The sequence below is a fragment of the Hevea brasiliensis genome, chromosome 12, assembly GCF_030052815.1.
Source record: "Hevea brasiliensis isolate MT/VB/25A 57/8 chromosome 12, ASM3005281v1, whole genome shotgun sequence".
Taxonomy (NCBI): domain Eukaryota; kingdom Viridiplantae; phylum Streptophyta; class Magnoliopsida; order Malpighiales; family Euphorbiaceae; genus Hevea; species Hevea brasiliensis.
In genome coordinates, this window is record NC_079504.1 from 6,933,123 (window position 1) to 7,077,301 (window position 144,179).

The 144,179-nt window shown below is 31.0% G+C and overlaps 9 protein-coding genes, 1 long non-coding RNA gene and 1 pseudogene across 24 annotated transcripts in view; 8 read left to right on the top strand and 3 right to left on the bottom strand.

Annotated features, from left to right (window-relative positions):
* The first annotated feature begins 13,310 nt into the window (after nucleotides 1-13,310).
* On the top strand, nucleotides 13,311-17,603 carry LOC110659578 (oligopeptide transporter 4). Its single transcript, XM_021817536.2, has 6 exons — nucleotides 13,311-14,071; nucleotides 14,168-14,265; nucleotides 15,462-16,037; nucleotides 16,145-16,397; nucleotides 16,489-16,671; nucleotides 16,744-17,603. Exons 1-6 carry the CDS (start codon nucleotides 13,571-13,573, stop codon nucleotides 17,368-17,370), a joined length of 2,238 nt encoding a protein of 745 aa, XP_021673228.1. The 5' UTR covers nucleotides 13,311-13,570; the 3' UTR covers nucleotides 17,371-17,603.
* Nucleotides 17,604-21,143: 3,540 nt separating this feature from the next.
* Nucleotides 21,144-25,312, top strand: LOC110659577 (oligopeptide transporter 2). The gene is given in 6 exon segments (XM_021817533.2): nucleotides 21,144-21,825; nucleotides 22,365-22,462; nucleotides 22,853-23,416; nucleotides 23,505-23,757; nucleotides 24,047-24,229; nucleotides 24,615-25,312. Coding segments are annotated over 6 exon segments (2,247 nt in total). The 5' UTR covers nucleotides 21,144-21,291; the 3' UTR covers nucleotides 25,230-25,312.
* Nucleotides 25,313-28,733: 3,421 nt separating this feature from the next.
* On the bottom strand, nucleotides 28,734-35,777 carry LOC110659574 (pentatricopeptide repeat-containing protein At1g09900-like; annotated as a pseudogene).
* Nucleotides 35,778-58,889: 23,112 nt separating this feature from the next.
* Nucleotides 58,890-79,638, top strand: LOC110636846 (uncharacterized). Of its 5 annotated transcripts, none has more exons than XR_009141960.1 (5): nucleotides 58,890-59,171; nucleotides 59,492-59,556; nucleotides 66,062-66,684; nucleotides 67,238-72,701; nucleotides 79,094-79,638. It is a non-coding gene; the product is annotated as an uncharacterized LOC110636846 (long non-coding RNA). The 5 variants fall into 5 exon arrangements; XR_009141957.1 differs by lacking the exon at nucleotides 79,094-79,638 and adding an exon at nucleotides 78,562-78,803; XR_009141958.1 differs by lacking the exon at nucleotides 79,094-79,638 and adding an exon at nucleotides 72,886-75,386.
* LOC110636845 (MADS-box transcription factor 23-like) lies at nucleotides 67,034-84,150 on the bottom strand. Of its 2 annotated transcripts, none has more exons than XM_021786694.2 (9): nucleotides 84,016-84,150; nucleotides 83,685-83,899; nucleotides 71,890-71,968; nucleotides 70,412-70,473; nucleotides 67,918-68,017; nucleotides 67,778-67,819; nucleotides 67,651-67,692; nucleotides 67,327-67,481; nucleotides 67,034-67,228 (listed from the first exon to the last, which is right to left on the bottom strand). In XM_021786694.2, the coding sequence occupies exons 2-9, from the start codon at nucleotides 83,864-83,866 to the stop codon at nucleotides 67,213-67,215; spliced, it is 678 nt and encodes a 225-aa protein (XP_021642386.2). In that variant the 5' UTR covers nucleotides 83,867-83,899; nucleotides 84,016-84,150; the 3' UTR covers nucleotides 67,034-67,212. The 2 variants fall into 2 exon arrangements, with proteins under 2 accessions (XP_021642386.2, XP_021642385.2); XM_021786693.2 differs by having other exon boundaries at nucleotides 67,034-67,231.
* Nucleotides 84,151-93,928: 9,778 nt separating this feature from the next.
* On the top strand, nucleotides 93,929-97,962 carry LOC110636866 (uncharacterized). Of its 3 annotated transcripts, none has more exons than XM_021786730.2 (6): nucleotides 93,929-94,086; nucleotides 94,196-94,276; nucleotides 95,278-95,413; nucleotides 96,501-96,638; nucleotides 96,745-96,866; nucleotides 97,537-97,962. In XM_021786730.2, exons 2-6 carry the CDS (start codon nucleotides 94,233-94,235, stop codon nucleotides 97,697-97,699), a joined length of 603 nt encoding a protein of 200 aa, XP_021642422.1. In that variant the 5' UTR covers nucleotides 93,929-94,086; nucleotides 94,196-94,232; the 3' UTR covers nucleotides 97,700-97,962. The 3 variants fall into 3 exon arrangements, with proteins under 3 accessions (XP_021642422.1, XP_021642423.1, XP_021642421.1); XM_021786731.2 differs by having other exon boundaries at nucleotides 93,961-94,113; XM_021786729.2 differs by having other exon boundaries at nucleotides 93,970-94,122.
* Nucleotides 97,963-100,185: 2,223 nt separating this feature from the next.
* Nucleotides 100,186-109,663, top strand: LOC110636837 (probable rhamnogalacturonate lyase B). 2 transcript variants are annotated; one of them, XM_058130942.1, is made up of 16 exons: nucleotides 100,186-100,324; nucleotides 102,537-102,646; nucleotides 102,853-102,974; nucleotides 103,409-103,459; nucleotides 103,965-104,084; nucleotides 104,184-104,303; nucleotides 105,224-105,365; nucleotides 105,632-105,802; nucleotides 105,944-106,099; nucleotides 106,212-106,318; nucleotides 106,792-106,882; nucleotides 107,698-107,839; nucleotides 107,928-108,084; nucleotides 108,368-108,484; nucleotides 108,994-109,120; nucleotides 109,232-109,663. In XM_058130942.1, the coding sequence occupies exons 2-16, from the start codon at nucleotides 102,605-102,607 to the stop codon at nucleotides 109,469-109,471; spliced, it is 1,905 nt and encodes a 634-aa protein (XP_057986925.1). In that variant the 5' UTR covers nucleotides 100,186-100,324; nucleotides 102,537-102,604; the 3' UTR covers nucleotides 109,472-109,663. The 2 variants fall into 2 exon arrangements, with proteins under 2 accessions (XP_057986925.1, XP_021642377.1); XM_021786685.2 differs by lacking the exon at nucleotides 100,186-100,324 and adding an exon at nucleotides 101,609-101,862.
* Nucleotides 109,664-111,870: 2,207 nt separating this feature from the next.
* Nucleotides 111,871-114,200, bottom strand: LOC110636867 (probable pectate lyase 4). Its single transcript, XM_021786732.2, has 4 exons — nucleotides 113,615-114,200; nucleotides 113,028-113,383; nucleotides 112,782-112,917; nucleotides 111,871-112,265 (listed from the first exon to the last, which is right to left on the bottom strand). Exons 1-4 carry the CDS (start codon nucleotides 114,032-114,034, stop codon nucleotides 112,044-112,046), a joined length of 1,134 nt encoding a protein of 377 aa, XP_021642424.2. The 5' UTR covers nucleotides 114,035-114,200; the 3' UTR covers nucleotides 111,871-112,043.
* A 2,643-nt stretch (nucleotides 114,201-116,843) lies between these two features.
* LOC110634844 (uncharacterized) lies at nucleotides 116,844-120,967 on the top strand. Of its 2 annotated transcripts, XM_021783987.2 has the most exons (15): nucleotides 116,845-117,042; nucleotides 117,140-117,261; nucleotides 117,374-117,433; nucleotides 117,523-117,642; nucleotides 117,739-117,858; nucleotides 118,119-118,260; nucleotides 118,381-118,551; nucleotides 118,654-118,809; nucleotides 118,890-118,996; nucleotides 119,171-119,261; nucleotides 119,461-119,602; nucleotides 119,721-119,877; nucleotides 120,014-120,130; nucleotides 120,319-120,445; nucleotides 120,537-120,967. In XM_021783987.2, the coding sequence occupies exons 1-15, from the start codon at nucleotides 117,001-117,003 to the stop codon at nucleotides 120,783-120,785; spliced, it is 1,923 nt and encodes a 640-aa protein (XP_021639679.2). In that variant the 5' UTR covers nucleotides 116,845-117,000; the 3' UTR covers nucleotides 120,786-120,967. The 2 variants fall into 2 exon arrangements, with proteins under 2 accessions (XP_057986926.1, XP_021639679.2); XM_058130943.1 differs by lacking the exon at nucleotides 118,654-118,809 and having other exon boundaries at nucleotides 116,844-117,042.
* Nucleotides 120,968-130,690: 9,723 nt separating this feature from the next.
* LOC110636869 (transcription initiation factor IIA subunit 2) lies at nucleotides 130,691-132,632 on the top strand. 2 transcript variants are annotated; one of them, XM_021786733.2, is made up of 4 exons: nucleotides 130,691-130,843; nucleotides 130,969-131,107; nucleotides 131,232-131,282; nucleotides 132,200-132,632. In XM_021786733.2, the coding sequence occupies exons 2-4, from the start codon at nucleotides 130,979-130,981 to the stop codon at nucleotides 132,338-132,340; spliced, it is 321 nt and encodes a 106-aa protein (XP_021642425.1). In that variant the 5' UTR covers nucleotides 130,691-130,843; nucleotides 130,969-130,978; the 3' UTR covers nucleotides 132,341-132,632. The 2 variants fall into 2 exon arrangements, with proteins under 2 accessions (XP_021642425.1, XP_057986927.1); XM_058130944.1 differs by having other exon boundaries at nucleotides 130,700-130,843; nucleotides 130,946-131,107.
* Nucleotides 132,633-141,034: 8,402 nt separating this feature from the next.
* The window catches only part of LOC110636865 (E3 ubiquitin-protein ligase UPL2), a 15,737-nt gene continuing 12,592 nt past the window's right edge, over nucleotides 141,035-144,179 (top strand). The window contains exons 1-5 of one of the 5 annotated variants that reach the window (XM_021786726.2): nucleotides 141,035-141,264; nucleotides 141,435-141,564; nucleotides 143,236-143,331; nucleotides 143,484-143,690; nucleotides 143,890-144,179. The exon at nucleotides 143,890-144,179 is cut by the window's right edge and continues 6,317 nt beyond it. In XM_021786726.2, the coding sequence (XP_021642418.2) occupies nucleotides 141,469-141,564; nucleotides 143,236-143,331; nucleotides 143,484-143,690; nucleotides 143,890-144,179 (689 nt within the window). In that variant the 5' untranslated portion in view covers nucleotides 141,035-141,264; nucleotides 141,435-141,468. Of the gene's footprint in view, nucleotides 141,565-143,235; nucleotides 143,332-143,483; nucleotides 143,691-143,889 lie in introns of all 5 variants that reach the window. The other 4 variants (XM_021786725.2, XM_021786728.2, XM_021786727.2 and 1 more) reach the window with 4 other exon arrangements.

A 144,179-nucleotide genomic window follows, 5' to 3' on the forward strand; every position in this document is an offset into this window, starting at 1 on the left:
TTCCATTTATAAAAACTAATAAAATTTGAAAAGAATGATAAAAAGACAAAAATGCGAGTCCTGTCCCGCAAATCTAAAAACTTGCGGTTGGTAAGCGGATACCTGTGGAGGTAACAGTCATCCCTGAAACGGCATCGTTTTGTTATGCTACGTATCGTTCAATTAATTAAAATATAATGTTTAGCTTTCTGACGGTAAGTGATTCAATTTTTAATAAAACGATATATAAATTTTACTTTTTTAATAATTTAAAATAAATATTTTAATTCTACCAAAATAATATTTTAGTTTTATTAGTTATACTGATATTGCAATGTGTAATTAATAAATAAATTTATTTTTATTAAAAATATTAATTTAAATGTTTATTTTTATTTTATATTATTTGTGGATCAAAATATTCTTAAAAATATTATTTTATTATAATCAAATCACCACATCAACATAACAAAAAAAAACGTGATGATTATAATATTAATCTTTAAAATATTAAATAAATTTAGGCATTATTTTGTTAAAAAAATATACTTTATATTTTTTATATTTTTATATTATTTGTTAAGTAAAAGTTTTAATTAATTGACCCTTAAATTTAATTTCATGTTCTTATTAAATATATAATAATTATTTATCAATTAATTATAAAATAACTACAAAAAATTAAACTATTTATGTCAATTATTAATTTGAAACAAACCTTTTAATTTTATTATTTAATTATAACTTTTTCATATTATTTTTAATTTAAGCAATAAATTTAATTAAAAATGATTAAATTCATCGATGGACAAATTTTATATGTTAAAAAAAATATATTGTCAATTTTAACTAACCTATTTAATTTTATTAATTTGATTAATAATTTTAATATTTTTATTAATTTTAACAAACTTTATATTGATAAAAATAAATAGTAATTAAATAATATATCTAATATTATTATCTCAATTTTAATTTTTATCTTTTTCTTTTCATTATATTTTTAATTCATATTTTTCTCATTACTTTATCTCAAATTTAAGACCTAACAAATGAAAAAAATTCAAATGTTTAAATATAAAATATTAATAAATAATATAACCAAAATAAATTTTATTATAACTCTTAAAATAGTAAGTATTTATTCAGTAAAATAATATTTTTATTTTATTTATTTGAGAATAATATATAAATAAAATAATTTATAAATATTAATAATGTTAACAAATATCTAACTTATTTTTATTAATTAAATCACCTAAATTGAATTAATCGCTAAACTACTGAGAAAGTTTAGGACAAAATTGATAAAATTAAAAAGTTTCATTAAAATTAAAAAAATTCATAAAGATTTGAATTTTTCTTTAATAACGTAATTAAATATTTATTTGTATGTATAATAGTTTTTTAAAGTAATTACAGCCAAATTTTCTTTTGATACTTATGATTAAAAGTATCATCAAGTCAATTTTTCTATTAAATTTAATATAATTCTTTGAATGTAAACAAGTCTTTTTTTTTTTTTTATAGTTAGACTTTTCTTTTAATATTTCAAGTTAGTAATATGGTCGACTACTTAACTTTTATATGTTAAGATTAAGTCTACTCCTCTAATTATTTTAAAGGTATAGTCACTTATATCATCTAATATCATCTTATGCATTCATGAATATTAAAGTGTTATTCTATAATAAAATTGAATAATGATTGATAAAAAAAAAAAGCGAATTTTTATTATTTTTTTTATAACATACAATATTGCATTAAAAGTTGATATACAATATGAGTTCAGAAAATAATTGAAGAGAATAAAAAAACTCACATTGTATGGTTAGCAGCAAACCCAACAAAACAACACCAGAGATGTTGAGCAAAGATTGAAACCAACAACACTATCAACAACACAAGGAGCAAACCAGTTGACAGTTGCCCATCCAAGCACCGCAACTCAACCAAACAGCGTTGACAAAGCTTCCTCAACAAAAGAATAAAGCTTAGTTCTATAACAATGAGAGTGTATTGCCGTAGAGCTCTTTGACACCCGTAGGCTATCAGGAAGACCTTCCCAATCATAGTATATAGAAGCAAATTTTAGAGGTATGAAATAGTTCTCAGTGCGTAAAGAAAACCCTTAGACCTAGGAGACTAAATACTAAAAAGAATAACCCTGCAAATCAAGTAGAAGCACTCAACTTAAGACATGAACAAGTGATGCTGCTTTTACACAAACATATCTACTGCACGGATCAAAGGAAAGTCCTCTCTTTAAACCCTAAATCTGCATAAAAATACACTAGAATAACCATGTAATTACTTTCCCAATAATTAACAGAGAGGAAACGTCACTAGGCTAAGGCCAAAAGTTAACTTCCTTTACCCTAAGGCAAAGGAAGTTAACATAAATGCTAGATTGACTCGGCTAAATCCGAGAGAGACCAACGAGAAAAAAGAAAAAGAAGAGAGCTCTCCCTTCCACCCTTTTACTTGCAATGTCTAAATTCTTGTTTGTTTATTACGTCTTATGTTAATATATTTGTAACACCCCTAATTTTTTTTAAATAATTATTTTATATATAAATATTAATATTTTATTATATTAATTATTATGAATATGTATTTGAAATTTTTTTAAATTTTAAAATTTGGTTTGATTTTTCAAAGACAATAAAACTTTGTCAATTTTTAGGAATTAATTTAAAGGTCACGTGACAAAACTATAAATTTATTTAGACTTCACAATTTTTTTTTAGCTTTCTGAAATTTTCTTAAAATTTTTTAGCCTCATTTTTTGTCTCAAGGTAGAGTAAAAATTCAATTTTATGTATTCTGAATCGAACTGATCGAATCATAGTGGACCGGATTAGACTGATCTAATCGGACTGACCTTCTTCCTTTTTCTCCTCTCTCCCCTGCGCACCCCGACACCCTCCCTTTCCTTTTCCATTTCTCTCTCCTCTCTCCTTCCCACTGCCGACCACCGCCACCTCTCCCTCCCTAGCTTGCCGGTGACCACCAAGGTGTCTCCCCGCCGTCGACCGCCGCTTGAATCGCCAGAAAATCAAGTTTGAATCCCTCACCAATGCATCGTGCGATGCTTCACTTTCCTGGCCAAAATCTGGCAAATTCGGCCACCAATCAAGTCGGGTCTTGTCTCAAAACTCATCTACACCTCGAGAGCTTTTCATAGACATTAAGAACACAAATTTTTATAAAGCAAATTATCCAATTTTTATCCAAAAAGTTTTAGCTTATTTCGACTTTAGGCTAAATTTCTCTCAAACCGAAAACCCCACAAAATTTTCGAGAGTACCGGCGTGCTCCACACAACGAGAGCTTCACAGCAATATAAATTTCAAAATTTTTCGATACCAAAATTTTGATAGGTCCCATGAGTTTCGCAGTAATTTTTTGAGCTTTAAATGAGCTTAAATAATTTTGTAAATATTTTATTCTAAACCATGGTATTGTGCATTTTGCGTTGGTATCTTTCGTTTTGTAGATATTTGACTGTCGCCTAGATCTACAATTTTGGGCAGAGCAGATAAGATGTTGGGACCACTTTGGAACTAAGTCAAGGTTTTAGTCTACCCCACCATTTTCAGATGCTTCGAACGCGTTCCAAGCATCAAAATTAGTGTAGGTAAACCCGAACGCTAAGTTTCTTCAATTGTCTAGTACCCGATTTAGATTAAAAATCCATAAAATATTTGTGGGAGGTTAGAAAATTATAATTCTTTTTGTATTAGCTTTGTAATATTGCTAAAGACTACGGAGAAAAATTTTAGAAATTTTAGAATTCATTTGAATGATTTATAATAAAATATTAGTTATAGGGACTAAAATATAATTTTCTAAAATTGTAAGTATTGGCTGTTTTGGATGGCCTAGGAGGGGTCATATGATGTTGATAAGATGTGGTTGTGAGAATTTGAGATTTAGAAGTGTTATTTGAATCTTTTTATAGGTTGGGCAGGTCCTAAGTGTAGGGGAAACTCTACTGGATTTTTGACAAAACTTAAGATTGTTCGTTGATTCTTTAAAATTTTGTTTTAAGTAAATATTAATAAAATTTTTGATACAATGTTTAGGTGAGCTGGGTTAGCCTTCTTCTTCCGCCCAGCTGCCGCAGTGACTATCGGTTAATTAGTAAGTAGATATTGATTTTATTTATAATTTCAATATTATTATATATTCAAGGCATGCTCATGCATCATTTACTATATATATATATATATATATAGTAAAAATTAGGCACACCTTATATTACATTTGTTCTTGATGATATTGCTATAATTGTTGTTTTATGGCAATCTAGAGCTGTGTGTGTGAGTTGGTGTGTATATGGACATGAGTAGGACGAGTAGATACGGCTGGAGCTTGACTCGTTGGGACTTGATCCTTATTATGGATAAATCGGGGTAGGCATAGCTTTGAGTTGATTTCGTTGGCCCCGCATTTGGATATTAAGAGAAAGTCCGGCTTTAAGTTGATCTCTCTAGCAGAGGTTGGAACTAAGAGGGTTGTATAGGGAATTAACTTTTGTACATATAGGTGTGAGTATGGATGTGACACACGGGTGTATGAGTGCTCCATATTGCTTTTGATGTGATTATGATTTAACCTGTTTGAATTATGTGAAGGTGTTGCATTTATTCTTAGGGATGCACTAGATTTAGGTAGTTATAGAAATTGTTATAAGAGCTTATTCTTATATTTAACTTGCTTTCTTCTTCGCAAGTCCATTAGTTTATATTTTCATATTTTGTATTGTTAAATTTGAATTCTAGATCTCTGCATGTGTAGAACCATTTTATTTAGTTTGAATGTCATGACCCAACCTATGGGCCGGACCGACACTAGGACCTGGGCCAGCCTAAAGCCCCCAAGGCCCGTAGTAAACCTAATTATTCCTCAACTCAACTTTAAGGCCTATTTGGTCCTAATTTCAAGAATTCAACTGGACAGAGTCTAGCCATAAAATAGACCTTTTAACGGGGAGTTTTTGACTCACTCGACCTGTAAACATAATATATAATCAATTGGGGAGCTCAGCTCACCCTCCACATACTCATAATAACATAAAGTCAAATGGGAGCTCAGCTCCCTCATCCAGTCTAACATACATGTATATAATAAGTTTACAGGTCCAACATGGCAAATTATGCTACAGACCCAAATCAAATAAAAATTTCTAATACATATAGAAATTCTAAGAGTTAACAGAATTATACAAATATTACAGACATTAATAGACGACCTGCGAAGAAGAAAAGCAGGTTAACCATAACAATAATCCTCATGTGGCCTGGAAAAATAATGAACAGGAGTGAGCGTTCGACTCAGAGAGTAAAATATCAATTTTAACCATAATCTCTATAGCTATCTAAAGCTAATGCACCCTGTGGAGTGAAATGCAACATCGTTTGTAAATTTCATACAAAGCACATAAAAAATGCAATTTGGAGTACTCACACACTTGATAATGTCAAACAATACATATATGGGAGCGATCTCCTATACAGCCCTCTTAATCCAACCTCTGCTAGCGAAGATCTCAGCCGGACTTTCGCTTAATAAACCAAATACGGGGTCCCAGCGAAGATCTCAAGCCGTGTCTATCCCGAAGGACCGGGTCCCAGCGAAGATCTCAAGTCGTGTCTACTCGTCTTGTCCATATCCAACACTATACCACAAGCACGCTAACGCACGCACACTGCTCCAAATTACCACAACAACATCCATGGCACTTCAACATTTATGAATGCAATGTAAAACGTGCCTATTGTTTAACTACATAGATACACACATATAAGTGATGCATGAACATGCTTGAACATATAATAATATCGAAATAACAATTAAAATTAATATTTTACTCACAGACTCAACGGAAGTCACTGTGGCTGCTGGGCGGAGGAGGAAGGCTGTCCCGGCTCACCTGATAATTTTTATTATAATGATTTAGCATATTTGACTTAATACAAGCTAAGAAAAAGACCAAAGATGTCTTAAGTCGTACCGAAAATCCAGCAGAGTCTCCCCTATACCTAGGACCTACTCAATCTGTAAAAGGGTTTAAAACGCACTTCTATATCTACAAACTATACACCCACAACTCAATCACATCACACAGCCCCTCCTGGGCCCATTCAAATAGTCATCAATCACAATATGTAAAATTATAATTTAGTCCTCATAATTTAACTCTTTTACAAAAACTACACAAATGAGTTCTAAAAATTCTAAAACTTTGCCCCGCGATCCTTAGCATCATTACTAAGCTAATGCAAAAGGAATTATAATTTTCTGAGCTACCACGAATATTTAATGAATTTTTAATCCAATTCAAGCACTAGAAAATTACGAAAAAGTAAGGTTCGGGTTTACCTATGCCGATTCTGACTCTGGGGACACGCTCGAGACATCTGACAATGGTGGGGTAACCAAAATCTCGATCCAATTCCAAAACTTTTTCAGTAGCTTGTCTGTCTGGTTGGAAATTTGCAGACCCGGACAACCGTCAAATTTTCACTAATTGAAGGTACTTACACGAAGCTCACAATACGGGGGTTAGTACAAAATTTTTACAGAATTTTCTAAGCTCATTTAGTACTCAGAAAAACGCTACGAAATTTCTTGGGACTCATCGAAAAACGATGTCAAAAAATTTTGAAATTTATATTGCTGCGAAGCTCTCGACAAGTGAAGTACTCTGGTACTCTGGGTTTTCTCGTGGGGTTCACGGTTTGTGAGAAATCTAGCCCAAAAGTTGAAATGGACTAAAACTTCCCAAAAAAAACTTGAGCAAATCGTTGGATGGATTTTGGTGTTCTTGGTGTCTATGGAAAGCTCTCGAGGTATAGATAAGTTTAGACACAAGACTTGGCCTAAACGGTGGTCGGATCGACTAGATTTTAGCCGGGAAGCCGAAACGGCCCGCTCTCACAGGTGGATTTTCGCGCGCGTTTTCCGGCTGACGTCCGTGGGGAGGCACTGGGGTGGCGCGCCGGCGAGGTGGGAAGGGCTGGGTGGTGGCAGCGCAGCGTGGGGAGGAGAGAGGAGAGAGAGAAAGGGCGAGGGGAACGCGTGGGGGAGAAGAAAAAGGAGAAGAATGCCAGTCTAATTCGACCGGTCGGATTCAAGATACAAAATTTTTATATTTTTACTCTGTCTTGGGACCGAAAACGAGACTTAAAAATTTCGAAAAAATTCTAAAAAACTCAAAAAAATTCATAGAGTCCAAATATATTTTTAATTTTGCCACGTGGTCTTTAAATTAATTTTTAAAAATCATTAAAGTTTTCTATTTTCGAAAAATCGAACCCGATTTCTAAAATCCGAAAAATTTCAAATAATTTTCTAAAATTTAAATAAAATAAAATATTAATATTACTCACAAAATAATAATTTTAAAAATTAGGGGTGTTACATTGAAACTGTAAGATTAATTATTTTGGAGTTGTAAACTTATTAATCTATGTATATATAGATGTGTGAATCGATGGCTTGTTGAATGAGGGAGTTGGACTACCATTTGATTTTATATTGATTTGTAGATGATTGTAAAGGTGAGTTGAGCTTTCCAAATGGTTTTATTTTGAGATCACATGTCAGGTGAGTTGAGAACTCCCCATTACTTTGTCTGATTGATTTCTTGAAATTGGGCCCAAAATATGGGCTTTATGGATGGGATGGAGATTAGTTGAACTTACTAAGGGTTTCAGGGGTCTTATGCTGACCCAAGTTTTAGTGTCGGTCCGACCATAATTTGGGTCGTGACAATATTTTGACATTGTTAATTAAATACAAATATTATGACTTTTCTTATTTTATATATTTTCATATTGTTATAAATCAAATTAAACACAATAAAATTGTCAATAAACCTTTGTTAGGTAAAATTAACACACACACACACATATATATATATATATATTATGTTATATTAGACGATAAAATTTTATTTTAAATTAAAGTGATATCATGTATTATATGTTGTTAGTTAGCCACTAATCATAATTTGAAAGTCACATATAATAATAATAAAAAAAAACTTTTTAATATATATATATATATAAATTCGTCAACTCAACTCAACTAAGCCTTTTATCCCAAAAATTTGGGGTCGACTATATGGATTCGCTTTCTCCACTCTAAACGATTTTGGGTTAAATCCTCAGAAATTTATAATGCTTATAGGTCATTTTAGGTCTACCCCTTTTTTCTTTCTATCCTCTAACCTAATATGCTCTACTTGTCTAACTGGAGTCTCCGTATGTCTACGCTTCACATCACCAAACCACCTCAATCTCCCTTCTCTCAACTTATCCTCAATTGGTACCACTCCTACCTTTTCTCTAATACTCTCATTACGAACTTTATCTAGTCTAGTATAGCCACTCATATACCTTAACTTTCTCATCTCTGCAACTCTTATCTTAGACGCATACGACTCCTTCAATGCCCAACACTCACTACCAATAACATAGCCGGTCGTATGGCTGTACGGTAAAATTTCCCTTTCAACTTATTGGGAATCTTGCAATCACATAAAACTCCCGTGGCACGTCTCCACTTCAACCATCCAGCTTTAATCCTATGACTAACATCCTCCTCACATTCCCCATCTACTTGAAAGACTAAGCCGAGATATGTAAAGTGATTACTTTGGGATACTACCACTCCATCCAAACTAACTCCTTTCCTATCACCAGTTTGGCATTCACTGAACTTGCAATGCATGTATTCTGTCTTCGTTTTACTTAACTTAAAGCTCTTTAACTCTAGAGTACTTCTCCAAAGCTCTAACTTTCTATTAACTCTTTCTTGCATCTCATCTATCAGAACAATATCATCCGCAAACATCATGCACCAAGGAATACTCTCTTGTATATATTTCATCAATTCATCTAAAACTAATGTAAAAAGGTAAGGGCTTATAGCTGATCCTTGATGTAATCCAATTGAGATAAAAAAATCTCTTGTGCCCCTCCCACTGTGCGCACAATAGTAGTTGCTCCTTTATACATATCTTTCAACACTTGTATGTACCTAATAGATACCCTCTTTTGTTCTAACACACTCCATAGGACATCTCTTGGAACACTATCATAAGCCTTATCCAAATCAAGAAAAACCATGTGTAGATCTTTCTTCACATCTCTATATTTCTCCATCAAGCTTCTAATGAGAAAGATCGCTTCCATAGTTGAATGACCCGGCATGAAGCCAAATTGATTGAGAGAGATAGAAGTATCACGACGTAGTTGATGCTCCATAACTCTCTCCCACAACTTCATAGTATGGCTCATGAGTTTAATTCCCCTATAGTTCGAGCAACTCTGTATGTCTCCCTTATTTTTAAAAATAGGTACTAAAATACTCCTCTTCCATTCATCAGGCATTTTCTTTGAGTTTATAATCTTATTAAATAATTTAGTTAACCATGTCACTCCCATATCTCCCAAACACTTCCACATTTCAATTGGTATTCCATCGGGTCTATAGGCTTTACCCACTTTCATTCTCTTAAGTGCTTCCTTTGCCTCTAAAGATCTAATCCTTCTAGTATAATTGACATTCTTTTCTATCGTTCTATAGTGTATATTCATGCTATTACAATTTTGACTATTATTAAAGAGAGCATTAAAATAATTTCTCTATCTTTCTTTAATGTCCTCATCTTTCACCAACACTTTTCCTTCTTTATCCTTAATGCACCTAACTTGATTGAGATCTTGACATTTCCTTTCTCTCCTCCTTGCTAATTTATAAATATCTTTCTCCCCTTCTTTAGTTCCAAGTTTCTCATATAACTTTTCAAAGGCCTGTGCTCTTGCTTGACTAACTGCCTTTTTTGCCTCTTTCTTTGCTATCTTGTACTGTTCATATACCTCATTATTATCACATTTAGGTAATTTTTTATACCATTCTCTTTTTCTCTTCACTGCCTTTTGTACTTCCTCATTTCACCACCATCTCTCTTTTGAGGGTGGTCCATGTCCTTTAGACTCTCCAAGTACTTTTCTAGCTACTTCTCTAATTTTTGATGCCATCTGTATCCACATATCATTGGCCTCCATATTCAACTTCCATGCTTCAGACTCAAGAAGCTCATTTTTGAACTTCACTTGCTTTACTCCTTTGAACTCCCACCACTTTGTTCTAGCTATACTATTTCTTCTGTCCTTACTTGAATTGTTCCTAAACTTGACATCCAAGACCACTAACCGATGTTGACTTGTTAAAGCCTCTCCTGGAATGACCTTACAATCCTTGCATAGAGCTCTATTTGTCTTCCTGGTTAAGAGGAAGTCGATTTGGCTTCTATGTTGCCCACTTTTGAAAGTCACTAAATGTGACTCTCTTTTTATAAAGTAGGTATTTGCTAGTATTAGGTCATATGTCATAGCAAAATCCATGATGCTTTTTCCCTCCTCATTTCGACTGCCAAAACCAAAACCTTCATAAACATTCTCATAGCCTTGCCTATCACTTCCTACATGTCCATTCAAATCTCCACCAATGAAAATATTCTCTTCATTTGGTATGTTTTGCATTAAATCATCCATATCTTCCCAAAACCTTTGTTTACTCTCACTATCTAGTCCTGTTTGTGGGGCATAAGCACTAACTACATTTATTATTTTTCCTTATAGTACTAGCTTTACTAGTATAATTATATCTCCTACTCTTTTCACAACTATTACAGCGTCTTTCAATGTCCTGTCTATGATTATGTCCACTCCGTTCTTATTTCTCTCCTTTCAGGTAAACCACAGTTTGTACTCTAAATTACCCACTTCTTTACTTTTCTCTCCTACCCATTTAGTCTCCCGAATGCAAGCAATATTCACCCTTCTCCTTTCCAAGGTATCCATAAGCTCCATTAATTTTCCTGTAAGTGATCCAACATTTAAAGTACCAACCCTGATCCTCCTCCTATCCTGTTCCTTCTTAATTGGTCTCCTTTTATGATATCTTCTATTGTTTTCTATGTCTATCTTGTGTTCTGTTCCACTATTTGTTCTACTATCTATCCTATGGACTAATTTCTTTACCTACACCCATCCATGATGTGGGAACCCTTGCTCACTTAACACCACACCCGGGTGCCGGCATGGCGCGTTGCTTTTGGTGAACGCCCTACACTCTTGCATATTTCTCACTACACCCGGGCTCCGATGTAGCGCGTCATTAGTAGAGGACGCCACAACGTTTATATCATTTGAATCCATATCATAAGGTATGACGAAATTTTTACGCTGATTATCACCTATCGCAACCCTCCTCCTTTATCCGAGCTTGGGACTGGCTAAGCACAAACTACTTAGGTGGAGTTATATATATAAATTCGTCATATATGAAAATTTTATTACCCTCTCTATCTCATAAAAATGAGCTTGTTTCTATTTATTTTTTTAATATACTTTCAGTTCATATTACTTTATTAAAAATTAAATAACTGTTATTATTCTTAAAATTAAAGAATTTTACTCTTTTAATACATATTAAATAGAAATATATTAATAAATTAAAAATATAAATTACTAATTTTGATAAAAATTATTCCTTCAAATGTTACTGTGCGAAATTACTATAAAATTAAAATTCATTTCGATAGCAAAATATGCACCTATCCAAATCAAATCCGTTTCAATTTTTAATTAAGGACAAAAATAATTGAGGGAATCCAGGCATTTACATGTCATCTCCATAGAAGCTGCCATATCCAGTAGATTAATTATTTAGGCATGAAAGGCAAGTAAAAATATATTATAATTGGAATGTAAAAAATACCTACAAAATTAGCCTTTTGATTGAGAAATGTTGAGCTGGAGACCATAAAGCAATTAATGTTCTTAGTTGGGAATCCTTAAAATTATTGTTATAATTATTATTATTATTATTATTATTATTATTATTATTATTATTATTATTTCATGCAATCATTTTCTAGCGAGGATACATATATTAATTCCATGTGTCTTGCCTTTTCTTTTGTCCCATCTTAAAATTGCTATTTAAAGGGTTTATTTTATTTTTGTGGACATAAATTTCTTGAAATTGAAAATTTCACATCCCCATCTATTATTAAGACTTGATTGTGATGGACAAAAGAAGGGTATATGCAATGGAAAAATATAGCCGTAGATTAGTGGTAGATTTTGGTTAGAAAATTAATTAATTGATGTCTATTAAATTGTTGTTGGGTAGATCATAAACAAGAACAAATTTTGCGGGCTCAAACCAAGATTATTAATATTCCACTAATGTCCAGACGAGTTTGCATTAGATGTTCATCCACGATAATTCCATTTCATTTAATTTGAAAAGTTCACACTCCTACTTGTCTTTTATTCAAGGGAGAGAGGTGCTGTTAATAAGTTGTTTGATGTCTAGTTGAGTTAATTAAGTTATTTCTAGTTGGGTTCTGTTTATTTTATGAAAAATATTTTTTAAAATTATTTATTGTATTTTTAAGTATTTTAGTATTTATAAAATTAGTCAAAGAAAAATATTTTTTCTTATTAGAGAGAAAATTAAATAATTTTTAAATTTTAATAATTTTATTAAAATATAAAAATATTTATATATACATGGCATAAAGCATATAACATTAACATAACATTATAATTAAATAATGCAAAATATTTTTATTGAAATGTTTTCGTATAAAATAATTTTCATAAAAAACATTTTTGATTTATAATGGGTTATTTTCCATAAAACAAAGCTTTAAAGTCCATATTTCCCATACTTATATAAAAAAAATTAATATAAATGTAGACTGGCTTGCTAATTGGGTAATTATTATTGTTCTTATTGATACTTATCATTTGACTAAGAATCTCCTTTTTTTAGGTATTACTTGATTCTTATGATGTATGTTATGTTCGTTCTTATATATATAGTATACTTGTCATTGAACTTAGTTCTATTTGTAACAAATAAAACGTTACATTCCTTATGAAAAATTGATTATTCATGTTACTCGTAATTTATAAATTAAAGAATATTATTTTTTATATATTTGTTTGTGGGACAAAAAAAAATGCTTTATTTATTGGTTAATGTTTCATCTTTTTACCATAAATAACGAAATTTCCATTGCAATAAATCATATTAAGCGCATATTAATTAGAGAAAATTAAAAATAAATTTAATATGTTTTAACTAAAAAAATTAAAATAATAAAGCACTTCAAATTATTCTTTTGATAATATTTAAAATTTTTTTTTAAAAAAAATATTTTTTAACTCTAAAACTCAAATTTAAATGGTTCTAAATTGGATTTTGAATTATATATAAAGTCTAGCTAAGAAACTCATCAGAAGGCTAACAAAGCCAATATATGGAGAGGTAGATCACCACCTTTGGCTTCTAGCCACGTTTGATTCTTATATTAGCTTATTTTACAGGAAGCCAACTATGGAGGAATTAGGATGCGTCCACTATAAGTACTTTCCTAGATTCCAAATGGACTAAACCCAAACAGAAAGTTGATCAAAGTGAATCTTCTTACTTCCCACGCTCCGCAATCCCAACTTCACAGCCTAACTTCTCTCTTTCTCTCTCTCTCTCTCACAGAATGGGAACTGTGGAGATTGAAGCTCCACCAAGCAAGAAACTCGCAGACGAGGATGAGATCTCTCCAATAGAGCAAGTCCGTTTAACTGTACCGGACACTGACGACCCTTCTCTCCCAGTATGGACTTTCAGGATGTGGTTCTTGGGGCTTTTCTCCTGCTGTCTCCTCTCATTCTTGAACCAGTTCTTCGCCTATCGCACAGAGCCTCTCATCATCACCCAGATCACCGTCCAGGTGGCAACTCTACCCATCGGACGTTTCATGGCTGCTGTTCTTCCTAAAAGGAAGTTCAATATTCCAGGGTTCGGGGCTAGGGAGTTCTGCCTTAACCCAGGTCCATTTAACGTGAAAGAGCATGTTTTGATAACTATATTTGCTAATGCTGGGAGTGCATTTGGGGCTGGTTCCGCTTATGCTGTTGGGATTGTTAATATTATCAAGGCGTTTTATGGCAGAAATATCTCCTTTTTCTCTTCTTGGATTCTTATCATCAGCACACAGGTCCCTCTCATCTTCTCCATATCCTCTCTCTAGTCTCTAATACCCTTTCTTCGATAGTGTTAGGATTTCAACCTCACCAAGATGTTGTATGTGCAGGTTTTAGGATATGGTTGGGCTGGACTCTTGAGAAAATACGTGGTGGAGCCGGCTCACATGTGGTGGCCAGGAACCCTCGTTCAGATCTCACTTTTCACGTAAGTTTAGATTTCATTTGACAGTTTTATTAGAACTTTTTTCTCCAGTTCACTTATAATTTTTACTGGAGTGAAGGTGGTCTCTAACTATGATTATGATGGAAAATTTCTAACTTTCTGTGCGTTGTGATTTCATTGTCAAGATCATTGTGGTGGAGTGTGCTGGTATGCGTCAATATCAATTTAGCTAAACACTTCCAATAACCTGTTGCTCTCAAACTTAATCTATACACATTAATCCCCTAGGCCTACATGTTCCCTTGCATTTACCATATTATTGGTCTTACTCTCAAGAAGAATCATTTGCCATCATCCTTTGAGCCTGATTAAAGTTTCATCCTTTGGAATTGATATTGCAACTTCTGTGAATTTGACCTTAAAAGGAAAGGATAAGTTAGTACTTTGCCCCAAACTTATTAGTATTAAAGGAAAAATTATTTTAAAATTAATTTACTATTAGAGTATTAAGTTCTAATTTTTGATTGAATTAAGTGCATATATTTAAATTTTTAGTAAAATTTTAGATTCTTTTCTCTAAAAGATAAAAATTATGACTAATTTAGTAAAAAAAAAAAATAATTTTAGGCCTTAATGGCAATTTGAAGAGCAAATTATTAGTTAATCAAAAGGAAAATTCGCCAACTAGCATTTATAGGCATGCCGCCCATAGAAACAAAACAAAAATGGAAAAGCAACTCTCAGTTGCCTTTTTTTAGTTATTAGACTCAATATGGAATTCCACCATCCGAAAGTAATCCAAGCTATCCCCAATAATAACCTTTCTCCCTCCCATTTGATCTTCCAGTCTTGTTTTGTCTTCATGTAGATCATCTCATCTCTCCTTGAAAAGCCAAATATTAGCTCATTATCCCTTGTACTTCCAATAAAGTTTTGTCCTCATCAATATCTTTAATCATCCTTATACTATTAACTTACAGGATTAAAGTTACCTTACAGGATTAAAGTCCTTTTTGGACATTTCCTAAGCAAAGTCGTTCTCCGGTATAACCTTATCTCAATTCTGTTTTTGGGTTACCCATAATACATGCATGTTTTGCTTATTAAAGTAAATTAAATTAAAAAAAAAATTAATTGAGGTGAATTGAAAAAGCTGGAGTAGGCTAACACTATTTCATATATATGTATATAGAAAATCTCAGTTTCCTCCTCATGGGATACCTTTGCTGAATTTGCAGGACATTGCATGAAAAAGAAGACACAGAAAACCAGCACCGTGTATCGCGAGTGAAATTCTTTGTGATTGCACTAACATGTAGCTTTATCTGGTACTTGTTTCCGGGGTACTTGTTCCAAACATTACAAAGCATGGCATGGGTATGCTGGGCTTTCCCCAAGTCGGTCACTGCCCAGCAACTAGGGTCCGGTATGAGAGGATTAGGGCTCGGTGCCCTGACACTGGACTGGTCAACAATAGCTTCCTTCTTGTTTAGCCCTCTCTTGAGTCCCTTTTTTGCCATTGTAAATGTGTTCATAGGATATGTCTTCATCATGTATGTGGTGACCCCAGTAGCTTACTGGGGTCTAAATCTATATGATGCCAAAACATATCCAATATTTTCTTCTCACTTGTTCGATGCACAGGGTGCAAGGTACAACTTTACAGCCATCATTAATGACAAGTTCGAGTTAGATTTGGCACAATATGAGCAGCATGGGAGAGTCCATTTGAGCACCTTCTTTGCTGTCACCTATGGATTTGGATTTGCCACGATTGCAGCCACATTGACTCATGTGGCCTTGTTCTATGGAAGGTATTTGATATTTTTCTCTAACATGTAATTAATTAACTCGAACATATATCGTTAATTTTATCTTATGGCTAAAGATGTCTAAAGTTGCCTTTCAATGTGTGTTACAGGGAAATATATGAACGATACAAGGCCTCTTATAAAGGAAAGGAAGATATTCACACTAGACTAATGAAGAACTACAAGGACATACCTGCTTGGTGGTTTTATGTGCTTCTTTTTGTGACAATTGTACTCTCCCTTGCACTTTGCATTTTCCTGAAAAAGGATGTTCAAATGCCATGGTGGGGACTACTATTTGCAGCTGCCCTTGCCTTCATCTTCACCCTTCCTATTAGCATCATCACTGCCACCACTAATCAGGTAACATATTAATTTTAGTTCTATAATTTTGTTTTAATTAAATCCTCATATGTTAACTAACTAAACATACATACTCCGTCAACGTACACAGACGCCTGGGCTTAATATCATCACTGAGTATATCATGGGAATTATATACCCTGGAAGGCCTATAGCCAATGTATGCTTCAAAACTTTTGGATACATGAGCATGGCTCAGGCAGTTTCCTTTCTTAGTGATTTCAAGCTAGGCCATTACATGAAGATCCCTCCAAGATCTATGTTTCTTGTTCAGGTAATTACTATTTTTTTTAATACCCTGCAAGATCTCTCAAATAAATCTGACCCAGGAATTTAATTGTTTCAGTTTATTGGAACCATCATAGCTGGAACAATAAACCTCTGTGTTGCATGGTGGCTTCTAAATAGTATTGAAAACATATGTCAAGATAACCTCCTTCCCTCGAACAGTCCTTGGACTTGCCCCGGTGATCGTGTCTTCTTCGATGCATCTGTCATATGGGGCTTGGTAGGACCTAAGAGGATTTTTGGTTCTCAAGGAGAATATTCTGCACTTAACTGGTTCTTCCTGGGAGGATTACTGGGACCATGTATAGTATGGCTCTTACACAAGGCATTCCCAAGCCAATCTTGGATACCTCTCATTAATCTGCCAGTGCTCCTGGGAGCAACTGCTGCTATGCCCCCAGCAACTGCAATTAACTTCAACTCATGGATTTTGGTGGGAACCATCTTCAACTTTTTCGTCTTCAGGTACCGAAAGAGCTGGTGGCAGAGGTATAACTACGTCTTATCTGCAGCTTTGGATGCAGGAGTTGCATTCATGGCAGTTCTTATTTACTTAACAGTGGGCATTGAAGATATTAACTTGCACTGGTGGGGCTCTGACCCTAATATTGACCCAGAGCACTGTCCTTTGGCATCCTGTCCCACGGCAAAGGGTATATCTACTGATGGGTGCCCAACATTCTAGGACTCTCTAACGTTTCATAGTATGCTAGAATTGTATATTTCTTGTCATCAACGTATTTCTTTGAATGTCTTAAAAATGGCATGGGAAATCGAACCTTATCAATGGCAAAATTTCTACTTCTGCTGTAAAAAAATAAAGAAGTTGCACGTAACACTGCAAAAAAAATTTTAATTTTACAATAATTTAATTATTGTAATTGACTGAAATCAGTAATTATTAGCGATCAATTTTACGGTCGATTTGTTATTTTAATTCTTTTAATAAAATAATTAATTTTGAAAAACTTAACAATCTATTTAAAAATCAGTTGGTAAATTGATTGCTAATAGCAATCGATTTATATGTAGTTACTAAAATCGGTTGCTATTAGCAACTGGTTTATAATTAGTTACTAAATCGGTTGCTAGTTAATATGAAAGTCTTAAATATACGATTAGTAACTGATTTTAAAATTGATTGCTAATAACAATCGGTTTTAAAATTGATTGCTAACGGTAACCGATTTAGAGAATTGATTGCTAAATTAAAAAATTATTTTAATTGATTCCAAAGCTATCAACTGATTTGCAATCGGTTGTAAAAATTAGCAACCTAACATCAGTAGTCATTTGTAATTGATTTCTTGTTGGTTGCTAATAGCAATCGATTTTTATAACCAACTGTAGATCAATTGCTAAATTTTTTTTCTCCAAAAAATTTTTGTCAATTTTTTTTCATTTACAATAGATTTGCGAATTGGTTACTAGCAGTAATCGATTTTTGCAACCAATTTTTTTCTCTAAAAATTGTAGCCCAATTTTTTTATTTTCTATTTTTGATTTGTAATTGATTTGTGAATCGGTTGCTAATAGCAACCGATTTTTTCTCCAAAATTTTCACCCAATTTTTTTTCTTTTTTTTTTATTTACAACAGATTAGCGAATCGATTGCTAATAGCTACCAATTTTTGAAACCAATTTTGCAACCGATTTTTCCTTAAAAACATTTCCTACCATTTTCTTTTTTTTTTAATTTTGATTTGCAACTAATTTACAAATTAGTTGCTAACATCAACTGATTCTGATTTCTGTAACTAATTGAAATCAATTGCTATTAATAATCAATTTTACAACCAATTATGAATCAATTATAAAATTTTCCCTCCAAAAAATTCTATCCAATTTTTAAAAGAAATTAGCAACCGACAATTGATTACTAAAATCAGTTACCAATTCTCCTATATAAACTACTAATCCTTTTCTTTTTTTTACTGCTCATTTTTTTTCTTACTACGCATTTTTCTCTCTTTCTTCCATTTTCTCTCATTTTCTTCATTTTTTTTCATTGTCATCTTTTTTATTTATCATCTTTTCTAACATATTTTTTTCATCATTTTCTTTCTAATATACTTTTTTCATCATTTTTTTCTTATTTATTTTCTTTTTCATATATTTTCTTTATTATCTTTTTCTTTTTCATCTTTTTTCTTCTTCTTCTTTTTTTTTTCTTTTTTTTATTTAATTTATTTTTCTTTTATATAAAACAAAAATTTTTGTATAAATATATTTTTGGTTAGTAAATTATTTGTAATATTAATTTTTAGTAATTTTCTTGTAATATATATATATATATATATATATATATATATTAAGTAATTTGTCTTATAAATATGTTTTTATATTTAATTTTTTGTTAATATTTTTTTATAATAGTTATTATTAGTAATTTTTTATAATATTTTTATATTAATTTTAGTACTAATTTTCATTAATAATTTATTATTTTAGTAATTTTTAAAAATGTATTTATTTGAATTTTTATTTTTATTTGAAATTTTGATTTTTTTAATAATTTTTTTTTAAATTAGCAATCGACTTTTTGGTTACTAAATTAATTGCAAATAGCAACTGATTTACAAAATGGTTACAAAATTAAAGATACCAAATTTTTTGCAATTAATTATGTTTTGTTTGCTAAATCGGTTGCTACTAGTAATCGATAATTTTTTACCATAAGTTTTATTTTTCTTAAGTTGAATTAATTTAGTAATCAATTTGATTATCAATTGCTATTTGCAATCGATTTAATTGTCAGTTACTATTTGCAATTAGGCTCATTGCAATAAACTGAATCGGTTGCTAAATCGATTAACAATCGATTTTAATGAATTAGCAACCGATTCAATCCGTTGCTAATCCTTTTTTTTTTTTTAGTGTAATGAAGTAATACAGCAAATTACAATATCCCCTCTCTTTTTTAATTATATATGATAAGATGGAAAACTGTAAATGATTTTGGAATTATTTTCTATAAGCGAAGGCACAAATTAATTTTTGGTGAGGCTTTTAGTTAGAAGGTGTGCTTGTTCGATGTTGAAAGATTCAAGATTGCGCAATGTACAGAGATAAGTTCCAAATAATCCTGTCTAAAGGGTAACAGATCAAATATATAAATTGAAATAAATATTATTGTACAAGGGAGGATTAGAAACTTAGATTGTCATTGAGATGTCTAAAATTCAAATAAAATAAAAAGGAAAAAAAATTGATAAATAACAATGTTATTAAAAAAATTTGGAATACTTTGGAGCTAAGAAGTATGAAATGAAGTGAATTGTAATGAAATTAGAAATTTAAAAATGTCAATTGAGAAATTTTAGCATATATATATATAAAGTAGGAATGTATTTTCAAGAGTTTGACACGTAATAATTTTTTTTATATTATTACTGCGTGATTAATATATGGTATTATTCTCTTTAGGTTTTAGCTATTTAGATTAGGGATGTGATCTATCTCTCATGTATGGGACATGAACCTTATATTTATTTTACTCTTTAATGAATTTATATCTTTGGCAAAAAAAAAATATTATTTAATAATTATGGGTATTAAAGTGTAAGTTTGAAAGGGTTAATGATAATAATAAGGTTGAATCTGTGTATGGCCACAGACTAAAAAATGATGTTGAAAGTTCACTCGATAAAAATTAAATATAATTAAAATATTTTTTAAGTTAAATAAAAATATTAAAATTAAAAATTATATATATATAATAGGAAGATATTCTCAATAATCTAACATGTGACATTTTCTTTTATAGTATCACGTGACATTCTCTGTTATATATAAATTATAAATTATTTAATAATTACCTACTAATACTATAATAAGTAGTCATTATTATAAAATAATTTTTAATATATTAACATATATTAATTACATATATTTATATTTAAATTATATATAGATAGATTTTAATTATTTTAATTATGAAATATTCATTAAAAAGTTTAAGAGATAAAATAATAAAAATAAAATTTAAAATAATTAATAAAAAATTTTAAATATTACATTATTTTTATATATCTAAATTAACTTTGTTTAAGTAAACTTTGTAGAAATTTAGTCCATGACTTTACTCACTCAATTATCTCTTTGATATAGAAACTTTATGAAGAATTTAAAAGTGAGTAAAAATAGCATTCAATAACAAAATAACAACTAATTTTAAACTAGTTTAAATTGATTATATAATTTTTTTTATCAATTAATTTTAATTGACATTATTTTTTTTATTTTTTTATCTTTTTTTTTTACTCATTTTAAGGTTAATTTATCACTTTTATATATAAAAATATTTAATTTTAAGTTGAATATAAAATTTTATATAATTTTTTATATAAAAAAATATGTGAGAAGTAATTATAATGGATTTGGAAGTATATGAAAATATATTATATATGGAAGTTAGAATCCATTTACTTATATATTCATCTCCAGTCAAAATTACTCATGCCGAATTAAATCCATAGTTTCATAAAAAAATTCCACATGGTTCCCAATGTAACTAACTCGATTAACTTCCTCTTTCTATGCCTTCAGTTCAGTCCCTCCTCCTCCCTTCACACTCCCACTTGCTACTCAGTCCTCTGTCTCTCCAATGGCTTCTCTCGAAATAGAAGACGACGCCAACGCTGCCGCCGCCAAGACGCCAAAGCCACCAATCTCCCACCAAGACAACGACGACGACGAATCCCCAATTGAGGAGGTCCGGCTCACCGTCTCCAACCATGACGACCCCACACTCCCCGTATGGACCTTCCGCATGTGGTTTCTGGGCATCATATCCTGCGTCCTCCTCTCCTTCCTCAACACTTTCTTCGCCTACCGCACAGAGCCTCTCACCATTTCTATGATCTCCGTACAGGTCGCCACCCTCCCAATCGGGCGGTTCATGGCCAGAACGCTTCCCACAGCCAAGTTTCGAATTCCTGGATTCGGAAACAAGTAGTTGTCGCTTAATCCGGGGCCGTTTAATATAAAAGAGCATGTGCTGATTTCGATATTTGCTAATGTGGGATCGAATGCAGGAGGAGGCGCTGCTTATGCAATTAGTATCATTGACATTATCGTGGCTTTCTATCGTAGGAAGATTTCCTTCTTGGCTAGTTGGATTCTCGTCATCACCACCCAGGTTCGTAAATCGTAAGTCTCTCTTTATATATATATACGGTCAGTGTATGCTTAGTAGCTTATGCTCACCCGCACTAGATCCTCCGTAAGATAGGGCCCCACGTGAACCTGGTGCAAACACAAATGGATGGCCCATGATGCCTATCGTATACGTGTCAGATAATCAGATAACATGTCCAATGAATAGCTAAGAAATCGTCCATTTATTTTTCAAACTTCTACATTTTCAGCATTTTTTCCCCCTCAATTTTACCCTCCATACGACGTAGTTTTGTACTTTTTTTTTAATTGAATTACTCGTTTGAGCGGTCACAAATGAATTAAATAAAAGAAAAATAAAGATTTTAATTTAATATTTAAAAGAATAACATTTATATTTAAATGATTTTTTTTAACTATACAATAAAAATAATTTATGTAACTTTTTCATAAAAATTAAAATTTTCTTACTCGTTTTTGAGACTAAATGAGGTGTGCCTCCATTTAAGCTGATTTTTTTTTTTTTTATTGTCTTTCTGGATGTGTGAATTGAATGAGCAGGTATTGGGATATGGATGGGCTGGGATTATGAGGAAATTCGTGGTGGATCCTGCCCATATGTGGTGGCCGATTAGTCTTGTTCAGGTTTCCCTTTTTAGGTAATAATAATATTAATTTTTTTAAAGCCTTGACTTGATGGGGAAAATTTTTTTCATATTTGTTTTTTATTGCAATTACCTTTTTATTGTAAAGTAGGAATATTGAGGATCCTCCTAAGCATTGGGCTGAAAGCTTCTTCATATTAACAAGTTCAAATACATAGACAAAAATAATTGAATATGCCACCATCGGCATTAGGCTTCAGCCCGTATAAGCATGGCAAGATGTGGGTTTTCAGACTTTTAGTTAAAGCGTTTCATTAATACGTTTAGAATACATTAAAGTAGCTCCTGCAATTTGCTTTTTAGCTCTTAAAATTGTCTAAATCTAGATGCAAGAACAAATCAAAAGCTGCCCAATTGCCTACCGTAATCATTTACTCATGCCAGGGCTCTGCACGAAAAAGACAGCAATCGAATGTCGCGAGGTAAATTCTTCTTGATTGCGCTGATCTGCAGCTTCTCCTGGTACTCGTTTCCTGGATACCTTTTCCCAACTTTGTCAACCATTTCATGGGTCTGTTGGGTATTCCCCAAGTCAGTAACAGCCCAGCAGATTGGCTCAGGCATGAAGGGTCTCGGTCTTGGAGCTTTTGCAATTGACTGGTCTGTCATAGCTTCATACCTAGGCAGCCCCCTTATCACTCCATTCTTTGCCATTGTCAATATCATTGTGGGCTATATTGCAATGATATATGTGATAATGCCAATAGCTTATTGGGGCTTTAATACATACGACGCAAAGAAGTTCCCAATTGTCTCCTCACATTTATTCAATCACCAAGGAGAGTTATATAATGTATCTGCCATTGTCAACAATAAGTTTGAGATAGACCTTCCAACATATCAGAAGCAAGGGCATCTGTACCTGAGTTCCTTCTTTGCAATTACATATGGGATTGGTTTTGCTGCAATTGTTTCCACCCTGATGCATGTAGCTTTGTTTAATGGAAAGTAAGTCGATTCAAGCAGCTCTTCGATTAAAAAATCACAGAATTACAGGCTTTTATGTAATAACTAATTTGACCAACTTTTCTTACAGGGAGATACTTCAACAGTTCCGAGCTTCATATGAAGGAAAGGAAGATATACACACAAGATTAATGAAAAAATATAAAGGCATACCTAATTGGTGGTTTTACCTGATGCTTGTGTTTTCATTAGCACTGTCTCTATATTTATGCATTTTCATGAAAGATCAGATACAAATGCCATGGTGGGGACTCATTTTTGCAGTAGTAATTGCTTTGACTTTCACGCTTCCAATTAGCATTATAACTGCCACAACGAATCAGGTATCAACTATAAACTGTTAAAAAATTACTTACTGGTATTCAGAGTCACAATTGCAATTGCAAGCTGGTACTAGCCTTATAAATAGCTGATAAGCATTGGAATATTAAAAATAAACAGAGAGGCCTACATCAGGATGCACTTTGAAATTCATCTGTTTTTGATCCACAGATAGTTTTTTCTTCCAAGTTCATAAATTCAAAAATATATATGTAATTGTGTTTTTCGATATTACTAATTTGAGACATTCTGTGCTAACATTCTTATTGTCTTTCCCTTCTTCATTGCCAGTCACCAGGACTAAACATCATCACAGAGTACCTCATGGGTGTTATATTACCTGGCAGACCGATAGCCAACGTTTGCTTCAAAACCTATGGCTATATAAGCATGAGTCAGGCAGTTTCCTTTCTCGCTGATTTTAAGCTAGGGCACTACATGAAGATTCCACCAAGATCAATGTTTTTAGTGCAGGTGCGTCTTCTTTATGTGTCATTTCTCTAGGGGAAAAAATCTGAAAAAGAAGCAAAATTTTTAAAGAAAAAAATGCTGCATCATAGTGCATGCTTTCGTTTCTTATAAAAAAGAAGATGGGCATGATGAAATTATGTTCAGGTGCTTAATGAATGGCATACTGGTAACGATGAAGGCACAGTGGCACATCTAATTAACTAGTATAGGTTCATAGATAGAAATAGAATGATAGAATTATATCAGAGTTTTTCAATCACATAAATTGATGGGGAGTGCATGATAGTCAGAAATGGAAGGAAAATTGGTTAAAAGTTTTTACATTTTCAGACTTAATTCAATTGCCTAATTCTTCCCTATATCTTTGCCCACTGCTGCCCCACAAAAGTCCATAGGCACTGTAATATCAGGAACAGTGAACACTGCGGTGGCATGGTGGCTGCTGACCACGGTTGAAAACATATGTCAGGATAATCTACTCCCTCCAAACAGTCCCTGGACATGTCCCGGAGACCGTGTTTTCTATGATGCATCTGTCATCTGGGGTTTGGTTGGACCTAAGCGAATCTTTGGCAGTCTTGGAAACTACTCGGTACTCAATTGGTTTTTCCTTGGAGGTGCAACAGGACCTGTCATCGTATGGCTTTTGCACAAAGCTTTTCCCAAGCAGAAATGGATTGCCCTGATTAATCTTCCGGTACTCTTGGGAGCAACAGCTATAATGCCACCAGCTACAACTGTGAACTTCAATTGCTGGATTGTGATTGGAATAATTTTCAACTACTTCATCTTTAAGTACCACAAGAAGTGGTGGCAGAGGTATAATTATATCCTTTCAGCAGCTTTGGATGCAGGTTTGGCTTTCATGGGGGTTCTTCTATACTTCACTTTGACGATGGAGGACATATCCGTATCCTGGTGGGGTAGTGAGGGTGAGAATTGTCCCCTGGCTTCATGCCCAACTGCCAAAGGTATTGTTGTTGATGGATGTCCCGTTTATTAGTTTCAATTCAGTCGTTAAAACAAAGCTACTTTCTAGTTTATTGGAGTTTTTTTTAACAAATTATCAATCATTTCTTTCCTCTATTATTTTTACCTTCATTCTCTGTCCTGCATGAATGGGCATAACGTCAAATTGAGTTAAATGGAGGAATGAATAGAAGAAAATTATTCATATAGCTGATGTCATCTAATTTAAGCTTGGGGTGACTGCTTTTATAAAAATTCTTAGGACTCAAAGCAAATGAGCCCATGATAATTTTTTTTTTTTTTTAACTTCTTTTCTTTGATATATCGACCTTTTTCCTATACGCGTGTTTATGATTTTTCAGAGTTAGCGGCATCTTCTAGGATGATGTGTTGTTACTCCCAGTTCATTCATATATTCCCTTTTTTTTACCTTGATTGGTTAGAGAAAAATGTTAATTTAATTGGCCCAATTATCTTTGTACTACCTCAGTTATTTGAAATAATTCATATTCACATAACATGGGAACTTTTAGCCCGAACCAGTTAACTAGTTTTTTCCCCCTCATGCAACATTCTTTAAATCTATATGCTCATAGGACCAATGCAAATTAAGGAATCGAAATCAAGATTGTAAATCTTCATGAGAAATTTCTTGATCAAAACGCCAACGCCTCCCTATTCCAGAAGCAAATGCTTTGATTTCTTAAACACATGTACATTTCTTGATGTACTCCTTGAGTTAAAAATTGAATTTACGTGCACCCAAATATCCTCTATTGGCTCTTGTAAGAGAGGCCTACGGCTTTCCCTAACACTTAATAAATTTAGCACCGGCTTAAGTAGTTTTAAGGCAGGATTTTGGATAGAGATTTTAGGTTTGAGGCACAATACTATTGCTCTTCATTAGTAAAAAATAAAAAATAAATAAATAAATAAAAAGCTCCCTCTGAATTTAGAAGGGTTAAAAAAAAAAACTCTTAAAAGTTTGTTAATACTTAATTATATTATCAGCCTTCTGTAGCTGAAGACTACAAAACGACTTGTAGACGTCTGGAAAATAATGACACTAACATGTGTAAAATGGTATTGACTTCACAGCAGAAAAACCTTACAAATGAATCCAAGAAATTGGACTTCATGATCATCAGCACAACACCAGTTACACCAGCAATTTAATCCCCCTGAGCATCCAAAGTAATTAATTAACCCAGAACAGAAAAGGAATTCCCATATTCAAGAACAGGTTATTTATGATCTTCATGAATCGATCTTGATGGAGGAGGGGCAAATCTTGAAGAGAACCCACGATATATGCCATCCTCATTATCATCATGCCAACAGCCCTCATCAAAATTTTGTGCATAGCTTAAAGGGTCGTACCTAAAACCACCAACTGGTCTTGGTTGCCTATTGGCTCTTGTAAAAATTGATGCTATGTTCCAACCTACCCTTCTGTGCCTTGTGTTCGTTGGGATGTTGTTGTTGTTGCTGCTGCTGCTTGTTCTTCTGTTTGTCCATGGAAGCTTCAACTTGAGACGACCCCAGCATGAAAGTAGCCCTTCATCTTCTCTCTTTCTAGGAGATGATGAAGTTCTCTCCATCTATCATCAGTTGCTGAACATTTTCAAGAGAAACTTTTGCTTAGAAGCGACAATGATAAATTATTCTCTTCGTAGAGTTGTGGGGCCTGTCTCTCGATCTTTTCTATCTTTCGTTTATTATTTTTTAATTTAAGGATTTTGAGCGTGTGGTAAAGAAGATCTGATAAGATCAGAAGAAACAAAATGCCTTTTGTTTTTAAGTTAAAAATATATATAAATATAGCAGAAAAGGGTGATTTCTTTTTATTTTGGTTTTGGCAGGAGAATCTCTGAGTGCATGACTATGATAGCGCATTGTTATAACAAGGAACCAGTAAATGATATATATATCATGAATAATTATAAATAATTATCAGCACTAATTATTTGATAAATAATCTTAATCTTAGCTTAATGAGTTGCATGTAATACCATTTGTATATATATATAGATAATGGATTCGCAATATCCATCATTTGTATAGTAATAATAATAATAACGTATATGACCTACATCCGTCCAATCCAACTCAATTCAAGTATGCTATTTTCAAGAAACAATTATATCATGCCAGTGGTTGCTGAAAGCATCCATTTACAACCATGGTACAGCTAAAGAATATGTAAGAAACTTAGAGGAATCCAAGAGCAGTAACCATCTTGAAATTACTAATTGGTTGCAACTGAGCATCTAGATGATTTTAACTTTGAAGTGAATCAATTAAGATTTTATAATTTGATTTTAATTTTATTTAAATAATTTTTTGGCACTAGATTTTTAAGTAAGACAACAAAGATAATTAAAGAATATTAAAAATTATTTTAAAAATAAATTTAGTATATTTTATTTAAAAAAAAAGTTAAAATAATTTTTTCTGAAATATATTTTTTTATTATATATCAATACGGAAAATGGAGGGACGTACAATTGCTCTCTTTTGGCGTTTATCCAGAAGCCACGCTTTTATTAATTTATTGACGAAGCAGGAAAAGGAATACCGGAAGCATATGCACACAATATCCGCCAATTGTATTATTAAAACCATTCAAAAATCAGGTGGGTAGATAAATATTGCTTGGTTTCTGCTCCTCTCAATTCTCATTGGCTCATCCTTTGCTGTGTGAATCTCATTGCTTGCCACTCTTCACATTTGGCTCAACCTATCCACCATTTTTTTTTTCTAAAAATCTCTTTTTTTTTTTTTTTTAATTCTTACTAGACTCAAACTCAAGACCTCATTACCCACAAAATCAATTCCAATATCACTTAATAGATATTAGTAGCCTCTCTTTTTTCTCTAATCCTCAACAAATAAAGTTACCCACAAGAATGTTTTTGTAGTACATCGAGCCGTGGCTAATATCTTTGGCAAATAACATCTCAACCTTATGCAAGAATGACCACAAATGAATTCCAATCCACACAAGCTTAATGGCACATTACCTTTAGCAGCTGTGATTCCTACAAGCACTTTTGCACTAGTCCTGTGAAGTGAACAATGATTCTAAAGCCTGATACCATGCAGGCCAAGCTAATTCAAAGTGTCAAGACATGCACCATTGTAGGTTCCACCGAAGGTTGGACGCAATCCAAAGCAGGCAACAATCGTCGAAAATCGGAAAAAATTATGGCTAACTAGCATCAACTTCATCAAAAGTTAACACCAGGAGATTTGTAGCAATAACTTCATTGATATCTTCGTAAGGACAAGACCATACGAGGATGATAGTTTGAACAACATGGACTGAGACTTTAACTGACATATTTTTGCACCACAAATCTACTTCAGTCATATGCAAACTTTAATAGCTACTCCTTCAGCAACTTCACTGAGTTGGGAAGTTTCCCTTATTTTTTTCTTTGCTTGAGGTGTGTGGATAGGGAGTGTTTACAAATAAATGGTTGTTTAATTGTATTTAGATTAAACAAAGTAAAACTAAGAAAATCATCCAAGAAAATTCTAATAAGAATGCAATAATTCATTTCATAATGATACAACTGCCAAATCAACTACAAAGTAGAGAAGAAAGCAAACTTGGATGAGTATTTATAACTAAAACCAGAAGAGATGGCCTAGTGTGAACGTTCACAAGAGGTATAAAGTTTACCCAACATGAGAACTGCATTGACAACCTACAAAAACTCTCTTGAATTTTGCTCTTCTGAACAGTAAACTAAGATCAGAAAAAGCAAGGCAAGGGTCTTACAGAATCATTTATGCCAGGAAGCATGGCTACCAAAACCCAAGGAAATAAGTTAAAAGAGTCTAGCATCTGATTGAGACAACTGCCACTTGTTCTGCAGAACTTTTCTCCAGAACTCCTCTTAAACACAGGTGATTCAATAGCTTAAGAGCCTCCTTTGCTAAACCTTCATAAGCTATTGCCTTCAATGAGTATGGCGTATGAAACTCCAGTGGGATTACATCCCCTTGATACCATATAAACCAAGAAGTCAATGGCACAGTCAGTCTGTTGAGCCTTACAAAGTCCCAACATAATATAATTGTAAGTGATAGCATTGGGTTTGACCCCCAAAACTTCCAAATCATGAAAAAACTTAATTGCTCCATCAAACTTTCCTTCTCTACTAAGCCCACCAATAAGTGAAGAGAACGAGATTATATCAGGCTTAAGACCCTTTGCCCACATCTCATTCAAAACTGACAAGCACCCTTTGCTACTTTGCTGATTAAGAATCTCAACTGCTGCATCAACCTTCCCCATCTTTGCATATTGCTATGAGCAAAGTGCTATAAGTCAATATTAGGATAACAGCCCCTAGACACCATTTTCTCCAAATATTCAATTGCCTTTTCCATCTTCTTTTCTTTAAAAAACCATGAAGCAACGGATTGTAACTTAAAGATTTTGGAATGCATCCATGCTTAGGCATCTTTTCCAATATGTTGATTGCTCAACCTAACAAACCCATACAACACAAGAAATTAATCAATATATTGAAAGTAACAACACTAGGGGAACAGCCTTTGTAAAACGTTTCAGCCAACAGCCTCTCTGCATCCATCCACCTCCCATTGCTACACACGCTACGCAAAATAATATCACAAGTAATAACATTAGGTTTGCATCTATATGATGGCATGTTGTTCAAGAACTTGATTGCTTCATCCAACCTCCGTTCCTTGCATATTCCATTTACAAGAACATTTTAAGTAACCACATCTGGTTTGCATGCCCTACTTCACATCTCATCCAAAAGCGTCATGGTTTGCCCAACCCCACCTTCCCCGCAAGTTGCCTCAAATAATATGGTATATGTGATGTGAATCTGGATAGCACTTCTTTTCCAACTGCTAAATAAGAACTTCCATAGCTTGTTTCGATTTCCCACTATCACACAAAGTACAGAATTGTATTACACTAGCCACATCAGGGGCAACACACATTAGGTCCAGAACCCTAAAGGCATTATCAATCTCCCTAGCCTTACAATACCCACTAATCAATAAATTATAAGTGATAACATTAGGAATTGTCTCTGAATCCTCTACTTTCTCCATAATCCAATTTGCCTTCCTAGTCTTTCTGATCTTACAAAAACCATGAATTAAACTTGTGTAGAGATTATACCAGGACCCACCTACCACCACAGCCCCACACCCCCCCCCCCCCCCCACACACACACACACACAATCTTAAAGAGCTTATTCTATTTGTTCTTATGTGGATTACAATCTTAACTTATCACATTTCATAATTCAAATTCTTAATTAAATAAACATTTTAGCCTATCAAAATAAGCAACTCATCAAAACAACAAATCATAATTACTTATATATTTACCCTATAAACTTAAGATCCCAAGACTCAACTTTCTTTCTCATTCATTCTCTATTACCATTCTCTACTTCCCTTTTCAATCTATTTCACAATTAAAATTGATAGTTTTATTTTGTAATATTTTTATTAACTTTAATATTTGGCATTGATATTAAAGACACGCCAGGCTCCAACCCTAATGCCTATGAGCCTAGGCGTGCGGCACAAGCCTCTAGAATGGCATGCCTTCTATATTTTCATCTTAAGCGAGCACTTTCAATGACAAAAAGCACAACCAGTTAAACTTGATATATGTCGATCTATAAGAATCCTATATTGACGCATAGGAAGTTTTTGAAATTAGTATCAATAGTGATAATTAGTCTTTAAAATCTCATCAAACTAGCACAACTAAGATTGTAAATCTCTCATATTTTCATTTTCAATACTACTATTCTATTATTATCTTTAAAAATATATATATATATATTATATCTACACCTATTTCAAGATATATGCCAAAGAAAAAAGTAGAAGTATAATCCGCTAACTTGAAAACTAATACTCCTTTAGTTTTTAAAGATAAGAAAGATGTCGAAAATATTGATTTTGAAAATAAGGATCAAGAGGATGAAGGTGTTTATGATTACTTGACTTTAGTTTGGAGACATTAAAAGATTATTCAAGTTTCAATATATTAATTTAAATTGTTAGTAATTTATTTTTATTTTATTTTATTTAGATTGCAAAATTATTATTACTTGAATGATTATTAGTTATTATTTTTTTTTAATTTCATGTTATTTGAAGTTTGATGCAATATTCACATTTATTTGACTTTTATGGAATTTTTAATTTTTTTTCTTTTTTTTTTTACTTTTGTGCCTCACCTCGCTCAGGCACGCACTTGTGCCTTGTGCCTCGCGCCTAGGCTCCAAGACCCCTGGGAGCCTTAGCGCCTTAAGCCTTTAATAACTATGATATTTGGTATAAATGAATGAAAATTTTGGTGAAAATTTTTATTAACTTTTAAAGAATTGTATTTTATTTTGATAATTATATTCATGTATAAATTATAAACATATAAAGTCATTAATTTATAGTTTGAATGGTGAACTAAAAAAATTTTTAACTTAGTAAAATTAAAAAAATTAACATCATGAGTAAAAATAAAATTAAAATTATTAATCTGTACTTTATAAAAAGATTCTTAAAATTTAGAAGCTATTTTTTCAACTCCAATTAAAAATATGATCGCTAAATTCCCTTCGTCACCACCCCCCATCCCCCCCTCCCCTAATCCCCCATTACTAACCGATTCACGAAGATGATTATTGCTCTCAACTTCCTCAAAATTTGGGAAATGATGCAAGGGATTCGAAGGAACATGTCCATTTCCCAATTGCCCATTTGGTGGCTTATCAAAATTTTGAACTTTACCATTGGAATGAAAAGCTAAAACCCGATAACGTTTTAACTTTCTAACTCCTACAAAGAATTCAAAACTTGAACCAACTTCAGCCTTAACCCTAACTCTAGCAAAACCATTACTGCTTCCAATATTTTCTCTATGGAAGTGTTGAAATGAGCAAAACTGTTCACGGGTATGATTTGTTGTTGTAACACCCCTATTTGCATAGCCTGGTATATTTCACTATTCCGATGACCGGTGTCGGTCCGGACAATTAAGGGGATTAGAACCACACTTAAGACAACTAGATAAGCCCTGAATACAAATAATTAGTAATTGTCAATTAGTTAAGTATAAATAAGAAAAACAGAACACAAGAAGTTAAATAAGCCGAGAGTCACAGCGATGGATGACCTTCTCGGGAAGGACTGCGAGGTCAATTTAAACTCGAATTTTAAACCATAAAATGTGACACTGCGGTCCTTAGGACTATTGCGAACACAGTGAAAAAGAGAAAATCATGAAAAAGAATTATTAAGTCGGTCAAATAATTAGGTCAGGGATCCGAAAGAAATATTGAATTAATTGCAAACGGGTCGAACCGACGAGGGACAATTTGGTCAATTGACCTCTAAAGCTGACTCCTGACCCAACTATCAAATAAAATCGGAGAAAAAAAAATTTCAGAATCAGGAATTAAATTAAAGAACTAATGGAAAAGTAAATAGAAAAAAAAAAGGAAAACGAAAAAATGAAAAGTGATGACATCGTGCATGATGCAATAAACGTTATAATTAAAAAAATTAAATTTGGATAATTATTAGTCTCTCATAAGGATTAATTCATAAAAGAAAAAAAAAAGACAAAAAGTGTTATCTCCTTCAAAGTGCCGAGCTCTCTCTCTCTCACCCTCTCCCTCACCAAATCACCATTAAAGCCCATCTTTGAGCTTGCAAATTTTAATTTTCCACCATAGAAAATTGTCTTGCCATGGTTAAAACTTGTTTTGGCAACTAGAAGAGGATATTGAAGAAGACAGAAAGAAGAAAGGAAGAGGTTTGAAAGGAAAGAAAATTCTGTATAAGGTTAGTAATTCAAACTTCAAACTTTTAGTTTAATTAATGTATTCATAGCATAAAGAACTTAGAAATATGCTCAAAATGAAATGAAAACATCTTTGGAGGACTAGGTAGAAATTTGGCTAGCTAGGGTTTGTGATGGAAATGCATGTGTTTTGATTGAATTAAATATGTTAGGAAGCTTAATTGAGTTGAGGAATGATGTTGGTATGCTTGGAATCAATTAAATGTAACAAATTGGTGAATTAGGGTTTGGACCTAGGGTTTTAGAAGACAAAAATTGAAGAAATGATCAAATGGTGTGTTTGACCTTTTTTGAGCTGAAAAATGGTCATTTGTGACCAATTGGGATATGTTGGAAGTGTTGGAAACAAGTGGAAATTCGGATTGCTTAGGGCCATTATGTAGGTAGCAGGACCAAGGTCCCTTTCAAGGACCAAAACTAAAAATTTACAAACCCAATTGGTGTGAGGCCAATTTGGAATGAAACTAGACACAAAATGACACATTTTTCATTTAGGAATCATTCCCAAAAAGTGACCATAGCATAGTGAACAAATTGGCCAAATCAGGATGTGAGTGTTCTGCCCTGTACAAAAATGTCCAAATGAACAGTGTTTGTTCATTTAGCCATAACTTGGGCTAGGCAGGTCTAAATGACCTAAAATTTTACCAGTAGAAAGCTGAGATATATACCTAAAACTTTCATGAAGAACATAAGCCCAAATTATTCCCTTAACCAAGTCATTTAGCCACCCAAAGTTAGTGACCTAAAACTGCCAGAACCCAGAAATTTGCCCAGAAATTTGGGTAAGTCCAATCCGGCAGCCATGATTCAAATGGCTATCACTTGAGCTAAAAAACTTCAAATGGAGTGATTCAAAAAGGAGAATAAAGTTAAGACAATAAGGAACAATTTCTATGAAGAAAACTTAGCCAAATTCTAACAGCAAAATGACCAATGGAACAGTGTACATAAGACACTAAAACTGAAAATTTGCAAATTTCCCTAAAAGACTTAAAATTTGAGTAAATAACCAAAACCAATAAATTAGGCAACCAAAATATGGTATGTGGGGGAAATTAGAATTTTCATACCTATTAAGCATTAGAAAGTCAATAAATTGACTTGAATAGTGTAGTGAATAGTAACCCCGAAATACAAAGTTTAAAGAACGTCAATTTTAGCATATTAAAGCTAGGTAAAAGTAAATTTGAATTTATATTTTAGATTTATGTTAAGTTATAATACTGAAACACTGTGAAACTGTGTGTTTCAGTGAAAAAGAATACCGGGAAAGAACCCGAGGGATCGAGTCAAGACCAAGAGGTGACTCGTATAAGGTTTGTACACAACATATAATTTTTATAAATTTTCTTTTGCACACTGTTTTGAATGAATTGAAATATTTATTATGCTTTTGATTTAAATTATTGAAAGTTTATTTGTATATATTTGGAATGGCAATAAATATTTAGTAAATTGTTAAGATAGTTTTGAAACCATAGTGTCATGACCATATATTTGAATACCTCACTAGCATGACTAGTGGGGGAAATCAGTTTTGAATTTTGATTGTTTCTCTGGCTGAAGTATTAAGGTGTGTGCCAGTATAAGAAGAAAAAGAATGGGTTCCCATATATTTAAGCTAGCTAGCCTTGTGTTGTGACTTCTCCTTAGCCTCTGGCTATTGAGATGATATTTGTTTCGAATGGCATGATATAACTGTGTGTTTTTATGAAATTTGTTTTGAGACTTTCGAAATGAAATTGTTTGGATTAAAATCTTATAAATCATGTTTTGAATTTATATTTCATATTTAGATTAATTTTTGAATAAATATGATTTAAATTCCGCATAAAAATTATTTTTAGTATGTTGTGCACCACTGAGTCCCAGTACTCAGCGATGGCTATTATTGTTGTCGCAGATATAGAGACTAGAGGAGCAACAGAGTGAGCTGCTGAGGATTGAGGAGCTACCTACTTTGAAGTTTATCGGGTATATTTTATACCATGATTGTAAAAATTATTTTGATGTATGTAATGTATGTAAATGTAGAAAATGATCATGAGCAGTTGTATAAAGCTTGTAATAAATTTTGGTTTGGATTTTTCTTAATGTAAATATTTGAAATGATGTATATAAATTGTTTTATCTTTATTGAAATATGAATGGAAATATTTTGTTTTAATTTGAATGAAATTAAATTATAGTATTTTGATGATGTTGAATTTTGCACAAATTGAGAAATGATGTTGAAATTAGTTGAGATGGATGTTGAAATGATGAAGTTGTTGAGAAAAATCTTTGGAAGTGCTTTTTACAGGTATTTGAAGAACTGTTTTCTCAAAATACAGACGGCACTCTGAAGAAATTTTTATAAAATTTGCGAAAAAATAAAATGAAATAAAAATTTTAACTAGTTTTCAAACTCTAATTAAATATTTTAATACCTAGTAGAAAATGCTCACCACTTATGAAAGTAAGAAAATTGTTTTAAAATCCCTTGTAGGGTACTTAATGAGTTATCGGTAGGTGAAGTTCAGTAGTTCATTAGGTATTCTATGAGATCATGTTATGCCTTACAGAGGGGTAAGGTGTGACAGTTGTACTATCAAATCCATAATCTTATATACTTATATATGACTAAAACTAAAAATGAAACATTCATGCCCAACACAAAATTACTTCAAGGAATCCAGATACCAAGGACTGCGCAGAGTCATTTGGCGTAATAAAGATATACACCCAATTGAAGTGGGATTTTGGAGAGTGGATATCAATTAAGAGAAAAGGTGAAAAGAAGAAGCTTACCATAAAGATTGTTCATAAGAAGAGAGGACCCAGAACATTTTGCATGTGGGCGTGGTTGCTTATCCAGTATGCGTCATCGTCAGGGTTCTCCAGAGGTCGGAAGTGAGGTCAAGGATGACATTGGACGCGGGACTTTCTGGAGTTGCAAATTAGGCCTGCAACTGAGGTGGACTAATTTGGATGGTCCAAAAATTGGATCTGCCCAACAAAATAATTAGCCTATAGGTCAGGCAGCCCAATCTCAACATAAGATACAGATTTTTAAGGCTCTGGGTCACTTTTATTACTGAAGTAAATGTAAGCCGCGTAAAGGAAAAATGGGGGCCATGGCTATGAAGATTGATATTCATAAGGCTTATGACTCTATCAACTGGGATTTCCTTATGGATATTACGCGTAAGATGGGTTTCTGCACTATATGGCTGAACTGGATCTATCAATGCATTACAACAGTTGAGTACACTGTGGTTATTAATGGTAAGAGGTAAGAGCTTGATTCCTTTCTATCCAGAGTGCGGTTTAAGGTAGGGAGACCCCATTTCTCCATACCTGTTCCTGCTAGTTTCAGATGTGCTTTCTCGATTATTTGAGGAAGCAATGGCATGCAAAAAATTAAGTGGATATAGAATCAGTAGACACTGTCCTATTTGTTGTTCACAGATGATACTCTTCTTTTTGGGAAAGCTTCAATTGAAGAAGCACTGCAATTCAAACAAATTCTTGATAACTATAGTGCAGCGTTAGGATAGAGAATTAACCAAGTAAAGTCGGAGTTACTCTTTAGCAGTAATACCCTATGCCATGTCAGACAAGCTATCTCAAATCTGCTTGGAATATATGAAAAAGAAGGAATGACCAAGTATCTTGAATTACCAGTTACATGGGGCAAATCGAAAGTTCAAGCTCTTCATTTTATTAAAGATCGAGTGTTACACAAATTGCAAGGATGAAAATCTAAATTTCTTTCACAAGCAGGTCGGGAAGTTCTCATAAAAACTGTTTTACAAGCTCTCCTTTCTTATGTCATGGAAGCATTTAAATTGCCAAAAGGATTTATAAAACATCTTCATAGTTTGGCAGCAAGGTTTTGGTGGAGGAATTCCTTTGATAAATCAAACATCCACTAGTTATCTTAGAAGAAGTTATCTTGGAGTAAAGGGGACGGAGGAATTGGCTTTAAAGATCTTTCTCTCTTTAATGATGCTTTTTTAGCAAATAGAGCTTGGAGATTGATTAAGTTCCCTCATTTGCTTTGGTCTCATATAATGAAGGGTATTTATTTCCATTCCTCAAATTTCTTAATAGCTTTGGAAGGTTATTCACCATCTTAGGGGTGGAGAAGTTTACTAATAGGACGGGCAGCTCTGAAGATGGGGTTAAGATGACACATTACAGGACCATCTTTTGTTAATGTTTGGTCTGAACCTTGGGTACCCTCCCTTCCAGACTTCAAAATAGGAAGTCAATGTCCTACTAATAGTCCTATCCGTTATGTGGCAGATTTAATTAATAATGCTACAAGGTAGTGGGATGTTCCTATCCTATATGCTAATTTTTCACCATCTGAATGCAGGGAAATTCTCAAAATTCCTCTTGGTGATCATCAAACAGAGATAGGAAGAGTGTGGCATTTTTCTAAGAAGTGGGAATGCTGAAGGAGCGGAAGCATGAAAAACACAAGTTTATACCATTGAATTAAAAAATTTTCACCTAGGGTCACATGCATCATGCAAGATTTATTTTTATCTATTTAATTTCAATGATAAACAACATATTAAAACACATTTAATATGTTTTTGGATCTGTATTTGCCATTTAAGATTTTAAAATTAATCAGATTAATTTTAGAACCCTAAATGAGATCAAGAACAAATACACTAACCTCTTGATGCACTGCAGTGTATTTGTGCCTTTCGGATGCATCTTCAGGACACCAGATGTTGTCCCTCTAGCTTGTCCATACCAAGAACACCTATGGCAGCCCTTGAATAGCTTCTAAAGCTTTTTCTATTAATTAGAAAATCAAGTTTTGCCTTTTAAGAGATTAAAAATGTAAACAGGACACTAGAAACAATTTCTAGTATTTTTAATTCAATAGATTATTTTTTAATCTCTTGGAATTGATGAGAGATGAAGAAGAAGAGAAGGGGAACTTCAAGGTGGCGACACAAAGGAGGATAGCTGCTGGTTGTGTTGTTTTCTTTTCATAACAATACTTAGATAGCTAGGTCAACACATTAAACCCTTGTAACATCCTCATTTTAGCTAGTCTGTACAGTCTACTGTTCCGGTGACTAGTGTCTGTCCGGACAGCTAAAACGTTCAGAAAAATATTTAAACTAAAGTAAGGAACTAAAAATTAACTCAAATATTAATAAGAAAAAAAATTTAGGAAAAATTATAAAATAATTTTTGGGACTCCAGAGAAGGGTCATTGAGGTTCTTATGGCATTAGAATGCCAAGAAAATACTTAGAAAAATTTTTCAATCGGTACAGACAATTTTGGCCCGTTAAGCCAAACGGAGGGCATTTTGGTCATTTCGTCTTCAGTGATGATTTTTGGGCCAACTTGTCCAGTTAAATAAATAATTTATATAACATAAAATATAAATAAATATTGTCCAAAAATTTAATTGCAATTAAATAGACAAGAAATTGAGAGAAAATGAAAGAAAATGGATTTATGACTCATCATTATGTCATTAAAACTCACCCAACCAACCCAATCTTGACACATGGCATAAACATATATAAAAGAGGTAAAATGGGCTGGAAAACAAAAACAAAAAAAAAATAGAACACCTTCTTCTCTTCTTCTCCTTGACGTCAACACTCCCACCATGGCCACCATGAACAAGCTTTCAAAGCTTGATTTTCCCCCACTTTTACCCAACTAAACCCTAATCTAGCAACACAAAAACTTGCTCTTACACCTTGGTGATTCTTTTGGGAGAAAAAAGAAGAGGAAAACAAGAGCTTTAGCAAGTGGGAAAATCTCACTCCTTTGAGGTTAGTGACCTAACCATGGATTTTATTTTAAATTCATGTTAAGGACTTTGAATGAGTGTAAATTTCAAAGGAAATTTGTTAAAAACCACTTGTATGCTATCCCATATTTTTGGGTAGCCATGGTTAAGGTTTGATTGTGTTGAGCTTAATGAAGTTAAAAGACCATCATGGCAGCCCACAATATGTTCCCACTAAGTGGATTGATGAAATACAAGTTAAATGCATGATTTAAGATGTTAAGGTTAGGGTTTGGGTATAAAATGGAGACTTTGATCATGTAATGATGAAAGTGAGTTTTAATGGTCAATTAGTGACCATTTGGTTATGTGTAAACAAGAAATGAGGTGGTTTAATTAGTGGGAATTGCAGTTGGTGTGGCTGCCAATGGTGACCTGCAGAATTAGACATGAGTCTAGCAGGTTTGGGCAGCTATAACTTGAATTGTAGAGGTTCAATTGGTACAAGGCCAATTGGAAATGAAACTATACACATAATGGCACAACTTTGGTGAAGAAACTATACCCATAAAACCAAACCAAGTGGACCAAAAGCTTGCCTTAATCTGGGTGACCTGCAGTCTGTTTCTGCAGAATGACCAAATGAATAGTATTTGGTCATTTGGCCATAACTCAGTGTAGAATGGTCCAATTGACCTGAAATTTTACTATCAATAAGCTGAGATATAGAACAACAACTTTCATGGAGAAACCTAACCCAAATTATGACCAGAACCTATCCAACAAGTGAGTTGTAGTCACTATTCACTGCACTGTAGATATGGTCAGTCTAGAAAAATTTTAATCCGGCCAGTTGTGGTTTTTGGACCATAACTTGAGTTACAAAACTCCAAATGAAGTGATTCAAAAAAGGAAATTCAACTAGACAAAATAAGGAACAACTTTCATGTTGATCATTTTACCAAATTCCCACCACAAAATTGACCAATGGAACAGTAAAAATAAGATATGAAAATAAAAAATTCTACTCAATTAACATTAAGCTTAGAAATGGTTTTGGCAACCAAAACCAACAAGTTTAAAATGCAAAATGTGGTATGTTGATGATATTAGAATCAATGTACCTATTGCCTATGCAAAAGTCAACATTTTGATTGACTAATGAAGTGAATAGTAACACCAAAACTTGAAATTCAAAAATTGTGAAACTTAAAAGTGTAAAATGCCCTAGTATACCTAACAAGATTGGTTTGGATAGCTTGGCATGCTAATAGGGTTCTGTTAGCAGTACTGCATATGGCTTCATGCCATTCTGTGTTTCATGGCTTTCCCATGTCATTCTGTGACATAATAGCCTTTGGCTATGTTATTTGAATTATTACACTTCGGTTTTAACCCCGATAATTATTACAGCTTATTAGCTGTTCTGTTGCACACCGGGAGACACAACGTGACCGATGGTGTGATGGTCAGAGGTACTTAATACCCAGTGCCAGTTTACCCTTTTATCCAGTCCAGTCAATTAGTATGGGTTACTCGGGCAATGTAAATGAACTTTACCAAAATTTTAATCGTATAATAATGCAAATAATATCAGAAGTTAAGTCTACCAAAAATGTAAAAATACATTCTACATATTTGTTTCATCATATTTTATTTCATTTTATTTTATTTTATATTGTCACTACTAAGCAGAATTGCTTACCGCGTCGCTTTTGCCACGCGCAGGTATTGGAGACCTAGCTGGGGAGCCCAGCAGACATCAGACGGGGTGAGCCTTCAGAGCTGCATCCGGGGTCCAGAGTCACCTCACATCTGCGCTGCATATGGTAGGACATTAGGACTATAGGTGGCCCTCTTGTATTTTGCATTTTGTATTAGTATGGATTGTAACTATAAACTCCTGTAATTATGTATTAATGTAAATATATAAAATTTCATATTATTGAGATTTTCTGCATTATGTATGTTGAAAAATGAAATGTTGAGAATTATTTGTGAATATGCTTCAAATGATAAAGTGAACAGAAAAGTTTTGAAAATAGTATTGTGATTTGAGATTAAGATTTTGAGATTTGACTTGAATGTGTATAATGGAGTTTGGATTTGGAAATTATTTTGGAAGTGTTTTTAAACAGGTTCAGAAGAATTGTTTTTCCAATTTACAGCCAGCACTCTGCCGGATTTTCTATAAAATTTGCGGATAAATTCAGATTTATCAAAATTGAAAATAAATGAATTATAAATGGATAAATTGTAATAGAAACATAAATTAGTGCTCTGGCACACTGAGTGGCATAACTTGCTTGGCTACACTGTAGACGGGTAAGGGGTGTCACAACCCTTGCCACATGTCACCCTCTGATTGGTTCTAGGTTTAATTGACCCAATCACATCGTGCCAAGTGTCAAACCTATATTTTATCTTAATTTTAATCATCTTACATTATTAAAAAACATTTGACAAGCTTATGTATAGTGCCATATGTCACCATCTCATGGTGCCACATGTCACACTGTGAAATGACCAAAATACCTCTGTGTCTTAATTTTGAGTTCTCAACCCAAAATAATTATTTCTCTTCTTCTAATCAATTTATATCAAATATAAATTAATTAATTAATCTTTATTAATTAATTTTTCATTAATTAAATTCATATTTAAACACTTTAAATATAAATTTAACTTATATTGTATATCCAATAACCTAGATTTGGCTTCAAGTCATGCTAGGGACTTTGCAATCTAATTGCAAACCAAACCTATTTAATTAATTAATTAAACTCTTTAATTAATTAATTAAATCATATTTAATTAGGTGATAACTTGTGTATGTGTGTGACTTACTAGACTCATCACTAATTGGCAATGAGATATGATATCAACTCTTAATATCATCAGAACTCTTTCTTACCATAAATGATTTTTCTAAACCATTTTATGCACCTCATAGACCATGGTTAACACCTAGCATAGCATGCCATGGCTACCCAATTAGTAATAAGGTTTACCTTAAATGAACCTATAATCATATGTTACCATACACTAGAATCTCTCTGTTACAAAATCTCAACTCAAGCTGGAGTCATGGTTTATGTCAAACCCCATTTGCTATGAATATTATATTCTCTTTTAATTCCAGTTCTTGATTAAAAATATTTTCTCATCAGAAACTCTTTCTGAATAAATCTATCTGTCCTGGTCAGGAACTTGAAAACATCAAGAACAATTAAATGAACATAGGATTTTATCTCTATTTACTTAGAGGAACAGATTCCATCTTGATCAACACCTACCTCCATATATAACTAGTAGGAGCCAACACATGCTCATATACCCATACACAATACAAGTATGAAAGCAGTATCAAACTCAAACCACCTATATACAAGATAACTGTGCTATCTCAGGTCTAAAGATTATATGCACTGATATGATTTATGACAATGCATTGACAAGAGTAAACTCCATGTGTTTGTCATAAGTGTCACTAGTTTGGCCTACTTATCATGTTAAGTGCCTATCATGTTTGTTATATGGCATAAGACTATAAATAACTTGGGAACAAATATGAATACAATCTTTCTGGATAAGTCATGTCCTTATTATGAAGTATCCTCGATTGTGAACCTATTTATGATACTTTGTACTAGAAATATTGTCACTCATATTCTTAACAACTTAAGAGTAGAATTTCTAACAAAATATCAATGGACCTTTTCTATTACGCATAAATATATTATGTAAACGGAAAAGTGAAAATGCCTTTTATTAATAAAAACATGTACAAAATACATACTAAATGATATGTTCTAGGGCATACTACTAACAAATGCTTTTGTTAAATCTGTCTACTATCAGCTCAAATTAGCTCAAGCTAGGCAAGGCCAACAATCAAGTCCATCAACCTCTTATGCTCCTACTCCTGCTTTTTGGCGTAAGGTTTGGCATCTTCCCATCCAGCCTAAGATTCGCAACTTCATTTGGAGGGCATGTCATAATTCTTTGGCAACTAAAGAGAATCTTTTCATTAGAGGATGTTCATCCTCTCCAGCTTGTCCTCTGTGTAACTATACTATGGAATCCCTAGAGCATCTCTTATTCTTTTGTAACCATGCTTGGGCATCTTAGTTTGGTTCTAGATTGGGTTTCTACCCAAACTCTTCTACTTTTGTCTCTTTTAAGGAGTCGTTGCAGAACTTATATCTTTCAGTCTCCCATAAAGATCAACGTGAAATTCAGTTAGCATGCCTACTAAGTTGGCATATTTGGAAATCAAGGAATAAGGCTATCTTTGAAGGAGTGGAACCGAATCCTCATATGACTATTTCTAAGGCTCAGAATGAACTTGAAGAGATGCAATCAACAGGAGCTCTACAAATGCATTCTCTGCCCGCTGTTTTTCCTCCACAAAGGTCTACTTCTTACATATGGTCTCCCCCTACTAATGGAGTGCTGAAATTCAATATCGATGCCTCCTTTGACTACAAGTCTTTTGCAGCTGGTTTAGGAGTTGTTGTTCGAAACTCACAAGGTCAGCTAGTGGATGGATGTTCAAGATCTTTCCTAAGCTTCTCCTCTGGCTGCGGAAAGCTTAGCAGTTAAAGAAGCGATCTGCTTGGCTATTTCTAGGGGCTATACTCCTTGTGTTATTGAATCTGATTCCTTTCAAATTGTTCAGCTTGCTTCTTCTCAAGTGGCTCCTCCATGGACTCTTGAAGCTTTCATTCATGATATTAGAATGTATCTGTCTCTTTTTCCTTCATTAAGTATTGTGTTTAGTCCTAAAGGTTCTAATAGATGTGCAGACTTGGTAGCAAATGCAGCTAGGACTTTGTATTAGAGGCAGGACGGGTAACAAATCCTCCAGCCCAGCTACTCTCTCTTATAAGTTTGGATAGGGTTTTTATTTCTGATTCAAGAATGAAATTCATTCCTGATAAAAAAAAAAATGTTTTTAATTAACATTGAATCAATGATTGAACAATCACCGAAGAATTCTCGTTAGCTGTTAGAATCCGGTACAGGTAGTAATATTACGAACAATGCTTCTGGAGAAGTGGTATACTAGTCCTTTGAAAGCATACCAAAATACCCGAAAATTTTATGAAGAAGAACAATAATGCATTTAGTGAAATTAGGATCTCTCCTAGAAAATAGATAGGATATTGTTAAATTTGGTGACCGCTCTTAATGTTTTAACAGAGTTCAGAAATTGGGCTAAAACAAATCACTTCAATCACAAGAAAATACTTACTAAGAAAATATAAATATTTTCAATGAAACAACCAGTATAAAAAGGTAACCTGTCAATGCTGATTCATTTATTTATTTTAAAAGATTCATTTATTTATTTTAAAGCAGGTGATCAACGTTCAAATTTATTGTAAAAAGTAAAAAATATATATAAAAAAGAAAGAACCACCGATCATAAATGGGCAGTGATATATTTAATCAAGCAGTTAAGCATGCATTACTATTTGCACGTAACCTACTGTTGCCCCTCTCCCACAGGATTTATACTTCTATATAGAGTGATCGCCTCAATACACAATATATTATATAATATATTTTTTAATTTTTTATATAATATATTATATAAAATTTATAATTAAAAATTATAAAATAGTTTCATACATTTATAATTAAAATCTTAATAAAGTAGATAAATTAAAACTAATATTTATTTATGCAATTAATTTCAACTAAAACTTAAATTCAAGAGTTTTTACAATAAAAAATACTCCACTATAACAGAATTACTAAGTTTATAGTCATTGGTGAAGTAAATATGGTATTAGATATATATAATACATAATTATAATATATATTATAATTTCAATCATATATAAAAATATATATGATTGTATTAATTGAAGATGTGTAATATATAAAAAGTTAAATAAATAAATATTTAAAATTATTTATTTATTTAGGAATAAACTTAATTATTTAATTGATTTAAATGACTTTGATGCGTATTTTCATTTTAATTTTTATTAAAAAAATATATTTAAATTAAAATAATAAAATAAATTTAATTTAATAAAATTTTCATAATTAATCATTCTGTTTGATTCAAAACCCTTGTGTACACTCTAGTGCTAGCGGGATAACGTTAATGTTCGTCGTTTGGCTAAAAAAATTAGGTTAGAGTTGGTACACAGAAATCAAATACTACGTGCATTTGTAACCAATCTCCTGCTGACAAACCCTCACATTATTTGCTCTATCAGCGACGCCGTTTGACACGTAACTGTTTATTTATTATTTTTTTTGCATTGTTTTTGCGGTGACGTGGAGTTTTAATAATTTAGTTTATTTTTTTTAAGTTGATGATTAGGGTGTGCAAATAATTTATTCAAGTTAATATATATATATATATATATATATATATATATATAAAATTTAGATAGAAAATAAAAATTATTTTGATTCAATTTAATTTAAAGAAAATTAAAATTCTCAAAGGTATAACATCGAATGCCTTAACGTCAGCAAGCAATATTTCAATTCACAAATCCCTCAACCACAAATCAACGGGAATGAGGAATGGGGGCTGGGTGGGCGCGGCGAGCTTAGTCTGTGACAGAAGAAAATGAGGGTTTAGTTCAATATGTTAAATATTATAATACTCAGTAAAAACCCTACACTTAGGTAATGGGCGAAAATAACTTCGGTTTGATTTTATCTTTTTTTAGTGAATTAACTGAATCGAATAGAAAAACTAACCATTTTTAAGATCTATAATTGAATTGAATTATCTAAGTTAAAAAATTAAATTGATTGAACTGATTAAAATCAATTTAATTCAATTTTTCAATTTATATCAAATATGGCAAATACCTAAGCTAATTAGTAATTTTCTACTTTTAGGATGCAAGCAAATTGAGTCCACCTGAGCTTAGAAAAGCTCATACTCAACTCGTCAAATTTTTTTTCAACTCAAATCGAATTCGAACTCGATTTGCTTAAAAAATAAACTGACGGTTAAAAAACTCAAATTTAACTCATTTTCTCATATTAAACTTTTATTGAATTAAATTTAATTATTTATTTAATTTCATTTTTCAGATTTAATGAATTTTAAGTTCAAAGTTATAAATTTCAAAATTATATAATTTTTATTAAACTTAAATAATAAATTTGAAATTAATTAATATTAGTTAAATGAACTAGTTTATAAGTTCATTCACAAATTGATTCACAACTTATTAAATAAGTAAATTTATGAGATTTAACAAGTTAAATATTAATTATTAAACTTAATTTATTTATTAAATAAATTTAAAAATTAAATTTAACTCATTTAAAATATAAATTAAGTCAAATCTCTAATAACTTTCGAGCACCTTGGTTGATTTACTAGCACTAAGTACCTTCAAGAGTGCAAAGATATTTTTGGTCCGTTATATGATTCATATCTCTCTTGCTTAGAAAAAAAAAAATAGAAAAAAAGAGAGAGAGATTTCATCCACGTGTCATTATTAAGCTTCATTCATCCTTTAATCTTACATGTCTTTCACCCTGTTTGGAAGATATTTTTGTGATGAACTCTATTATACGTTCTTTCTCGAAATCCTAACTTTTCCCACTTGCAAATTATTTGAAGTACCAAACCTTTATTTAGATGCAATAATGAGTTTTAAGATGAAGATATTAAATTTAATTTTAAACTCGTTTGTTTTTTACAAAATAATTTATATATATTTTTTATAGAAAATATTTTTTTTATTTTGACATATGATGTATATATAAATATTTTTATATTTTAATAAAATTATTTAAATTTATAAAAAATAGAAATGATTTTATTTTTTAAAAAGAAAAAATTATTTTTAAAAAATAATTTAATTAAAAAAATATTTTTCATTTTCTTTTTTAGTATTCAAATGATTAAAAATATGAAAAATATTTTATTTAAAACAAACCAAAATTTAATCACTAAAATTTTATTTGAGTGTCTTTGTTAAATCATTTATCCTTTATAAACCTAAACTTTAAATATAAAATTATATTTAAAATTCCACAAACCAAATATTTCTAATATATATTTTGGTCACTGCTTGATTTGAACTTAGTATCAAATTAATTTAAGTCAGGTTTGAAATCAAATTAAAATCAATATGACTTATATCAGCCTTAAATCAATATTGAATTGAACTGAAACCATTTGATTTAGTATAATTTTAAGTAGAAATTAATTTTTCTTAAAAAATAAAAAATTATTCAATAAATTTAATTAAAATAAGTTTAATTAAAATTGAATTTGAAATTAAATTATAAAACCTACAATCTAATTTTAAAATTTCTAAATAATAAAACTGAAATCACCGATTTTAATATAGATTAAGCTGAAAATCCATATAATTACTTTTCAATCAAATGTAAATTTATTTTATTTATATATTTCGTTTGTTTATAGATATGAAGTCACTTTTTTCAAACAATCGGTTGACGTGGTTTTCCCGATTTATTCTACATAAATATCAATATAATTTTACACCTAACCAAAATAAATAAATAAATAAAATAAAATAATAATAATAATAATAATAATAATAATAATAATAATAATAATGGCAACAGATAGGGCCCATACTGGACGTTACTAAACCCCCAAGCCCTGCCCTCATCGCGAAAGATACGACAGATTTTATCAAGGCCTGATTTGGTTCGATAAAAATTGACTAAGAATAAGAACCAAGGGGAATGATTTTCTTGATGGGTGTTTGAAATTTTTTTTTTTATTTTTATTTTTATAAATTAAGAAATTTGGTTCTATAATTAAGAAAATCACAATTTTTATTTTTAACTTAGGAATAAATGATTATTTTATTAAAAGTTAAATGCTCAAATTATTTATTGAGATGTTTTAATTTTTATATTTTTATATTATTAATTAAAATAAAAATATAAAAATAATATTTTTTATATTTCAAATAATTAATTAAATAAATAAATAAAATTAAACACTATAATTATAATTAATTATACCTAACTATAATGAAATAAAAAAAAATCTAATTTTTATATTTTCATGTAATTGATTAAAATAAAAATTTTGAATATAATTAATTTTGATTATTTAAAGTAAAAAAGATAAAATATATTATTTTTATTTTTACTTATAATTAAATAAAATTAAAATATTATAATTATAATTAATTCAAATTAAAAAACAAAAAAAATATTATTTTTATGTTCTCTTATGATAATTAAAATTAAAAGTAAAATTATAAAAAAATATAATTTTAATTTAATTTTTATTAAGTATAAAATAAGTTTGATTCTGATTTTACAGTTTATATTTGCAAATCAAACATCTTAAAAAGAAATTTATTCTAATTTCATAATAAATTAAATATAAATAAAAATTTACCTATTTATTTCAAATTCCACTCAATTTCGATTTTAATACTGATTCGATTTCAATATGTGAACCAAATAGGCTCTAAATGTAAGCACTGCTACACTACAAATAAGACGCAATAGAAAAGAAAAGTATAATAGACATAAGGCTTAGGCTCATCACAGAGAAAGGTCCTCCAAACAATTACAGCACCCAAGTTCAAAAGGTTCCCGGCTCGTAGTTGGTACTATTGAAGCTCTAACTAAGGCCAGATTCGACCCGCAAAATGAAGACTCAGTGGAGGAGCATCTTCGGTAAATTGAGTCGAAAAACCCTAGTTACCATCTACAGCATCATTAGCCAACCATCACAAGAAATGATGCCCAAACTCAAGGAAGGAGAACAAGAAATATCTCGTTATCATTAGAAGGCATGCCAAGAATAACCCACCACATCCACTAAAGAACTTCAAATACAGAAGTCTTTGTCTCAATGGTGCTAACATCGATGAAAACACCAATGATCAAATTCATCAGCTTAGAAGGGGCGGCATACAGAGTACTTGGTATTATCTCACATTAATTTGGAGCCATTGAGTTATCTTTTGTGATTGAGTTAGACTCAGTCTATTTTCTCATTACGGTATCAAAGCCTTACTTCAATATATTGGGTCACCTGAAGTATATTTATCTATAATCTTTACGCTTCAGATGTTGCGATGATATATGTTGTCCCACATTAATTTGAAATAAAATATTTAAACTATATATGAATTTGACAATTCCTATTAAATTAATTTTTGAGGTGAAGTTAGACCTGATTTATTTTTTCATTAGTAGGCAATCTTAGTCTGTTGTAGCTGTTAAGGGACCGGAAGCTAAACTTTAGCGCCGAACCATCCTTAACCATCCTTAAAGATACCATACCAATAAAATTAAAACCCCTATAACAGAGCCATACTAAATATTAGAAAAATCAACACATTAAAAACATGCAACCACAAATAAGAGAAGCCCGAACCACAAATCAAGTGATCTGGTGCATGAAAACACCATCACATGGTCTCACCAAGAAAGCTCGACACAAAAAGAGGTAAATCCACTTTCCAGCCAGGGAAAGAAGACCTCTCCTGTCCGGATGAGGCAGAGAAAGCTGCTGAACGACAAAAGAAAGAGGACTCGCCTATGGAAAAAAGACCAACTTTGGGAGAAAACTTTTCTTTCCTAAGATAGAGAGAGATTACTAAACATTTCTGCTTGGTATATCTAACATTTTCATAATCTTTCGCACCTGATAGCTCAATTTTGTTGGCGAATTTTGACTTACTCCGCCTGGCAATTGCCTCCATCTCACTGGTAGGTAATCTTAATCTCATAAATTGACAGTGACCTTTTGTTTTTTTACTATTAAAAAACTCAAAACTTCTTCACGTGAAAAATTAAAAAAATGTTTCATTCTCTTTTCCGCGGGTAAATTTTCCCTAATTACTACTAAAAATCACATAATTATAAAGGTATTACTCTCCATCGTTCGCCTTTCAAAATATCTGAGGTATAAGTATCAGCTGCTGCAGATTTATAAAAGTTGATCAGTGGAGAAAATAACTTATTTTATTTTTTTTATACATTTTTATTTTATTTGAACGATACTCATAGAAGTTTAAGTTTGAATAGTATAAATAATAAATTAAATATAAAAAATACACTTTAAATAAATAAAATTTAAATTTTTTATATAATTATAAAAATTTTAAGAATATAAATTATTAATAAAAAAATATTTTATCTAATTAAATTAAATGATTTATAATAATATTTGAATAATAACAATATATTTGATATGAATATAAATATTTTAATAAATTTTAATATCTATATAAGAGACGGATGGACATATAAGTAAAGAGCACGGGGCCCTTAAAATTTTAGGGTGATAATGGTAATTTACTAAAATTAATTTTATTCACCATCCTTATTAATGTTTATGAGGTATTGGACTCTTGAGAATTTTAAAAGATTTTGGATTAGAAAAATCCGATTCTTACTGAAATTTCATCAGCTATTTTTTTTTCATAATATTAGAAGTTAGAATATATTATTTTTTATTTAATTTATAATTATAATTAAATTTGATTTTATGATTATTTTGAAAGAAATTATATTTAAAATAAATTGGTTAAATTTTTAGATTTTAGGTCATGAATATATTTTATATTAAATATTCATTGTATTTTTAAATTAATAGCCATTTTTTTAACTTAATGGAAATTTTATTTAATCAATATGCAACGTAATATCATCAATCAAAGTGAGAAAAATATTATCAAACAAAACAAAAACAGAAAAATCAAGCGCGCAGAGTAAAAGCCAATTACAGCTGTCGATGTTCACAGCACAGGCTGTCGACATTCAACATGCAACAAAACACAGGTGGTGTCAATAAGGCTGAACAGAATTCGATTCAAATTGAAAAATCGAATTGAATAGAGTTAATTCTGTTCAATCGATTATATTTTAAAATTAAATTAGTTCAGTTCGATTTTAAATTATAAAAATTTCAGTTATTTCAGTTCGATTCGATTTTAAAGAGAAAAAAATAGTTAAATCGAATTGAATAGTAATTTATATAGTCAAATCAAATTAAATCAAACCGAATCGATTTTTGAATTGATTTATTTTTATAAAAAATTTATGAATTATATTTAATTTTATATATATTAATTGTTTAATTTTATTGATTAATGGTTATTAGGTTCAAACTAAAGTTAAAATTAGATCAAATAACTTAAAAATTAAGTCTAAATTTAAAAATCAATAAAAAATCAAACCAATTGATTTAAATCGAATCGAACTAAAATAGAACGATTTGATTTTATTTAATTTTTCACCCATTTTAATTCAATTTAATTTTTAAAATTTACAATTTAATTTTTATAATTTAATTCAATTCGATTCGATTTGAATCGAACCCCTAATTGTCAATGCCTAAAAAGTACAAGTTAATTATGTTGTTTGAAGAGTTTTTGCAGGCCAACGATACCCACGTGACCAAATGACAATCTTGGCTTGTCCTTTTTGAAAGTGAGTGGCTGTGAGTCCAAGAGAAGGGAGGGAGGGGCGCCAACTAGGTTCTTTGGGTGAGGACCTGATGCTGATGCATGAAGAGGGACATCCAAACATGGAGGTGAGTTTTCCAATAAGAAAAATTAGAATAAGGAGAATAATAGGAAAGGACAAATAGAAGAAAAATAGAAGAAGAAGAAGAAGAAGAGTCTCAGAGAATGAGGGCTGGGTGGGGGTGGCAAGCTTATTCTGTGACAGAAGAAAATGAGGGTTTAGTTCAATATGTAACTATTATAATACTTAGCAAAAACTCAACACCGGTGAAAATAAGTTCGGTTCGATTTTGTTAATTTTAGAGAATTAATTAAATTAAATTATAAAATTAAAAATTTTTAAGATCTATAATCGAATTGAATTACTTAAATCAAAAAATTGAATTTATTGAACTGAACAAGATAATTCAATTTAATTTTAGATTTATATGAAATATTGTACATGTCTAAATTAATTAGTAATTATAATTTTTGAGGATTTTTATCTTTAAGGTATAAGCAAATTGAATCATATTGAGTTTTGAAAAGCTTGTACTCAGCTCGTTATTTTTTTATTTTTTAGTTTGAATTGAATTCAAATTTGACTGGCTTAGAAAATAAATTTGAATATCAATAAATCAAGTTAAACTCATTTTCTCAAACTAAATTTTTATAAGTTAAATCTCAAGCCACTTACAAATTTAGTAAATTTTAATTTTAATGTTATAAATTTTAAAATTATGTAATATTTATTAAGTTTGAGATAATAAATTTAAAATTAAATAATATTAATTAAATGAATTAAAAGTTTATTCATAAACTGATTGATAATTTCTTAAATCAGTAAGTTTATGAGTTTTAATAAATTGAATATTAATTTTTCGATCTTAAGTTATTTATTAAATAAGTTTAAAAATTAAATTTAAATTTAACTTATTTAAAGCATAAATTAAACCAAATCTCGAATAACTTATGATTTACGAGCGCTTTACTACCTTCAAGAATGCAAAGATATTTTTATGCGTTGTATGATCCAAATATCTCTTGCTTAGAGGAAAAAAAAAAAGGTTATATACACGTGTCATTAGAAAGCTTCATTCATCCTTTAATCTTTCATGCCTTTCACCCTGTTTGGAAGATATTTTAGGGATAAACATTATTTTATGTTCTTTCTCGGGCTTATTAACTTTAAAAAAGTAATGTTGGCAATTAAGAAGGCATGCTTCCTTGGCATTTGTCTGCAAGTGTTTCTATATTTTAATAAAAATTATTAAAATAAAAAAATAAACATAATTAAAAAAAATAAATTACTTTTTTTTAGCATATAAATAATAAAAAATATAAAAAATATTTTTTATAAAATAAATAAAAATTTAATCATTAAAATTTTATTTGAACGCCTTTATTAAATTATTTATCTTTTATAAATCTAAACTTTAAATATAAAATTATATTTAAAATTCCACAAATAAATATTTCTAATATATAGTTTTGGTCACTGCTTAATTTGAACTTAGTATTAAATTAATTTAATTCAGGTTTGAAATCAAATTAAAATCAATATGACTTGTATCATCTTTAAATCAATATTGTATTGAACTGAAACCATTTGATTTGGTATAATTTTAAGTCAAAATCTATTTTTCCTAAAAAAAAAATTAATTAAAATAAATTAAATTAGAATTAAATTTGATATTAAATCAAAATTAATTTAAAAACTTACAATCTAGTTTTAAAATTTCTAAACAATAAAACTGAAATCACCGATTTTAATTTAGATTAAGCTGAAAATCCATATAATTACTTTTCATTGAAATGTAAATTTATTTTATTTATATATTTTGTTTGTTTATAGATATGAAGTCACTTTTTTAAAACAATCAGTTGATATGATTCTTCCCAATTCATTCTACATAAATATCAGTATAATTTTACACCTAATCAAAATAAAAAATAATAATAACAGCAACAAATAGCACTATACTGGACATTACTAAACCCCTCGATTCTTGCTCTCGTTGTGAAAGATTCGATAGATTTCATTAAATATAAGCACTGTTGCACTATAAGGTCCAAAAGAAAAGAAAAGCATAGCAAACCTATGGTTTAATTAAGCTTGTTACGAAGAAAGGTCCCAAATAATTACAACACCCAAATTCAAAAGATTTGAAATTCAGAGCCTATACTATTGAAGCTCTAACTAAGGCCGATTCGACCCGCAAATGGAAGAGTAGGTAGAGAAGCATCTTCACCAAATTGAGCTGAAAAAACCCTAGCTGCCATCTACAACATCATTGGCCAACCATCATGAGAAATGACGCCCAAACTCAGGGAAGGAGAGCAAGAGAGATCTCATTGCTATTAGAAAGCAAGCCAAGAATAACCCACCAAGTCCACTAAAGAACTCCAAACAGAAAAAGTCATTGTCTCATTGGTGCCAACATGATGAAAAATACCAATGATCAAATTCATCGGCTCAGAAGGGGCGATATAAAAGAGTGCTTGACAATCTCATCTCTTGTAGCTGTTAAGGGACTAAATTTTAGCATTGAACAATCCTTAGAAATACCATACCGATAAAATTAGAACTCTATAATAGAGCCTACTAAATATTAGAAAAACCAACACACTATAAACATGCAACCACAAACAAGAGAAGCCTGAACCGCAAGCCAAGTCTGGTCCATGAAAATACCGTCGTAGGCAGTGGCAGTACTACGTGTATATTGGAGGGGCCATGACCCTCTAAAAGCATTTAAAATTAAAATTTTGCTCTTAAAATTTAGTATAATTTTTTAAAAAATTTAATGTTTACCCCCTAAAATTTTAAAATTACTTGTAAATTCTGTTTATTTTTTTGAAAATTACTATTTTCACCTCTAATATTTTTATTCTTGTTTTAATCTTTGCATTTTATTTTATTTTTTTGTATTATTTTATTTTCATCTTTTAATATTCTATATTTTTATTTTAATCATTATATTTTATTAAAATTTCATTTAGTTTCTTCTTAATATTAATTTTAACCCCTAACCTTGAATTTCTAGTTCAACCTTTGATCGTAGGGTACTAAAATCCCTCACCAAGAAGCTCGACCCAAGCACAAAAAGAAGTAAATCCACTTTCAAGCTAGGGAAGGAAGACCTCTTTTATCTAGATGAGGCAGAAAAAGCAGCTAAACGGCAGAAGAAAAAAAAGACTCGTCTGTGGAAAAAGGACCAACTTCGAGTGAAAACTTTTCTTTCCAAAGCTGGAGAGAGATTTTATCAGAAGCTAGAGAGAGATTACATTACTAAACATTTCTGCTTGTTATACGTAATATTTTCATAATCTTTCGCACCTGATAGCTCAATTTTATTGGTGAATTTTGACTTATTCCGCTTAGCAATTGCCTCCATCTCATTGGCGGGTTATCTATATCTCATAAATTGATAATTACCTTTTGTTTTTTAACTATTTAAAAACTCAAAACTTCTTCATGTGAAAAATTAAAAACTGCTTCATTCTATTCTCTTATCCGTGGGTAAATATTCCCTAATTATTAATAAAAATCACATAATTATAAAGGCATCACTTTCCATTGTTCGCCTTTCAAAATATCTAAGGTATGCAGATTTTTAAAAATTGATTAGTGGAGATAATATAAGCACACAATTATACTTATTTTATTTTATTTGAATAATACTCATAAAAGTTTAATTGAATTGTATAAATAATAAATTAAATATAAAAAATGCATTTTACAATAATATATATAACTTTTATGATAAATTTAATTTTTTATATATAATTATCACAATTTTAAAAATATAAATTATTAATAAAAATATATTTTATATAATTAAAAATTGCAAAATTAAATGAGTTATAATAATATTTGAATAATAACAATATATTTGGTATGAATATAAATATTTTAATAAACTTTAATACCTATGTAAGAGACGGATAGATACCTAGGTAAAGGGGCATGGGCCCTTGAAATTTTAAAATTTTAGGGTGATAATAGTAATTTACTAAAATTAATATTTTCTACAATTCTTATTAATGTTTGACGAGGTATTGAACTCTTGTGAGAAGTTTAAAAGATTTTGGATTAGAAAAATCTGACTCTTACTGAAATTTCATCAGTTTTTTTTTCCCATAATATCAGAAGTTAGATACATGTTTTTTGTTTTATTTAATTTCTAATTTTAATTAATTTTTTTATGATTTTTTTGAAATAAATTATATTTAAAATAAATTGTTTAAACTTTTAAATTTTACGTCATCAAGTAATTTATAATATTAAATATTTATTGTATTTTAAAATTAATAGTATTTTTTTTAATCTAACAAATTCTATTTAACGCTTATTTGACATTGACATTAAATGGTTAAAATTATTTTTTAAGAAAAAAATATTTTAAATTTTATTAAAAAATAATTTTATTATAATTATTAGAAAAGACAAAAAAATAATTTTATTATAATGAAAATTTATTAAATTTAATTTTAAATTATTTTTAATATTTTTTAATTAATATATTTAAAATATTATCTTTTTTAATAACAATTAAACCATAATATCAAATAGGACTTTAATTTTAATAAGTTAATTTTATTTAAAAAGTTAAAATTATTATTTTTATCATTTTATTTATTAAATATTTTTAATTTTATATTTATAAAATAATTTTATCAATTAATAATTAAAAATTATCATTATCAATTAACTAATTTATGCAATTGTCACCATCACAAATAATTATTTTAATTGAGTATTTTTTAATTAAATTTCTGCAATTCTCACTGCTTATATTTTTTTTATCAGAATACTTAGGATTTTTTTTTGTTGACAAATAAACTTTAATACTTTACTAAAATATCTAGTCATTTGGCCAATAATTTAAACCAGGAATTATGAACGTTTCTTTTAAGAAAATTAACATTGCTTTTCCACTTCTTTTAAAAAAAAAATATTTATTATTATTTTTTCAGTGACACCTCCAAAAGTATAGCCAATAAAAAGAAGCATAAATTGGAGGGTAGGACATTAGGCATTTGCTCGTAGCTACGTGTTCAAATTTAGATTTGCTCAATGCGTCAAGTTAAGATTAAAATAAAGGCCCTAAATATCTTAGATTTGAAGAGATTGTAGGTGATTCGATGTGGCTAGTTCTAAGGCCGAAACGTGTACCTTTTTGCTTACCCGATTGACATGGCTTTGTTGTAACGTCGAAACGTGTCCCAATTGTTTTCCGCTTCCCCCAAGTTGGTTTGTCTAACCGCATCGTTTTCACGATTGGCTATACGGCTTGAAAACAGCTGCAGCATTTGTAAACAAAAGTTGAGCCAAATTTTCATAGGCTGATTTTTTTTTTATTTTTTTATTTTTTTTTATAACCAAAATGAAATTTCATTGCAGAGAAATAAATTACAAGGCTGAAGTCTAAAAAATTATATAATGGGTTAGTTATTTCATGTAAGTAATTATTTATAAAATAATAAATTAATTATTATATAATAATTAAATTATAATAAGTTTTATAAAATTTAATTTTATATATATATTAAAAAGAATTTTTTTAATTGATAATTATATTTTTATATTTAATTATTATTTTATAATTAATTTATCATTTTATATAAATACTGATATAAAATCACAATTTTATTATATAATATCTATTTAAAATTATATTAATAATAAATATTTAATTATTTCTTTAAACTCAAACTCATAATATAAAAGTTCGATCTCGTAAAACATAGACCCCTATATTTATTATGGGTAGAATACCCAGTCTTAAGGAACCATATAACACATATAATAGGCAGCATCGTCTCTATCACTAAAAAGAAACACCGACAGTTAAGGGCAAGACTACAAGACAATCTGTGATGCACAAAAGGAAAGCTCATCAAAATCAAAAGCATGCAGAAACTTATTTTCCATGCCAAAGCCAAGCAAAGCTCTCCCACACAAAGTTAATCCCTTGAACAAATTGCTAAGCAAACTCAATCAACCATAGGAAGGCAAGCAAAGGACAAAACATGGGAAAGGCAAAGCAAAGCTTAAGGCCATCTCAATTTTTTGTAAGCTACAAGGAATTTTTAACCAAATGGTACGCACATATCTTTTAAAATATTTGCCACCATCGCGACCCATGTGGATAAACTTTCTCCATAGTCAATTCCTGCCCAGAAGGCAATAATAGACTGATCGCCAACTGAAAAAATTGAAGCCAAATGACCTTAACAAGACCCATCAAAAACTCCATCCCAAAGAGGAGTATTAAACTCCATAAAGGATACTGAAAAACACTGCAAACAAATAAAAAATACTAAAAACTAGTAAAAAATAAAAGAAAACAAAAGGGAGAGATGGGGAGAGGAGAGGTTAACGACCAAAACGCCAGACATCCTTAAACTATAAATTTTGTTTTAAGTGTTATGAGGTATGAGGAAACTAGTTTTAGAGAAAGATGGAGTTTTTAAGATCGATGTGATTAGTATTTGTGATTTTGTGGTATTTTATTTTTCATTTTACTATAAATATGAATAGAAGAAATATGTACAAATTATTAAAACTTCATAAATAGTTCTATATTTTATTTTTAATTTTTATTAATATTGATTTTTAATTTTTTATATTATAATATTAGAATAATATTTCTATTTTAGTTCATGTTTTATGAATGTTAAATTCTTAATTTTATTCTAGAAACTTTATATGAGTTAAATTTTAATTTTTTTTTATAGTTGAAATAATATAATGTTATTTATTATAGACTCTTATAATTATTATTAGATATGGCAATTACATTAATTAGTTTGATTCTTTCATGCACTTACGTTAATTCATTTTTTTTTACTTTTATTATTAATAATAAATATTTATGTCCTTAAAATTTTACTATTATAAATATTTTTGTCTTATAATTCTTTTTTATAATTAATAATATTTTTGTTTTTATTAATTATCTTTTAATTTACTAACTAATGATTAGATCAATAAAAATGAATAAAAGAATTAAATAATTAACAAAATTAAATTTGAGAGGATCTTATATTTTTTAAAAAGAGAATTAAATAATTAATTTTAATATAATAAAAAATTAAATAACAATTTTTTAAATTTTAATGGATAAATAATGCTAAAGTTAGCCTTTGTCAAGTTCTCATCAATTATCAAAATATTTTATATAATATGGTATTAAAAACTAAAAATTTTTTATATTTGCAAAGAAATGCTATTTTTAAATTTAAAATAAAATTAAACTTCGGCAGGACGATCACGTCCCTAGATTTTTTTGTCCACCTAATCCATTATATGCACGATAAAAAGAAAAAATCCTTTGTGTGCGCCAAGAAGACAGCCCGCTCAATTAAAAAACAGCCTGCTCGCTACGGCGAAACAGCAGCTGCCGCGGAGACAGAGAAAGCGAAGTTAACCAAGAATCCGAATCTAGGTATACTGTGAAAAGAAGTAAAAAAATAAAAATAAAAAAAACCAAACCCCAACAAAAAATTCCCAATAAAAAAGCATTAGTTGGATTTTGATTGATTACGTGTAAGTATATCAAGGTGGGGGCATCCCCCAGTTAGTCTCCCCCACACTATAAAATGTTCTATTGTTTCAGATATTTCTTCTCGCTCCTCTTTTTTCTCTCTCTAAAATCCTTTCGTTTTCATCCTCTTACAAAATTCATGCCCTATCCAAGCAGATCTCTCATTTTATATTGATATATTCCTTCTCTTTTCTCTCCGATTATCCCACAGATTTCGATCCCAACTTTCCTATCTTCTGATCGCAAATTTCTTGTAGTTTTTCCCATTTTTTTTCCTTGCCGATAACTAGCTTTGCTTTGAGATTAATTATATTGACTCTTTAATGCTGGTTTCTCTTTAGTAAGTTTTCGCTTGAATCATTTGGAAAAGTTAATTTTCTCTTGTTTCTTTCGTTTTTTTAATTTACTGAAAAAGTTTCATTAAGATCCGTTTGGTTGCTGGGAATCTTTAAGAAAATGAAGGAAAAGCTGAACTGATGAACTTATTACACATGCATTGAAATTACCCTAGCCTCTGCCACGTCGATTTCTTTTCCATAGTTCTTTCGAGACGGAGCATTGTTCTTTTTTAGTATCTTTTGCTCCAACAGTACCGCTTTTTTTTTTTTCTTTGTTTGTTTTGGGCTTTTTTTAAATAAAATTTTCCTTTTGTTTTTGCAGTTTGAATAATCTGCAGCTGATTTTTAGAGTTACGACGGAATCAGAAGATGCCGTTTGGCTCTCAGGTCGGGAACTTTTGATGGTATCTTTTAGATATTCTTCTTTTTGCCGGTTTTGGTACAGTGTTAGCACACTTCACTTTTAATTTCTGTTTAACCTTTGTAGTTTATTCTCATTGACTGCACCATGGAGATATTTTGTCTGTGGTAGTATACATGGTTTATGTCATGGCACTTTAAATTAAATGGTCTGTATTGCTGGATAATTGTTATAGTTTTGATTGGTTAGTTAAGTCATGAGGTAATCTGTGGTTTTCTCAATTGAGCCCATCGCAGAATAGCACTAAAATTTTCATAGTTAAACCACCCTTTGTCAAAATCACGAACAACCTGAGATGCGTGTTTAGTCATTTACCTGATCTTGATTACCTTGTTATTGAAATTATGCATGTATAACTTGCATGTTATTAATTCAAGTAAATTAAATATGTTCTTTATGACTTTCCTTTTGTTTCTATATATTTTTACTTTTAAAGTCACTGCCTCTTAAAGTTTCTTTCTTTTATTTTTGTGCTTTTTGGTTGTTGAATTTGAAGTGTCCGGTGATGCAATTTTGTTGCTAATGGTTTTTGTAACTGGAGAAAGTTGTAATAAAAAAGCACATCATAGTTGAATTTTCTTTTCAAGTTTGTAATGCTGGCTCTATATAATTTTCCCCTCCCAACTTGTAGAGCTTAATAATGGTCTCTATGAAGATTGGTAAATTGATTTGTGGTATATGATTTCAAGTATCTAGCTACAACAACAACAACAATTAAGCCTTAATCCCAGATTAGTTGGATGGGCTATATTGATCATTTCACCATTTAGTTTTATTTGATACCAATTTTCCATTATCTGGCTAGCAAAAGGAAATTATATTATTGGATGGTGCATCTCGAAACAAATGAAATATATTTAATTGTTGAAAAGATTAGATGTGGATATGATGAAAATGGTGTCCTAGCTCCCATATTCACATGAAATATGGACCATAAAGTAATCTTTTTTTGTATTATGTTGGGGTTTGAAAAACTATCATGTTTGATTTAGCATAATTTAGGCAATATCATTACCTATTTGTGTATAGTTATGGCAAAATTTTGCACTTTGACAAGAAGTTCATATATGACTTTGGGATAAATTAACTTTAGTGTTGTTATTCATAGATGTATTATAGAACACAATCATTACTTATGAATTCTCGAATATTCATTTCAAGGCTTCACACGTGCAATTACTTATGCAATACACATTTTTGTTTTATAATTAAGGGGAATTTTAGCATTAAGGCAAAAACCAATGAAATGTCTCCTTTTGTTACTCTTACCCACTTCATTGAATCATTTTGTTTAGGATTTGAGAGTTGAATGTGGAACTTTGCTTGTTGGATTTTGATTGATTTTGATTAATTAACTCTAATAACATTACATGTAGATGAATTGATTACATATAATAATAAGCTAGATTTGTTAATCGTTGATTAACTGCTTCAGGGTTTAAAACATGGCGATACTTGTGCTACCTTGATTTCTCCCTTTTTCAATAGCTCACTTGAGGTGGATTGTGGCATTGTGACATATCTTTAGGATTTATAAGCATTATTGCTATAGCTAAGAATAGTGGTAGTTGGATCTGGCCACGATCTGGGTTGAGCTCGGAATCGAACCAGTCAAACTTGGGATTGAAACTAGCCAATGGTTTAAGGGCCCAAACCATCTTAGGGGAGGGTAGTCTCAATCCTTTCCCCTTAAACTAGCAGTTCATATCGGATTTAAATTGTTTTTTATATCTTAAAGAAAGGGAAAAGTTGAAAAGAAATTCAATTGTTGGATTGTATCAAACCCGGATCGAACCACTAATGGTGCTATTTGGATATTTCATTTCAGGGTTTTAAGAAATTGCTTTTTTTTTTTTTTGACAAAAAAGAGGAAAATGTCAACGTGCTATTTAGGTCCACTTTTTTCGAGTTATCTAAAATTGCATCTTTTTTTAACAACAATAACAATACTACTTGGCCTTATTTGTGGATATCTGAATTATGATGTTTGTTTATGGATATCCTTTTTTTTTTTTTTATTTAAATTTATAACATTTTCTCATAGTGTTTTCATAAAGAGAAAAATGATGTTAATGTTGAAGTCTATATTCATTTTGTTTATCCTTTTATGCTTGTTAATGATTTGTAGAATGGTAGTTTTGACAAATTTGGTTAAATAAAGCTAATATTTATGATTATTTGATTATTATTATTATTATTATTATTATTTGCACCTTGCTTCATTCAACTGTATGCCTACACCTCGCACCTAGTCTCCAAGACCCCTTTGTGTCTTAGTGCACTCTACGCCTTTAATAACCATGCATCTAATATGAAAAAAAAGTCCCAAAGAATCAAGAGTATGAAATAACAAAGGAAGATCCTTCCCTCTCCTATCATTGGCACTTTTTAGAAAATGAAAATTTAAGAAATAAGAAACGCATGCATGTTAACAAAATTAGGAATGAGGTCATGGGAAGATGGCAATTTGGTAGAAATAAGGGAAGGCACCGATAAAGAAAAATTTCTTACCTAAAATTCTTTATGCACTTGTATCCATGACCTATTACCCTTTGTATGAATCAAAAGAAAACAAATGTTGTACTAATGAGACAAACCTTATAAGACTAGCGTAGCGTGAATGACTTCAATTCTATGTTGGCATTATTTCAATCATTGTGTCACAAGTTATGCCACAAGAAATCAATCTTTAAAGGGAGTTGTCAAAATCGCTTTCCAGTAGGCAATAAGAGGAGAAAGACAAGAGGTAATGCTAGGTGACTTGCATCAAATTAAAGAACGGGATTTAGTAGCACTAAAAGAATAAGATCCATGTAGTGAACTATAATTAGCTTTTTTGAGTTGAGTTGACAATCAACACTTGAAACCATGTTTTAAAACTAAACTAGAGTTCTAATTGGTCCCGTAGTTGGTTTTCTAGTTCGTCTGGTTCAACTAACCAAATTAAAATCCTCTTTTTTCTTCCCATTCTTAAGATGTTGAGTTTAGCTTAATAATCCTCAAATTCCTTAAATAACTCAACTCAACTCAACTCAACTAAGCCTTTATCCCAAAAATTTGGGGTCGGCTATATGGATTCGCTTTTTCCACTCTGAACGATTTTGGGTTAAATCCTCAGAAATGTGTAATGCTTCTAAGTCATGTTGTACTACTCTACTCCAAGTCAATTTAGGTCTACCCCTTTTTTTCTTTCTATCCTCTAACCTAATGTGCTCTACTTGTCTAACTGGAGCCTCCATATGTCTACGCTTCACATGACCAAACCATCTCAATCTCCCTTCTCTCAACTTATCTTCAATTGGCACCACTCCTACCATTTCTCTAATACTTTCATTACGGACTTTATCTAGTCTAGTATGGCCACTCATCCACCTTAACATTCTCATCTCTGCAACTCTTATCTTAGATGCATAGGACTCTTTCAGTGCCTAACACTCACTACCATATAACATAGCCGGTCGTATGGCTGTACGGTAAAATTTTCCTTTTAATTTATTGGGAATCTTACGATCACATAAAACTCCCGTGGCACGTCTCCACTTCAACCATCCAGCTTTAATCCTATGACTAACATCCTCCTCACATCCCCCATCTACTTGAAGGACTGAGCCTAGATATTTAAAGTGATTACTTTGGGACAGTACCACTCCATTCAAACTAACTCCTTCCCTACCACCAGTTTGGCCTTCACTGAACTTGCAATGCATGTATTCTGTCTTCGTTCTACTTAACTTAAAACCCTTTGACTCTAGAGTACTTCTCCAAAGTTCTAGCTTCCTATTGACTCCTTCTTGTGTCTCATCTATCCTCAAATTCCTTAAATAAAAAATGATAAATAACATGCATTAGGATAGACCCAATGGATCCTAACTTTATAATTCTTCTACTTGAAAACCTCTTTCAACCTTGATTCCAAACAGAGCTCATAAATGAAAATCTTAGATATCAGGAGTTAAACTCAGTAGGACTAAAATCTAGCCTTATTTCGTGAAACACCTTTCATACATCATCTAATCACCCACATGAACAAGACCCTTGGATTATTATATTATAGGTGTAGGTGCAGATTATTGTCTTTCAATATTTGCAAAGAGTTTTAAAAATGATGGCAGTAATTTTGTTTTGATATCTATGTGTGCTTTTGGCATCATTTTTGAAAAAGTAAAAGAGATTGTCATAAAGCATATGGATTACTGATTACCCATAACACACAGGCCATATGTCCAAACTCTTTCTTTGGGAAAGTGTGAATTGATCTTCTTTGAGACAATTAACTTGAGAAAAGCATTATTGTAGTATATCAAGGAACTCTTGCATGAAACTAGGAGAGTTTTTGGTCCTCGATAATGGATTGATGCTTCAAAGAATTTCAAGCCATATTTTATTTAATTGTTGTCATTTCAAAGATAAATGGAGAGATGAGAGTATGAGTGAATGTAAATTTAGAAATTTACTTCTATGGGCCCTCTTATCTACTTGTGCATCATTTTATTTAACTTTGACCTGTGTGAACTAGCTTGGGCATGGAGTTGGATTTTGATTTAATAGGCTTGTTTGGTTCAATCTTGAAAACATCGTTTGAAATTGATAAATGAATGCATAGCACTTGAGCAAACCAATTATGTTTATCTTCCTGACATGCCCTCAAATAATCTATTACTCAAGAATGATGTGGGCAATCGCATTAATCTCCTTTTTAGAAAGTCTTACATTGATGAAGTTTCTCAATCAATTTCACGGAGAAGTACTCAAAGGATTTCCATATGTTCAAGTTTGTAACAAATGCATTTTGGATTAGTCTTGGCAATGCTTTCATTTGAATATTTTTTTTATCATGCCTTATCCAAATCATGGTTCAACCATTTAATTGTAGAGATATAACATTGTATGATACACCACAGTATGAAAAAATTGACTAATTTGTGTTATGATAGTATTAATGGGTGAAAAAGGTTGATGGTCTTAGGTGATCACAAAATCCTTGCTATGTCAAAGGAAAAGCTATAGAATGCAATTTGTTTAGCTATGATGCATGGCAGTGTATGTTTAGGTGATGCTTAAATCATGTCTACAAGATGATATTGATTTATGGAAGTACAACAATTTGGAGCGAAATTTATACATTTCTAAGAAATTGGAAGTGGTACATATTAAGATAAGCTAGGGGAAATTGAATTGAGATGTTTTGGCTTTATTTGGTTTTCATTAGCCGATGCTATGTATGGAAGATTTAGAACATCCAAGTTATAGGAGTGAACAAAGTAAGATGAAGACAAACAATGACATGGGATGAACTGGTCAAGAAAAATTTGACATCTCTAGCCCATTCTAAAAATGTAGGTTCTACAAGGGGTAGAGTGGAGGAAAAGATTTTATACAGCTGATTTCAACTAGATTGGGACTAAGGATGAGTTGAGTACTTAGGTTGTTGTTGAGGTTGATGGGAAATGTGGAGATGGCAAAAATCCTGCAGGACAATGCTGATGCAATAGTTGCATGCAAGTGCAGCAATGATTATGAAAAATTTACATAAGAATGCTGTAATAACTGAGTAGAGTTGGAAAAAAGTGCGATGATGATATAAGGCAAAATTGCTTGGAGCAACGATAGATAAAAACTAGTTTCAATTTGCATTAGTAAGCAGTGATTACTTTTAAGATCCTTACATGAATTCTGACACTTTTTTCTTATACCTCAAATTTTAAATAATGTTTTAACATTAAGCAATTCATTCTTGACAACATTCCAGAATTCTTGAAGTAAAGCTACTCAGAAACTGTCAGGCACTTGCTCCTCAAAAATGACAAGGCTTTCTGTATCCCTAAAATTGCGGTTTACCCCTTCCTCCTTAGAAAGGAAGGCCTTTCCAGCCACATAGGACTCTACAGCTAGCTTTCTTCTTGTTGAGATTTTCTGATTTATCAAGTTTTTGATTTCTTGTCAAGCATGTTATTTCTACTTATTTCACAGCAAGGAATAAATTTGCTTATGTAATACAACTAGGTTCTCTTCCTTATAATTTCCCCTTCAAGTGTAAGCTTGATGGTATTAAATGTTTTATCACCATTTTTTGAGTGATTATGCATCTTCAAAAGAACAGCTTTTAAACTGATGTGTATGTAGTTATGTGCATCTAGTGTTGGAGATTATCAATGCCATGGATGAATCTACAGGAGGATTTTCTAATTAAATTCATTAATTAAAAGAAAAGAGAAAAATGCTCATTAGTATTTGTAAAAAATTAAAGAAAAGTGATTGAAAAACACTTGCATCTTTCGTCAAAGCTGCAAATGGTGTGAGATGGAAAAAGCATCAATTTGCATGCTTGTAGAGTATTTAACAATTAATACTCAGTTTCGTGCTATATTGCTATCCTTTCTGAAGTACTGTTTGTCAAGTAATTCTCGAATGTCAAATTTGATACTGGTACAATCTTGCATTGATTGAAAAGAGATCTCCTCTGTTTTGCAGACTTTCTTCTTCTTGGTAATGTTATTGTGGAAGTTATGTTTTGTATGCTGAACTTGAACAGTGGATGCTTTTATTGAAGATCTGGATGCTCTTTGCTCTCCAGTCATTGCTATGAAGTTGCCATTTGTAAACCAATGTCCTTGACAAAGGACTTCTTGAAGCTGCACGTGTGATGGTTTATTTGGCAACATTTCATTGAATGAGGTGATCTTCTGTCACAGCATAAGCATAAATAAGCCAGGGGTTAGTATCAAAGTGAATTGCTTTCATTTTCCACATCTTACGAGCAATTTGCTAATTATACATCCACAATATCTATCATTATGTTCATGCTTTATAGCTGTGTTAATTTGATGACAAGCAAGCAAGGGGTCAAGGGTGTATTGCAGTGGCATGTTCTTTCGTATTTTTCTACTTTTTAGTTTCCTTGTTTCCGTGTTCTTTTGATTTGTCTAATCTGTTCTGATTTTAATAGTGTATGTTCTTGCAATGTCTATTTCCTCCATTTTTGCAAATATTTTCTTTGAATGGATTATTGTGTAGGTCTGTTCAGTGAACACTGAATGGATCATGGGATCAGTATCAGCCCTAGTTGTTAACATAAGCAACGCCAAGTCCGAGAGGTAGATATTATAACACTTCCTGCTACAAATTATTTAATGCTATATTATATTGAAATCAAGGTTAAAAGCTGTCTAGTTTCCTTAGTATTTTGTTAAGTATGCTTCTATGGTTTTAGTTCTAGGGATGTTGCTATCTTCCTAAAGCATCTGCATGCTGGTGTTGGTATCTCTTATTCCATCATATGACCTGATGCATGTAATTGGTTTCTATTTTAGTATGAAGCACTCTCAATGCAAACGTGATTGTGCATTTGAAGGATATTATCACTTAAAAAATGTGTTGCGTATGCAGTGTAATGTCATTTTTCTCTTTTATTACATTTCATCTTACTTTCCAAAAGCTGCTGCTTTCCTTTGTTATCACACATGCTAACTTTTTTGCATTAATCGCGTCAAAGTCAAACCAAAGTCTTTTTGTTGAATGTTCAGTGGCTAGCACACCACACAGCATTAATTGGAGCATAATTATGAATTCTATAAGCCATCAACATCGCATAACATCCATTCCCAGCAGGTGCTGCTTCTTCACTAATGCAATTGTAGTCTGCTGCAGTTATCAGAGAAAAAAGGGGCTTGGCATCAATTTATGATAAAGCAACTGTGGGACATAATCAAATGCTTGTCATGTGGAGGAAGTTATACCCTAATTTTGTAGCTCTTGCTTGTGTATCATAGTTCTGTTGCTGTGGCTGACTTAGCTGAAGATGGACAGGCACATTTGATTCCTCTACGATACCCAGCCCATTAGTTCTAAGGTAATCTCTGTTTACTCCATTTATGTTCCCTGCTCCATAAGCCTGGGATGTGCAAATTTGCAAATGAGGGTAAAGTGAAAACATCTCTCAATTTTATGGAGAACTTAAGTTCGATGATTTCATACGTCTAAAGATAATTGAAGATCGCATTATTTATCCAAACCTCTATCTTCTTATACATTTCCATGTTTTCTCGACAAATTAGGTTTACCTTCTTATAGAGCTCCACATTTTCTTGGTGAATGAGGTTTCCCTGAAACAAAAACAATAAAAGTTCAGCTACTTGAATTGGAAAACTGTGAAAATAAAAATTAGTGGCCATTGTCTCAAGGGCTCACCTTTCTGTTTAGTTCCTGAATTTCATCCATTAAGATTTGGTCCTAAACAAGTCAAATATTAATATCAGTGACATGCATGTGCTTGATATGCAAGTATTTGAAAACTTAAGAGGATGAACTTTGGGATAAGACTTCCAAACCTTTTTCGTACGAACACCCCGGAGACTCATTTCCAGTCGACTTTCCAAATTTTGTAACTCCTTTATGCTCAAGCCAGAGAGTTCTTCACCCATCATTTGCCTGTTATTGTTGCATGCAAATGCAATGGTGTAACTCCATTTCTCCTGATACCAGTACTTGGTTTGTGGATTTGTGACTGTTGATATCATTAAGGTGTGCTAAATGCTTTGCTTTCTTTTATGTTCAGATTAAAATATATCTTCGATCTACTTTTATGAAGGTAGATTGTCAATAATGAAAGACACTTGGTCAATGCCGCTTGCTCTATAACTACATGCTTTTTGCACATGAAAAGTAATTGCTGTGGTTCTCTACTGTTTGAATAGGAAATCAACATTATAATTGTTTATGGTTAATCTTGGGGTGAATTTTATGAATCTGCCTTCCATTTCAATGAATTGTTATCATTTTCTCTTTAGCTTTAAAAGTTGCAGATAGTTACTTGAAAACGCCCAGTTGTTCACAAATGGCCCTTCTTTGTGCACCTAACGGTCTAGACTATCATCTATAAAAGTTGATCTATCTATTATTTTCTAAAGCTAGATTAGAGGTCCTGATAAAAATTCACTAAACATGCAAGGTCCAGTATATATATGTTTAGTCTTAATACTGTATTTATTTTCTACATGCACTTATGCTGGCCCAACATGATGAAGAAAAATTACTCTGAAATGCATTAGTTATTGGTTTTGTGAGTCTGAAAACTTACTGTGGATGTCGGCGTTATCAATGTTGTTAATGCATTTGGGAAGATGTTGACGGACACTAGATTATGATAAAGCAACAAGCCAGTCATTTACACAATTATTCAAGTAGTGACAGAAAATTTTGCGAAAGGTATACAGCGAGTTGGTTCAAAGTTAAATTTTAGATTGATTCAGAAGTGAACTCTAACGCGTAAGGGTATTGGCTTCCTGAATGTTTTGATGGTTTCTCTTTACTTTTTCCTGATGGGGATGGCTAAGCTGCAATTTGTGTTATGCTTATGTACCAAATCTTGCATAATTGTACCTGTAGTGCATATTAACCTGTAAGTCTGTATTAGAAAATAGTCTTTAGTTCTGGTTTTGTAATACTTTAGCTATTTTGTAAAACTTGCTTCCACTTCAGCATATGCTTCCGGAGCTTTTAGGGGGATTTCGTCATTGGAGGGCATTACATTTTATCTTGTTTCTCAAGTTATTGTTCATAATTGTTTGTTGAATCTTGTAGGGGATATCTTTTTCAATAAAACTTCTTACTGAAAATGGAAAAATAAAAAAAAAACAAAAATTAAGCCATATGTACTTATCCTTCATATAGAAAAATTACAACTGTGTTGTAGGTACTAAATGATATGTTTTATATGGAGGGGGGTCAGCAGCGTGGATTAAGAAAACATTAGTATTTTCCCTCCTTCAGAGGTAATTGTTTTTGGTTGAATTGATAGTTGCATGAATGGTTTGGTTTAACAGGCGTTCATTAACTTTTGTTAAAATCATTAAGACGTGTGTTGGCGTTCATCAACTTTTGTTAAAAACATTAAGATGTAGTACAACAAACATTTATCGATATATAGGATTCATCCATGATAGCACATGATTTTTTTTTTTTGCACAAACAATTGTGAACTTTAAGTTTCTGCATTTGTCTATTTATATAAATAAAGCAAAGTGAGCAGACAGAAGTTGAGCCTCTTTAAATTTGCCATGTATGCTTTTAATCATTCTATAAATTTCAAGTTGGTCAATTTGTATGCATGAGGTTGATGGTCATGTTCACATTGCTAAACTAGCAATGCTAAGGTTCATGACCCAATTTTTGGTAGTTAATTTCATTCCTAAGTGGGGATGAAATAAATGGTATTTAGGTTACAGTTGGATAGATGAGATGAGTTGGATATACTAACAATTATAACTACTGTTGATACTTAAAATTCCATTTCACGTATGTACTTTTTATGTTTCACCTGCTGTTCACAAGAACTCTATATATTAATTATCCATTCAAAGGTGTAGGGTTATAGCTTAAATTAAATTTGCATCATGATGAAAATTTTGAAGTCCATGAATGATTCTCTTTGAAAAAAAAAAAAAAAATCAGCTTGTAGTTGAGAGTGATGTAGTAAAAGTATGACCAATATCTCTTTCTTTTTATCCTCTTTTATCTTTTTGATTGGATGGGTGGGGTGTTGGAGGTGAGGAGAGGGGACCGCCTCTGCCATCCCTTGTCCCCTTTTGCATGACATGCATGCTTTACATGCCTCTACTGACATAGGTATTCTGCATTAGTAAGGCTTTTGCTAATGTTAAATGAGTTCTGAACATATGGAGATCAGTAATGTCTGCAAGCATCTGATCATAAAAATGGCACCTCTTACACATTAAAAGGTTCCAATTTCTCATCTTTGCACTGTTTTACTCTTTCTTCATGCCTCTCACATGACAAATTAATGTTCAAAAGGAAAATTCATACCGATGATTTCCTTGTAAGTTTTGCAGTTGTTGCCTCAACATAGCTGCCTCCCTCTGCCAGAACTAGCAAAATTCACAATTTAGCAACATATTAGCCTTTTCTGTTTTTCCTGGCTACATAAATTATTTCTCTCTGTAATGCTCATGACCAAATAGTAATATCATTAACTTTTTCATGTCTGATTTTTCTTCACCCACCTAATTTCAGTGTGGTGCTTAATTATTTTTTAGTCTGATTTTGCATTATACATTTATTGAGTTCATTATGCTCTTCCAAGATTCAGAATTCAAGTGCAGCCATGGATTTCATGACAGATACCATGAATTTGCTGCATGATTCGATGACAAGTATCAGTGGAAAAAAAAAAAAAAAACATGAACCGTTTTTTAGTATCAATAATATGCTTTATGGGAGATCCTGTAGTTCTTTTAATGACTACCTATGTATGACTAGTTGCCAGTATGTTAGAGGGCTAACAACATAACAGATGGAGTTAAATCTTATCAGCTAGAATCAGTATTGTTTGGCTTTGTTGTATTGAGTGTTTATCTGCTTAATTGGATAATATTGACAAGACATGGCCGCAATTCACTAATGGACTACATTGCTGGAGTCTGATTATACTTACTGTTCTTTCACATGTATTTTTGGTTCCACTTTCAGCTGATCTGGTGAGATACTCTTTTATATTGATATTATATCATTAACAAAATAGAAAAGTAAAGGTTCTGTGTTATGTTAAAATTATAAAATGGTTAGGTTGGTGCTGACTGCTTAACAATGTGGAAGCCAATATCTAAACAGATTAAACTTTCAGGGAGGTGACATGGTAGGAAATGCCCATTCTCTCTTCCTATGTACTAATAACTGCCTTTTCTTTCCTTACCATGTTCTCTATGTGCCAGAATTAGTGTTGTTTTCCATTTTTAGAGCTTGAAGACTTTATCTTTTCTAGTGACAATTCTGGACTTAAAACACTAGCATGTGTTGGTTGTTTTTTTTTTGTTTTCTACCTGATGTGGGGGATGTATTGTTTATGTCATTTGCAACATTTATGTCATCATTCTTCCTTTGCAATCATACCAAGGCATGTGGCATAGGCTATCTTTATGAACTTTTTTAACACAATCCTTACATTTAGATTTCCATTCTCAGACCATTTTGACACCAAGGTTACTTGGAAATTTCATTGTCTATCTTACCCTTTTGAGCATAGCAAATTCCTACATGTGGATGCCATAAAGATGTCTGTTTTAGGTCAAAGTTTCAAAAGATTGTTGGATTCAGTATCATTTTCAAGTTCAGCATGTTTGTCTTTAGTGCCATTTATAGCCTACACATATGAGGATCTTGATTTAAAAAGGCCAGAAACCTGAATTTGCATGAAGGGTGAATGTAGTGAAAATATGATGATTTGTCATGCATAAGTTCAATACTTGAAAATGCAGTGACAGAAAATTGAGTGAGTAATGTGATACCTTCACTTCGGACATTGGGCTTCCCATCTGATGTTGTTCCTCTTTTGATTTGTTGTATCTTTCAATTACTGATTTCATGCTGTAAGAACAAATTCAAATTTTATCAGAAGTACATTTTGTAGAAACTGAAATATAGCATGAGAGATTAACTGATTGTGTTTCTCTACATCATTATAATTTTCCTCATCTGCACCTTCTTCCCTGAGTGATTATGTTCCCCTAAGTTTGATATTACAGAATTATGTTCATATGAAAAAGAGTCATCGAATACTATTTTCTGTCACTCTTTTTGCAAATACTTAATGCATATTCATGCTTTGCTGGCAAGTTGTATCCTTTCATTCTATGCAACATTAATCAATGAAAAATCGGTTTTTGGCCTCATTTACAATATTTTTCTCATCCAGCATGTAGAAAGATCACATTGCAAAATCATAAAGAGACACAAACATATATATATGAGACTAGAAGTGCATCTGAAAATTGCAGCAGTTCATGTTTTGAGACTGTATCAAGGAAATTAGAGTAAATAATCAGTTATTGAGTTTGACCATTCACCAGGAACATCTTCATAGTTGCTCAATAATGGTCTTCAAGTTTTGGTCCTCTGATGTGCAATGTTCAGTTTGCTTTTGTATACAACAGCAGTATTGAAGTATTCTTAGTACATGTTCAGTAAAAGGCTGCTGTGCTCTCAATTTTATTTTCTTTCAGTTTCTAACTGATGGACATCAACCAAAGCAGAACGAGCACAATCTCTTCCTAGTGGTTATACCCAGATAACATGAGAAATCGCCCGATCTCATGCAATGGTATGTTTGTGTTTTCTTATTCGTTCAGTACTTAACATCTTTATTTCTAGAGGCCTTGAGATGATTCTGCTGCTTTCTTTTAAATGGATTCTAATAGGATAACTATCATATTCACCATCAGACCATAGTATCTGCGGATTTCAATTTAATTTCTTATTCCTTTAATGTTTTGTAAATTTTACAGGAAAAGTTCAACAAATGTTGTCAACTCATAACCTGCAATAGCTTCTAGTTAATTGGAAATTGACCATCCACAAATTTAGGTCATACTGTCTCTTGTTTCATGCATTCCTATATTTCAAAATGAGTTAAACTTAGTTATGATTTATAACTAAATCCACCAATCAAGTTGGCATTGGCTTGTGAGTGTGACTGAGCAAATACTAGACAGATCAAGGCTTCATATGCATGCGTAGAAAGTGGTTAACAATCAAACCCAAGTAGTGAATCTTTGGTTGGAGACTAGTTTGGAAAGACAATTCACTATTACTTTTTGAATAATATCAAAACTAAATAGTCTTGAATCAGAGATTCCACTAGGAAACATGAAGGAAAATGCTGCTTGAGATTCAGATTTCTTGGTATAAAGGAGCTAGCTTGTACCTAAGTTTAAGGAGCTTGACTATCCACTTTTCTTTTTCCACTTAGCCAAGCCTTAACCTAGACTGATAAAAGCCTCAAATACTTATTTTTAGTTAGTGATAAGGAACTAGCATATTTGATTATTTGCTTTTCTAACTACCTTTTATTATGGACCGATAATACTATAGAGGAACAATGCTATTTCGGTTTGCATTAAATTCACTAGGGCATGACTGAATATGAGGTGGGTGTTACTCAACAATGTTTGTATGCTGTACTTATTTGTAGTTATTGTTATACTACATATCATACATGGGGAATTACGGTCTGTAAATAATATACTTCAGCGAAAGGTAGCCGAGCTTACAATATTTCTAGAGAATCTCACAAGTGGGGGAAGTTGGAGTGAGGTGGTTAACTTAGGGCCTGTGTGGTTCACCATAGAATTACGATTTTGAACTATTAACCATTTAACTTTATAAGTTGCTCAAAGTGCCATACCAAATACCAAGTTGATGGTAAAGTCAAAAGTCAGCCCACAAACGGTCTTGGTGAATGTTTTGGGGGTTGGGGAGACACTGTGATGGGTGGTGAGATCTAGCACCTCCTTTTGATACTTGTTAGTTTAGTCTATGTTAGTATGCGACACTATTAGATTGTTAATTTAGCAAAACACAAGGGTGTAATTGGTTCACTTAATTTGCATAGGTGTTAGATCCCATTAACTTGTGGTGGAACATGAGGCCAAGTAGATATTAGTGTATGCATAGAGTTCTATATCATGTGATAAATACCCAGTTCAACCTAAAAATCTAAACCAACTAACAAGCCTCAAACAACATGTTGAATCAAGGTAGTTAAAAGTATAAGGCGCACTCAAAGCAATGCATCATTCTATCACTAAAAGCGCAAAGCGCAAAAAAAGCATTTGTTTCATTAAAGGAAGTGCAAAATTATTAAATAATTAATTAATAATATGATATGCAAAGAAATACAATCCTTTATGTAATATTTAAACACTTAAGAAATCATCAAACATTCTAAAGTTTTAGTATTCAAAATCATAGTCATAACCTAGAGATCTTCACTACATTTCCCATCAAAGTCCTCAATACTTTCATCCTCATCTCCAAAATAAGATCCATTTTTATCAAAATCTTCATTTAAATCAATCTCAACATCTTCCAATATTGGCCTTGAAGATGAGGTCTTTACGGTCTGTGCTTTAGGTGCAAGATGCTTTCAATTTACTAAATGCGTTTCACTTAACATCTTTAAAAGCTCTTTCTTATTTGTCGTTGTGATTTTCCGTTTTAGCAAGTGCTTTTTGCATTTTTGACTACACTGTATTGAATCTCTTATAATGTAGGATGTTTTAACTCTGCATATATCATCCTCAACTATCCTAACACTGTAAGCTTTTTTTTTTTTTTTATTTCTCTTAATTTTCAATATTTTTGTTTGAAAAATCACCTTCATGGTTGATCTCCTAACATAAACCAAATTGGTTATTATAGATATTTGAATAGCAATTCAATCTATGCCTTATTAATCTTTACCAAAGTTCCATTGTAACTCATGAAATCGATATTTTAATGGTTTGAGCAACTTTGTATATTTAAATTATTCTCAAAAATTTCATTATTTTTTTCATTTGTATAACATATTAATCAAAAAATATAAAAAATATATAAAAATATATGTAAAATTAACATATTTACTAAAATATTGTGGAGTAATATTTGATCAATTATAAACCATTAACGATTAGCTAGTAAGCAACAACTATCAATTAGCACTAACCCACTAAAAATGTTCATATTTAGGTAAGTAACATTACTATTTCTCGTCATTACCACTAAGAAATACTAAATTGAAAAAGTTATTTAAGTTGACAAATTATCAATTTCTATGGTTAAATTATATTTATTGTCTCTCAACTAAGAGTGTTATAATAATATTGTTCCTAAAAATCAATTTGTATCACAAAAGCTACACTTTTAATTCAAGTAATCATTAAAATCCTTTTGACTAGATTCTAACCATTTATCTAGCGAGGTAATAATAAAGTAGCTATGTTAGTGCCTTTCATACATTTACAATTTAGTTGGATGAGATTCTTTCATGTGCACTTTCTGTTTGCTCTTTCTTTTCTCCTATGCCTCTTTTACTTTGCCTCCTTTCTTTTCTCCTCTCTCTCATTGTTGGTTACCTTCTTTCCCATTTCTTATGTCTCTCTCCTTGCTTCTTGTCTTTATATTGTCTTACCATTTTTCCCTGTTCTCCTTTTAACTGTTCTCTCTCTCTCTCTCTCTCTCTCTCTCTCTCTCACACACACACACACACACACACTTTTGCACTTGTTGATTACTTGCCAAAATGAGAAGTAAATCAACCAAGAACAACTGATCCTAGGAACATTATAGATGGATAGAGGAAATTCTTAGGATTCTAATTTGAGCACGTGAGATTGACAACCATTTGTAGACAATATTGGAGCAAGTACATAGTTCCACATTATTCCATCTTATATTCATTAATGTTCCGTTCCATTAAGCTAACCGTTGTGGAAGTTATAGTTATTTGATTTGTTAGCTTCGTAAATTGGTCTTTGCTTAAGGCACTCGCATATTTAACCTTTCCTATAAGGCCAAGAGGAGCATTCTCGAGATCAGTGACTACTTCATCACATCTTGAGAATGTTACGATTGTTTTGTTATTGGCAATGTGATTGCTACTGGAGATTGGAGCATCAATGGAGTAGCAATTTTTAAGAAATGTCTTGATGAAGATCTGAGAGTCCAGGATGGATCGAATACGGTAATGTTAATAATGATTCCATTGGGGCCAAGGCCTTGGGTGTGCAAGACATGACGGACATTGGAGGAAATCCTAATGCTAGAGAAGGCAATTACAAATTGGGAGGTCATAGCAAAAAGGGATTTTGGGGAGGTAGGGCCGCATGTCATGGAGAAGTTAGTCCTATGAGAGGTTTCGATTGAAACACCATAGAAACAACATCATTTTAGGTTTGTTGGTGAGGGAATGTTTTGTAGGTTAGGGGAAGATGGAGAAGAGTAAAAGGTGAGGAAAGAAAGAAGAAGGGAAGTGGAGAGGAGAAAATGAGACATTAAGTTACTTAAAAAATATTAAATTATTATAAAATAAGGTGGTTTGGAAGTACCTCGCTGAAATAACAACTAAAATATGATAGGAATGATCTTAAAAGTTGTGATACAAAATTATGTAGAGATAATATTGTTGTAACATCCTAATTTGAGAGACAACGGGTGAAATTTATCATTATGTTCGTGGAATTCCATTTTATTGATAATCAAATGCCAAAAGGTTTTTTAATAGTTTCAAATTTAATCATAGCAGCCTTATGAATCTCCTAACGAACAAGGAAGACAAGGCTTTGCAATGTTTCAATTTTATCTTTGTGATAAGGGTTCTATGATGGGAGGAGTGGGTTAGATTTTTGTTTGATAAGGTTTATTAGTTAAGCAAGTTATTATATTCAGTTATTGAAATATGGGAGTTGCACTTTTCGTATATTTAAAGATTGATATGAAATTATGGAAATTCAATCTCTTTCTAAGTTCTCTCCCTCTCGATCTTTCTCAGTTTCTTCTTTTTGTTCTCCCTTTTATTTTGGGTAAATTACATAAATGGCATCTCAATTTAAGAGTATGTAACTATAATGTATTTAAATTTTAATTTGTAACACAATACTCCCAAATCAATCTTCATGTAATGTAAAACTCTCGTGTGACTTTAGGTAGTCGGTTTCTAAGTTATTTTTACCGTTGTGGCACATGTTAGATTAAAAAGTTGTGTGTGTAATATTTGACTTTTGTCAATAAAGTATTTTAATTAATTATAAATAATATTTTATAATTAATTTCTCTTTGAGTTCTCTCTTTTATTCTCTTTTTACGTACATTCTTGACAATTCAAATCACATAAATTGACATTTTAGTAATTTAGAACTACCAATATATATATATGTATATATATATTAATTTGATAAATGATAAATTAGCACAAATAACCTCAAAATGGTTATTGAAGGTTAGAAAGAGAATTTATAGAACTTAAATTAAAAGATTATAAGATTTTGTGTCTCTTTTATATATCTAAGTTAAGTTACCTCTGTATAATTAAACCCAATTGTTCCATTTTTCCTCATTTTTATTTTGTTGTGACGGAAGAATGGAGAGAAGAAATACGAAAGAAATAGAAAGATCAAGAAAGAGGAGAGCGAATTTAGAGATTGTTTAGTTTGACGAGAAGTTTAGTTAAACCTAATTATAAATATAATATTATTCTAATTACCTTAAATTAGAAAATTTACTGAAAATAAATAATAAGAAATCTTTTACTTTTGATTATATACTTGTTTTAAAACTACTGGTTAAACAAGTGAAATTATATTATTTTAATAATTTAAAAAAAAAAGTTATCACTACCTTCATTTTAATAAAGTTTAACTATTTAGCTATATTTGCCGTCTTTAGTCGTTTGGATACGTTAAGTTGCATATAGGTACCTATTAATCAACTACTTAAATTTTTTAAGTAGTTTTATCAATTATTTAATTATATATTTTTGAATAGATTTATAAGTTGAAAATATTAGGATCAAACCCTATCTAAGATTAAATGTGATAACTTCTTTTTATATATAAATATTACATAACTAATTCCTAATATATAAATTTTTTTATTTTTTTTAATATAAAAATTTAGAGTTTCAATGATGAAACACTCATTTGAATTCCTCTATTATCTCGATAAATCGAATATTATCATATTTAATTTAAATTTATTTTTCAGTAACGTAAAGTAATAATATTTTGCTAGGAAGGCTTAAAAAGTTATATTTAAAAGTGACTATATCATTGAAATTTCTGCTGAAGTTGAAGTTAAGGAAGCAATACTTTCTAATTGTTGCTCATATTTTTGCGTTTACTTTATTATTTTGTGTTTATAAGTTTTTTTTTTCTTTCTTTTTTTTTTTTGTTAAATAAAAGCATAATAGGCCGAGTGTAATTAATGGGTTACACGGTAGAAGTTAGTCTCTTATTTCTTAAGAATGAAGGTGAATAATTTTAAAGTGTATAAATGAAAAGGGTCCAACACAATATTTGATCACTCTTTAAGATCTAAAGGTAGATGATAACTATAACATGATTTGCATAAGCTAATTTAATCGGTGGTGTTTAACTTTTTGAATCATTATATGATTTAAGAATTTTTTGTTTTTTAAATAACAGGTTTAACAATATTCAGGACGATAAGTCAGGGCCGAAAGGGTATGATACAAGTGACAAAAAAAAAAAAAAAAAACAAATGTAAGTAAAGTGGAAAGTTGCCCCAGGATCCGATTGCTTCGTCGTTTCAACTTCTCAAGTACCCTGCAATGCGTTAGGGAGAAGGGGAGTTGCCTGTTCGGGGGCACTAAGATCCAATGGGAAAAGCCTAATGTGAAGGAAAATTTGTACGTGTAGAAATTTGAAGAGCTTCATTACATGGTTAAGAACCCTTCCTCTCTTCCTTACCGAGAAAAAAGATTCTCCCTAAAGCAATAAATGTAAAGTTTATTAAGAAAAATTGAGGGAAAATATAAGCAGACAGTTAATTTTAATTAATACTCAAATCATTCAATTAAATATTGGAGGGGGGTCACATAATTATTTCACAAAATTTGTATTAATATTTTAGAACTGTATCATCATATAAAGATGCTGAACGGTGAAGAAAAGGCTCAGCTAATATAAACTATCCTAACTCTATTTTGCATGGTAGCCCACCATCAATATCGATTAGAAGTTCTCACGAGAATCATATATGGAGATTGTACTGCATTGAAGTAAAGTCACTGTATAAGATGCAAAGAGCACATAGTGCATTCCATCACTAGTTGTTTCAAAACAACAAATTCAGCATGTTCAAAGGATGCAAGATGAGGAAAATGAGCACCCAGCCTTCAAATACAAGGAAAATTCATCTGTATCTATTTATCCACTGTAAAAACTTAGGAGTGTTTTTTTGTACGTATATCATTAAATTCAATATATGGATGATTTATACATTTATGTATGTACATATATCTCAAAGAAGATACATTGGTAATTCTAATTAGTGTCATTAAAAAATCCCCATAATAACGAATATAATTCCCCTACAATACATTATGGTTCACCAACTAGAAATTATAGGCGAAGCAACCTATCATATCATCGCATCACGAGGCTATACCTTCCTAACAATTATAATTAACAACGAAATCCTGTTACCATTGCCGTTTTCCACTTGTAATCGGCACTTGCAATAAAATTTAAGCAACCTTTTTTTTTTAATAAATAAATAATTAAACAAGCTCATCACTTTTTTTTTTTTTTTGAAAGTTTGTATATTTGTAGTTTAATATAGTTTCCTCTTATGGGAAGATCCGTACTATTTTTGAAGCACAAAAGGCTGGTTCATGCCCATTCCCAATCCTCATCTTCCTCGGTTCAGTTCAAAAAAGAAATCTTTATCTCCCCAGATATTATTGGTAATCGGATAGTGCATCTGGGGAAGAGAAGAAACTGTTCGTCAGCTCTAAATAATCGTGGGAAATGGGTCTATGGTGGGTGCATTTTCCAGACATGGTATTCTGAGCAAAGTTTGATTGTTGCAAGTGGATAATTTTTCTCTATGTTAAAAGAATAAAAATCCTACATTGGAAAAATAACTGGACCCTTCTTGCTCCTTTCTCTATGGCGACCTGTACTAGCTTGTTTGAGGCACTCAGTTAATCCTGAAAGTGGATACATAGGCTCGTGGTCTAAGAGCCAAACCCATCCCTTTCACCTCCTACCCCTAGGAGTAATATGCCACGACATTATGACTAGGAAGCTTTGTCTCTCAGCTAATAGTAGAGAATTGAGACTTGTACTAGGAGGGGAAATGTTTTTGTGAACACTTGACATTAATTGATAATTAATGGTTAAATCCACTATAAAAAGTAAAGCACAAGCCAATTATACAATCTACTGTTGAGAAGGTCAACAGTGAAGGGAGCTGTATAGCACACTGTTATTCTAATAATTTTCAATTTTCTGAGCCTATGAAATTTTAAATAGAAATGTCATTTTAATTTCAACCTAATTTTTCTTTTGAAATACCTACTCTATGAATTACGTCATGCTTGGATTTTCCTATATTTGTTTGTTATTGAATTAAAAAAATATTCTTATTGCGTGATAAGACTAAAGATAACAGTGATAGGTGAATAGACTAATGTTTCAGATTTTTTAAAAAAAATTCGTTAATAATTTATGTCCTCTTAAGGTACATGTTCACTATTTTTTATACTTTTGTCAATATTAATTTCTTTTGATGATATTGATTGATTAAAATCTTTCTTTATTTAAATTTAGGTAATATTTAATAATATTAATTAATTTTATTAATAATCACTTATTAATAATTTATTATTTATATAATAATTTAAAATAAAAATATTTAATAAAAATAATTATTAAATTAATCATTAAATATAATAATAATATTATTATTATTAATTTTAATAAAATATTTAAAAATAAATTTTTATAAACCACCCCTCCAATTTTTAAACATTCAATGCTGATATCCGATTCTCTTAAACCTTTTAACTTCTTAACAATAGATTATTGATGAGAAAGGCTCCTAATTTTTTCTTAAAAATTTTCTCCCTTTATTCATCTTTGTCTTCCTCTGTACCCTTTCTCTCCACTCTTTTTATTTTTTGTGAATCTTTGGTAGCCACTAGTGACAAATCTTGCCTCGTAATCCCCTCCCTTGTTTCTTTGTTTTTTTTATTTTATTTTATTTAATTTTATGCCAATGATATATATATATATATACCTTTTTTCTTTTAGAATAAGTATATATTTTTTCTCTAAATTTGTAAGATAAAACTTTTTAGTTGAGTTGAGTTATATTTGTTAACAAAAACTTTAAAAGATCTTTATTCCTTTTTTGTTTGAAATTTATATGATTTATTGCTTTGTTGTTTGATTGATAGTGCAAAAATATTGACAAGTTTTAATTTAAGGGGCAGATCTTGTTTTGACAATTAAAAGATTAAAATTGAGAAAAACCATATTGATCCAAGCTCAAATACTCTATCTAGCTACTCAATTTAAGTCTTCAATTCAAGATAGTTGTTCACATGTTTACTTTATATATAGCTTATGCTGAATTTATCTAATAAATAATTCAATTTTATAAGAAAGTCATATACTGATTTTTATAATATTTTCTCTTTCAATAAAGCCTTTTATTTTTTTCTTTTAAAAAAATTATTTGCTCTGGTGATAGAATTATACATCTATGATCAGACTTATTCAAAGACAAGTGAATCAATTTGTGATTGAGAATAATCGTCAATTGCAACATGATTATTATCGTCAATTGGCAAGTTACATTTTTTTTTTTTTTTTATGAGCCAAGTTACAATGTTTTTCCATCAACAACGTGGAGAATACTGGAAGAAGTTCTTCATTCTTAAGGATGTTTATGTTTTTGCATTTCTGCATGTATTTTAAAGATCATATATTATATCTAGATGTATTGTTATTATTATGAATGAAAGATTCATGATTATCCACTTAAAAATAAAATTTTAACTGTTTTACCAAATAAAGTACTGTAAGTACTAAGATTTAGGATTTTGAAAGATTATTTTGTTTTTATTTATTGTACATTCATTAGATACTAGTGGATGTTGTACCACTTTTAGTTTCTATTGGATCTTTCTCTCCTCTATCTTTGCTGCTTCTATGTTTTCATGCTGCCAGCCTCACACAACTTAAAGATTTATGGTTTATCGTAGTATTATCAAGATTTGCAGGGGGGAAAAAAAGATTAAAATTGACATTTACAGCTAATACAATTATCTTGACCCCTTATCATAAGTTCATATCACCTGTTTTCTAGGTAATTTTTACCATTTCTCCAATAAGTTTATGCAAGGAATTGTTTCACAAATCAATTGATTATATTTCTCAGTGAAAATATGAGGACAAAGTAATTTATACGGTATTAAGCTCTAGAACTCCACCTTTCTAGTTGCCCAACCAATTAAGAATACTAGGGCTGAGCACCAAACTTGAATTTCATTAACCAAATTGAATAATTAGACATTTTTGTTTGGTGTATAAAACATTGGTTTTTCCCCCTAAATCTTAGCATACGGATCGTATTACTGAAACAGATATTCATCGTCTCTATCCTAGTCAAACTCTACATTTTTGTGTATATAGCGTATTCCCCCAGTCTGCAGAATGGCTATGCTTAAATTCAACAGGAAAGAAATTTGCAAGCTAGCTACATAAACTTAAAGAAAAATTTGCTTAAGCTCGTTGAAGGATCCCCCATAAAAACGTTAACCAATGACCATACAGATTGATATGCTCATCTTAGAGCACTAAATACTACAGAAAACCAAACGTTAGCCTGCTACTAGATGTGGATCTAAGAATAGTTTGAGTGATTTTGTTAAGCAACCATACGCAATGACTATAATGGTGATTCACAATAAGCTATTGCCTATATGAAATACAGAAACTAAAGGCTGCATAGAATATGCATGCAGTGGAGAGATTGAGTACATTTTCAATTAGGATAGAGCTGTTGGGAAACCAAAGACAATAATGCTCCCGGCTAATAAATTTTTCTACTAAATGTACCAAAATGCAGCAATCCTCTATAAAAACTCATCAAATTTGATGTCTCCAAGCTTAAGAACCTCAGCAATGCAATCGTCTACATAATCTTTGGCTAGCTAGCTAGGAGCCATGGTGAAAAATGAACTTGCTCAATGCTTAAAATCACCAGTTTACTCCTACCTTAAAATATCTCCAAATTCCAATGCTGCCTGGTGCTCTAAACTATCCCTCTCTATGCATATACATCTATAAATTTGAAAACCTAATTATATTATATTCTAAACATACTCCTTCTGATAATTATCTAAAATGCTTTCTGTCCTAACTTTTTCCTCTTTAAATATATATAAAAAATGAAAAGCAGATGAATATATATCACCGACATAAGATAAGCATCTATGCATAAGCAAATTAATTAGTGTGCACAAAATTTTTGATCATGAATCAACAGCCTAATCAATATTTGCATCATGAAATCACAATCTCCTCATAGCTAGTGCATGCAGTTCACCACATCGAAAAAAAAAAAATACAATTCCACAAGAAAATATGTGTATAATTTTTTTTTTTAAATCTATGTATATTATAAAATATAAATAACAAAAATCATCCACGCAAATCTCATCAGCAAAATTGATAAAAAAAAAAAAAAAAGCAGAAAGAACTAAAGATATTGATGATAAGATCTTTAGAATGACCTGGTGCTGGCGAAATCGTAGAGCTTGCCAGTGCTAGAGAAGATTATGACTCCAACTTCCGCGTCACACAGGATCGCAAGCTCCTTAGCCTTCTTCAAGAGTCCATTTCTTCTCTTCGAGAACGTCACTTGCCTGCTCGTCGAATTGTCTATCCTCCTTATCACTATCTTCCCTCTCCCCATTCCGAATCACAGTTCCTCAGCAAAAAATTTTTCCTGTGAACCAAACAGAAAAAGGAAAATGAAAAAAAGAAGATCGAAACTCTTAATTAATATTAGAAAATAACCAGAAAAAAAAAATTATATATAAGGAAATAGAAAAGCAAGCTTACCTGAAGAGGAGATAGAAGGTGAGCGGGGCGTTAATGGAAGCGAAGATGGGTTTCAGAGAAGTCGTTTCAGAGAAGTCGTTTTGGTAGATGAGACGGTGTGGGGAGTAAGAATATAAGGCTCAACAGAGAACAAGCTATATAAGGAAAGCGTATCCGAGGAAGCCAAAAACAGCTCTTTTTTTTTTAAAAAACCGCTTAGTGGTTTTTCGGTTTTTTAAGGTCATGTAGTCCAAAAAAGCTATATCACAGCGCCGTCCACCATATAGATCGTTGACGCGTGGGGAATACGGATTCGTATACCGTAGTTTCTATTTCTGGAATATTTTCTGTATATATATATATATTTTTTTTTTTTAAAGAATGAAAAAGAGCTCTTTTGAAAAAAGGGAAATTAAAAAGACAGCCGTCTACTCAGTTCTTTGCGGAAATGGAAATTTTGCTCTTTCTACGGTAAATTATTAGGTTTACTCCTTATATATATTATTTTTTATAATTATATAAAATTTATTTTTCATATTTAAAAAAAAATTATTTTTTCATAAAAAAAAATACTTTTTAGTGTCCTTAATTTATCTAATAATTAATAATTTTAATTTGTCATCGTTAAATATGGACGACCAACTCACAACCTGATTTTGACTTCTCCTGCTTTTCACTGTTTCGGTTGAGTTAATAGTATTAAAAATTAAATTTAATATAACTAATTATAAATAATTTAAATAACAAATAATTCATTTAATTGCTCTTGGGGAATTAAAAATATAATGGGCTGTATCATCGTGTTAATTAACTATGTGAACTTGCTAATTGAACATGGTCGAGAGTCGCGTGGTAATTAAGAACAAGTTGATCGGAAATCTTTTTAGGCAAACAAACATGATAAGTCGTGAATATTTTTAATTGTTTTTGTATACATTCACACGTTTTGTGGAGATAAAAAATAGTAAAATTTGCTGTTTATGTTGATGAATCAGATGCATAGACCATACACAATGTAGGTTTAGTTGAGAAATTTTTATTTTTGTCTTGTACGAAACCGAAAGCTTTATTTGTTGAGTCTATTTTCATTACATTGGAAATTATAAATTATAAATTAAATGGCTAATGATTTCAAAAAATAAAGTAAAATTTTTATAAATTTAAATTAACAAATCCTTTCAGAAAACTCAAAGTGGTATTTTTCAAATTTAATTATTATATATACATAATACAATTATTTATATATTTTATATGATTAATTTTATTTTATTGTGATTACCAAAATGTTAAATCCATAAACAAAATAAACACAATAATAAATATTTACGTGATTCACTTTTTCTAATATAATATTATATCCAAAGACATGATTATCCATTATTAATATCAAATAATAATTATAACAATAAGCTCAAAATTTTATTTATTATATATAAACTCATTGTACTTAAGAGATTTCTCTTAATTAAACTACAGCTTATAGGAAATATGAGTCCGTCCAATAATTTATCAATTTAATAACACTAATATAATCTAACACTAATTTAATCTGTTTATATTATAGAACAGATTAAATTTTTTCTAGAAATTATTATGTGATACTTTTTAAAAAAAATTTAATGGCAGAATTTTTTTAAAATTTATAATTTTAAAAAATAAAATAATAAATTACATTAAATGATCATCGGCTTATAATTTATCTATTATTTTATAAAAGTGATAAAAAAATGTAATTTTATTTAAAAAATAAATTAATATGTAAATATTAAAAATAAAGTATTAAATTAGAGTATTATAATTATATGTTATAAATTTTAAAAATTAAATTTTAAAAAAATATTAAAAATAATTTTAATAAAAAATAAAATAATAAAATTTAAATTAAATATAAAAAATTAATTTTTATTAAACCTGTGTATAGCACAAGTATCTAAGGCAGTCATTATAAATAATGTGCACGCGAACATAGGAGATAATGGTGGTAAATTAAACTTAGAGTTATGTGGTTTTAAGTAATTTTACCCTTTAGGAACCATGCATGTTCTGATAGCAAATTAATAATATGCTTGAACCAATCATGCAATTATCAATAAATGAAAAGCGATGGAACAATTCAGAAACAGATAATGCACTAAAGAAAGAATATGTCGATACCATTTGTACATGAGTAGTTAGACATCATATATACATATGATAAAAATTATATATCTTTTAATTTTAAGTATTAGAAAGTCTATTTGTGCTGCACATACTACAGTGTTTTAATTATGGAATTACATTTGAGACATTTTCTAATTAATTTTTCGTGATGTGATTTTAAAAAATTAGTGAAAATTGAAAAAGTCTAAAAATAAAAAGAGAATATTAAATCTCTTGTCCTATATTAATTTTGAATAAGGTGATTATATTATATATAAGATTTTGATAAATCTTTTTTTTTTTAATTAATTTCTAGGATATAGTTAAGTCCTATTATTTTTTATGGGGCCGGAATTACTAATAAAAGAGATAGCAAAACCATCCAAGAAGAGACCCTTGAGAATTTCTGATTAAATAGCCACCCCCGGCCACAGAGGACACCTAATCAAAAGAGGCGTCCATGTTGAACTTCAGAAAGCAACATCCTGGAGGGGACCAATATTGCTGAACAAGATCATTTTGACTTTGAACAGGCTGATGGGAGATAACCATAGTGCTACTTTCAGTGAACTGAGCCTTGGCTCTCCTGATGGCAGTAATAGGATCTGGTTGAAAACCCTTAAAAGTGGCTGAATTGCGTGATTTCTAAATGTGCCGGCAAATAAAACTCGATAATTGCAACATCTGTCTATCACTAGTTGAATCTAGACTCTGAATATTTTGCCACCAATCCCGAAAGGACTGAAACCCTTCCATATTAGGAACGAGTCCCAGCTGTGATCCAAATCAGACAGCTTTGGCATGCACACAGAAAAACAGAAGATGCTCAAGAGATTCAATTTCTTTGAAACACACTTGACATAGAGGAGATGTGGCGCACTTTCGGATAAATAAATTCAACCTTGTAGCCAAAGAATTTGAGCAGGCCCTCCATAAAAAGTTCCTCAGCTGGGGAGGGATTTTCAACATCCAAATAGTATTCCAAACTGAAATTGGCATAACAGTTGACGTGGAAGGGGTTTGAGAAGAAGAAGAACCCTGATACTTCTTCAACTGACAGTACACAGACTTCACTGATGGTTCCCCATTTTTAGCAAAATACCATATTCTCTCTACTTCCTCCTGCACATCTCGTAAAGGAATTTTTTGAATTTCTCGACATTCATGGGGAGAGAGCACTGAGTACAAAAGAGGCACATTCCACTGCTTAATAGTATTATCAATAAGATCAGCCACATAAGTTATTGGAGTGTCAGCTAGGCGATGGCTTCTAATTCTGAAAGAAGGCAATGAAGGAACTCAAGGTTCCTTCCAAACATTAATAAAAGAATGACCTTTGACATGCCAGCGAAGAACAAATCGAAGGGCTTCTTAATTTGATTGAAACTTAGGAAGATAATAGATTTCAAATTAATATGAGCATAAATTTATTTAGTATTATTATTGTTATTTTTTTAAATATATTAATTAAAAATATTAAAATTTAATTTAAAATTAACTTAATCATAAGAATTTTAAAATAATTAAACAATATTTTAAAATTATTTTTAGTTGTATTTAAAATTGGATTTTTTTTGAAGTACTTTTTAATAATCTCTCCACTATAATTTTAAAAGGCGCTAATAAAACCTATGCATGTTTTTGGGTGCTCGTGCACGTGGAAGGATCGAAAGTGAAGAAATGCAGAGGCGAATGACGAAAGATATATCCTTCCATTGTTTTTAAGGTTTCCCAATTAGGAAAAGAATAGACCTTACATCCAAGAAAATTTCCAACTTGACTGTGTTCTGGTGCTGAACCAAGCAACCTGAGGTGATCCTAGTGCTCTTTTTTCTTTCCCCGAAAAATTTTATTTTTATTAAAAAGGACTTTGGTAAGAACTAGGTGTGAGATGAGGTTTCAGGTATATGATCCCTGTTTCGTGTTTTTTTTTTTTTTTTTTTTTTTTTTTTTATTTCTCAAGTCTATCTTCTGATTTCTGACAATTCAAGTTCCAAGTTGTGGAGTGTCATACCCATATATCAGTCCATCTGAAAACCCACCAAAAAATATTTAGTGCTCACCTTTCAAATTTTAAAAGAACGCTCACCCCTAGTAAAAGATATCTTAAAACTAAAAGCATCAACAGATAAGAGATGTTTTTGGTTTTCCAGCCAAAAGGTATGACTATCCTTCCTAACTTTGCCTTTCCAACAATTGCATAACAAGTTTTACAAATTTAATGGTGATTGCTGAATACATATATATAACATGAAGCTTTACTTGTTAATTTATCCTCTAAAGAAGCCGCAAGGACAGGATGGCTGATGAGTTGATCATGAAAGAGAAGCATAAAACACATATCCTAGGATTCTTGCCAACCCAGAATGATAATTAATCTATATATATATATATATATATATATATATATTATTAAGCTTACAAGATCAATTTGCAATCCTCCAAACGCATGGGAGCTCAGGCTGCAGGTGTCAGAAATGGATTGACTGGCATGTGCACGTGAAGGTTACTCACCTTGATTAGCCAATCGAGGGAGGAGAGGCGCTCTCCTATTGCACGCCTTTGTCAGAGTTTTACTCTAATGACAGCTACCTTCGTATCGCAGTCAAAAAGAAACTATTTAACACTCTGGAGGTTTGAATGGGAGTTATAAAATATAATCAAACTTTGTTTGATTTACCTGCTGAAATTGATCATTCCTAAATGTTCCATTAAACGAAAATTAATGAAAAATAATTTCAAAGTGTTTGAATAAACTTTGACATTTTTAGTTGTATCAGATAGGCAAAAGGAACATTGAGTCCAGAAATTAAAAAAAAAAAAAATTTCTCTTTCATTAAACAATTCATTTAAAAATTTAACAAGAAAATAAAATAAAAATTTAATTATAAGTAGAAATAAATTTAAGATTTTTTCATCTTAATATGTCTTTTTAATTTAATTCTTAAATTTTCTTAAATAAAATATATATTTTCTTGTGTACACTTTCTCTGTTTCTGCATTTTAGTAAAATTTTAAAATCTGTTTAGTAATTTAGTTTAATAAGTTTTTATACATTTAAGAAGTTTTGCGTACATAGTTTTTTAAAAAATTGTCTCTATTTTATGTTTTTTTAATATCAGGATTAGAAAAATTAAAAAATAGTTAATCCTAAAATATTTAAGCTAATTACTAATATGAAAATTTAATTTTTTATTTTTGAAATATAACTTCAATTCATAATTATAATTTAGAGTATTTAATTTTCTACTTAATATATAATATATAATTATTTTTAAAAATAATGTATATTTTTTTAAATTTTATAAATATAGGAAGAAAGAATCAAATTTAAGTCTCTCAAATTCAATTAAAGAATCGAATTTAAGCCTCTCAAATTCAATTATCAATGTATTTGTTTTTAATTGTTTCCTTCAAATTAATATTTTTGCGCCCTTCTCACATGCCGGAAAGATATTACATTATACACAAGCCTTGTATAAGGGCTTGGAGTTTAATTGGCTTGCCCACGCGAGTGAAAATGAAAGCAATCAATGAGGTTGAAGAATCCTTGGCGATAAAACCATGGGCACTCGGAGATTAACAAAGCCGGTAATCAAGGACAACACTGAATAAAATAACATAATATTGTACCTCCAACTAAAAATTGCTGGACAAGTGTCAATCATCAGCCAAATGATGCAAGTGCTTGGACCAAGAAAATTAAAGTTGCTTGATCTCCCCCATTACTCAGTGGGAAATGTTCCCTTATATTCAGAAATGTGAGAATCTCTCTCTGGAAAATTACTTCTCCTTTGGTGGGGTTTATTTTTTTGATGTTTTTCAATTTTATTTTTATAGTAAGAAAGTGCAAATTAACTAATGAGAGAAGAAGCATACTTTAAAAAAAGAAAAAACTAATGAGAAAAGTAAATGAAATCTTAAAAAAATTTTAGTTAAACTCTATTCATTATCGATTTAATTCTATTATATATTTTGTGTTTCTTCACTACTCTTTCTTTGTTGGTAAGGAGATTTGGCTTTTTTTTTTTATGGGGAGAATAAAGACGATGGTTCCTTAATAACACGGCCAACTGGCTGGCTCCACCTCCACCCACCGTGCACTCTTTATGGTGGCTGATTAGGCGCAACCACTTAGGTTGTCTGAACAAATTACACAGGCGAATTCTCTGCATGAAGCTTTAGGCAATCATCATTTTGTTGTTTTGCTTTAAGAATGTATCCACTTTTCTAACCCTTTATTCCTTAGAAAAACAAAAATATTAATAGTTTAAGTAAATTATTCATTATTTTATAACATTAAGATATATTCTTTTTAATACAAAAAAAGAAAATGAAATTTGAATCGTGCACTTGACTATCGCTATCTTTATTATCATTGAATTGCATTTAAAGCCACTTCATTAATTGGATCAACAGATGGCAGGTATCAATTCATTGCCAATTTGCTTTATCGAGAGATCATATCTATATGTATATTGCTTGTGCATGCATGGAATGTTTAGCCAAAAGCTTAACCTTCTTCATGTGTATGCATAGCTTAAACAGCAGTTGAAACTACTGCTCTAGCGACGTAGGTGCCCAATCCACAATACATTGGAATGGATCATGTGCCATGATTCTGCCGTTGAAGCATATGTAACTTTGTCATTATTGCCCGGATAAATAAATAATATTTTTTAAAAAATAATAATTAATTAATATTTATTTACAAAATTTCAATATATTTTTAACTTTTTCTTTCTGAAAGAATTATGGCTTCGTTGGGTATGCTACGAAAATAAAATAATAATTCTATGTTAAAATAACTATTTATGAACATTTAATAATTATTATACATTTTTTCTAAAAAATAAGTGAGCCTATTAAAATAGCTAATGCCACAACTTATTAAATGCAATTTTCGTTGGTTGACTTAACTATCTATTTGATCCATAAAAGTTACTCATTTCATCCATAAAAGTGATAAATAATTTTAAATAAAATAACATTTAAAAAATATTAATAAAAGTAGACAGATGGCATATTATAATTATGCATTATATTGAGAGCAAAAAAGATTAGTATCTTTACTAAGCATCTTTTAATGATAAATTAAACAATATAATTTTCTTATTTCAAAATTTATAAGCTATATCATACCCATGAATGTTTTAAGACAGATGGCATATTATAATTATGCATTATATTGAGAGCAAAAAAAATTAGTATCTTTACTAAGCATCTTTTAATGATAAATTAAACAATATAATTTTCTTATTTCAAAAATTTATAAGCTATATCATACCCATGAATGTTTTAATATAATTTTTTTATATATATAATCTCTTTTAAATGTAAATAAAAAATCTCCATTTAATATTTCATTTTCATTCATTTATATCTTTTTTTTTCCTTTTTTCTCACCTTGATATTAATGAATATATTCATGCCCATTTTTTGCACATTGTATTTAAAAAAAAAAAGAAAAAAAAATAAAGTTTTAAAAAAGAAAAATAGAGATAATATATTAGAAATTAATTGAAAATACTACCCAATCACATTTAAATAGATATTGTCTAATGTAAAAAAAATGAAAAATGAATTTTTTTTAATCATAGAGAAATGAAAACAAAAATTATTCATATATTAAATTAAAAATTTTCTTGTGAAATGTGAAAAGTTGGTTAATTTATCAAAGAAATTATTTGTTTAGAAATGATCAAAATGTTTTATACTTTTGCATTTAATAAGATAATTGTAGTAATTATATGGAAGGATAATTTAATATATTAATAAAAAAAGTATGCAAGAAGTTGTGGCATTAGTGATTATGGCTGTGGAAGTATATGGCTCACCCAAAAAATATCATGTATTTAATTATTAGTCTAATCAATGATGTATATATTATTTTTCTTTCTTAATTATATATCATGTCTACAAATCTCAAATGAAACCCTCACTGTCTCTCTTTTTAGTGATTAATTATATATCATAAGAATTATTTTTTTTAAATTTAATCTATTATAAATTTAAAACATAAAATATATAATAAAATATATTTATTAAATAAATGAGTATCATATATTTATATTTTAAATATATAATAAATCACGTTTAAAAAAGAATTTCTCATGTCAAAAATTCTATATGAAGATTTGAGACAAGTCTTTCCTATTTTATATAAACTATATATAATATTTATAAATCTTTTGGCTAAATAATATAATTACATTGTTTGATGATGATGACTCATGTTCATTAATTGCTAACGCACATGTAAAGTCAATTGAGCCTGCAATAATATTGGAAGCTAATTAATATAGGTTTTGGAATACATATATATATAGAGAGAGAGAGTCTGGTATTTTAATTTTATATCTTGTTATAGAAATACAAGAATATAATAATAATAATAATAATTAATTATTAAAACAAGGAATCCGATAATGGACAAAACTCACCAATTACGCCAAAGGGAATTGGTAGGTGAAAGCAGATATCACCTGTCTGAATGACGCTACTTGGTTCACACTTCCTAAAATGGTATTATAACTACAAGCTTGGAATCCTCTTCCCCACAAACAATCAATAAAATAAATCCATATAAAGGAGAAAAAAAAAATTGACAAGGAAAAGAAAGAATTGCATAGGGACCATGATTGTTGATTTGTTGTTCTTGTTTAACATAAGAAAATTTCCAAATTGGTGTTCTTTGAATTGATGCCTTCCTGTCAATATCGTATTGGTTATCAATATTATTAGAATAAGTTTTTCCTAGTATAAAAGTCCAACTTGTTGCCCCCACATTCCCAACACCGCCGGTATCCCAGATAACCAAAGAAAACTACAACTGTGTAATTGGCTCCTTCCTAAACCAACATTACCAGCATCACTTGTTTCTCAAAGAATATCATGCGGCATAGTTGCTAGCTAAAGAACTTGTTTAATTTCCTAACAATTATTAATCACTAATTTATAAAAAAATATTATTCTAACCGATGAATCCTAAACTTGTTATTTCAATAATATGAATATCATTTTCATCATCTCAGCTAAAGAAACCTACAAATTAAAACAAATAAATAATGGTAAGAGATCCACCGAGAAGATCCCTAATGAAGACTTTCATATGTTCAAGTTAGAAGGGTATATATTATGATAAAGATATAGTAAAGAGAGAGTTTAGAGGGAAAAGAGGTTGAGTAGAGAGAGAGAAGGGGAGGGAAAGATAGGAACCTTTTTCATTCTTATTGACCTTATTTATAAAAAAAAAAAAAAAAAAATGATAGGAGTCTATTTTAGAGAATATTTTTTGATGGCTTATTTTCTTAATTAAAAGGGTATATATTATTTGTGAATATTTTATATTGCATCATTAACCAATGAATTAATAGTTTAGGAATTATCATTTTATCAATAATTTAATGCTCAAGATCTTATTGTGTAATACAAAAGGTTGTATATTCAACCATGGTAACTTCTATCCTTCTAAGAATTTGGAAGTATTAATCAAAAAACTTGTATTGTCTAATACTCTTCGTTGATTCCGTTGGAATTAAACAGCTAAGAGTGGATCCACATAACAGCCAAAATTTAGTTCGATTGTCCCAGTCACAGGAGAAGAGAGGGCTCCACAGTCATATAAGATTGAAGGGCTTCACAGATCCATCTGGGGAAGAATGGGCTTAGAGATCCCTTCAAATCCTGGGCCCAGCCTATTTGATTATAGGGATCTATGTTGTCCATGGTGGGCTTAAGCCCAAAGAGAAGAGCGAGTGAACCACGCTCTATGAAGCGGCGTGGGTAGAAGAGTATTTTCGGCAATAACCATATACGTGGCCCCAATGGTCCGAAAATTCTCGCCATCGAAAGTCAGTTCAACCAAAGTAATCAAAAACTCTCTTCTTCGAGTCTTCAAAATCCCCAAACAAATAGAAAATCTGAAGAATCACAAATCTCCGTAATTAGTAGGTAATTAAATAGCGAATCGCTGTCCTGGTAATGAATGTATGCATATTTACGCCATTATTGTTGTAATTTGGTTCCCTTTTCTCCGCTAATTGTTCGTTTCCTTTTGAAGGTTTGCTCGAGGAGTAACGACGTCGTTGTATCGCGATATGGCTGTTGCATCTGAGGAAACCACTAACATATGCAGCCACTGGTAAATTATAAATTTTATGGACTCTTCCTCTTCTTGTTATGTTGTGATTTTCCTAATTCTTCCTTTCTTTTTGAATAAAAAAAAGAAAGTGTTTTGGGCGTTAATTATACGCTGTGCCTTGTTGATCTTAGCTGTTTCTTCAGATTTTATTGAAATTATTTTGTTAGATTAGGTCATAACTGTAATTGAATATATACACACTCTCTCTCTCACACACACACACACACACACACACACATATATATATTAATCTGGTTTATTTGAATTACGCGTAATACTTGTTTGATCTGCTTGTTATCTTAAATAGGGATTCACGTGCCAGTGGTCAACCCAGCTTAGTTGTTGTAGACCTTTTTTAACTGTTAAATTTAGCGACTCTTGGAGCCTTATGCGTTTGGATTTTTGAATTTGTGGTTAATCTTGTCCTGATTGTTAATTTTTTTGGGATAGTTTGAGCTGTTATGGTCTGCTTCTTTTAATTGATTTCTCTGTTCCACTGATGGTAGTTTTTTTTTATTTTTTTATTTTTAATTCTTTTCTTTTGGTCAATTCTGATTATAGTCATATGCTTGATCAAGTATCTGTGTCCTGCATTATATGTGGAGCAAATATTTCTTATAATTTCAGTTCAACTTAGGATGCATTTTTAATGCTGACTCGAATTCCTTTTTTTTCTTTTAATTTGATAAATATATTACACATTGTTATTTATTTATTTTTTTTTGTCAATCTGTTGTAACAGTGCAGACCTGGTGTCTAACTGAGCTGAACAGTGGAAAAGATTAAGGCTTAGTTGTTAGTATTGTTTCATAACAATACTCATATGTTCCTGTTGGACATTCATTTTTTTCCCTAAATATTTTGTCAAATAGACTGCTTATTTGAAAAATGGTTAATTGTGTTTGTGTTTTTATTGTTTTATAACATGTTCCAGCTGATTAATTTTTTACTGATTTAACATAATTATTTTGCTGATGAGTAATTTGTTTTTGTGTTTCCAGTGACAGAGCTATCCCTTCCTTGAATATTGATTTGCATTTTGCTCATTGTTCTCGGAATCTTGAAAAATGTAAACTTTGTGGTGACATGGTCCCAAAAAAGCATGCTGAGGAACATTTCTTAAACACTCATGCGCCGGTATGTTGGTTTATTGGAAGCTATTGATCTTTATTGTGTGATGAAGATACAGAACTTGTAGTATGCAACTATGTATGAAGCTATGAATAATCTCTGGTGTGTAGTAAAAGCTATAAAAAGGTACAATGGGATAGGGTACCCAAACAGATTCAGGTTGAATAAGTATTCAAGACTCCATCAAGTGGTATCACAGCACTTTCTTGGCAATGTGCATCACAAATCACAGATTTTTCTTCCCATTTCATAAAATATTTCCACTTTTATCTTCTTTCTTTTTTGTTTCTCAATCTTTCCTTCACTTTCTTGGTCACCAATGACCAAACAAGCAAGATGTCTTTCTTGGCTCCTTAAGTTGCTTCCTTTCATCCCCAGATTCCGAAAAGTTTTTTTTTTTTTTCCTTTCCTTGGGGAACTCATTCCCAATCACCATATCTAGCAAATAACCCTTTGCAGGTTGAATTCAACCTGAATTTGTTTGGGTAGCAATGAATTAGAGGAAATAGGAGGGATAAACAGAAGAAAGAGGGAAGACTAGAGAGCAGAAGATTACAAGATTCTCATTATTTCACACCTTAAAAGAAGAGATTCTTCACCTTATTTTGGTACTATACTAAACTAGTCCCTTGACTCCACTTCCTTGCTTTCCCACACATCACAATACCATACTTTGAGTTACAAAGGTAACTATATTATGGTTTACTGATTATCTTTCATGGAACCTGTATACTGTGATGGTAGATTATTGGAAAGTTTCTTCATGATTTTCCGTGATGAAAGTTTCAGGGTTCAACAACTTATGTCTCATTTACTTAAAATAAGATTGGTAAAAATTGATGGATGCTTCAACCTGCAAGTTTAAATTCAACCCATTATTAAGTCTGTATTCTTCATGAAAGTAGCTATAACTTTTCCTTTGCAGTGGGTGCTAAAGTTAAACATTTGTAACTTTACTGTTTTGAATGCTTTGCATTTGTAAGGTAAAATGGATTAAATTGCAATTTTGTATGACAAGAGTTTCCAGGATAAAAGGAATGTCATACATTAAGTTGTTTTGGTGCACTATGTTTACCTTACTGTCTTTGAGCAGGTGGCCTGTTCGCTATGCAGTGAGACAATGGAGCGTGAAGTTCTAGCAATCCATAAAGGTGAAATTTGTCCTCAAAGGATTGTCACATGCGAATTCTGCGAGTTTCCATTGCCTGCAATTGATCTAGCTGAGCATCAGGTATGACTGTCAGCAATTTAGAAATTACAAGGCAGCATTCAATTGCATGCTTTATTACCAATATATATCTGCATCTTTTTTCCACCTTCTGATTATGAAATTGCAGGAGGTATGTGGGAACCGGACAGAACTTTGTCATCTGTGTAGTAGATATATTAGACTGCGTGAAAGATACAACCATGAGTCTAGATGCACTGGTGTGTCAGACAATATTGTGGGATCTTCCAGGTAGATAGATACATGATCCTTTTTTATTGCCACTTGTGAATAAATACATCATAATCACTTGCATAATTTTTGATGGTTTGTGTTGTGAGTGTAACTATTACCAAATTGGTTTGCTTTTGCTTTAGCTGTTAGTGATTTATAGTTTTACTCAGTTGTCTTAATCTTGTGTTGGGTTTTAAGTGTGTACACTTTTGGGGCTTATTTTGAAGGCAATTTTTCGAAGTGCATCTCCAGTCAATCCCTTTGATGTGGGAAACCTCTGTGGGTGGATCTGTAGTGGAAATATATTTAACCATTGAGTGGATATTGCAAGTCACGGTGAAATGAAAACAGAAAATATATGAGAATGTGGGTATTATTTGTGGTGATGGTTCAATCTGTTGCAATTTTTTGAAAGCACATGCTATTAAAAGGGTCTTCTCATCTGCTAAAACATTAATGAGTTTTTTTAATAGTTTTCCTGAACTTTAGGAGTAGAAGGGAAATGTTTTTCAAGTTATACAAGTGCAACTACATAATTGAGGCTTAGCTGCTTAGGGAACTCCTGGATTTTGTACTTTCTGATTGAAGTGTTAATTTGTCAGTACAGGATTTGTGCCTTGCGTTCAGATATCTATTGTCATCCCTGATATTATCATTCATGGCCCTAACATATTTGGAATGTTTGAAGGGATGTGAGAGCAGCTGAAAGAGCACCAGGTGCTCCAAGAAGGCAGCCACATGATTATTCATCACGGAGACGGCTTTTTTTCACCATTGCAATAACAGGCATTGCTGTTATACTAGGATCACTTCTTTTCCAGAGGAAAACAGGGAATAATCAAGTGCATTAGCAGCAGAGAAGGTACACTTTAGGGTTTATGTAAATCACAGCTCCAAGGCTATTTATTTCCATTTGTCTGGATCTGTAATCAACTGAGAGCTTACTGTTGTTACTGTATTAAACTCATTGGGATTGTGATAGTGCATTGACAGCTTGCGTTCTGGTATCGTTCATTGGAAATTAGCTTCAGCATTTGTTCGCGTAAAAAATGGGCTTTTGTAAAGTTACGTTCTTGTAATTGCTGGGAATTCCACTTCTGTCAATTTACTATCATTTGTGCGTTCTTTTCAATTCAGGTTGAAGCAATTCACGGTTGCATCCGTGAATTTTGATAGGAGGGGGAGAGAATTCTAATAAAGAATCAGCCAATCATGGTTGTTGGAACTCCTCCAGTTTGTTGGAAATATTGTTGTATTTACTGATCTGCAAGCTAGGCTGGTGGAAGAAGAAGCCTTTTAAATGAGATCAGGGGATACGAGTAGGTGGATATTGCAAAGTGATATTGTGTTCTTATATCTTCCTTCACCTATTTAAAAAATAAAACTAAAAAGCCGTATAATGTTATTAAAATTGGATAATGGAACATTGGACGGTGTATCTTAAACTCTTATTTGAAAAAGTATTTTAAAGTTGTTATTGTAAAAAATTAGTTTCAGCATAGTTTGAGACATTTTTTGAAATTTAGAGTTTTTATCGTGATCGAATTGTTAAAATTTAATCTAATAGTAAAATATAAAAAGTATAAATAAAGTAATTAAATTCAGAGAAAATAATCATGGATGAACCTTATGAGAATTTGTGTCGAAATCTTGATTATTATTATTATTATTATTATTATTATTATTATTATTATTATTATTATTATTATTGGAAAGTGAAAGCAGGAGAAGGCAACAAGGTTATGAAAGGTAGAAGGCTTACTAAAGTGTCCAGAATTTTTGTGTGCAAGGTGCAATACGATGCATCTGAGATAAAAAAACGAGGAAAACAATAAACATATGGCACTTGCCGAATTATTTGTTCATAAATTATATAAAATGATATGCACATTTACTTCTTTTTCCTTTTTGTTTTGACATGTCATATATACTTAGCTACATGACTAAGAAAAATTGCATTATTATTTATTTTTTCATTTTTGTTGAAATAAATATTTTTTTTTTGCAAAATAAATTGCTCCAACACTTTTAATAACTAATTTATTAAAACACAAAACTTAGGTTTTGCTCAAGTGTAATGCAATGTAATGTAATCAATTATGTAATACAAGTAAAATTATAATGTAATATAATTGTCATTACATTTCTCTGTTTAATTGTAAAATAAAAATATAAGTAATGTAATGTAATAATAATTTTTATTTTAATATATTAATTTATTTATAATATTAATAATCAATTGTAATAGTTGTATTGATGGGTAGTCAAGTGACAATAGTAACTACAGCGGTAGTTAGATAGTGATAGCAGCCGCAAAGTGAGATAGTAGTGATGATAGTGACAAGGTTGTGATAGAGGTGACAAGGTGGTGTTAGAGGTGACAATAACTAAATAGTGATAATAATGGTCAAGTGATTGTAATAGCAATGATGGTGATAGAATGGTAATGGTGATAATAGTGGTTGTGATAGTGGTGATAGAGTATGATTAGTGGTGGTGGTGATAATATTAACAATAAATAAAAAAAATAAAATAAGTAATTATAATTATATCTATTTTTATATGTAATTACCATTACGTTACTTAAAATATAATTAATTATATTATATAATTATCATTTTATTATGTCAACTTTTTTTATGTTACCAAGTAACGAAACTAAATATACAATAAATATAAATTATGATTACATTACGATTTTGATTACGCTATATTAAACATAGCCTTGCATGTATGGTAACATATTTCATTAATTTATTATTTATAAAACTAATTGTGTTGCTTTCTTTTAATGCCCATATATTTTATAACATGGATGAACTTTTAATATAGATTATGGTATGTAATTTAATTGTTAACGCTTCCTTTTTTGTTTACTAAATACCGTGCATTAGTATTATAAGATTGATACACATAATTTATACTAATTTTAGTTGAATTATATTTTCATAAATTAATTAAGGAGATATAATTTAAATTAAAATGAGAATAAATAAAACTATATATATATTGGCAGGTCTAGAATTTTTTTTCCTGGAATCAACATATTAAAAATACATATGAAAAATAAAGTTTTTAAATTGATTTTTAAGTATATAGACTTTCACATCTAAAAATTTAGTAAGATAAAATTAAATCAACCTAATTAACATTTTCATGTGAAAAGAAAAGCTACTAAATTTAAGTAAGTCATACAAATGAGTAATCTACTTTAATATTTATAAAAAGAGAATTTATTAATTAAATTTATAAGAGGTCAATTGAAATATACATATATATATATATATATATATATATATATATATATATATATATATATATATATGAATTATTTTAATAAAAAAGGCGTCAATCGACTCCTTTTTTTCAAACAAATCCGCCAATGCAAAATATCATAATTGATGTGAAAAGGGTATAATACAAACCATTTATACATAACTGCAAGTGGAGGAGCAGTGGAGGTGGAAGCAGCCCAGGTCAGTTCTCCTTCTTCATCCTCTTCTTTTCAGTTGCACAGATTTTTTTTTTTTTTTAATTCTTAAGCACCAGCAATCAATAATTTTCATGGTATTTGTGACAAAATATATGTGCAAATTTACGGCTTGGATCTGATAATGGCCACGCTATTCCTACTTTATTATTATGAAATGGTTTACATTACATAAGATTATTCTAATGCACGACATAGTCACTCTTTCTCTGTTTTTTTTTTTTTTTTTTTTTTTTTGAGCTCAGTCGCTTGTCACTGCCATTTCAAGCGGCTCCCTTACATCAATTGAGTGGGGAGCCTCATTTTCGGGTGGGCTGTAAATTGTTTTTTGGTAGATTTCTGACAGATAGTGCTTTTCAGAGTCTTTTTAGTAGTGTCTGTATAGTTTTAGATTTTAATGGTTTGCTGTGTTGGGAAGGGGAAGAGCCTAGGGTTTGTCAACGGTTGCATTTGAGGCGCCAGTGACCTCTTGGCTAGAATAGGAAAACATATATGCCTCCTCTCCTTTATTCTCTGATTCTCTAGGATGGTGCTTCATTTGCTTGTTTCTGAGAAAGAAAGACCCTGAGAGTTTTGCTAGCAACCATTCGTGGCTGCCCTTGCAGCTATAAGAGAGTAAGACGTCAGGGCTCTATCTCTGCTTCTGCTATTCTTTCCTTTTTGAGCCGTTGCATGATCGGCCTCCATGATCTCTATGCTTCTTGTTGTTGGTTTTGAGCTTAAGGGTTGCTACATAGATTGCAAGGGTGTTATAGTGTTATGGGTCTTTTGAGTAGGCACTTCACCATGTGTGGCCCTGGCATAATGCTTCAGTCTACCGCAATTTCCCTCTAGTGGAAAACGGTTGTAGAAGAACGGCGATGCATATATTGCTTTCTTTTCTTCTGGGTCTAGAACTTGGGTGCATGACCCGCCGTAACTAAGGTTTGTGCTTAGGGGTTGAAGTTGGCTCTTAGGTTCTTTGTTAAATCATGGGTCTTATTTGTTGGATCTTATAAAGTTAATTTTGACATGTTTCATGTTTATGTATCGAGTTTAAGTTTTTTTTTTTTTTTTAAATGAAATCTATCATCTATTTTTAGAATTAAAAAAAATTCTAATGCACAGTACACCGAATGCACGTAAATATTTTTGTGCTTTACCTGCACTAAATAATTTAGCCGATACCAACCTTGTAAGCGTCAAGGCCCAAAAGCACCAACAAAAATGGGTTTTTCCAATGACACGCGGCAACGACTCAGCTATGTTGTTTTTGCTATATATATTGTAGACAACGAATTAACGGAACCTTAAGTTTGAACAGTTCATCCTTTGCCGCCACTCAGTCCACCACTATGCCATCACCGCCTCCATTTCCGCCGTAGTAATTGCTGAAAAATCACATATCGCCAATTTATATCTCGTCCTTTTGAATGAAGAAAAGGCTGCAAAGCCTCTTCGGTTCTCTATGCGATTGCGGCGGTTGCCTGCGTCACAGAAATGTTTCTTACTCTATCTCCACTTCTCAAAGACCTGGACCTGGAGGTAGGCAACCTTCTCCTCCTCCTCTTCTTTTTCTTTCTTTTTTTTTTTTTAAATGAAAATCGAAAAGTCTCGAATTCTCAAATTACTTGAATTTTCGAATTCTTATTTATGTCATGTACGGACTGTGGACCAATCCTCTCGGCCATTGATTCTATTTTTAGGAGATGAATAGCGGAAGATCTATCGAATTCTATCAATCTCGGAGATGAAACGATATTTACAATATCAACCTCGATATTACTGTTATAATCAATTTTACTAACAGTACACTGACTTGCATATCGTAAAAACAAAATTCGGCATTTAGGTATTTTTCTCTGGAATTGTCGGGGTGAAATTGAATTAATTAGGATTTGATGGATTGAATCTTCAATGAGGATTGCTTCTAACTTTTTGAAATGTCAAAATTTAAGGGTTTTTTTTTTAATCGATTCAATCTTTGATGAGGTTTGCTTCTAATTTGTTTGAAATGTCAAATTTTATGGGTTTTGATACCATGATATCTAAAAGGCACCAAAGTGAAGGGGACAAAGGGGTTCTTTGTCTCTAATTAAAAGAAGCCAAGTAAGAAAAGAGATTCTTACAAGCTGTTTCCACACCAAATAAAATAACTTCTCACACATCAACAAATAACAAGATTCTTTCTTATAGTGTTTACTCCATGTATTTTTCAGGTATATTGAACCCAGATAGACATTTTCATTGTGGTGAACAAAATCTGAAAGATAGCAACTGTCGCACCATGCCACCTCATGCGGTTCGATTGCATATTCAAGATCGTCATGTAATTTTTTTTTTTTGGAGAATTCTTGCTTTTGATGCTTTTACTTCCAGGGTATTTTATCTGTTCAATACTGTTGAGAATTACGATCTATTGGAGTATTTATTGTCCCATGCCGATCTGATTTTAACATTAAGGAAGGATACCTCTTATTAATTTTAGGTTGCATTTACATACCATGTTTCTGCTAAGTTCTTTGCAATCTGCAGGTCGTGATGGATAATGGCATAGTTCAAGTCACATTATCAAAACCTGAAGGAATTGTTACTGGCATACGATATGATGGAATTGACAATTTGCTTGAAGTTCTTAATCGTGAAACAAATAGAGGGTATATGATGTTACAGCTACTTTAGTTTCTCAAATTTGTTTCCTTTTAAGGTCTTCTTTTCCTGCTGAATATCTAGGCTACACAGTAGGTGGTAGCACTGTTGAAGCATGGCTTCAATCCCAGGGCTTCATTGTGGTAACCGATAACATCGCTGTGCTGACTAGCATCTTCCAGATATCCTATTCGTATGGATGTTAAAAAAAAATATTGATATCATGTGAAAAGATATATATAGATATTATCTGGTCAAGAAGGTATTTTTATGAGTTTTCATTAAGGCAGCTCTGTTTGCTACGCAGGTATTGGATTAGATGATTCAGATTTCAGAATTATAAAATTAAGAATAATCTGATTTTTTTTTTCATTTTATTTTGTTTTTTGACTGATTAATGTCACATTACTAGAAAATTGACTCTTAACTTTTAATTGTGTAGATATTGGGATCTTTTCTGGAATCCACCAGGAGGCAAGGGAATCTTTGATGTGTATGCCTATTCCTTTCATTTGTTTTCTTTTCTTCTTCATGTCAATGAATATTTATTAGAGGCTACAAAGTTCAGAAAAATATATATTAAAATTTTTTTCTTGCAAAAAGAAGAAATGGTAGGATCTGCATACCATCACAACTAAATGCAAGTACATCATTGTCAGCAATTTTTTACCAAGTTTGTATTTTTTTATTCACAAATCTCAAGAATAATTTGAAATTATGTTCCAAATGTATGTCATTGCTTAAATGTTTTCAACACATTGATATATGATCCACTTTAGATTATTTTCCTTTTTATATATCTCATTTATCTTTTAAGCCTAGGAATTAATCAAAATGCTATTGGATTTCTGCCAAATTTTGGATTTAGACTTCTTTCACACCAATTGTGAAAACATGTAGTATATCTTTTATATATTTTTTTTAATTATGCTTGTTCTATTGGCTGTAAAAGATCTAACGTAAGCTGATATGTCAATGAACAACTGGTTGATATGCAGGATTAGTGGAACAAGTTTCAGGGTGATTGTGGAAAATGAGGAACAGGTTGAGCTCTCATTCACAAGAATGTGGGATCCCTCCCTGGAGGGAAAGTACATTCCCCTAAACATAGATAAAAGGTCTTTGCTCAAATCATACGTGTATATATACACAAACATATGTTTGATTTTAATCTGATATTTTACTACGAGATAAAAATGATTCATATTGTCTTCTAGGTTTATATTACTCCGTGGTTCTTCAGGCTTCTACTCTTATGCCATCTATGAGCACTTACAAGAGTGGCCAGGTTTTGAACTTGGCGAAACCAGGATCACTTTCAAACTCAGAAAAGACAAGTAAGCAATCAATAATATCTTCTTATATTACCTGCTTGCATGTCAATGATTTTTCATGCTTAAAGAAGAGATTATTTATAAACATACAACTGTCAACTAGAAATTCCATAACATGGTTTCCTTGTTCTAGTTCTGAGAAGAAATTGTTTTAATCTATCAGTCTATGGCTGATCATACGTCATGTGTATCATGATTGGCCAAAAGGTCTAGTCAAAATAGCCTAGAGTTCAATGAAGGTGAAAAAAAATGACAAATGCTTATATATTTTTTGATAAGTTTTTGTTTGTGTGGTTTCCTGTTTCCTTTGCTCACAGTAAATCGAGGGTATGAGTGTTTTCATTTCTTTTAGATTAATTCACTTACCCAAAGGGATCGAAATTTGAACCCCTCATCCCTATTCCTATGAGATAGGAGAAATCATTTGGCTCCAATGTCGTTGGTGACATTCCTTGATTAATGAAAGCATAAGCTTGTTTCAGTTATAGGGGTTGATCTTAATGTCCTGTGGTACCACATCAGCTTGGGTGAAACCTCTGCAGTACCACATTTGTGGTTACAAGAAAATTGACAATAGAAATTTTCTGATGAAATAAAATTGGTGGTTAGTTACATTCCTTGTAGTGTGGGCAATCAAAGCTTCAAATTTCTACTTCCCCTAAACTTGAATCAATTAGAAAAAATTATGATTTTGGATAAATGGTGAGGTTGTGAGGGTTAAAAATAACAGTCGCAAAGATAAGTTTATAAAATATTATATGTTATCTATTGTCTGATATAATGGAATATTTTCCACTGAAACTTTATATTTGCCAAAGGATGGTAGGGTCAAAGTCAATTATATCTATTGAGTATAGAATGAAAAGAATATCATTCAAAAAATTTATTTTAATTTTTTTTAGTGGTGTACTTTGAGTGAACAGGTTTCAGTATATGGCTGTAGGAGATAATCGGCAAAGACTGATGCCCCTGCCTGATGACCGTATGCCAGGAAGATGTCAAACCCTGGCCTATCCAGAAGCCGTCCTTCTTGTTAATCCTAAGTTCCCAGAGCTTAAAGGAGAGGTGATTCACTACTATTATATGCAGCTTCTCCTTTTTTCAACTTTCCCCTTTTTCCTCCCTAAAGGCGTTTCATCTGACATCATATGACTTTAAAAATGAAATGTTGTTGGTGATCAACAGCCTCTCTTAGCCGATCCACTGATCCAGCAAAGTTTGAGTTTTGCTGGAGCCTGCCAAAACATTCTGGGCAGAACTTCTTTCCTTCTTTAATTTCATGAAACACAAATATAAATTCCTATGAATTGTCATATGATTGTTTTTTGCAGGTGGATGACAAGTACCAATATTCATGCAATAATGAAGACAATCAGGTCCATGGGTGGATGTCCTTCAACCCACCAGTGGGGTTTTGGCAAATTACACCAAGCAATGAATTCCGAACTGGTGGGCCCCTCAAACAGAACCTGACCTCACATGTTGGCCCCACCACGCTTGCTGTGAGTGACTGACCTTGGATGTAGTCCTTAGAAATATTTTATCTTGCCAGTTTCATGCATTTTTAAGCCTTCATCAGAGCTTGGCATTATTGGCTTCAACTGTCTGTCTACATTGATTTTCAATTCAAATGGTTTCATTAGATGTTCCATAGTTCACATTATGCGGGAAATGATCTGGTGCCAAGGTGCAACCTTGGCGAGCATTGGAAGAAAGTTTTTGGCCCAGTTTTCATCTATCTTAATTCTGCATCAACTGGAAATGACCCACTTTTTCTGTGGGAAGATGCCAAAATACAGGTTTAACATAAATTATTGCAACTTTTGCAAGTTCATTTTCTTGTTCTTATAACTTGATATAGCAATTAGACAGTTGCGTTTTGATGGAAATGCACTGTGCTTTGATCTACAGATGATGGCTGAAGTCCAAAGCTGGCCATACAGTTTTCCAGCCTCTGCAGATTTCCAAAAGTCAGCAGAACGAGGGAATGTATGTGGTAGACTACTTGTCCAAGACATGTAAGCATTTGAAGATACCTAATGTATGGCTATGACATTAGTGGTTCATTGGATAAGTAGGAAACTAATTATAAGCATAATTGGATGAAATTATATTCTTGCATAATACCATTCCCAAGCTTTAAGGATTTATTATTTATATTTCACCATAATATTTGCTTGTTCTATCAATCTAATAAGTAGCATGCAACAGTGCAAGGTGCATGTGGTCATGGGATCTTGTCAAATTTTGAACGGTCTGGCTTGAAGCCCAATGAAATATCATGGGAAATTAGGTTAGAGTGCCTGGAATTATATTTGGAAAGCACATGGATTTTTAAATGCTATAAATTTGAGTGTTGATACCTATAGAATTAGATTTTTAAATGCTATAAATTAGGTTAAAAATTCCAATAGTGAATAACAGTTAGTGCTGACTAACAACATAAATTTTGGAGTATATATAAAAGTTTTTTTTTTATTTTAATATGTAGGTGTATGAGTGAGGACCATATTATAGCAAGTGGTGCTTATGTAGGGATGGCCCCACCAGGTGACGTTGGATCATGGCAGAGAGAATGCAAGGTGATTTTACCATCTTTTCTATTCTGTTTACGTATATTATCTTTTGGTAGGTGAGCTTCACCTACCAACAGAAAAAAAAAAAAAAAAAAAGAACGTAGATAACTTTTTTTCATTTTTCATTTTCCCTGTTTATGTTTCCGAATGTAGATAGGTAGCCTTTTATGCTTGTTAAATCTACCAGTATGTTTGCAACAACAGTTGTGATGTGTTTTCTACAACCATTTTATGGTTCTATGCTTCTTGTAGAAGGTGGACATGCTATAACTATGCTGAAGAGGGCATTGTTTTCTACAGTTTCCTATTGGAATAAAACTCATAGAAGACGCCGCTCTTTTAATATTACGTAAAGGAAGTGACTTTTAACCTCCATTACATAATGATTGTAATGGTGTGGAATAAATATTTGATTCTTTATTTGGATCCTCTAAAGTCAGAAAAGGAAGAATTTGTCACTCTAATTTCAACATCCTTGGGTATGGATGCTGCATTTTAGTTTCAAATTGTTGATCATAGAGTTAAATCAAAATTTGTAAAGCGTGTGGCTTCATGATCATTCAGCATACAAGAAGCAAGTTGGAGATGCTAAATCTTCTTTTAATGCCTACTTCTCTGAATCAAATTGAGCATATAATGGAGAGTGTATTGATTAGTAATGTTCTCCAAATAAAAATGAATGTTTTAATGAAGAGCACCGATATGTTCCACCTTCACCTTATTTTTCTATCACATGTGTGCTATAATTGCTTTTGTTGTCGTATTCATGGTGAGATGGTAGTTATTTAAAAGCATAACTGCTGCTTGATACTTCTCATTAGGACTACCAATTTTGGACCAGAGCAGATGAGAATGGCTTTTTCTCCATTAAAAACGTCCGTACAGGGGACTATAATCTTTATGCATGGGTTCCTGGATTCATTGGGGATTATCGATTTGAAGCTGTCATTACCATAAACTCAGGTTCTCTTCTTCAGCTATGCTGATCTCTTTTTCTTCTGTTCTTGTAGATGCTGAATGTTTTGTGGGGTCTAAATGACATGCAATACAGGTTGTAATATCGAAATGGGTGATCTTGTATATAAGCCTCCTAGAGATGGACCTACATTGTGGGAAATAGGCATCCCTGATCGTTCTGCTGCAGAATTTTATGTTCCTGATCCTGATCTCGTGCATGTCAATAAATTATTTATCAATCATCCTGACAGGTTAGCTCTCCTTAGAATTTAACGTAGTCTAAAGTAGTTCCTTCTATAAAGAATAGAGAATAAGATTGATAGATACACTTTGTTGGGTTTTGCTTTTGGATTGATTGGGAAAGAACATCACATGATCGCAATATAAATTCTTCCCGGTAAGAAGTTTTATCATGTTGATATTTGGAACAATGGTGGCATATATGACTTATTTCTGGTGGCTGTTATAAAATATTTGCAATTGCTGTGAAATTTTAACCAGAGTAATGATTTGACTATTCCCTGCTACTGGCAGGTTTAGGCAATATGGGTTGTGGAGCAGATATGTGGATTTATATCCCGAGGCGGACTTGGTTTACACAGTTGGTGTCAGTGACTATCGCAAAGATTGGTTTTTTGCACAGGTAGTGAGGTACAGTTCTTTCAACATCTGACTTCGCTGGATGAAACCTTCAGTCAGTTTCTAAATTGCTTGGATAAATCCACGAAAACATCACTTTTTTTTCCATGGGTAAGATGCTTAATGAATTTTTTCAGATGACATAAACCAAAGTGATTTACAATGATTAACCATCAGAAAACTGCACCAAAGAAAAATCTGAACAAGTAATAGCCTCTTTGTCACTGCCAGAGCCATATGCTATTAGTTATGTGTAGCATTGGAAAGTTTGGTATACACCTGTTCTTTTTCATTCTTGGCAATGATTAACCATCAGAAAACTGCACCAAAGAAAAATCTGAACAAGTAATAGCCTCTTTGTCACTGCCAGAGCCATATGCTATTAGTTATGTGTAGCATTGGAAAGTTTGGTATACACCTGTTCTTTTTCATTCTTGGCCACCTTCTTACTGTCAATTGGTGCCTCTTTTAGTCAATTGATTAACCAATCATGACAATTATTTCTTGTCTCTGTACTACAGGAGGAAAGATGATGGTACACATGTAGGTACCACATGGCAAATAAAGTTCAAACTTGACAAAGTTGATCGAAGGAACACCTACAAATTGCGCGTGGCATTGGCATCTGCAGCTCTGGCAGAACTGCAGGTTGTAGCAATTCATTTGATTATAAACTTACTGGAGTATCCAGCATTCATACTTGTATCCAGTTTGCTTAAAATTTATAATGCTAAACGGTTCTTTGATCCTTTTCCAAAGGTTCGTGTTAATGACCCAAATGCCCCCCGCCCTGTATTTACAACTGGACTAATTGGAAGGGACAATTCGATCGCAAGACATGGGATTCATGGGCTCTACCGGCTGTACAATGTGAATATACCAGGTGTTCGGTTAGTTGAAGGAGAGAATACCATCTTCTTGACACAGCCAAGATGCACCAGCCCTTTCCAGGGTCTCATGTATGACTATATTCGTCTGGAAAGTCCTCCATCTTCATGATCCATAAATGAAATTTCATGTTCATGTAAGTAAAATATTTTCAAAATGGTTCACAAAATAATGCGTGTGTGTATGTATGCCTATGTCTGAGTTTACCTTCATAGGACAATAAGCCAAAATGTGTCGATGTACGGATGAGCTAAATGTGGAATACAACTATGCATATGATAATTTATGTGTTGTCTTATTTCATTCTTGAATTTTACAATTTCATTCTTGAAGTCAGCCATATGCTAATTGCCTGGGATTGTGTAGGAACCAACTTAGTGGACTACTTTCTCTGTTTAGAACTGCTTATCCGCGGAAATTGCTAAGAAAAGCCTTTGAGCTAATCTGAATTTTTGGACAAGGATATGGATCAGTTTCTCCTAAGGAGATTTGTCTAATCTTGTTTTGTTTAGCTTCGAATTCATTAGAAGTGGAGCTGCGGTTTATCTGAATATATGAAGTTAGCCACAGATTAACATTGCGTTATGTGCTGAAGGATAAGTACATTATCCAACACTGGGCCTAAAAACAGCGGATATGTCTAGAATCTTATGTCGTATGTATCCCAACAGTAGCAAATTCTGAAAATTACTCGACTTTTGAGGACGGAACCGTAGAAGGAACCAAACATAATCTGAAGTAAACATTAAGTGATTAAAATCTTAAATATTGAAAACAACCATTTTCTCTTGAGATAATAGTTGTTTGATTGTTTCACCTATAAACTTAAAAACTGAAAATTAGCCCGTGTCATTGTACTTAAAGACTGATGAAGTAACCAATCAGAAGTTTTTAAGTATTCTTCAAATTTCGGGGGGGACTCGAATATTGCACACATTGTTCTGGGTGCTTTCTTTTCAAGTTGATACACGACTTTAAAGGAGATGTGGCAAATAGGTCAAGCTCTGCTGTCTTGGGTTGGTATAATTTTGTATGAAAGCGAGCTCTTTTGTGGGTATTAGTCATTAATTAGATTACAGTATAATTGAGTTTGTTTATCTCCTTTGTTCTTTTTTCAAACAAAGATTACTCCTGTTTGATTTCTCAAATCAGTTCAAGTGACTTCTCATGCCGAACTCTAGGAGAATTAGGAAACAACGAACACATATGCTTATAAAAAAAACAAAAAAAATGACGAAACAAATATTACCCTATTTGACTTTTATCAATATCTCTATGGAAACTTGCTCAATTCCTTAATGTGCAGGTCAAGTTTCCTGGTTAAAAATTTGATAATCCCATCTTAGAGGAGATAGAGAAGGAAAAAAGAATAGAAAACCACAATCAACTAATAAGTGAGATAGTTACGTTTAGGTGGCTGCATACCAACCAACTACTACCTCTTTAATATAATAATACAAGCATGCAAGTTAATAGACATATATAAGAATGTTTAACAGAATGATTATAAGAAAATTTAAAAAAAAAAAAAAAAAAGAATGTTTGATAGAAATTTTTAGCCAGAAGTCGAAAATTATGTTCAATTATATGTGTGTGTGTGTGTGTGTGTGAAGCATGTTGTTTAGGTCCAGTAGCCATTGTCCATCTTGCAGATTTCAATTGCCTTGGCTGCTATAGCCATTCTTGTACGCTTTTATATAGCCCCACCAAATTGTAGAAGTGGGAAAGTGGCGAGTGGCGAGTGGCGACGAAGTAAAGAGATTATAAAGGGAAAATAGTGAAAGGAATGCTTTGTCTCCAGTTTAAGGGAGCTAAAGCCAACAGATTCTTTGTAAGCTCTTTACATATGAACACACGCACACTCACATATTTTCGCATTCACTTCAAATTTCTTTCTCGAAGCAATTCAAAGCTTCGCCTAATTGCTTGTATTTATCTAATACACTAGCATAATAATTATAGTCCAGAGAACTACATGGCAAATCAAGTTCAAAATCGACATTGATCAAAACTGCATTTATAAGCCGAAAGTTGCACTTGCCTCTGCAATATTTTCAACCGGACTAATAGGGAAAGGATAACTCAATTGCGAGACATGGCATCACAATAAAAGAAAAAAGTTTTTTAAGCTGTTAGCATAATTGCTGTAATTATGCAGCATAATTGCTGCAATTATGCAGCATAATTACAGCAATTATGTAACATAATTACAGCAATTATGCTAACATAAGCAATGGATTAAGGCTTCGTCATTAACAATATGATTAGTAACGGATTAAAAATTTTTGTGATGAGTTTAATTCATCGATAATTCAAGATTAACAACATTACGACAGATTTTCTAGATTAGCAATGGATTTATTTTGTTGCAAACTAATTTGCAGCCAATCTTTAAATCCGTCGCTTTTTTTTTTTTTCCTTTTCTAAAATACTTAGTGATGGATTTTTTTTCTAGAGATAAATAAATAATTTAAAAAATGTATATTTATGTCTTTATAAATTGCTTTCGTAGTTGTTTTTTTCCTGAAAACATTACAAGGTAGAATGGCCCAAGTGGAGGAGTACATGTTAATTGTATATATCTAGTTATTAAATATGTGACTATGTGCTGATATCTGCCGTTTTCTTCATAGTCTTTAATCCATGGTCCTTGACTCATAGTCTCTAATCCATGGTTCTTGACTCAGCACATAATGGTTCTAAAGCACTTTAAAGCACCTGACGAGCTCGTTATAGACTTAACAAACTTGGCATCAACAACCTGGAACCTTTGTTGATTGGTGTAATTTGGCTTTGCCTTGCCTAAACCAGTTTGGGTGAAAGAAGCTCCATTCTCGAAAACATCCCCCACAGAGTAGAAGTTCCAGGGCCTGCTGTTCATAGTAATGCCTTTTCTCCATGTTACCTGTTGAAAAAAAAAAAAAAAGGTTTTCTCTTTAAGCTGTTAAGTATTGCATTAAATTAATAGGTGAGTGTCAAGTAAAGGTGAGTGTATATTACTTATATTGCATGGTAATCATTCAATGAGCTAAGTATAAAACAATTAAATTCTTTAATAGGAGAAATTATATAGTGAAGCAGTGATATTATGTATTCACTCTTTAATTTAGTATACTTAATGTTCTTGATGTAAACAAGATTTTTAAGTAGGAATTATTTGCCTTCTAGTAAGTTCTAAGTATTTGTGAGATCTGCATATAAATCATATATTATATATGTATAATTTGGAATATATATATGGTGAACCCATATGTAAAATAAATAAAACTCTTATATTTGCATCTTGAGTATAGACCGTATAAGTAAATTTTTCTAAATATACTTTATAATAAATTAAATTCATATTAAAATTTCTCCCTTTCTTGAGAAAATTAGATAATAATCGATGGTGGAAATATTTGGGATTAGTCTCGTCAATTACCTCTTTGTTTCCTAATTTTGGTGCAATAAAGTAATTGGCTTCACTCTTAATGCTAGGATCCATGCTTCCCCCAATTGCATATTGTTCCCATCCTTGATAAAGGTTATTGGCTACGTGTGCATATCCATGGCGAACCCTGCAATGTTTTAAATGTCCAATAAAAATCATTAATTCAAATTATTATTATTATTATTATTATTATTATTATTATTTTGCTTTTGTGCATTTTAGTAGAAATCAAATCACCTTGGCATCCGCTGATTACAATTTGGACCAAAATGATTGAACACAACAGTCACCCTCATGTCCTTGTCTCTCAAATACCCATCATCATGTCCAAGAAGCATAACCTTGTCTTGGTCCTTGAACCAGTTGTTAGAGATGGTAATGTGGGTAGATCCACGAGTTACATCCAGAAGACCGTCTTGGCATGCGTATAGAGTATTGTGGTCTATCCAAACCTTTGATGCGGTGACCAACCTTATTGCATCCCCATCCATTTGACCTAGGGTCACCATTTCTCCATTTGGTCCCCTCACCGAGCTAGGACCTGTGGCCTTGCAATGGTGAATCCTTAGGCCATGGATTATTACATCGGTGGCCTGAAAAATACATACAAATTCAGACTTGTTATAAATAATGGCAATCATGTATATAGTCTAACTATTTTAATTAACATCAATGAGTTATAATTCCATGATTATTAAGTTTTCTTTAGAACCCATAACAATTCGCATTAGAATTTTCGTCAAAATCAAATAAATAAATAAATAAACAATCGACTCAGTTGATACAAGTGATCAAATGAATGATGGTATATATTAGTAAATTACCTTGTAGACTAGAAGGCAAGCATTTCCAGTAATGTGAACGTTGGCACCACGACCATCGAGGGTGGTGAAACTGCTAATGAGAAGGGGCTTTTGAAGTTCAATATTCATGTTCTTTTGAAAAGTTATCCACACTTTGCCAATGATCATGGTGGCTCCATATCTCAGGGTTCCTGGTTTGGGGTTTAATGGGTCATCACTAGGATCAGTCACTTTATAGCGGATAATATCTTTTCCAATATTGTTAGTCATCTTCCCTGAAAACCCCACGGAGCAAGTGGCTAATTGCTGCCTATTTCTTCGCCATTCAGGGTTCTGTCTCCAGCAACTATCAATGGGATTCATCTTTTGTGCAAGACAAAAATTAGGGGTGAAGAAGAAGACCATGCAAAGAACTAAAGCGAATTGCCATTGTAAGGCCATCTTTGTACGAACACTTCTTATTGCTTTGGATTCAAATGCCACAAAAAAGATAGTAGCTAGCTAGATTTGCTGGGAAGAATTGGGTGGGAAGAGGGTTTTATAGTAAATATTTAATAATGGTTAAAGTTTTTTCAATTCGTTTCAATGAGATGGTTATTTAGCTTTGCTTAAAGCCCACATTTATTGTTGGTTTCAATCCTGGAATGGTGGCTGTAGGAGTATTTAGTTGTGATTAAAGCTATTAATAGGAAAGAAGGGAACCAGAAAACTGAACTGATTTGCCATATTTGAACACTTCTGATTTTGCTTGCTGTATTGAGGTAGATATTATTTGTATTAAATGTGATGGCATCATTTTATTCATATATAAAAATTCCCCGTATACACATGAATATTTATATGAACCACTGAAAAAAAAATGTACTAACAATAGTTTGCCATGTCATGCAGCATGAAAAAATGTAAAAATTTACCCAATTAAGGTATATTGGTGGTTTTTTTTTTTGTTTTATTCATTTATTATATGTTTAAGAATTCATTAACTAATTTTTATTCATTTATTAGATATAACAAATGATGTTATATTTCAGTGCTTCTGTTAGAGGGAGTTTGAATTTTGATTTAGTAACTATACACTGGAGTTGAGGACAATGAAGGACAACTTATGTCATTAGAATTTTTATAGTTATTTTGAGTCATTTTGTTTATACTTTGTATTTTTTATCATTGGATTAAAAATTTTGTTTATACGTAATGTTGCTGTGAATTTTTAAATCACTAGGTGAATTTACTAGATTTCGAGTTGCCTAAGAACACAAGAAAAAATAAGCTTGACATTCTTCCGACAACCACTTCAACTTTCAAGTTAGAGAGCATTTTGAGTGTTTGAAAGCAATGTAACAATGAGATTGTGAGAGAATATAAAGCGTATCTAAGTAGATATCTAGGGCCTATTTATACCGAGACGGGACATAATCAACACTAATCTTGAGCTCTCTTCTTGCCATACGCAATGGAATTGTACCATATCAGCATAATTTCCAACAAGGATCACACTAACATACTCAGCGGCATTGTCTTACGGTCACATTATTTCAAGCTCGATCTGTAACTTTGATCTCTTGATTATCGATTTGTTACCATCTGAACTGATCTTGGTGAAACAATTAATCGATCTTTATGAGTTTGGAGATGATCAGACTTAAACTGATATCACTTGATGGCCTATGATTAGAGATCCATTTTAAACCGAATTCAGATCTAATGAGTCTGACTCACTGAAAATCAAAATTTGAGCTGTACTATATCAATACCATTGAAACTTCCCTAAAATTGATGCCCTAGATTAAATAAGGAATCAAGATCACAGTATCCACTCTAATTATAACCAAAAATAAATCTATGCTATATTTAAAAAGTAACTTAGAATGGACAATAAGTATAAATTAATATTCAATTATTCCAAAGCGAATTACTTAATATTTTGTTTTATATTATAAATATTAATTTCTCATAGTTTCTTATAAATTGTTTATGAAATTTCAATTTTGAATTCAATTTATTCATTGTACCATTATCTTTAATATTGCTGAAATCATCATTAAATTATTTGTCATGATTGTATAATGTCAAAATGGGTGATTATATATTGTAATCAAAATTAAAAGTGTATGGTGAATTAATAGGATTATATTAATAAACATATAAGTTTAAAACATATTAATGTATATTATTATTACTCCAAAAGTCCAAATTATTTCATGCAATATGATAAAAATATAATAAGATTTAAAAAATGCAAAGAAATCAGGTGGCTTCTACATAAGACAATTTCATCCCTTAATTTTTTTCACAGCTAAATTTGTGTTAATTTATTTTTAATCAATTATAATAATTATTATAATATAATTAAATTCATATATAAATATATATATATATATATATATATATATATATTAAATTTAAATACTTATAAAGAACATAGATTTACAAAAATTAATAATTCGAATTATGATTATACAATAAATTTAAAATAATAGCAATCTTTACTGGTTAATCTCTTGTATTTTGGTTTTCGTTGGGTAATGGGTAGTAGCGATGCAATGGTTAATTGGTAATAAAATTCCCTCCGTGAGCCAAACTTCTGACGAACAATGGCCTTAGCCTTAGCCCTCCGCTAGGCCTTACAGTGGGCCAAGGGCCTGGGCTTACGAAATGTTATATTTGAGTCTGACTCCATGCTTCTTTGTGCAAGCTCTCCTCAAAAATCAACCGGATTCCTCCTATCTTGGTTCTTTGGTTTTAGATTGCAACAAGTCTCTGTTAAATTTGACACTTTATATATTGTTTTGAAAATGACTTCAATGCCACTGAAAGCAAGATTATTGACTGCGCTTGCTTAATGAAAAAGAAATTATTAGGTATTGAGTAGGATATGTGCCTAAATTTAAAGTATAGTATTTTTGTGGACTCCTACCATGTGATGAGATCTGTTTTATCTAGGACCTAAGAAGATTTTTCATCAGATTGTTAAACAAGCACTTGCCTTTGGATAAAGAATTTAAAATGTAAGGTTTGAATTTGATAAAATTATAGATTTTTTTAATTAATTAGAGTCATGAATTTATAATAGACTCACAGATGTGAAAAGCATTTTATTTGAAAATGAATTTAAAATGATTTTATGATGGGTAACTTGGCTTTTGAGCCTGGCAAAATCTTGGAAGGTGATTTGTCTTTTTTTGAGACGACTGAGTAAAGATTTTGCAAAATCCAAAAAAAGCATGCTTATGAAAGTAAAAGCTTGGCCTCCAGTTTAAGTGATAAGGCAAACGAATTATTTCTTTTTAAGTCCTATGAACTTGAAGCCTCTAGTACTTTTTATTAGAAATTGATCGACCTGCTGCCTCCTAACAAGATCAACATCTAGCATTTTGTTTCTTCCAAGAGGTCTGCTCTAGATCACCATGTCAAGCCAACGGGTGAAATTGCATATCCAAGAACGTCATGTAATTAGATTTGCTTAATTATATTCCTCGTGTAACTAAATTTTTTCAACAGGTAACAATATGATATCTTACTGAAACTTTTATGCAATGGAAGCAGGTGGTGATGGACAATGGCATACTCCAAGTCACAATATCAAAACCTGAGGGAATAGTAACTGGTATACGTTACAATGGCATCAGCAATTTGCTTGAAGTTCGAAATAATGAGTCTGACAGAGGGTACATGGCTTTTCAAGCTTCATCTGCATAAATTAAGTGCCGTTTCCTTCTATCTTTTTCATCATCTTTTGAAATGGGGCTATTTTTGTTGGATTTTGAATGGAACTTGTAGGTATTGGGACCTTGTCTGGAGCAAGGAAGGAAGTACAGGAACAACAGGAACATCCTATGTGTATAGCAATAAGTTTTCTATCTTTTTCTTTTTTTTCTTTTTAAGCATATGACGCTAATGTGGAGCACTAATTATATGTTACCGTGCAGGATTAAAGGAACATATTTTAAAGTTATAGTGGAAAATGAGGAACAAGTAGAAATCTCATTTACAAAATTGTGGGATCCCTCGCTTGAAGGACAGCTTGCCCCTTTGAACTTAGACAAGAGGTACTTTTCATTGATTACATGTTTCTGCGAGTAATAGTGGAGAAATGTTTCCGTTAATGTGGACAATATCAATGACAATGAATTTCCGGTTTCCAGGTTTATAATGCTCCGAAACTCCTCAGGTTTCTATTCCTACGCCATCTTTGAGCACTTGCAGGAATGGCCTGCTTTCAACCTCCCTCAAACCAGGATTGTATTCAAACTCAGGAAGGACAAGTAAGCAATAGATCCTTATCCTTGAATGAAAACCTAAATTTACCCTTTGAAACAATTGTTCAAAGAAATATCTTCTTGCCTTTTCCACCAATGTAAAATGCTTGAGATTTCCAGCAGAAAGTTTCACTTTCAAAACTTACTACAATAGGAGTAGGGATGATATAAGAGAGAGTGACAAGAAATGAGTTCTTTTGGAATCTTCAAATAACAAGAAATAAAATTGAAAACTAGTTGGCTTTTTCTCAAACTTGAGCAAACAGGTTTCACTACATGGTAGTAGCAGATAACAGGCAAAGATACATGCCACTGCCAGAAGACCGGTTATCTCCAAGAGGCAAACCCTTGGATGTCCCTGAAGCTGTACTACTTGTCGATCCTGTGGAGCCAGAATTCAAAGGAGAGGTAAAACTTCCTCCATGTGAAGTAATGACATCCAAACATTTACAGCGTTTTCTAATTATGTTATGGATTTCACCTTTTATTTCTAAGCCAATGGTTTTAACTGCTCCTAATGAAATGCAGGTGGATGACAAGTACCAATACTCATGTGAGAACAGAAATGTTCAGGCCCATGGCTGGATATGCTTTGAACCTCCTGTGGGGTTCTGGCAAATCACACCCAGCAATGAATTCCGATCTGGTGGACCTCTCAAACAAAACCTTACCTGTCATGTCGGTCCGATCAATCTTGCAGTAAGTGATAAGTTCTCCACAAATTAGTATTATCATAATTTTTATTTATTTTCAACTTCTAGTATTTCTTGCTTTGGAGACTGATAAAAATGATACAATCAGATGTTTCTGAGTGCCCATTATGTTGGGGAAGATATGGTGCTGAAATTCAAACACGGCGAGCCATGGAAGAAAGTTTTTGGTCCTGTTTTTATCTATCTGAACACTTTGTTAGACGAAAATGACCCGCTTTTGTTGTGGGAGGATGCGAAAGAACAGGTCTAAGACAAAAGTAAATGCATATTATAAACTACCACATCTTATATATTAAACAAGAACTAACAAACAAAAATTTTCAGATGTTAATTGAAGTTCAAAGCTGGCCTTACAGTTTCCCAGCTTCAGAGGATTTTCCATCATGCAGTCAACGTGGTAGTGTCAGTGGTAGATTGCTGGTTCGAGACAGGTAAAAAGTAAAATTTTTATGGTTTTGGGTGTTGAAAATTTTTAGACAATCTCAAACTTTGATTAAAGATTTGGAGGCTTGTAACAAAATAAATAAATAAATAAAAGATTTAGAGGTTTAAACTCGGAGTTAAATTTTTAGCTTGTGCAGCTATTAAACTAATCTTTTTTCCAGGCATGCTAGTGATTCTGATATACCAGCAAATGGTGCTTATGTGGGATTGGCGCCACCAGGAGACACTGGATCATGGCAAATTGAAAGCAAGGTAAAATTTATTATATGAATATAATACCCCTGAAAAGGACACCACCACTTTCTTCCATTTTAAGTTCAACGGCAATCTTTATTAATTGCACAGAAACAGGACAGCCTGTTTCATGATTGATTGTAAAAGAAGACCTCTGCTTACATCACGTCAATTTGGCATCCTGTTTCACAAGTTAGATTTTGCTCTACATCCTCAGGGTTACCAATTCTGGGCAGAAGCAGACAAAGATGGTTATTTCTGTATCAATAACATCCGCACCGGAAACTATAACCTTAACGGTTGGGTTCCTGGTTTTATTGGAGATTACAGATATGATGCGGCCATTACCATAACTGAAGGTGTTGTTTTCTGGGTTTCAGTTTAGCGTTTCTCATGCAAACCTAATTTTTCTTGTAATCTTTTTAGTAGTTTCTGATAATGCCGTATTTCCATTTCTTTGTGTAAAATTGTGACCAGGTTGCGATATTGACTTGGGAGATGTAGTATACGAACCTCCAAGAGATGGACCCACATTGTGGGAAATAGGTATCCCTGATCGTTCTGCTGCAAAATTCTATGTTCCTGATCCTGATCCCAAGTATATCAACAAACTTTATGTCAGTCATCCTGACAGGTTAGTTAGCCTAAAATTTACAGAACAGGAAGAACATGTCGCTGCTTATTGTCCCAGAGGATTAATGCTTATATGGGTAAATCCCATGAAACTATTGGGGCTAAGTCTTCATAGAAAAAAAAATTGCTTTGGACAGGTTCAGGCAGTATGGACTATGGGAAAGATATACAGATTTGTACCCTGATGAAGATTTGGTTTACACTATAGGGACCAGTGACTATAGCAGAGACTGGTTCTTCGCCCAAGTTCCCAGGTTTGAATCAATCCTCAGGCCACCAGTCAATTTTTAAAATTTGTGGACCATATATTTAAGAAGTATGCTAATAATCGAATAATCGCATGTTTTTTAATAATTTTCATAATCTAAGCAGAAAAATTAAAAACCTTAAACGCCAAGGATGTTGAAAGTTCTTCAATTACAGAGCTTTGGTGAAATTTCAGGAAAATAGGTGATGGTAAGTACCAGGGAACTACATGGCAAATTAAGTTCAGCCTTGAGAATGCAAATAAGAGTGGAACATATAATCTACGATTGGCACTTGCAACTGCAAATAGTGCTGAATTGCAGGTAACAACACTTTCTGCTTCCTCTTCTTAACTGCAAATAATGCACTTCTTCTTTAGTTAAATAATTTGTTACTATGAATTTGTTCTTGAAGGTTCGCATTAATGACCCTGGAACCAATCCTCCCCTATTTTCAACTGGAGTAATTGGACATGACAACACAATTACAAGACATGGAATTCATGGATTGTACAGACTCTACAGTGTAGAGGTCCCAGGTGCTCAGCTCCTGGAAGGAGATAATAGCATTTTCTTGACCCAACCAATGTTTACAAGCCCTTTTCAGGCTGGAATCATGTATGACTACATTCGTCTGGAAGGACCCACTTCCTCTAATTCTTAGAATAACCAAGTCATGCTTAATATAGCCACTAAAGACACTATTTTCTGATTAAAATTTTATACCAAGAAAATCCAGTTTTACATTTAGCTCGAAATATATAAATATGTATTCAAAATATAAAATATCTGTACTCAATTCTCTGCTACACTATGGATATGGATATTACAGAGATTTGTCGAGCCTCTTCTTGATATTTTCAGCTTCATCAGCTGCTTCAATCTGCGTCTTACTGGCCTGCAAATCAGCTGCAGTTGCTTCCTTCTCATTTCTTGCTGTAATCTTTTTCGCCTGTTTACATGTTAATTAAAAGACTTGCAATTAATTAATCAGCTCGGTAGTATTGTATATAATAAGCAATTTGCCCTCAATTCAAGGCGCCTTACCTGACCCACTAATGTGGCTTTGATAGAGCGAAAGCATTCCTGTAACGAAACTGTAAAAGATAAGCACTCCTTCTTCAACCGTGACATCGCTGATGTCTCTGGCTTTCTCTAGGAAGTTGAAGCCGTTGTGCCGGTGGCTGTTGGTGGTGGCACTGGAGGTGATGGCCTAATCTCTTCCATGATTTTTCACCCTCTCTTACTAACATCTGCTGCACCAAAGAGACTTTAGACTACACAGGAAAGCGTTTTTCTTTTTCTTGATCTTGAGAAGACCAAGTTGGTTCCGGTTTACACGTCTATGCTGATTTGGCTTTTACATGTAGGCGAGGAAGACACCCACGTTTCACGCCTCTTGAGTCTTTTTTTTTTTATTATTATTATTATTTAAAGTGTCCCTCTTGAGTCTTAATTGTTGGATGATATTAAACTCATGGAACTGGAAAATTTTCTACGCTAAATAAATTTGATTGTTTTTTGGTTGATTGGCGTCTGTCCTAACTCCATAAATGGTCTTTTAACTCGATTAATCAGTTTTCAATATTATTAAAATTGTTTATAAAATTATAATTAAATTGATGTAAACTTGTCTCTACTAAATAGATGTATGTGATTTCAATTTCTTATTCAATTTACGATTTATATATGAATTAGCATTGATTTGAAATTTTCATATAGTTTTAATTCAGTTTTTATTTTCTTTATTTCAATTTGATTGTGAATTCTTTAATTATATTTAATTTGATACAATTTAAATTTCAATTCGATTATTAGTTCTTAAAATAATTTTATATAATTATTTTTATAAAAGTTATATTTAAATTGACATTTAAACTTTAAAGTGGGTTATTAATAAACAAAATGTTATATAATGTATATTTTAATTATTTTTAAATAATATAATATTTAATTATAAGATGCATATATAATTTAAAATTATATATATATATATATATATATATATATATATATATATATATATATTGTAATCTAATAGTATAAATATATCATATAATATATTTCTAACTATTCAACTCAACTTTTATCCCAAAAAATTGGGGTCGGCTACATGGATTTGCTTTTTCTACCATAAACGATTTCGGGTTAAATCATCAGAAATATCTAATTCTTCTAAGTCATGTTGTACTACTCTTCTCCAAGTCAATTTATGTCTACCCCTTTTTTTCTTTCTATCATATAACTAATGTGCTCTACTTGTCTAATTGGAGCCTCCGTATGTTTACGCTTCACATGACCAAACCATCTCAATCTTTCTTCTCTCAACTTATCCTCAATTGGCACAATTCCTACCTTTTCTCTAATACTCTCATTACGAACTTTATCTAGTCTAGTATAGTCACTCATCCACCTTAACATTTTAATCTCTACAACTCTTATCTTAGACGCATACGACTCATTCAGTACCCAACACTCACTACCATATAACATAGCGGGTCGTATAGCTGTACGGTAAATTTTTTCTTTCAACTTATTGGGAATCTTGCGATCACATAAAACTCTGGTGGCACGTTTTTACTTCAATCATCCGGCTTTAATCCTATGACTAACATCCTCCTCACATCCCCTATATACTTGAAGGACTGAGTCAAGATATTTAAAGTGATTACTTTGGGATAGTACCACTCCATCCAAACTAACTATTTCCCTATCACCAGTTTGGCCTTCACTGAACTTGCAATGCATGTATTCTGTCTTCGTTTTACTTAACTTAAAACCCTTTGGCTCTAGAGTACTTCTCCAAAACTCTATCTTTCTATTGACTCATTCTCGTGTCTTATCTATCAGAACAATATCATCCGCAAACATCATGCACCAAGGATACTCTCTTGTATATATTTCGTCAATTCATCTAAAACTAATGTAAAAAGGTAAGGGCTTATAGCTGATCCTTGGTATAATCCAATTGAGATCATAAAATCTTTTGTGTCCCATCTCACCATGCGCACAATATTAGTTGCTCCTTCATACATATATTTTAACACTTGTATGTACCTAATAGATACTCTCTTTTGTTTTAACACACTCCATAAGACATCTCTTGGAATACTATCATAAGCCTTCTCCAAATCAATAAAAACCATGTGTAAATCCTTTTTCACATCTCTATATTTCTCCATCAAGCTTCTAATGAGAAATATTACTTTCATAGTTGAACGACCGGGCATGAAGCCAAATTGATTGAGAGAGATAGAAGTATCACGACGCAGTTGATGCTTCACAACTCTCTCCTACAACTTCATAGTATGACTCATGAGTTTAATTCCCCTATAGTTTGAGCAACTCTGTATGTCTCCCTTATTTTTAAAAATAGGTACTAAAATACTCCTCCTCCATTTATCAGGCATTTTTGTTGAGTTTATAATCTTATTAAATAATTTAGTTAATCAAGCCATTCCCATATTTCCCAAACACTTCCACACTTCAATTAGTATTCCATCGGGTCCACAGGCTTTACCCACTTTCATTCTCTTAAGTACTTCATTTACTTATAAAGATCTAATCCTTATAATATAATTCACATTCTTTTCTATTGTTCTATAGTCTATATTCACGCTATTACCATTTTGACTGTTATTAAATAGACCATTAAAATAATTTATTCATATTTCTTTAATGTCCTCATCTTTCACCAACATTTTTCCTTCTTTATCCTTAATGCACCTAACTTGATTGAGATATTGACATTTCTTTTCTCTCCTCCTTGCTAATCTATAAATATCTTTCTTACCTTCTTTAGTTCAAAGTTTCTCATATAACTTTTCAAAGGCCTGTGCTCTTGCTTGACTAACTGCCTTTTTTGCCTCTTTCTTTGCTATATTGTACTGTTCATATGTCTCAATTTCTTATACCATTCCCTTTTTCTCTTCACTGCCTCTTGTACTTTCTCATTCCACCACCATCTCTCTTTTGAGGGTGGTTCATGTCCTTTAGACTCTTCAAGTACTTTTCTAGCTACTTCTCTAATCTTTGATGCCATCTGTATCCACATATTATTGGCCTCCATATCCAGCTTCCATGCTTCGGACTCGATAAGCTCATTTTTGAACTTCACTTGCTTTACTCCTTTGAATTCCCACCGCATTATTCGAGCTACACTATTTATTCTGACCTTACTTGAATTGTTCCTAAACTTGACATCCAAGACCACTAACCGATGTTTACTTATTAAAGCCTCTCATGGAATGACTTTGCAATCCTTGCATAGAGCTCTATTTGTCTTCCTGGTTAAGATTAAGTCGATTTGGCTTCTATGTTGCCCACTTTTAAAAGTCACTAAATGTGACTATCTTTTTATAAGGTAGGTATTTGCTAGTATTAGGTCGTATGCCATAGCAAAATCCAATATATTTTTTCCCTCCTCATTTCGACTGCCAAAACCAAAACCTCCATGAACATTCTCATAACATTGCCTATCACTTCCTACATGTCCATTCAAATCTCCGCCAATGAAAACATTCTCTTCATTCGGTATGCTTTGCATTAAATCATCCATATCTTCTCAAAATCTTTATTTACTCTTACTATCTAGTCCTATTTGTGGGGCATAAGCACCAACTACATTTATTGTTTCTCCTTCTAGTACTAGCTTTACTAATATAATTCTATCTCCTACTTTTTTCACAGCTATTACAGCATCTTTCAATGTTCTGTCTATGATTATGTCCACTCCGTTTTTATTTCTCTCATTTTCGATAAACTACAGTTTGTACCATGAATTACCTACTTACTTGCTTTTCTCTCTTACCCATTTAGTCTCCTGAATGTAAGCAATATTCACCTTTATCCTTTCAAAGTATCTACAAGCTCCATTAATTTTCCTATAAGTGATCCAACATTTCAAGTACCAACCCTGATCTTCCTCCTATCATGTTCATTCATAATTGGTCTCCTTCTATGTTTATTTTGTGTTCTGTTCCACTATCTGTTCTACTATCTGTCATATGGACTAACTTCTTTACCCACACCCGTCCATGATTTGGGAACCCTTGCTCACTTAACACCACACCCGGGTGCTGGCATGGCGCTTCGCTTTCAGTGAACGCCCTACAACCTTGCATATTTCTCACTACACCCTCACATATTAAATAAGTCTTTATACTTTCAATCAATGGTCAAATAAGTTAAAATTAAATTTTAAATTAAATAACTATGAAATTTTTGTAAATAATGTGAAGTGAGTTCTCACATAATAAAATATTATTTTTATTGCAAAATATACTTTTTCTAATTTTTAATCATTATAAAAAAATATTAGTTTAATTTATTTTTATTTTTTTATTAAAAATTATTTTATTATTTAAAAATTTAAAACATAAAGTTAATATTTTATTATTAAAAATAAATAAACAATATTTTAATTTATTATAAAAAATTATTATATTTTTTAATTTATAAAAAATAACAATAATATTTTTTTAATATTCTTATATCAGCATATATTTTTATCATAGATATTTGATGTGATGAAATTATTCTTATATATATCTGATGTGATGAAATTTTTAGATGTACTTAATAAATGTTTATTTAATTGTTAAATTTTTATAAGTTTTTTATTTATTTTTTTTATTATTTCATTTTATTATAAAAATTTAAAAATTATATTTCTTAAAATTAATAAAATAATTTAAAATTATATTTAAAAACAAAATTTTAAATATATATAGTACAAATATTTAACTAGTCTTATTAACAACAATTTTTTTTTTTTTTTGAATAGGCAACAAGTCTAGATTGAACTTTAGTCAGTAGTCAAATCTAGTTCAAACTATAAATTTTAATTATAAAGAAAAAAAATTTAAAAATTTATTTCAACCTTTAAATTGTTTCTGCCCATATTAAATCAAAACCTTGAGAAACCAAGATAATAGAGATCCAGCCTTTCGATTTAGTTCAAAATTTTCAAACTATAAATCAATATCATCAATTTCTAACTCAAAACTAAACCATCATAATCATCTCTAAATTTGAATAATAATAATAATATTATTATTAAGTAAATTTAAATTTAAATACCTTAAAAGCCTATATGATATTGTTATTGAAACTATATGATATTATTATTGAACTACTGATGAGAAAATTGTCTTTTTAAATATATTAGTTAAAAAATATTAAAAAATAATTTAAAATTAAATTTAATAATTTTAATAAAAAATATTAAAATAATAAAATTATTTTTTGAAATTATTTTTTTAATAATATATAAAATAATACTTTTATTAAAAAAACAATTCAAATCCTGTGATTGGATACTAAACGGGTACAAAGTTGTGTAGCTATCTCATTCATTGAGATTTCTACATTGTAGATACTCTATTCTATTTTGAGTTCATCAAAATCAAATTGGTTACACATCTAAATAATTTTTTACTCCACGTAATCATTTCATTATTATTTCAATAAAAATAAAATTTAAATTATTTCATTTCAGCTTAATTTTCTGATATTGTTTAGAAAATGATTCATAATACTATTTTATTATAATCAAATAAAATGTAATAAATACGAAATTTATGATGTAATGCTCAATATCGATTTTTTTTATTCAATTTGAGATATACTTTAAATATCATAATTTAGTAATTTTTCATTCAAATGCTTTATTTTTTATGAAAATATTTATTATAATATTAAATTATTAATGTGTGTTTATATTGTATATGTGTAAATATTTTTATATTTCAACAAGACTATTAAAATAAAAACAAAAGACTTTTTCTTTTTAAAAGAAAAAATTATTTTTTTTTTAAAATGATTTAGAAAAAATATATATTTTTTAATAATTTTTTATGAGTGTTTTAAATACGAGAAAATATAATTTTATTCTCTTAAGTACTTCATTTACTTCTAAAGATCTAATCCTTCTAATATAATTCACATTATTTTCTATTGTTGTATAGTCTATATTCGTGCTATTACCATTTTGACTATTATTAAAGAGATCATTAAAATAATTTTTCCATCTTTCTTTAATGTCCTCATCTTTCACCAACACTTTTCCTTATTTATCCTTAATGCACCTAACTTGATTGAGATCTTGACATTTCCTTTCTCTCCTCCTTGCTAATCTATAAATATCTTTCTCCTCTTCTTTAGTTCCAAGTTTTTCATATAACTTTTCAAAGGCCTGTACTATTACTTAACTAACTGTCTTTTTTGCCTCTTTATTTGCTATATTGTACTGTTCATATGCCTCAATTTCTTATACCATTCCCTTTTTCTCTTCACTGTCTTTTGTACTTCCTCATTCCACCACCATCTCTCTTTTGAGGGTGGTTCATGTCCTTTAGATTCTCTAAGTACTTTTCTAGCTACTTCTCTAATCTTTGATGCCATCTGTATCCACATATTATTGACCTCCATATCCAGCTTTCATGCTTCGGACTCGATAAGCTCATTTTTGAACTTCACTTGCTTTACTTCTTTGAACTCCCACCGCTTTGTTCGAGCTATACTATTCCTTCTTACCTTACTTGAATTGTTCCTAAACTTGACATCCAAGACCACTAACCGATGTTGACTTGTTAAAGCCTCTCCTGGAATGACCTTGCAATCATTGCATAGAGCTCTATTTGTCTTCCTAGTTAAGATGAAGTCGATTTGGCTTCTATGTTGCCCACTTTTGAAAGTCACTAAATGTGACTCTCTGTTTATAAAGTAGGTATTTGCTAGTATTAGGTCGTATGCCATAGCAAAATCCAATATGCTTTTTCCCTGCCAAAACCAAAACCTCCATAAATATTCTCATAACATTGCCTATCACTTCCTACATGTCCATTCAAATCTCTGCCAATGAAAACATTCTCTTCATTCGGTATGCTTTGCATTAAATCATCCATATCTTCCCAAAACCTTTGTTTATTCTCACTATCTAGTCCTATTTGTGAGGCATAAGCACTAACTACATTTATTGTTTCTCCTTCTAGTACTAGCTTTACTAATATAATTCTATCTCCTACTATTTTCACAGCTATTATAGCGTCTTTCAATATCCTGTCTATAATTATGCCTACTCCGTTCTTGTTTTTCTTATTTCCGATAAACCACAGTTTGTACCGTGAATTACCCACTTTCTTGCTTTTCTCTCTTACCCATTTAGTCTCCTGAATGCAAGCAATATTCACCTTTCTCTTTTTCCAAGTATCTATAAGCTACATTAATTTTCCTGCAAGTGATCCAACATTCCAAGTATCAACCCTGATCCTCCTCCTATCCTGTTCCTTCATAATTGGTCTTCTTCTATAATATCTTCTATTGTTTTCTATGTTTATTTTATGTTCTGTTCCACTATCTATTCTACTATATGTCATATGGACTAACTTCTTTATCCACACCCGTCCATAATGTGGGAACCCTTGCTCACTTAACATCACACCCGGGCGTCGGCATGGCGCGTTGCTTTCAGTGAATGCCTTACACCCTTGCATATTGCTCACTACACCCTTGCATATTAAATAAGTCTTTATACTTTCAATCAATAGTTAAATAAGTTAAAATTAAATTTTAAATTAAATAACTATGAAAATTTCGTAAATAATGTTAAGTGAGTTCTCACATAATAAAATATTATTTTTATTGCAAAATATACTTTTTCTAGTTTTTAATCATTATAAAAAAAATATTAGTTTAATTTATTTATTTTTATTTTTATTTTTATTTTTATTTTTATTAAAAATTATTTTATTATTTAAAATTTAAAATGTAAAGTTAATATTTTATTATTAAAAATAAATAAAAAATATTTTAATTTATTATAAAAAATTATTATATTTTTTAATTTATAAAAAATAACAATAATATTTTTTTAATATTCTTATATCAGCATATATTTTTATCATAGATACTTTGATGTGATGAAATTATTCTTATATATATATGATGTGATGAAATTTTTAGATGTACTTAATAAATGTTTATTTAATTGTTAAATTTTTATAAGTTTTTTATTTAATGTTTTTTAATTTTTTTTATTATTTCGTTTTATTATAAAAATTTAAAAATTATATTTCTTAAAATTAATAAAATAATTTAAAATTATATTTAAAAACAAAATTTTAAATATATATAGTACAAATATTTAACTAGTCTTATTGACAACATTTTTTTTTTTTTTAATAGGCAACAAGTCTAGATTGAACTTTAGTCAGTAGTCCAATCTAGTTCAAACTATAAATTTTAATTATAAAGAAAAAAAATTTAAAAATTTATTTCAACCTTTAAATTGTTTCTGCCCATATTAAATCAAAACCTTGAGAAACCAAGATAATAGAGATCCAGCCTTTCGATTTAGTTCAAAATTTTCAAACTATAAATCAATATCATCAATTTCTAACTCAAAACTAAACCATCATAATCATCTCTAAATTTGAATAATAATAATAATATTATTAAGTAAATTCAAATTTAAATACCTTAAAAGCTTATATGATATTGTTATTAAAACTACTTGTGAGAAAATTGCCTTTTTAAATATATTAGTTAAAAAATATTAAAAAATAATTTAAAATTAAATTTAATAATTTTAATAAAAAAATATTAAAATAATAAATTTATTTTTTTAATAATATATAAAATAATATTTTTATTCAAAAAAATAGTTCAAATCCTGTGATTGGATACTAAACAGGTACTAAGTTGTGTTGCTATCTCATTCATTAAGATTTATACATTGTTCATCAAAATCAAATTAGTTACACATCTAAATAATTTTTTACTCCACGTAATCATTTCATTATTATTTCAATAAAAATAAAATTTAAATTATTTCATTTCAGCTTAATTTTCTGATATTGTTTAGAAAATGATTCATAATACTATTTTATTATAATCAAATAAAATGTAATAAATACGAAATTTATGATGTAAAGCTCAATATCGATTTTTTTTATTCAATTTGAGATATACTTTAAATATCATAATTTAGTAAATTTTCATTCAAATGCTTTATTTTTTATGAAAATATTTATTATAATATTAAATTATTAATGCGTGTTTATGTTGTATATGTGTAAATATTTTTATATTTCAACAAGACTATTAAAATAAAAACAAAAAAAAATTTCTTTTTAAAAGAAAAAATCATTTTTTTAAAAAAATAATTTAGAAAAAATATATATTTTTTAATAATTTTGTATGAGTGTTTTAAATACGAGAAAATATAAAAAATATTTTTATACAAAATAAATGGATTTTCAATTCTAAAGAGAAAATTAATAGGAAAAAAATATTAATAAAAAGTAAAATAATACATTTATGCGTTGAGATTTTTTTTTTTTTAGTTGAAATCCAAAATTATCTAACTCAATTAATAAGAAAAAGGAAAAAGAAAAAAAAAATCCAAAACGGGGATTAAAATAAAAGTAGAAAAGCTCGCTGGGCTTAGCATATGCGTTAAGCGTAAGCGGTGGACAAACACAAGCCCACGAAAGACTTAAAAGGGCCTAAAACGGGAGAACAGGGTAAAGCAACAGGTGGTAAAAACGTCAATTCAAGTCTACCAAATCCATCGCGACTTCTATATATATACCCATCGTCAACAGCTAGGGTACAAAAGGGCCCCAAATTCTCTCCGCTAAAAATTCTTCCCTTCAACAAACGTTAAAACCAGAACAACAAACCACAATTAATTAATCGCTAAGACGTAGCCACCGATCGGTAACTTGAATTTCTCCTCTCAATTTCTGATCATATTCATCTTTGTTTTTCTCCAAAATTTTGCATTTCTTGCATTTCGTTTATGAGGGTTTTGATTTGCAGAGTTTTGTTTCATATTTCCACAGATCTCAGAAAATGGCGACGTTTGAGCTTTACAGAAGATCAACGATCGGTATGTGCTTGACGGAGACCCTGGATGAGATGGTTCAAAGTGGTACTCTCAGCCCAGAGCTAGCTATCCAGGTTCTTGTTCAGTTTGACAAGGTATACAATTGCACCATAGTATATTTAAGTTTAGCTGCTACTTCTAGCTCTGTATCTATGTTTTTTGGTTTTGCTGATTCTGATTCTGATGTTGCTTTTTATATTATTATTGGTTTTTGTTTAGTCTATGACTGAAGCTTTGGAAAGTCAAGTTAAGAGCAAAGTTACCATTAAGGTAATTTCTTTAGTTTTGTTATATTTTTGGGCTATATATTCCTTGTTCGTTTATGCGAGGATTACTTGGAATTTTGAATTGTGAGATTATGCAATTAATTTATTTTTAGTGGTTTTGTTAAAAAAAAAAATCTGAATCATTTGGCTTGCAATATTGAAAAGTCAAAACTCTCAACGCCACATACTCGTCTGGTAAAATTAATTTTAAAAAATTCCTTTAGTCAGTTACCATGGATATTCTAAGTTCACAAGAGAAACTTTTAGTTTTAATCTCAAACTGGAAATATCCGTATCAATATTTCATATGGATGTTTGTAGGATTCACAAAAACAGAATTCAATTGAAAGTGGCAAGGTTTCTTTTTCCTGTTCTGAAATTCTATTATCAATTCTATTGTCCTCCTTGAGTTTACAGTAGTCTTTAGTGCGTCTTCATCTGCATATGATTCTTTATTGCCTTGTACTCGCTACTAATCAAATTGTGGTTGTTTGTCTCTGTGTGTGTGTTTTAGTGTATGCGTTAATTTCAGTAAATGTTTGAAGTATATGCAGCTAACTCAGCTAAGTTTTACAGTTTCTCACTCTGAAAAGTATTGTGCATATGCTAAATTGTGGAGGAATTCTTGTTGCCCTATAGTCTGTGGACCTTTTAGGAGCATCAAAACAATGTTGAATGTATATACTTTAGTGATTTGGATAAAGTGAAGTGGTAGAACATTAAGGGAGGCTGTGCAGCTGGGAGAAAAAAAATGATTTGTTGTCTGCCACTTGGACAGTTTAATTATGTGGGAGGGATCTCTCTGTTTTCTTTTGCCCCAGGGCGGCCAGCTGGGGATATGTATCTATTATCAAAGTTTAGTTGCTTTGCATGAGCATGGCATTCAGAAAGGCTGATACATTGTGATTGTATGTGCTACAGGGACATTTGCACACCTACAGATTCTGCGACAATGTTTGGACTTTCATTCTACAGGATGCAGTGTTTAAGAATGAAGATTCAGTGGAGAATGTTGGTCGGGTTAAAATAGTGGCTTGTGACTCAAAGCTACTCACGCAATGAAGTTTTAGGAATCCATTTGTCTTGTGGTAGTAGAGGTGGATGGCAGCAAGGAAGAAACCTGAGTTTTAGCTACCATGGAAGATTGAATATAAGTTATATAGCTATCAGCCTTCGTAACTATTTTTATTTGATGATATCATGATACATTTGATGATGGTGCATCCAGTGATCAATGTAGGATGATTAATGTTATCCTTCTTTGTTCATTTTATTCCTTGTCTTGAGAACATGAAACACTTATGGAGATGGACACAACTTAGTGATAAAATCTTGAAACCCACGAATTATACAATGTTGTGCACATTCTGACATGCTAATAGTTTGTATGCACACCCTTGTATTGATTTGCGGATGTCAGTGTATGAAAGCAACATTTCCCTGGAGATTTTTCAGGCAGGTATCTGTATTACATGAAATAATTTGATTTAGCAGATGACACTAGCTGTTACTTTGGGAAAAAAGACAATAAAAAATTAACACGAAAGTAAAAGCAGCGGCAGGTACGATTGCGTAAATTAGAAGTAACAATTAACTCCTTACCGCGTCAAAATTCATGATAGTGAGTTGGAGACCTTGAAAATTTTATTTTTATTTAAAACCACATCATTTCCTGCACTTGTCAACGTGTGCGAATTCCGGCTGTCGTTGGTGTTTTTGGATTTTTTTTTTTTTTTTTTTTTTTTAAGAATTGCATAGATTTGTATTAACGAGCCAAATGGGTTGATAGATTGGCAGGTAAATATCTAAAAATATAGAATTCGAACTAATGAAAACAAATAATTTGACTCCTTTTCCGTTTCAATGTCAAACATTTCCAATGTTATCCCTTTCCTATTTGCTTGAATCCTTAGCGAATCTCTAATGGGAAAGCTACATTTGGATCGTGATTACAAGGCTTCTAAAGACGGAGGCGATCTTTCCTCCGCCTCAGCCACTCTTTCCTCTTCTTGCAGCAGTCTCTCGTATCCTTGAAGCTCTGTAATTCATTTCTCGTGTTTTTATTTAGTTTCAATTTTCAAGGTAAAATCCTCCCCAAACCGAGCAAGAATTGAAAGTTTGATGCACACTGTACCGCGTATGAAACAAAGAGTGCATTACAAACACAATGTACACTTCTAAGATTCTCCAATCACCATGGCTTTCACCTGCCTTCTTCTGAACACGTAGATTTTGCAATATATGGTTTCCAAACCAACCCTGATTTCTGGTAGTTTTCTTTTCTTCTCTCTCTCTGTTTTTTTTTTTTATTTTTTCACTTATTTTCTACGTTGAAATTGAACAATGGGAACTTCAGGAGTTGATCTGCCTGAACATGATGAAAGTACTATCATTCACCCCCCATTTATCAAAGGACTTGATGGAACGCATGGAGTATCTAATCTGCAAAAGCTAGGGCAGACCAACAAGCACTCCTCAACAACAAAACGAGCTTCTTTTTATTTGTTATAATATGTCTGCATATTCCATTCATGATAATATGGGCTAACTTTTTGGTTAACTATCACACTCAATAGGAACTGTCGCATATTTGTTATGCCCTTAAAACCAGTCCATTTATTGAACATCTGTCCTGTTGTTTTATTTTATTAACTATGCGTATGGTTGAGGAATTAATTTATTACATCTCCTGTTTTGACATTAGTACAACATCTTATCTTGTTTTGATTTCCTTTCGTTTTTTTGCTGAGACAGGTAACACTAGCATAAGAAATTTATGTACTAATTCATTAATGAGATAAATTCATTCAAGCTGATGAGTCATGGCATGTTATTCTAACTGTTGAAAGAGGGAAGGATTCCATATTTTCTTCCGGAGCCGTCTGTCATTTTGGTCTTCTTCGTTATGGTCATTCTGTGCATTGTCTTCATTTCTCTTGGTTTGTATTTTGTGCCGCAAGATTATGATGATGCTGTAAAGGAACTCCAAAGTCAGCTGACTAAATGAATTTCTTTGAATGAGTTACATAGTAGTTGCATATCTTCAAGTACCAGAACTCAAACTGATAATAGGGGCAATCTAGGTGTGCAATACCACCCTCTTCCTGTAGAAGACATGATGTGGATCAGTGGTTGCATAAGCATTTTGTGGGCCGCGCCAAGAGCACCAATATGCCATTTTCAGCTTTAATGGATCTTGTAGAGAGAACTACTGGAGGAGATAAAGTTATATCAAGGCAAAGTCATCATATATGTGAATTCCAATAGTAGCCCTTATGTTTGATGCAATGCAGACATCAGTTTACCAATTACAATGTCAGAAAGGAACAGTAATTTCATCTATTGAATGTCTCCTGAATCCTTGATGTCTACAGGTCCTTACAAAAATCACTAAGAGTGACCATCATGTACTGGTAGCTATGAACACAAAGGGTTGCAGTATTTCTTCATTGGGGTATCTCAAAGTTGTCTCCTTCAGAATGGTTGGTGAGTTTCATGCTTCCTAACTTTTAAGATCTACATCGAAAAAACTGAATGATCTTGAAATCATGTTTGCCTAATCTTCATTTCGCCCAAAGATGAGTATTAAGATAATCAATTAATTATCTTAATAACAAAGTTAGGTATAAAATGCCAATAGACCAGTATATGTTCTACACAAATCAAGAATTTCCAACTCTTTAGCAGTATAAAGCACTTTTAAACAAAAATGTTTTCTAGTTTTCTAAATTGGCAACAATTTTATGTTCTTAAGAAATGAACACAATTTCTAAGTTTTCTATAGAAAATGAAAATTAAAATTTCTAGAAAATTGTTTTTCACAAGAAAACAGCACTAGGTGTTACCATAATAATTTGCCTTTTCAAGTCCTTTATTGGCGGCCTGGAATGTTGAAAAGAATCATATTGAGTTGATCCCACGTGCAATGTCTCATAGTTGGTATAGAGGATTGTTAGTTAATCTGTCTACTTATCCAAATCACTTTTAAGTTGGCAATTTTGTACCTTCATATATATTCTACCTTCATATATATTCTAATGCAAAGAATGATGATGAAATAATTACTTTTAAAAGTCATAGGCATCTCTTCTCGTTCAAAAAAATAAATGTTTAGCTTAATGCTCAATTTGCCCTATGTAGTTATTGGGCATATCTAATTTAACTAATTTTTTATTTTTAAACTATATTAGTCCATAAATTTTAATTAATAAAAAATCAAGTTAATATTTTTTTACTATTAAAATATATAATATTATAATTTAATTAATTATAAAAAAATGAAATAATATATTTTATAATTTTTTTAATTAATTATAATTAATTTAAATATTTATTTAATTTTAGCTAATTATATGACACTGTAAAAATAATATTTTATCTTTTTATTTATATAAAAATGAATTAAATTAAATACGCAAAGTAAATTGAGCATAATTTCATGGGTAAAAATTTTAATTATTAATTAAATTAAATTAAATTAAAATTTAAATTTTTAAATTAATTTAACTCAAAATTAAAAGAACATTTAATCAAACATATTCAATAAGCATAAGAGGCGTATTAAGCATTAAGCCAATTTTTTTTTTCCCTAGCAGAATATGAAATCATTCATTACTTTTGGCAATCTATATCCAAATCTCGTACAATTGAAGACTTTTTCAATTCTTTTGTCTTTTAGTTATTGACTTGACTGGACGGGGCTTTTGCTTGCTTCCATGAATGATCGGTGTGGGGCCTCCCCGAATAAATAATAATAATAACAATAATAATAAATCTCTATAATTTATTAAAATTAATTATTATTTTTTTAAAATCCAATTAAAAAAATCTATTTACTCTTTAAATTTTTATTAAAAAACGCATTAATTAACTTATTTTAATATTAAATATTTATATTTATATTTATATTATTTAATTTTTATAACTTTAATTATTTATATTATTTAATATATAATTTTAATTAATCATATCACTAAAGTTAAAAATATTTTAAAGTTAAAAACGATAAGGTAGTATATGTAAATGTGGCTCAATTAGCATAAATTTTTTGATAAGATTGAGTTTTTGAATTTTTACATTGGTTATAGATCATGTATGTGTGTAATTTATATAAATTAATATATTTTATTAAAATTATTATAATTTTATTAAAAAATATATTTTATTTCTGAGCTATATATATCTATCTTTAAAAAAAAAGTATATCAATTTTTTTTTTACAAAAATCTATTAAAAAAATTAAAAAATTTAATTTAAATAAACATATATACATTTTAATTGGGTTTTAAAAATTAAAGATTAAATAGTAAATTTTAATAAAATATAAGGACATAATGATAATTTACCAAAAAAAAAATGGCGATTGATTGCGGGATAAAGCAAAGTTTCTCATTGATTCAAATTCATCAAAGAATATTCCACGACTTATTCTATGTTCCTTTGGGTGTTCTTATCTCACCCCATTTCTCCTGTGTCTCGATTTTGTCCCGTTTGGCAATTCGAATAAACTATTTTCGCGTCCAGACATTGTGTCTTAGGAGTTGGGAGGGGACATATTTTGTATTTGGATAAAAATAATTAAAGATTTTTTTTTATCATATGTTTATCAATAAAAATTAAATGGGTAATTTTTACTATTTCTCTTAATCAATAAGAAATATTTTAAATTATGCTTTCATTTTTTTAGAAAATAAAAGATAAAACTTTAAATAAATAGAGATATAATATAATTTAAAGTATAAAATTTTATATTATTATAATTTTATATCAAAAAAGATAAGATAAATTATTTAGATATAATATAATAGTAATTATAAAAAATTAATTATATTGATAAAATATTTAATTTAATCATTCGATGGAAAACACTTTATTTAATAGTAATTTATTATTATTTAATTTAATTTTTTTATAAATTTAATATAAAAATTATTAAATTTTAATAAAAAATTTATACTTTTTATCAGTAGAATGGTAATTGTTGAAGAGGTCCTATTTTAGGTTTGTGGGTGAGGAAAGATTTAAGGCTACTACACAACTTATGCTTCGTTATGACTTGATGAAAGGCATAAATTGATGGGTTATATCTGTTTTCACAAGTCTAATCAAAGAGTCATCATTGCCACACATGCATACTCTTTATTGCGAAGGCTTCGTAATATGTATCATTGCGAAACCATACTGGTTATAATTGAAAGTTGCATAGTCTCAGGGGTGATGATATTGGCAGATGATGAAGATTTACGAGTAGTTTGATTGATTGGTAAAATGAACACAGTTATTAATGTTGCAATTGTTGTTTACACATGATATAACTTAGAAATTATTGAATTTGCTCCATTGAAATTTGGAGACCAAATTGGATATCGGCTCTTTTATGCTACACAAAAAGTTGGGGTAGATGATTGTGCTTGTTATTTTCATAGAGATTTGTCAAGGATCCAGCATTTACCATAATTGGCAGGGCAACATCATGGTCGTGAGATTGGTGGTAAATATTGTAAACCTCGAGTGTGTGTATATATATATATATATATATATATATATATATTTGAATTCTATTGAACTTAGGTTTTCAGTTTAGAAACTAAAAATTTATAAAAATTTAATTTAATTTATTAAAATATAAAAAATTAATTTTTTAATTTTAAAAAAATAAAAATTAAATATAATTATATAAAAATTTAATTAATTTTTCTTTATAAATAATTTATTCTAAAAGAAGCCATCATTTCTTATTGAAATTTATTGTGATTAAATAGGCAAATCCTGATACCTCTTAGTGATAAAAGCACCCTAAAATGATGAAAAGATGTAAGAGATAAAAAATTCCAATGTATTTGTGCCAATATTCAAATAATTTTCAGACCTAAGTTTAAATAATATTATTTTTATTCAAATGTTTAATAATTGAATAACTTTTTGACAAATGATTCATTGCTCTAGTCTTTAATGATAAGGTGAACTTATAACAAATTATAGGTTTGAGCTCAGGGTTATAAGTGTATCGTTTGATCCGAGATCTACAGTTTACTATGTGATTTTACATCTCACTATATGATTTTCACGATTTTTAGACTATTGCAGGACCCAGAAAATGATTAGTCTAATTGGTTAACTGCTAAAATACACTTTCTGACGACAAAAAAAAAAAAAAACTTTTTGATAATTAAATAATTGATTTTGTCTTTATTCCTGTAATAGATTGATTATATTATTTAGATAATTTGAGAGGGACATCAATTTTCTTTGGTAATTATATTAATCATATTTGCTTTCATCTGGTTTAAAATTTATGCAAAATTAATATATAATCTATTAATGATAATAATAGATTGAACTGAATTTGGATAAGAGTTTGAAAATTAGGATGAGAACATTAAGTGGTATTTTACTTTACCACACGAGTGGAAATAAATCCTCTATTTATAAATTAGATTTCCGTAAGAATTTAATTTTACTAATCTTTTTTATTGATAAATTTTCATATTTCAAATGAAAGACTTTAATTTTTTAAATTTGAAAAAAGTCATTTTGAAAAAGAACAAATTATGAGAATTTAAATGTTGAAAAGCTCCCTTATTAGTCATAATATTGAAAATTTATCAAAAGTTGGCTTACTAATTTTTCAATTTAAATGAATGAATTAAATTGTAATTAATTAAGGAGATAATAAATAAATATAATTTTTTTTCTCAAATTATAGAATATAATATATACAGCAAATTAAATATACATTTATACATTAAAAAAATTGAAGTAGTAAAGTATTTCACCAAAGGCCATTTTGAATTAACATTGTATATTATAATAAGTAAAGAAATAAAATTATAAATAAATATTTTATTATAAAATATAAAAAAGGTAAATTATAAGTCCATTCTCTAAATTTATCAGAAACACCTTTCAGTTCTTTTATTTTCAATTTGAAGCAAGTTGGTCTCTTAGAGCTTGTTTAGTTTTGTTTTTTGGTATAGAAAACTAGGGCTACTCATTTGTGGAAAACTTGAGTTGCTTAATAGAAAAATCCTTATAAGAAAATTAAAAAAAATAAAATTTGATAAATAAATAATTAAAAAAATTAGCTTTTAAAATTTAATTAAAATTTAAAAAACAATTTTAAATTGTTTCTAACTATTTTTTTTTATAACAAAAAGTATTATTTTCTAATTGTTTTTCAAATAGAAAATAATAACTTTTTTTATAATTAAAATTATATTACAATTTTTATAATTAAAATTAAATAATTATTAAGAAAATATTTATTTATAATACTAAAAATTAATGATATTATCATAAAATAAATAAATAACTCATACTAAAGTAATTTTAATAATAAAATGAATGTTAAATATATTTTATAAATTTTTATTTCAATTATAAAAAGATGTGAATTTTTAAAATTTTTTAATTAAAAAATAATTTTTTATTATTAAGAGATAAACACATTTTTCATGTTTTGCCTTATTTTCCATGAAAAATAAAAGTTAAAATTTTCTTAAAAATAGAAAATTATTTTGCATAACTATTTAAACAAAAATTAAAAAGATTGATTTGTGAATTTTGATAAATTTAAGGATTAATTTATAATTTACTTATATAAAAAAAGTAAATTATAATTTAGTATATAAGGTGTGGTAAAACTTATAACTTAATTCATGTATTTTCAAAATTCAAGCAATTTATGATAAAACCTCTAATTTAATATCTACTTTTAAAATTTTAATTAAGTTATCATTAATTTTAATAAAAATTACTAAAATATCTTCAACTTTATTTTTAATCTAAAAATAATTTAATTCCTTAGATTTTATTTTATTAACAATTGTGTCCCTGAGATTTGATTACACCTACAAATTAGTTTTTGTAATTTTAAGATTAAGTAATTTAGTTTTTAAAATTTTAATTGTCTACGAGTTAGTCTCTATAATTAAAATTATGGTTAATTTTTTAGTCTCTACAATTAGAATTATTGTTAATTCCTCATTAAATTTAATAAAAATATTGAAATAATTTTAACTTATTTTTCAATCTGAAAAATAATTTAGTCATTAAAATTTTATTTTAATAACAAATTGTGTTCACACATATTTTTTTTTATATGTAATAATATAATATAATATATAAAAAGATTATATATATATATATACACTTATTTATATATTATTAAAATAATAATGACATAAATAAAATATTATCAAATTATAAGGGCTTATATATAAATAGTTATAATATTTAAAGATTTATTTAAAAAATATATAGATAATTTTAAAATTAATATAAAATTTTAATAATTTTAAAGTAATTAATGTATATTTTAATAATTTAATTTAAAAAATTTTTAATTTAATAAGACTCACATTTTTAAAATATAAAATTAAAATATTAATAAAATAAAATTTTAAGAATTAAATTATTAAAAAAATTAAATTTTAAAAATTAAATTATTTTCAAACTAAAAATAAAGATACTAATTTAATAATTTTACTAAAATTAATAATAATTTAATAAAATTATACCGATAAAATTTAAATTATGGGTTTTATTAAATTTTAAAAAATTAAATTATTTAATTTTAAAAATATAAAAATTAAATTATGAATTTATTAAATTTTAAAGATTAAACTGTGATTTATTAAAAAAACCCATAAAAATACAGAAAAGCATAACGAAGGTCGCCAGAGGTTAAAAGATTCTAAAAGTGTATATAAAACGCTCTCTCTTATCTTCCCTAATTACAAATTTTCATCAATTAAAGTACTAATATCAATTGATAACCCAAAACACAAATCACACAAAGCAAACACATCCCCAGAACTTTCTACTTTTTCTTCTCTTTGCTTTAGGGGTTTCGCCTCTCTTTCTCTGTAGACTGTAACAATCTCTCGCCTCCTCTTGTTCCTTCTTCCTTTATCTCTCTACAGTCCATACTTCGGATGTGTATGCATCTATCGCCTCTCTCTCTCTCTCTCTCTCTCCTTTCTCAGGTTTCCTGTCTCTTTCTATATATCTATTCGTATCTGATCTGTTCGTTCTTATTTTCTATGTTTACAAGATCGTGGCTCTGTTTGTTTTGGGGATTTCTTTTCTGTTTAGTCTCCGATTCTAATTTTGTTTCTCTGTTTTTGTTTTGGTTGGGTGGGGTTTTGCTTTATAGCAGTACTAGTTGAAAGTAGAGAAGACGAGGTGTGATGGCAACGATAAGATCGAGCTTGCCGTCGAGGCTTCGGCAACTTTTGTCTGGTGAAAGTGTCATTGGCCCCTCTATAAAACTCGATTCTGAGCCTGTGAGTTCACTCTTTTTTGGAGGGAGGGGTTCCCTTTTTTGTTGCAATTATTAATTTTTGTTTATTTTTTGATGGGTTTATCTGGTTTTTGTACTGCTTTTAATCTCCTGGGTTTTGCAATACTGAGAACTGTTTGGTGAACCCATTAGAATTTTGTGTTGACCATTTTTAATGAGAGACTACTTAGTTGTGCCACTGACTTTTGGTAATTAGTGCTGCGATCATTTTGATCATATGATTGGTGCCACAATGAATGTCTATTGATTTTGTTCTATGAAGCAATGGAGATAGACAAGATTACTTTTATTTCCTTTTTTTTTTTTTTTTGGTTTGGTTTAATCTCATGGGAGCTTGCTAAGTATCTCTTGTTATTGTTTTTGGTTGGCCATTCAAATTGGAATTACTATTTGAAGTTTGTCATAGTTGTGCACAGTGCTACTTAATCCTGACTACAGTTGTGCCTCAAGTGTCAGTGTGGACATTGATCAAATAAAAGTAATTTACTGGTTTCTTTCCGTTTATTTTTTTGTACATTGACTGTGGTAGCTTGTGCGCATGGCATCTTTTAAAGTAACAATTCTCGAATACTGACAATACAGTGTATAAGAAACATAAGGAAGGTTCAATTATGTTGTCTTGACTTATACATTGCTAAATTTAACACAGTTAACTATGGCCTGGAAGAGGGGTGAGTGGCTTAAACTCATTTGTTACATCAAGTAGCTCTATCTTATTTGTAGTGTACATTTTAAGCTCAAATTGAATGCCATTGTAAATTACTAACTTTTGCTAAAAAAAATGTCATATATTTTTGAAGAAATAGTGCATTTCAACTTCGTCTGTGTGAGTGTAAAAAATCTTGAGACGATGCTGTGCTCCTGCCTGCAAATTTTTGAAAAACCATTTCCAACAGGTGGCATTTATTGATCTGCATTGTTATGATGAACTGCACAATTTCTCAACTTATAGCCCTGGGTATTTTCCATCTTTGATTGGCCTATGTTGTTCTCCTTATGGGAGGACATGTAATGTTTTAGCCCTGGTTTGTTCAACACCCAAAACTCGATGCCTGAGCTTATATATTCCCTTTGTTGTAACTAAGGATCTGCAATGATTTTAGATGGATTATTTGAATTTAATAATTATGGTTTTCGAGTTTTGAGCTATTTGAAGCTATGCATGATTTGACTAGTTTCTATCTTTTTTATGCTATGTCGTATTTGTATGTTTGCTTGCAGTGTATTTGTTATGATAGACTGCATATTTCATTTATACCATTATTTTAGGATAAACTTATTTATATAATTGCTATTTAGCAGGATATTGCATTTGTCATTGCAAATTCGGAAAACTTTGTTATTATGTTGAAGTCTCATCTAAGTTTGGGATTTACCTTGACACATTGCTATTTGCTAAAATAAATTTACCCAAAACGAACTCCAGTCCTGCATCAAAAAGAAGTTGAATGTTGCTGCTTATCATATATCTGTTATATGGAGCAAGATTTCTTCCTGTAAAGCTGGCTATTGACTTTGTTTTTTCCTTTCCTTTCTTGAAATCTGGGTAGATGGATTTTGACAGCATATTTCTGGCAATCAGTATTGAAATCAATGTTAATTATCTTCTCTTTCAGTGTTTTTCTTAAAGGTCTTAACGTATTGCTACTTGCAGCCTCCTAAAATTAAAGCATTCATTGACAAGGTGATACAGAGTCCATTGCAAGATATAGCAATACCACTTTCTGGCTTTCGCTGGGAGTACAGTAAGGTAAAGGCACACTTTTCCTGCTGTATGGAGCCCTCCCTCCTCTCTCTCACGCAGACAGAGAGAGAGAGAGAGAGAGAGAGAGAGAGAGAAACAAATCCATTCCTCTTCTTTATTTTTAGCTGCTTTTGCTTATTTGGGGCTTTAACTTGCAGGGTAATTTTCATCATTGGAGGCCATTGTTTCTGCATTTTGATACTTACTTCAAGACATACCTGTCTAGTAGGAATGAACTTCTCCTGTCAGATGATGTTTCAGAAAATGATAGTCCATTTCCAAAGCATGCTGTCTTGCAAATACTACGAGTGATTCAGATAATTTTAGAGAATTGCCATAACAAAAGTTCATTTGATGGCATAGAGGTATATTATTATTATTTTGATAGAGCCAGAGACTAATACGTTCTTTCATCATGAAGGCTAATATGTTCTATCCATTCCATTAGTTTTTAATGTTTGTTAAGTACTTATTGAACATATTCACTTTAAGTACTAACATATTTACAAGCATATGCAATAATTGTTCGTCTAATATGTTCTTGTTGTTTACTTGGCTTTTCAGCATTTCAAGCTCCTGCTAGCATCCACAGACCCTGAGGTTCTTATAGCTACATTGGAGACGCTTTCAGCACTTGTGAAAATTAATCCCTCTAAACTGCATGGGAGTGGGAAATTGATTGGATGTGGCTCAGTAAACAGCTATCTCCTGTCCCTTGCACAGGGCTGGGGAAGCAAGGAGGAGGGCTTGGGCTTGTATTCATGTGTCATTGCAAATGAGAGAAGTCAAGAAGAAGGGTTGTGTTTATTCCCATCTGAAGTGGAAAATGATCATGACAAGTCTCAATGCAGGAT

Bases quoted from the DNA above. Each gene is read 5' to 3' on its own strand.
- LOC110636869 (XM_021786733.2), top strand. From the start codon at position 130,979: ATGGCGACGTTTGAGCTTTACAGAAGATCAACGATCGGTATGTGCTTG. The intron at 131,108-131,231 runs GTATACAATTGC...GTTTTTGTTTAG, and splicing joins TTCTTGTTCAGTTTGACAAG to TCTATGACTGAAGCTTTGGA. The intron at 131,283-132,199 runs GTAATTTCTTTA...TATGTGCTACAG, and splicing joins AGAGCAAAGTTACCATTAAG to GGACATTTGCACACCTACAG.
- LOC110659578 (XM_021817536.2), top strand. From the start codon at position 13,571: ATGGGAACTGTGGAGATTGAAGCTCCACCAAGCAAGAAACTCGCAGAC. The intron at 14,072-14,167 runs GTCCCTCTCATC...TTGTATGTGCAG, and splicing joins TTCTTATCATCAGCACACAG to GTTTTAGGATATGGTTGGGC. The intron at 16,398-16,488 runs GTAACATATTAA...CAACGTACACAG, and splicing joins TCACTGCCACCACTAATCAG to ACGCCTGGGCTTAATATCAT.
- LOC110636866 (XM_021786729.2), top strand. The intron at 95,414-96,500 runs GTATGTTGGTTT...GTCTTTGAGCAG, and splicing joins TCTTAAACACTCATGCGCCG to GTGGCCTGTTCGCTATGCAG. The intron at 96,867-97,536 runs GTAGATAGATAC...GAATGTTTGAAG, and splicing joins AATATTGTGGGATCTTCCAG to GGATGTGAGAGCAGCTGAAA.
- LOC110634844 (XM_021783987.2), top strand. From the start codon at position 117,001: ATGTCAAGCCAACGGGTGAAATTGCATATCCAAGAACGTCAT. The intron at 119,262-119,460 runs GTAAAATTTATT...CTACATCCTCAG, and splicing joins CATGGCAAATTGAAAGCAAG to GGTTACCAATTCTGGGCAGA. The intron at 119,878-120,013 runs GTTAGTTAGCCT...TGCTTTGGACAG, and splicing joins TATGTCAGTCATCCTGACAG to GTTCAGGCAGTATGGACTAT.
- LOC110636837 (XM_021786685.2), top strand. From the start codon at position 101,751: ATGAAGAAAAGGCTGCAAAGCCTCTTCGGTTCTCTATGCGATTGCGGC. The intron at 104,304-105,223 runs GTAAGCAATCAA...TTGAGTGAACAG, and splicing joins TTCAAACTCAGAAAAGACAA to GTTTCAGTATATGGCTGTAG. The intron at 105,803-105,943 runs GTGAGTGACTGA...TGGTTTCATTAG, and splicing joins TTGGCCCCACCACGCTTGCT to ATGTTCCATAGTTCACATTA.
- LOC110636867 (XM_021786732.2), bottom strand. From the start codon at position 114,034: ATGGCCTTACAATGGCAATTCGCTTTAGTTCTTTGCATGGTCTTCTTC. The intron at 113,384-113,614 runs GTAATTTACTAA...TGTATTTTTCAG, and splicing joins CTTGCCTTCTAGTCTACAAG to GCCACCGATGTAATAATCCA. The intron at 112,266-112,781 runs GTAATTGACGAG...TTTTTTCAACAG, and splicing joins CAAAATTAGGAAACAAAGAG to GTAACATGGAGAAAAGGCAT.
- LOC110636845 (XM_021786693.2), bottom strand. From the start codon at position 83,866: ATGGGGAGAGGGAAGATAGTGATAAGGAGGATAGACAATTCGACGAGC. The intron at 70,474-71,889 runs GTATCACATTAC...GAATTTTGCTAG, and splicing joins GCCCAATGTCCGAAGTGAAG to TTCTGGCAGAGGGAGGCAGC. The intron at 68,018-70,411 runs GTATGAATTTTC...CAACAATAACAG, and splicing joins AACTTACAAGGAAATCATCG to GCAAATGATGGGTGAAGAAC.